The sequence below is a fragment of the Diadema antillarum genome, unplaced genomic scaffold (genome assembly GCF_040938485.1).
Source record: "Diadema antillarum isolate AM-2024a unplaced genomic scaffold, OU_Dant_1.0 scf00000103, whole genome shotgun sequence".
Taxonomy (NCBI): domain Eukaryota; kingdom Metazoa; phylum Echinodermata; class Echinoidea; order Diadematoida; family Diadematidae; genus Diadema; species Diadema antillarum.
In genome coordinates, this window is record NW_027270992.1 from 3,316,181 (window position 1) to 3,460,359 (window position 144,179).

Below are 144,179 nucleotides of genomic sequence, written 5' to 3' on the forward strand. Positions count from 1 at the left end.
TTTCATAGAGTAAACCTCTGAGTTTTGCAAGCCTGCAGAAATGATTGAGTTAACATGAAAGCAATCATGCCAAAGAGTGCGGTAGGAACTGAAACACACATAATATTTATCCATAAGATCTCAGTTTGGTTTGGTTACTTCGGCTGATGGTTTTCAAGTTAGCATAGAGTTCCTCATATTATATAATCATAATATACCACACTATATTACTACATATTGACCAAGATATCGTTCTTGTGATACCACACACTCCACAATACGATAGTGCCCACTTGCTATGATCTCCAACCACACATTTCCAAGATGTTGAAGGATTTACAATGGTAAGGAACCCTTTTTTGGGCAATACTTGACTTGACCTGACTTATAATCTTAATATATGCAAGCTTTGTCCTTTGGATATTAGCACAGCAAGACATCATTCATGTAAATCTGCATCACTTACCTCGTATATAATTAGTATACGCACAAGCATTCTGATTTATTTTTTTTATTCATTAAGTAATTTGTTGTTTAGATATTCATCCAATCGTTTTTGCCACCATTAAAAAAAAAAAATCAATTTTCAACTGAATACTTTTAACTGGGATGCTACTTCAACCAAAATGTACTGATGAATGTTACAGGAAGAGTATTGGATTTTCAACATTTTTATTCCAGATGTTCCAATCATTGTAGGACACAAAAAAAGTGTAGTTTGCATGGAAAAAACTCTTATTATCACGGCTGGTCTTCTCTAAAGCTACTGTTGCTTGCAAAAGTTGACATATTGTATTGTGAGTTGTCACACAGGTTTAATATAATGGGGATAGAAAGAGATTAAAAACTTTATTTGCAAGTTTCTGACTGATGCAATGGAAATCATGCAAAGTCTTGAATTTTATTAAAAAATCATTAATTCACTTTATTTGGTCAGTTGGCTTCATCTCTTGAATCGCTGAACTTCGTGCCCACAACCCACAATACAAGTGAATGCATGACTCAGGAATACATTTTTCTTCACATATACACACACACATTATGGAATTCTTCCACTCACATCTTATGTTTTTGAATGTAATCACGGATCTCAAGACGACCTGTCCCGATTTCCCGAGTTTCAACAGAAAGCAAAATCTCCTCAAGCGCAGTCAACCTAGAAGTGACTGCAAGCACTTTCTGGAGGCAGAGCTACAATGTATTCTGCGATTAACGCATATAAATATGTACAGGTACAAAGCAGCTGGCGAGAGTTTCTGACGGAGGTTAACCCATTGAGGACGAATCCCCAGTACACTCGGGCAGGTGTCTATGGGAAATGCATGTTGAAGCAAAATCAGTCCGTCCTCAACGGGTTAAGATTCAGATTTGAATACAAACATCTGTGTCTCTTTAATCCACTGATTGCTCACTTTAGAGTTAGTATTTCACACAGGGCAAGGCAAGTCCCCAATCTCCTTTAGCTCAGTACTCAGTGGGTTAAATAGGCAACTTTCAAAAAAGAAGAACAGCATCAGTCCAATTAGATTTTGTACTCAGATGACAGTTTCCAAGTGAGATCGCGTTGACTCCGGCGATGCAGGTGTCGAGGACAGTGCAAGCGTACTGGTGTTTGTTGAATTGCTGGCGTCGTCAACATCGTCCATTCTGGAGGCACGTTTGTGCCAGGGTGAGGGATCCGAATCTGGTTCGCTTTTCACTTTGCTACACTTGGCCTTGCAGGGTGAGTCCGATTTGCGAACTTGCGACGAAGTGGCAGGCAGCGTGTGGTAGTTGCCCTGCGCGGCGCCTCCACCCAACGGCCCGCCCGACGTAGGCACCACTGTCGGACTGGGAACCACGGGCACAAGGTCCATTCTGGCCTTACAGGCATGGGCTGTTAAAGGATTAATCAAGTCGGGCATGCTCCCTGTCAGACCACACGTACCCGAGTTGGGAAACAAGTGAGCTTTGGTGGGTTTGTCTGGCGACATTGGTGATGCTGGGGTGAAGTCCTCGCTAGAGCTACTGCCGCTACGCGAGCCTCCTATACCGGACTCGCGGATTAAAGGGTGCATCTCAATCGGGGAGGAGGGCTGCTGATGCGACTCCGTCGGTGCTATGTTGATCAGCTTGGCATGCTTCTGGCTGTCACAGTCCGTATCGATGATAAGCGGCTGAAATTCGGTAGTGGTAGACAGGCGGTTGTTGCTGGAGTTTTGCTGCAGGTCGCTGCTCTCTCCCGCGTCCAGTCGCGTAGATTCGTGGACGGGATTCTCCTCGAAATCCATGCTGATGCCTTCATCAGCGATGACTCTTGGCGTACCAAAGTCTGTGCTTTCTTCCGGGGCACTGAGCTCAGAGTTATATTTGACTTGTTCATATTGACCTGCAATAATCAAAAGATGTCAGAAGCATACTTATCAAAAAAATGTCAAAATTCAAGTTAAAGTGATGGCTATTTACATTCTCATTCAGTTATTCACTCGCACATGCACGCATGTTAATTATAATATGTACACATATGTTTTGTTAATTGTTGCCAAGTTACAATTGTATTTGTTTGTTATGGCTATTCGTTTTTATGGAGTCAAATTCAAATCAGAAAGTGCTTAATGTTAACACTAGCTTGTTATATAAATTCCTGCAATAACTTGTATCACTCTGCTTACATGAAAGATCATTCAATTCTTCTTCTTTTTTTCATCTTTTTTTTCATCTTTTCTGCTGCATACAATTTCCAAGTGACATGCAATTACTGAGCATATTTGTGAAAGATAAAACTCAGTTCTTCACATATCTTTTGGATGGAGGATAATTACAGAAACACAGAAACAAAGAAAAGTCACTAATTTCATTATATCAAATATCTTCCCTGTTGAAATGACTTTTTGCAGTGTCAAATACTATCACTAAAAAAAGGTCATTAGTTTTGAGCTACAGCTTGACAATAGTCAATGTTTGACTAAAATATCCTATAGTCCTTCTTGAGTTCCCAAACACACATTTGTCCTCAGTTTGCTCTTCTTGAAACCATTTTTAATATGGAAGAATGTCATAACTACACACATTAACAAAAATAAAATTTTAGTTTTTAAAAAGTGACAAAAATCACTGGTACTGTTCTATTCCTTAATCCTGTCTACCTCAACAGATATTAGGACATGGAGCAGTAATTATCATATGGGATACAATGTAAATACTGATTGTGAATTACTGCAACACATAATGTACTCATTAGTGCACACATACAGACATCAGTGTTTCACTGTTGGAGTCTCACATAATGAGTTTGACACACATAATATTATTTACATCTTCTTCACACACTGCAAGATTATAAAATATTTCTAAAATCTCAAGACTATAACTGATTTGTAACAAGCTTGCTTTACATTCACATTAATCATGAGCATGTAAATAATCAGCAAGGACAATGTGTATGCTACATTTGAAAAAAAAAACTATACAGGGTATACACATTCTGTCTTCTGCTTTGAAGGCAACAGAAATATCAAACTTCAAACACCTCTGAGTTTTAGTTTCTGAGTTTGTACTATTCATGCATAATTTAGCTGGCATACTGTACAACTAGAAATATTCAGCTTATGAAAATTTCGTGAAATGGAAACTTTTTCATTGCATGAAACTTTCACTATCAATACTGGCATTCAATGATTTGTGTCTAGACAAACACATGCATTACTTTCGTGAATTGTGGCTCCTCCTGAAATTCAGGAAAGTTTCATGCAGCCAAAATTTCTGGTTTTACTGTATGCCCAAGTCTTCAAACCATGGGATTACATTTAAGGTGCAGTTATGGAGTGAAGTTTCATACTACTTTAGTACTCTGGGTATTAAGACAGGTTAAAAACTGAGCCTCTTGCTGAGAACATGTGTGAGTTCTTGCTTAATTTCTTGTGAAAACGAAACCAAAAAATCTCTTACAAAAGCTCTACAAACTTAAGAGATTATAAAAACAAAATAATGTTTTGAATCTTGTGGTGACATAGAGTTGATGAATTCTGCTACTTTTCCTACAGATGCATCATTTTGATGTCCATCTCAAAATCATCATGGGGGAAAATACCGACATGCAAGTACACATGCAAGGTTTTAGAAGAAAAACGGAACAAAATGACAATAAAAGAGGTGTAGTGAAAGCATTGAGGTGAAGCTCTGTGCATCAGTCCCATCAACAAGTTTTAACATTGAAGAAAAAGTTTTATAATAATTGGAGACATTTTTCATAATATATATGTATTTGGCTCATTTCATGTACAGATAATCAATTAGCAGTGTGTGACAGACTTTTGTCAGTCATTCTGATCATCGAATCCAAGATATTTTTACCTTTCTCAGTCATCTGTGACCTCAGATTCTGCTCCTTTTTGCATTTTTCTAACCTCCCATATGTTTGGGATCAGTTTTTTAACCAGATCATGGAAGGAATTGCTGAAACTCTATCATCATTTGAGCACTCACCAGCATTATAGTCTTTGCCAGCAATTCATAGCAATCACTTGAGAGCTGCTTACACTACTCTTTGCTTAAATACCACAGAATAGCAATCGGATGTTTTCAATTGGTAGCACCTTTCTTTAACTAAATTTTGTAAATCAAACTGTCGGGCATATACTGCTCACATTTTGTCATATTGGTAAACTACTAGGATATCGTTGCTAGAATAAGCATAAATGGGCTGGTTAAACTCTTGTTTATGAGCAAAATACTTTGTAAAGTGCTTTTTTCTCAAAATAGCATTCACTCTAAAATTAACTACAAATTTATTTACAGGAGAAATACACTTAAAAAAAGAATGTGCAATTAGCTTTCTTTTTTTTTTTGAAAACAGATAAGTTCATCTGTCGATATGCCATTTGACTGTAGAGGAAATGACATAATTAAAGTGTGTATAATATGTAGAGAAACAGAGGTGAGAGAGTGTTGATCATTGCAATCACAATGACATGATTTTTGGAGTAAGTTTGTAAGTGAACCCCCCCCCCCCCCCCCCCCCAAAGAAAAAAAAAAAGATGGCAAAGAAAAAAAAATGAACATATGTCAAATACAGGTACATGTATATCCTGTGGCATTATGTTAATGATACTACAGAATGAAGCATACAAATAGATCCTGTGATCTACTGCTGGGGATTTTTATTTTTCATTTTTTAATATTATTACTATTTTTTATTATTTTTTTTAATGATCATTATTATTATTATTATTTATCTTTTATTTTTTTATTTTTTTATTTATTTTTTTTTTTTTGGGGGGGGGGGGGGGTCCGTTTGTTTTACAGAGCTGCACACTAACCCATTTTTTCTACTGGTCCAACCTGTATGTCGGACCAGTAGGTACCCAGTTTTTTCATGTTTCACTGGTCTATTCCTGAAACGGAGGCCTAAAAAGTTACTGGTCCGACAGTGATTTTTACTGGTCAGGGACCCTTTGACCAGTGCCAGTGTGCAGGGTTGTGTTTTGTATACTTCCAGACAAAGTTACAAGAAAACCACATATATATTTTCTCAACAGTGTCAGATATATCACTGTTAGGCGTTGTGACCAACCCATTCAATCTACTGCCGCTAAAAGTTAGAGCAAACCCAAGACCCGTCTCTCTCTCTGTCCAACCCCCACAAAAACAAAACAAAACACAAACACAAAAAAAAAAATAATAATATACAAAAATGTTATATGCCAATCAGGCTTCCGTCGAAAAGTATAGCAGAATTTCATCTACAACACATCAAATCTTGTACCTCTATTACACGATACCACAGAGCACGGAACTGCTCTTCCAATATACATGTATTAATATGATGAAAACAGAAATGTGTGAGAGTGTGAAGATCAACTTAAAGGCATGCATCAGTCGCATCTTGCTATACATGCTGGGGACGGGCTTGAAATAAAAACGAAAAGGAGAACTTCTCTGCATAACAAGTACAAAGCACATGACCCATGTCAGCCTGCATGCATGTAATTCATTTTATGATCGCTGGTTTTAAAGTGAAACTCAAATCGCACATTCAGGTTGACATAAATCAAACAAGAGGATGGAGAAAGTTTCATTCATATCCGACTACAGAAGAAAAAAAAAACAATATTTTTAAAGCAATATTGGAACTTTTCATGTTTTCTTCCAACATTAGTAGTGTTTAGAGGAACTTGTATATATGTTATAGTGTTATCTTTCTGTTGTTTACATACCTTCTGCAGATTGTCAACATTGCTGACGTATGAGTCGAACAATTAGAACCGCGACTCGAATGAGCAAAGAGTCAAAGACTTATTTATGTTGACAATCTGAAAATGGAGCAATTACGGTGGTTAGGGTCGTCAAACCGATTGCGCTCTCCTTACCTTCTAAGCCCTTAATTATCTTCAAGACTAGGCATTTTCTTGGACATTGTAGGTTGAGCTGTCCCTCTTTCCTCGGCCAGGTACTAAAGTAACTCTCGCTTTCTTTCATTGTGTACGGAATATGCGAATAAGATGGGGTAATGATGCCATCTCCGGATCCTTTAAAGGACCAGCATAGACATCAGCTGCACACCAATTATCCTTACTAAATATCCTACTTTGTTCTGGATTGAAAAAGAACATAGTGGCTTCTGACTCTTCACTTTTATCTGATGCCTACAAAACTCTTACTGTTATGCTTGTTCTAATATCAAACAACATTCTAATGTTAACTTTAATATGCAATTGAGTTTCACTCTTTTTCAGAAGTCACAATAGTTTTTTGGCCTTTTTATTATAGTGGATATCGTAAAAGCTGGTAGATAAAATCAGAAAGAATGTGCCATAGTGTGTAAACAGTTTTGCAAATACATTTGTAGATCTTAATTTATACAAATTTATCAAAATCAATCAATCCTAATTCAAGAATATAATTTAAAAAAAAAAACAATATAAAGATTCAGCACCAGGTACCAACTGACATGTCTATATGTTTTTCTCTTTCTACATCTACGTATCTTTGGTAGATGAATTGCCAACTGCAGAAAAAAAAAATCCACTGATTAGTAACTTTCAATAGCAATGGACTCACTAGTCATGGACAGCCCCATGCAAAATTTATGAGGATTCCAAACTATTGAGAAGAGGTTTTAAACAAATTGTTCCCCCCCCCCTCATAATTAGATGCAAAACGGCAGGGTGCAGAATCAACTTCATTGTGTTGTATGGCTCTATGTTCTGCAAAAGGGCAAGGAGTAAGGGATAAAACTCAGGAAAGGGCAAGCCCTTTAATAAGTGGCTTTGTAAGATGGTGGGTGGAAAAGAAGAAGGAAATCTACTGTAAAAGTGGTTTCTTTCGCAGTGGTTTTATTTTCGCGCTTTTCACGCTTTGAGGTTGAATCGCTAATTTAACATCAAGCGAAAATGTTTTGAACTCGCTGCTTGTTACAATGCTATTGCGCACATGCACACACAGAGTTTCCGCGCATTGAGTGTATTGATGGTCAACACACACACAGCGATACCGCGCAATGTAGGTACATTGTACTAGCATGTTATAAAGTACTCGAGAGATGGGATTTCAGGTAAGCCTGCATTTAACATTAATTTCTATCTAGTAAATAAAAGAATAATTGGATTATAGTTTGGGTTTTCATGTGCAAAATAAAACAGTTTTTGCCGACTGTGATTTCACAGATTTTGCCAACCGCAAATTTAAACACACACGAAAAAGTCGGCACCGATGGAAACCGCCAAAGTATCTGTACGCGAAAGAAACCACTTTTACAGTATTTAAGAACATAGCATACCATAATCCTGGTTGCAAGTGTGTAAAGTTTGGAAAGGGTTGGGGGGGGATGGGGGTGATGCAAGCATCTTCATGTGGTCATTCACGGTCAGTCTCAGTCAGTGCTGGTGGGCCAGATGGCAAGGCAAAACTGAGAAGCAGGTTGTAAATGATGCAAGAGTTGGCAGTTTAAAGGAAAGTGTCTGCAAGGGTAAGGGAACCAGGGGGATGGGGGGGGGGGGGGTGGGCAGTCATGTGCTAGTAGCAGGAGAAAAGAGACTTGGTTACCTTGCACAGTGCGAAATGCGCAATATATACAAGAAATGGCGCCCTCTATACACATGAGTGCCCCATCAGGGCGCGTATGCAGGCAGTGCAATGGACGATTCCACTACAACTACTACAGCAAAGCCTGCGTGATAATATGAGAACAAGACAAACACACAGAGAAAAGAAGGCATAGCATGTGTAGTGTCTGTGTATGCATATGGCAGGCAAAGATTGTACTACGTGACATGCATCTAAAAGTTTTTTATCCTCCTCAAAGAAATATATAACCATGTTTGTTACATTATTACACAAAGACAGAAGTTAAAGGTCATACTGTTGAGTTTCATTCAGTTTCATTAACCAACACAAACAATTACATTTGATACACATTTTCAAGGCCCAAATGCACACACCAACAAAATGATGCCCTAAATGTGTGACTATCCATCCAATGTGAAATCCCAGATACGATGAGTATGGTAAAGGACTGTACACTACAGGTCAGTGCATCACCTTTATATCCAACTGATATTGAACAAAGAGTGCCATCAGTTTCTACTTTCACAAGTTATTCCCACATAGACACAGACAAATAATGAGAGGTGAAGACATTGACATAAGAAAATTGCTTGTATCATTGATGAGAAAATCAAACAATTCTTGCTTTTCTTACTACATACATGACCAGTGGTATATTTTATGTACACTTGGGAAAAGTAACCAAAAGTCATACTTGTGATGAAATATGAATGGTGCACACACAAAAAAAAAAAAGTTTGCAAAATAAAAAGAATGCTCTACTATATAAATGAAACAATAATGCTGCAATTAGTACCATAAGTTTTATGATGCCTAAACTAAAAGGCAAAGAAAATGCAAAATAAATGGTCAAGCAAGATAAGATGGTACAGGTATATGCTACAGAAACTGCTTGGATATTGGATTCAGAGAAAAGAAAAATCCCATCAAAAATTAATGGCCCATTAAAACATAGTACCATTTATATCATGATAAGCTGCTCCTTGAACTTTCTACACAATACCCCTCATCAAAAGCCTCTCACAACTTCACTTTATTTCTAATTCATTTTCAGTGTACAATACTGTGTCTCTTCAGTTTTGTGCTTCATGTGCAGCAAACAAATAGTTCATATTTTCCACTTGAAGACTGCCCGATTTTACTGCACACTCATCATCACGACAAATTTGATATATCAAGTACAGTGCTGTACTCTCAAAAACTATTTCACACAAGCTTTTTGAAAAACCAGGACGTAAGACATATAAGAGAAAGTTTGCCTCATAGAATTTGAGGCATATTGCGAGAAAAACAGCTACAAATGATATCAGAAGTATTATCGCCACTGTCAGAGCACCCAAGTTATGATGTTTAAATGGGTCAAATGTTATATTTGACTGCATCAGATCCTTGTAGTAACACACATACTACTGCATATAAAGCAACATTTCTCACTATATCAACTCACGGACATGCAATTAATGTGTATATACTGTCTTGTGAAGCTGGTAATAAAATGATATAAAAACAAAAAGAAAGAAATTAAGATGTATGAAGCAAAATGGAAAAAGAAAAGCAAACTCTGCCAAAGAAAAAAATCAAAATGAAAGCAAAAAGATATGGAAAGATATGGAAATAGATGAAGAGATGGGGTACTTTTATTTGATGGTAGATAGGAATGATGCTGGCTCAGGGAAGGATGAGTTACACTTGAGATGTGAAATTGACTCCAACTGGCTGCCCTGTAAGCATTGGAGGCGGAGGCATTGCCATGGAAACGAGGAGGACGTTGAAAAGAGAGATGGAGAGGCATTGTTTAGACACAGGTGGGTAAAGAGATATGTAAACACATCGAGAGCAGAGTCATTCAACCAGAAACTAATTTCAGATTTCAGATTTCAGAGCAATTCCCCTTGCTTGCAAAATTCAGACTGGCTTAAAACGTTTAGTCAAGAGCAAGCTTGTATGATCAGTCCAATATTTAGAGAAAGTTACCAAACAGCACAATTTCACAAGATTTCCAAAACAGTGATACTTGAAGCACCATATTTACAATTTAGGATAGATATGATGGTGATGTCCACAGCTCTCACATTTCCAATTGATCTTTTCACACATCTTCACTAAATTTCCCCATTTGACATGAAACCAAACAGAAACACTTGTAACCTTCACATCACCTTTGTCTTATTTAGACCTAATGACCTGGCATAGATAATTTTTTGAAGGAGAAGGGTTGCAGTTGTTAGATTGCTCCACTAATATAACATGACCTCATGACTATTTGTGTACACACCAGCAAAGAGAGCTGTAGGGTGATAACTTCATAGCATCTTCTGATTTGCATACATTGTTGCTTGTACTTTGTGCAGCAAACACATGAATCTTGATAATTCCTCAACTTTCTAATTCTAGGTCTGATTTTGATGAAATTTCTGTCATTCTGTTCATCTGATATTACTTAAAGGGATGGTACAGTATTGGTGGAGATGAGAATTGGGCTTTTAACTTTTTGCGAGATACCAAGAAAACACTTATGATATAGTACAGAGCATACCATTCTAAGAGGAATTCAAAGTTTATTTGATGAAAATCGGGTGTGGTATGACTGAAACATCAAAAAACAAAGTAAAACAAAGCGATCGTAACAAAGTGTGGGTCCGACACTTTGTTAGAATCACTCTTTTTTGGATATCTCAGCCATTTCAAAAACAATTTTCATCAAATAAATGTTGAATTCCTCATAGAATTACATGTTCTTTCATATTTCATAAAAGGTTTCTCATCATCTCACCAAAAAATGTTACAAACCTGAAATTAGGTCTCAACCAAAACTGTACAATCCCTTTAATTTTGAATAAATTTATACATGAAACTTGCCCTTTAAAGACTAACATATCAACTTTTCATCTTCTTCTGAAGTCCATATCTTTGCTATCTGTAAATATCTCTATAACTTAGCTGTTGTTCATGAGAAGTTTGTCTTGTGTAAAGACGACAGGAATGACAGACTCTCATAGAGAACAGGCCAAGGTTGACAAACATTTTATTTTGTGGGTACACACAGCCTTTAAAACGGCAAAAATCTACAGCTGTACATGCACTTGTACATTGTTTAAGATCATTGACGGCGAGCTCCTGATAACACAAGTGATTCATCGTCTACACTGTCAGGTAGTACTGTACATATGGCAGACTTGTACCTTGAATGCGATCTTAATTACTTCACTGCACCACAGATGTTTCATATGACACTATGAAGACCACTGACTGAGGGAAATGCATTTCATATCATTACAAAAACACGCACAAAAAAAAATGACCCTTCTTGAGGGCATCTGTTTAAACATCCTAAAATTGCTATAATATGAATTTTCATTGGTGCGTCAAGCCTCTTAAGGCTGATATCATTCCTACATAATCATGATCACATTTTTTCTAGTTCTTCTTCTTTTCTCATCTACAATTGTACTTGCCCTTCATTCTGTGATAATACATTCTTATATAATACAGTGTACATTATGTACATACATTTGTGTGTGTGTGTGTGTGTGTGGTTTTTTTTTTTATTTTTTTATTTAAGACATAATAGTTCGAAGCACTTTAATGACAGCTGGATATCCAGCGTACAGTAACACAAATGTGAAACCTAATACACTGAAATGGAAATACATGTCTTCCACATCTAGAACCTTCTCAGCTTTGGAGCAAAAGAGTAAATAAAGCATGGAAATTACCTGGGTACTGTTGCAAAACACACAACAACAACAACAACAACATGTGGTGTCTGAAATACCTTGATAGAATAGATAAGATTCTAATCTACAGTATTTGGAGCTAAAAGTGGAACTTGAAGTTGGAAAAGGAAGTAAACAGGGAAAGGAAATACTCAACAGGTGCGATGTGTTACCAGGATGAATGTAAAGAGTTTCACACTTCGTAGAATGGAATCTCTAACAAGTATTCAGTTACACATTTAATTTCCAACACAAATACAACAAATAGGGGAGGAAGAAAGATATCCCTTCAATTTGTGGCATACATCCGACAGTCCCTGTTTGAGTGACGGATCTGAGTATATAAGGAAATGCTGCCGAAGCTTGTGTTTGGTGACCTAAAAACCCTTCTCTTTAGAACCTTCCAAAATGATTTTAAGGAAATTCACAAACAAGGCAAAGCCTCCCACCTAGCCCCAGAATTTCAGCAGAAATGAAAATCAAGCACTACTTGCTTCAGTTGCAATTACATCTTGGTTTCATCCTTGTCACAACAAAAGAGAACAGAGGCATAAATTGTTGTCCAAACCTTACATTCTTTAACTGTCTTCATCTTCCATGAGAAAATTAGAATCTTAGAGCTACTAGAGCAAGATCTGCACACCGGAGTGTAGACATGTATGATGTGCAAACTTTGAATGTTACGTGATCCCTCTTTCTTTTTTGAAACTACAACTGTATATCAAAAATTTTTATCATAACATCACACAAGGATAGATAGACTGATAGAGACAGTGATAGATAGTTAGATAGATAGATAGATAGATAGATAGATAGATAGATAGATAGATAGATAGAGACCGATAGATAGATAGAGACAGATGGATTGATAGATAGACAGATAGACGGATAAATAAATAGATAGAGACAGATAATAGATAGATATAGATATAGATATAGACAGAGACAGATAGATAGCTAGCTAGATAGATAGACAGATAGATAGATAAGATAGATAAATAGATAGAGACAGACAGATAGATAGATAGAGACAGAGATAGATAGATAGATAGACAGATAGATAAATAAATAGATAGATAAATAGATAAATAGATAGACAGACAGATAAACAGAAAGTTCGATGGATGAACAAACAGACAGACAAGTCAATCATTCAATCACTATGAGCCAAACTTACAAGTCTTCTGAAAAAGAAAATAACATTCTTGTTTTTCTTTCTTTTCATCTAGAAAATTCCAACTCTCTTTTCCTTGATATTCTTGTCAAGGTATGATTATCTCCTTTACTTTGACGCTATACCTCAAGGTTTCCTGGAAGCATTTTTTATGCCAGCATCAAAGCTGTGCACTGGTGAAGTGTTACTCTTCATCAACTCTCCATCATACTTTTGAACAAATTTGGAAGCAATTGCATTTTCATAGAATACATCTACAGATTCATATCTTGCATACCTACAGATTGAGGGGATAAAAAACTTTCTGTATAATTATGTATTATAAAATAACTGCATATTCTTTGCTCATGCACATTTTGTAACTGTAAACGTAGACGCAAGATCTTTAGGATAACCACGTTTTTTGGCTTGCTTTCATCAAAACCTGAAGACAGGAAAATTCCCCAGGAGAACACCAGTGTTCCTATACCGTCTCAAGTTATAGAAACTCTACACCGTAAATATTTGTATGCAGCTTAAACTTCCTCTCCTTACGAGGAAAAAAACATTACCATCAAGGGCACCTGCGCACACTTGCAGACAAAAGCCAACACAGTATGTACAGAGATTGACACTGCATTTCTCTTCCGCAATTACTAAGCATGGCATTACACAAAGCCTTTAGTTATAAATATTTTTCAATCTAATCATGAAATTGCAACAGCAGAAAATGTAAGGAAGGTTTTCCTTAACATTTTGTACTACCAAAAACATATCAATTAAATCTTTTTTTTTCTTTAATAAGACACAAACAAAAAGAAAAACATATGACCATTTTTTTTTTCAGCTGGAAAGATAAAATGCAGTAATTCAAGAAAACATTCAGTATAGGTGATGCTGCTGAAGGAGTTAAAGATTAATCAATGGACATTCACTAATTTAAATTAAATTGTCATTGTCTCAAGCTTATCTGTAATCATCAGACCAGAAACTTTCCTCATGTACATGTTCCTCTTCACAATGTACCTCCATACCAAATATGACTATGCACAGAGAAATAGATCTCATGTTTGCAAAATCATGTGACCTTCTTCCATCAACAATCATGGCTGCAAATACAAGAACAATGTAGTCTACATGAATTCCACCAAGGTACATGTATCTTCTCACTTCTCTACTCGCCTTTCACCTTCCTTTACAGCTGCCATAAAAGTGGAAGGGAGCATGTACCAAACTGCACCAACAGGTGGTGCTGTTCACTTTTTATCTCCCCAGGGTGATTCTGTGGCGTGCTAACTCATTATCTTCCGACACCTCATTAAATATCAGTCTCTCACCTGAATTTCTGTAGACATAGGAATTTGAGAGCTTTCTGTTTTCCACGCTGTATGATCCTGTTGTGTTACTGAATCTCTTGCTGTCAGGCCTCTTCTGTTGAAGCAAAGAAACACATTCAAAGTAATACCATCATGCAGAAAGCAACAATTCTACCATTACAGCTGTTCCTACATTGTACTTCAGCTATAATGATACCAAAAGTGACTGTCCTCTCTAATGTCAACATCCTCTTCTTAATCTTCTTTTTCTTCTTTTCATTATCATAACCCTTCATTTCAATATCAATGTTACATCATTATAACCTTCATCAGCATTATAAATCATTATACAGGGTGGCCCAAAAAGAACAGAACACCTAAGATCTTTAATTTTAGCTATATTGTTGGTAATATGTCACTATTTTGCATACTATAGGAAAGGCCATTCCTTTTTCCATGTAATGACACCAAGTTCTCTAATTTTGGTTAATGCGTTATGATTTTAGAACCATTTTTGTCAACCCGTGCAATTTTCAAAATTTGATCATTTTGCACTCTCAGAGATACCGAAAAGAGCGAGAATTCGGCTTGCCATAAAACCAGTAGCGTTCACAATGTGCGGAATGTGGGGCGGACAGTGTTATTGTCGTCAGGTCGTCTCATTCACAATGGTAACGGACAATGACAACCACATTCTACACATTGTGAACGTAACCTGTTCTACGGCAAGCCAAATTCTCCCTGGTTTCGGTATCTCTGAGAGTGCAAAATGATCACCTTTTGAAAATTGCAAGAGTTGACAAAAACGGTCCTAAAATCGTAACGCATCCACCAAAATTAAAGAACTTGGTGTCATTGTATTGGAAAAAGAATGGCCTTTCCAGTAGCATGCAAAATAATGACATATTTGCAAAAATATTGCTAAAATTAAAGATCTTAGGCGTTCCGTTCTTTCTGGGCCACCCTGTATAACCTTCATAATTATCATCTACATTCCAGGTTATCTGCTGGTAGTTTTATGAACATCTTACCTCTTCAAGTAAACACATACATTTCTATGAAGTATCAGTAGTTACCTCTATTCATCATTGAGGTAATGATTGTTTGATGGACTTTCTAACATTTATTCAAATATATATCTATATCACTGGATGTGCCTTTGCTGTGGACAGAAGAAGTCTGAGCCAGAAACAGAGTGACTTACAGCGGCACTGCTTGACCGGAAGGAATTTTGCTGGTTGGAGTTGGTGAGTATCGTGCCTCCGTACTGCTCACGTATGCAGTCTGGCAGCCACGTGCTGTTGCGTACATACCGGCGATATTCTTTGCGTACCTATACATCAATCATGAGTGCAGACAAAGTTTAGAGTACACAGTGTGTCCTGGAATGCATGTGGCATCATCACCACTCCGACTATCACACTTTGATTATTAAAAAAACCAGCATCAAAATTATCATTACCATAACCATTATTAGTATCACAATATTAAACTTGAGTCACTGACATTGTCCAAAGATGACAATCTCCTGTAAAATTCAACATTTTTCATAAATATTATTATCACTCAAAGTTTAAGAAATCATAGGGTTATTGTCATATCTTTCAATATCCAGTAATCCAGTAATATGCTATTTTGCTGACACTACAAGTATCTTTAACCCTCTGTATGTATGCCACACTAATTTCCTGTACATAGAAATGTGCATGAAATTTGTGTACATTTAACTCATTGGCACACAGAAGGTTGAAGGACATTAAAAAAGACTACAGATTGGATTCACTCTTTTTCTTCCATCCAACATAACAAACCTCCCTGCAGTCACAACTAATCAATGCTGGCACTGTGTATCTCTGTAACTACACCATGTACCTACATGTATCTACCTATTTGTATCTACCTTTTTGACTGTCTGTCTCTCAGTCTATCTACCTTGCAACTTGCCTATCTGCATACCTATCTACATGTATACATTTCAAATATTATCTATCTACCTATCTGCCTGTCTACCTATCTTTCTGCCTACTTATCTGCCTACCTACCTTCATAACTATCCATCTATCAATATATCTGTCTACCTTGCAGCCTGCCTCTCTGCATACACATGTGTACCTCTCTACATACATATATTTCAAATATTATCAATCTACCTATCTGCCTGTCTACCTATCTTTCTACCTACATTGTACTTATCTGTCTATCTACCTTTATAACTATACAGTGTATATCTATCTATCAATATATCTATCTATCTTTTCAACCTATCCTCACCTTATCATTCATACAGCAGTGGAAGACAAAGATATGGACGCCCTGGAATGCGTTGGTGAGAGTGAAGAGGTAGGCGAAGGCGATTAGGTCTTCCATGACACACAGGAGCCCGAAGGCCCAGGTGACCCCCAGAAGACAGAGTAGAACCACAGCCCCTCGCACAAGTGACCTGAAAAAAAGACAAGATAAACACAGGCCAACTTTAATTTTCATGTTCTTCTTACTGCTTTTCCTTCACTTTGAAAGTACACTTTGCAGTCAGCAAACATACCAATAGGCAGTAATTACACTGTACTGTAAAGTGGAAATTTTCATTTAAGTGATTTTTTTATGCTCAGCCAGGTAAGATGAATTTCACATGGTTTTGATTCCACAGAATCAACAAAAAACTTAACAGTCTTTACATAAAGATCAGATCTTTTTACTGGATCTTCTTCATATATAGCAATCAAAAATATTTTTTGTGCTAGTTTCTGGTCACGTGAAATGCGTGAAAATTTCCTCACAGCAAAATTTCCACTTTAAATGGTGTACTTTGGACCTACAAAGCATTGTTCACGACAAACAATTGTACTTCATCCTGACACATGTTGCATGGAAATTAGTTTTCTATGACAAATGATGTCTTCGAATTTTTGTCATCTTCGTCAACCCAAGTACACAGTTTGCTATTATTCCATCGTAGGCTATTATCACCCAATGGGTTAGTGCAACATCTTGAAGATGATTAAAACAAAAATATATTTAGTTAGCTGTATCGGCTACAGCTTTGCTCATAACTGGACTATACTGAAATGAGCTCTGTTACTCACTTTAAATAGTCGCCTCTAGTCGTTCCCAGCCTACAGGGTGTTAGCGTGCATGCACAAGAGAGAAATTGTCACAGGACAAAGCAGAACAATGAGAATATTAGTCTTGTTACGGGTCAGTATTTACATGACATGGTGATTACACAGAGAAATTGACACAGACAGACAGACAGACAGACAAAAAAACACAATGTTGTTCACAGGAAAATGTGACATATAGATAAACACACACAAGTACATGTATAGTGTAGATAACCAGTACTAGTCCATCTACTCCCATTTACTCCCACGTCTAATCACTCACCAATACCAAATGGTCATAATTTTTTTTAGGTTGATTTAGCACAGAATTTCACCACTTTACTTCAGTTGTTTGATGGAATTGAGATTAGAAGTGCAAGTTCTCATTACAGTTGGTATAAAAGCATGATACAGCCACTTGGAAAACTCCTCCTAGTGGTTAGAAATAGGTTATTTTCCTTGATAACAAATGGTGTCTTCATACTTCTTATTTCTCATAGAGACAGAACTTACACAGAAAAAAGTTCTTCAATTCAAGTGAATGAGTACACACGCACAGACAAAAAGAATACTAAAAATATCCTTTTGCTGGTATGGACCATGAATGCACCCCTCTCTTTGAAAGAAATTTGGCTAGCACATGAAGAGCAAATCTATTGCGAACACTTTGTCTGGAAAACTATTCTTTTGTAGCATTAACATGACTTCACATTTATATGCAGGAAAGGTCATTGCCATTTCTGCTCCATCAAATTGTATATTCATGCTTTCTTCAGTGTGTTCTTCAAATATACGAAAGTGATTTACAAAATTAGGTGGTAAAGAGGTATAAAGTACAAATTTTAGTACAAATTTGAAAGGATGGCTGGCTACATAGGGTGAAGAAATCCCATACGGGAAGATGAAGCAGGAATCCATTATTGAGAAGACTAATGGCTACAGGTGGCTAGGCCACATACACAGAAAGGAAGTCAAAATAGGGCGGTTCACGAGAATTATCAATGGAGCAGATGCATTGTATATTGAGCTTAATTGACTACAGTGTATGATGTAAATAATGGATTGATATGAGATTTGATCAAACCAACAAATATGAAAATGATTGATCTCTCATTACACACAATCACGCTTCAGTAATTTTCTTCCTAATTGCCTTAAAAACCAAGAAAAACTACCTTTTAATCATTAGCTCAACAATGCCATGGAAGAATAGTTGAGCAAATTTATCTGGTTGTTCCTACACAGTTCATATTGAATTTGCCATGACTTTAAAAAAAGAAGAAGAAAAAGATACTTTCATCCATTCTTTTTGGTTTAAAGAAATCAGCTTTAAAAACAATTTTAAAAGTGCAAGTGACATTTGGTGACATTTGTACTTCGTGCACAAGCATAGAATATATACTATTTGTATACAAAGCTGCTGGACTGTGCATTTCACACTTGACTACTTATTTCCAATCACCAGAACTATCAAAGGCATCATTATAAGTGTGCAGTTCTCAGACAAGAGAATTGTTTGATGTGTCTTGATACACATTCAATTCTGCCAATTTCATTTTTAGCTTTGAAAGTGAGATAGTTTGAAGCCGTCTCCAGACACACTAACATTCATTTATATGAATTTTGAACAGAAGCAATTCTTTCACATTTAAATTGGGAAGTTTCCTCTCTCGGGAGCGGTGGACATGATGGTTTTATATTGAGGATGGATATGGAATGGTGTGCAGAAACCAGTTGGACATGATTCAACTCTACAGGGCTAATCTGCATCAATTGATACGTACATGTATGAGTATGGGGGTATGTGTATCACTGTACATGGTGAGCATGAATACCGGTATACAATTTACAACATGACCATAGCACTGACGCATTCAGAAAATAATGCCTATGGTAGACTATTCAATGGCATATGGATCGGAGATGTCTAAATGATAAATCCCTTTAATATCATCGCAAAAAGCAATTTTGCGTTTTTCATTACTAGACAGAGCATGCAATGAAGACCAAAACCATAGTACAAATCCACATGCTTTCATAACTTAGTCTCAATCAGTGCTTTACATTAAAGGTACAATATGCATGCACAAAATTTCACAGACAAATATCGTTGTATTTCACAAATAGAAATTAATTTCTTTAACCCTGTGAGACAAAGATCTACGACTGAACAAACTCTTCATTTAAAAAAAGTATTTAGAACTTTCCTTCACAATATCGATTGCCATGCTTCATTTTATTTGAAATAGTGTCACTACATTCCTTTTTCAGAACAACATTTCAGATTCAAATATCCTAATGGCCCAAAGGGCCAATAGAGAATGATGTTAGTGTTGAGCCCTGCCCATATAGACCACTACCATAAAAACATAAATCATGCAAAATTGTTTACTGATAACTAAAGTTTCACTGTTCAACTATATCTAACAAATAAAAAACTAGGCCAACAAACAGCAAAAATTATTTCCTACAAAAAAGAGAAATTTGTTTGAAATATCCCACAAAGTACAACTGACTCTACCCTAAACTGCAATTTCATATCAAGTTGAAGTACAGTGTATACTGTTCAGAATTATTTTTATAGTTTCTGTCAATGCTAACAGGATGACTAACAGACTGATGGTGTACATAAAAAAAAAAAGACAACAGCAAAGATGAAGCAAGTCATGTTTTGAAATTATTCTGTTGTCTGTCATTCCCAAATTTCCATGGTTTAAAAAAAAATGAAATGAAATTTCTGGCTAATTATCACTTCTTGTGCCTGACGTCACATTAATTATCTGTCATAAAGGTGGCACGCTCCACTTTAAATAATTAACAGATATCACAGCACGGTACTACACAAACATACACATGTACATGTAATGAAACTATGATAATTAACAGATTGTCTGCTAAACTACTGTACGAGCTGAAATTTTCACGGTAGTTTTATTTTCGCGAATTTCGCGAATCGCCTTTGAACCGCGAAAATAACAACACGCGAAAATAACAACGTGCGAATAACTAAGTTCAGTTAGACCCTCGCAAATGCGAAATTAACAACACGCGAAAATGTCCTCCAAGTAGCAATTCGCGAAAATATCTGTAGGCGAAAATTTCAGCTCGTACAGTACATGCCTCCACAGAGTGTAGAAAATACTAAATGCACAACCAAGTTTACTACTCCTCCACAAGAATGAACTCAAACTCACACCAATAATAATAATAAAATCAAAACCCCACTACAACCAACAAAAATGAAATAACAACAAACAGCAACAAAAAAATGTGTCCATCTTGCAGAAGTTCTCCATTATTATATCTGCACACATAACACCAAGTATTGGAACACACACTTAAGAAGACGACACAGGGGTTTAGAGTACACATATGTGACAGGATAAGGGAATGAATGAATGTAAGATGGATATTTGGAAGCAGGGATGCAGCAGCAGAACACAGAAATGTGGCACTGTGCTTACGTTAGTCTGTCAGTATTTTCGGAAGGAGGATCCAACGGTTCGACCTCTCTGTTTTCGAGGGAGGTCAGAAGACGCAACACAAATTTGATGACACAAAATGAGAAGATGTGAGACAGGAAAGATTGTTAATCAAGCACTTTTTTGTTTTTGTTTTTTTGTTAGTGCCTAAGACAGAAATCTCTAAAGAAACTAAAAACAAAAAGGATAATGAAAATTGGGGAAGTCCCTAGATCACAGTGAATTACTGTTAAAGGGATCGTACAGTTTTGGTTGAGACCTTATTTCAGGTTTCTAACATTTTTTGGTGAGATAATGAGAAACCTCTTATGAAAATATGAAAGAGCATGTAATTCTATGAGGAATTCAATGTTTATTTGATGAAAATTGATTTTGAAATGGCTGAGATATCCAAAAAAGAGCGATTCTAATAAAGTGTGGGACCCACACTTGATTATTATCGTTTTGTTTTACTTTGTTTTTGGATGTTTCAGTCATTCCAAACCCGATTTTCCATCAACTAAACTTTAAATTCCTCTTAAAATGGTATGCTCTGTACTATATCATTAGTGTTTTCTTGGTATTTCACAAAAAGTTAAAAGCCAAATTCTCATCTCCACCAATACTGTACTATCCCTTTAAACCAGAAATATTTGCAGCATGGAATCTTCGTGGATTGGAGTCGCCAGACAGCCTCCTTTGCAGCACAAAATTTTTGTAAATTGCCACTGGCATTCAATGCACAGTGTACAGACAAGAGCTTTCAGGTTCATGTTAATTTTACAAAAATTTCATGCACGCCAACATTTCTGGTTTTACAGTTTAGGTATAAAGTCTGTTTCACTGGTGTAAACTGCCTGTTGGAATGTGAAGGGAAAAGGTTAAAAACATAATGAAAGATTGTATCATCAAGGTTCTCCACCGAAGATCACCCAGGGAGAAAGAGATGCTAAAAGAGGTATTCATAATTAGACTCCATCTCACAAAAAAAAATTAAATAAATAAATACAAATGGAAATGACATGAAACTTGTTAACGGTATCATTGCACCCACCAGAGTATACAGTTCTATACAGGTAACATTTATAGACCATGAATTATCTATACTGCATATACTGTAAACTGAGAAAAAGTAACAATTTGGGGTTATTCAAATTCTAACTTGATCTTCTTACATTTGACTTTATCGTTTGTTTGTTTTTGTTTTTTGTTTTTTAACTAATTTGTTTTGGGCTTTTTTAATATGAAAGAAGATAAACATCCGCTACCGCTTGGGTAACATGCTGTACAATTTCCCCAGAAAGAAATACGACATAAGATAGGAAATCAAGTCAATCTACAAAATCCCTTCGAATGAATAGATAGGATATATATTATGAAATGTTAATCATATTAATTCAGTGAGGAACATGAAGGGGGAGAAGAGAGTTATTTAATTCCTCCCAGAGTACCACCAGCTTATTCAAACACGTACAGATGCCCACTATACAGAGAATACAAGCACACAGTGTGCACTCCCGACTTTCAAAATTCTAGCAAATCATTGATCAAATCAGCAGTGTCAATCAAAATCACCATCCTGGATGGTCTTGACAGTTCCGAAAAGAAAATTTTGAAATAAGCCAGAAATGTGTGGGCAGTATTAAACGCAATAAGTGTTTCTTGATCCGAGGGCATGAATTAATGTGACTTGCACTGACAAAGTTTTGTGCACATACTGCAATTGTTAGAGCTAGAGCTAGCATGGTATTGTGCTCTTATTTTAATAATCACGTAAAGTGGGCTCTGCATTATGACTTCGGACCACTAAATAAATACAAACCTTTTTGACAGAAATGATACAAGGCTGACATACAGTACGAACCCATCATAAATCAGTAACCATGGCAACCTGTGTGTTACAGATGTACCAAGTGCTAAGCGATGGCTTAACATCATACAAGTACTGGCAAAAATGGAAATCTGCATGTTCTGCGTAAAGTGTGGTGTAAATCAAAACTTTGAGATTGATGTTAGCAGCACTTCACCACAGCGCACCACAGAGCACCAAGAAAAGAGACCATTCGTATTAATGAGTGGAAAGAGAGGAAGAATGGAATTAGAATAAAAGGGATGAAGAGTTATTATATGTGTATATATTCATATTTTCTTTTCTTTTTAAATGTTTGGATAGAACACAACTTTAATGTGTACACACTTAGTTCTCTTGGCATCACGTTTGCTGAAAACCGAGGAGGAACGCCTGAGGAGCGCTATAGGGCCTGAGAGTCGTCTGTAGCCTCCGCTGTTTTGGGTGGGGGTAAAATATTGAGGAATGAAAATAACCCAAAAATATACTCAGGTCAAATGCATGCCAGCAGAATTAACTCATTATTTGCAGTGTTAGACATAGCTAATGTCCACAATGTTTGTGAACTGCAACATGCATCATATCAACCTGCAACTCATTCTCTACAACATTCTGTAACTCCCATAGCCATTTGTACAGAGCTTGCTTGCCCGAGGGTACAGAGACAATGGCTTAAAAGAGGGAACTTTGTATCAGATTCTGCATGTGTGAGCAAATATGCCCAAAATTCATACCATGCTCAGCATGAATTGCAAACTGCCTAAATATAGTACTTGTCAATTCTGGTTCACCCACATTTTAGCCAAAGATCTTTGATAATAAACAAGGAAAAGTAGAAATTACGCGGTGCGTAAAATATGTCCCCGCCGGAAGTAGCATTTAGTAGCAAAATGTACAATATAGGTAAAAAGATCAAGGTCAAAGGTGAAAGAAGTCAAGGGTCAAAATTCTATGTAGAAGTTTTGAAGCCCTCACCTAGTGCCATCACATAAAGCAAACGGAATCGAAATCGGGTTAGAAATGGCGAAGGAGTAGCATTTTGTAGCCAATGTACAATATAGGTAAAAAAATCAAGGTCAAAGGTCAAAGAAGTCAAAGGTCAAAAGTCTGTGTAGAAGTTTTGAAGCCCTCACCTAGTGCCATCACATAAAGCAAACGGAATCGAAATCGGGTTAGAATGGCGAAGGAGTAGCATTTGGTAGCAAAATGTACAATACAGGTCAAAAATCAAGGTCAAAGGTCAAAGAAGTCAAAGGTCAAAATTCTGTGTAGAAGTTTTGAAGCCCTCACCTAGTGCCATCACTTAAAGCAAACGGAATCAAAATCGGGTTACAAATGGCGAAGGAGTAGCATTTTGTAGCAAAATGTACAATATAGGTAAAAAATCAAGGTCAAAGGTCAAAATTCTGTGTAGAAGTTTTGAAGCCCTCACCTAGTGCCATCACATAAAGCAAACGGAATCAAAATCAGGTTAGAAATGGCGAAGGAGTAGCATTTTGTAGGCAATGTACAATATAGGTAAAAAATCAAGGTCAAAGGTCAAAGAAGTCAAAGGTCAAAATTCTGTGTAGAAGTTTTGAAGCCCTCACCTAGTGCCATCATATAAAGCAAACGGAATCAAAATCGGGTTAGAAATGGCGAAGGAGTAGCATTTTGAAGCAAAATGTACAATATAGGTCAAAGGTCAAGGTCAAAGGTCACAACTGAAATTCTGTATACAAGTTTCAAAGCTCCCATGTAGTGCTATCATATAAAGCAAACAGAATCAAAATCGGGTTAGAAATGGCGAAGGAGTAGCATTTTGAACATTTTGATCACACACGGACGCACGGACAGACGGACACACGGACACACAGACACACGGACACACGGACACACAGACACACACACGTACGGAGCCCGTTTCATAGTCCCCTGCTCGAACTCGTTCGGCGGGGACAAAAAAAAGAAGAAGCAAAAATTTAAGGCTCTCATACGTAAACAGGACATTTCAAGAGCAGAGTACCTGATCAGCACATCAATATGCAATGCCAATGGCCTTAATGAATGAATGTTAACCTTTGTCAAGAAGCAAGAAAACATGAACAGAAGTTCAACATCTTTGATGCCAAGGCAGATTGAGAAAGGTTATCATATTCATTTAACATTACACATGAACAATTTGTTATCAGCTGACACCTGATCTGTCACACATTTGATAGAAATCAAAAAGTGAAAACAGCAAAACAAGAAAAAAAAACACACACTGAGAAAAAAACAGAAACAAAAACAAAAAACAATAGTGGGAATGATCAAATCTCTGCATGTCCACCAGAGGGAAAAAAAATTGTTCAGAAGGATTTAATTATGATTGAGGAGGGATGAAACTGTTCATGAGTGGGTCTGAAGGAAAACCTGTCAGGAAAGATGCCCAGCGATCACTCTCGTATCTCCTCCCCAAAGACTCTTGACTAGAAATTAATCACGCATCCTTTTTACATCCACTCATCCCATCCCCTTCCCCGCATGTTCATCTCCTTCCTCCCTTTCTCCCTCCCCCTCCTTCCCCCCCCCCCACATCCCCCACATCCCTCCTACGGGTCATTGGCACTCCTGTCCTGTGGTTTCTATGGAAGGGAGCGAGTCATGGGGTAAGGGGTCTGGAATGACCCCAATTTGACGATCGTTATCTGGTCGAGAGGAACAAAGCATTTTTCACACTTCTTTGAACATGTCATTTCTGATCCAGCCCATTCTGGTACCGATTCCTCCCTTGTCACAAGATTTTGTTCTTTCATGAGGGGTAAAACAGTGATAAACTGATGGGAGACAGCAATCTATGTTACTGCAGGCCACAAAACTACCACAGAGTCGCAAACAGCGATACTCTGCCAATAGCAATTATCATGAGAGTTGAGTGCTAAATGTCAATTTGTTCTTAATACTATTTTCTTGATTATGTCTAACCCACTGGGGGCTAATATCTTGAATCCTAAAATATCCCTAGAAGTGTTGTTCACTATTTCTCCACAATAGTTTGGATGCCTCTTACAATTGAGCTACAGAGACTGGTATGCTGGGACACAGATACCTCAACCAAAGAAGGAGCACAGATATTGGAGAAATTCTGTGTTAATAAACATAACACAGCACTACATGTCATGCATATCCACAGCCCTCAAATAGGATTGATTTGTGCTTTATGGCATTGCTCTGCAATTTTGATGTACAACTTTCTTATTACAGTAATTAAACATAAAAGAATAACAGATGTATTGCATGCAAACTGCATGACTTACAATGACTGATTTATTCATTTGCTGCATTCTGCTGTTTTTGTTATCAATCTTCATACGACTTAACGCAAACACTTTACTTCCAAAAGGGGGAAATCGACATGTATAAATTTGCAGCTGTGCCTCCACTATCACTGCCTTTGAGAAGAATCACCAAATTAATGTTTCCACGGACATAATCTCCTACCGTCACACAGCCAGGGATCTGTTTTGAACCTTGAATTTTAGAGTGCGCATGTGGTCCAAATTATGCCTTAACAACTGATAAAATCAGTCCCCGAAGTATTTCATCTGTATGCCAATAATCTCAAGGACACTGTGTGTCACAGTCTCACAAACTCTGACCCACTCCAAACAATCACATACAACCCTCTCTTCCACCCCCCCCCCATTCTCAAATTACTGATGTGTTAAGTGACAGAATGCCACAAACGTTTAAATGCAAGCTGACACGCAATTGTTTTCACAGATCTGTCAGATACTGTCATCATCTGTGCGCCAACTCAAATCCAAAGGAAACTTTTGATGGCAGACTCTCGTGAGTAGATAACATGGTCTGCCCGTAACTTGCTCTTAAATTTCAAACATAAAAACAACACTTGCTCACTGCTACTGACATGTTTCTGCCACACGACTGTTTCCTGTCTACAAGTTATAGATATACATTTTACAAGCGGAGAATATCAACAAGGTGTGTTTACAAGATCTTTAATTATGGCCAAACTCCTTATCAGGCGGCAAAGATGTTACCCAATTAAGTCATTAAAGCCAACTTTGTTCTAAGTTGGCTGAGAAAAATAAGAGAATCAAAATCTTGAAACTCACATATGTGACAACCAAATTTTTTTGATGTGATGATTAAGCGCACGGCACAGACAAACAAGCACCAATAACATGTCACTGTGGCTGCTTTTCAGTTTCTAGTTTTCGTTTCAAAGTATACAAAAACCAGAAAGAGAAGTTTGGTCTTAGATTAATGAATCAAAAATAACTGCAGACATGCAACTGGCAGAAACCAAGGCAAACATAGAAAACAAAAAACTGATATGCAGTCTATGATTATCATCCCATGGAAGGCCATTCACGACGATGAATTCAAGAAATTCATCTCACAAACAAGAAGAATGTGGAGGAGCGAAAAAAAAAAGGGGGAAAAAACAAAAATGAAGGCACTCCACTGAACTAGACAATCTTCTGGTCTGTCAAGGACCTCACTGAAATATAAAGTATGTTTGATGTTACAGGGAAAAATCACACATTATTAGCTTCCTATTAAATAAGGAACAGGTATTCAAAACACCTGTTGGATCTTTACAATCAAGTTCTGTGTATGGAAAGCATTGAATATGGTACCAGCTGATGCCAGTCTTAAAGCAACCTGCAAATGTACTTTTATTGTTACTCATCAAAAGAATAAGTGGCCAGAGAAGGGCGCCCTCTAGATATACTCACATCGCTTTCTCCTTCTGCGTTTTCTCTTTAGGGTTGGTCTGTATTGTACTGTGTTTGCACATGATGAAAAGTGCCATGGACAGGAATAAGATATTCACCTGTGGAAAATAGAAGGAAAGAAAGTCATACATATCAACAAACACCCTTTGATGTATTTTTTATCCAGTACAATGCATGATACAACAATATGATTAGTCGCTATAATTCATGCCGTTTATCATTGTCTGTTCCTGGTAATACACCATAAAAACACTTGTCTGCATATTTAAAATGATAGCTGAATTGGCATGATCAAAATTGAATTAGCATGTGTGCAAGTTTCAACATACAAGCACAAAATGCTTGTTTGGTGATTGTTATGAGTACTAATATTTTTATATAAAAAAGAGGGGTTCTGAAAAAGCTAATATCAATCTTCTGCACGTAGTAATGTAAGTATACTCACAAATATGATGAGGCAGACTGGTGCATAAAAAGCCCACTTTATGTTACTCTCTTGACAGAACCAGCAACTGTAGTGAAAGAAAAGGAGCAGAAAATGAAAAAGATGTGAAGACCTCCGGAATTAGACAATAAAAAAAAAACAAAAAAAACCCACACATTTTGCTACTTACATGTACCGGTACATGTAATGCCACCTATTTCCCACTGTCCATCACCAAGAATGGTTCTCGTTTGTCAATAAATCTTTTTCATTGAAAAAAAAAGTGTAAAAAATGCAATAATAAACTGACACATACCAATACTTTTGAAAGGTAATGGAACAAAGGAAATGCATAACACAAGAAATGAAGTACACTAAGAAGTCATGCACATACAGTGTTCAGTACTGTGTTGTATGCACCAGACTGTGGAAATTTGCTTGAAAACACCTGTACATGTAGGCCCTTCACTGGAGAGAAATCTTACATCAAATAAGCTATGAACATAAAACATCTCTGTAAGATGCCATTCTAAGCCACAAGCACTGTGCCAAAACCTTGTAATTCAGCTCCAGGAATTTTTAAATTGTTGCATTGAGGAATGTCGTTCCCGACTGAGTGAATATTGCATAGATACACTGTACATGTACTTACTATTGTGGCGTTCCGTAGCTTTCAAAATCTATAGCAGCAGAAATTCCAACAATCAGAAGTGGCAAAACTGTGAAAAGAGAAACAAATCGAGGGAAATGAAGTGAGTATAAATTCCAGTGGAAATCTAGCTCTAAAACTATCCACTGATTGGAACAATTGATTCATAATGTGTCAAAACATTTGTAATTCACCTTTTGAAAACATTATTCATTTGTTCCTGTTCAAAACTTTCAATGCTTTATGTTGTAAGTTTTTTACCATATCTCCTGCTTGGAATATTGTCAATAAATCTATAAAGTGTAGCGAAATGACCAGCAAACAGGTAAAATTGACCAGTTTGCAGTTAGCGATGGTTCAAATGACCCTGAATCTTAAATCACTGCAACAAAACAGTTGTAAATCTTGATATTACTCTCTTATAGAATCAAACTTACTTTAATGTTAACCACTGAATGGCTATATAACCTTCCTTTGCTGCATTGATGTACAAACCATACAGGTACATGTACTGTCCATGACATTGCTCATAACAACTCTATTTCTCATTATACTGAACTCAGAACTCTTATTTCCCTTTTATGTATTCATTCACAGAATGAGACTTCCAAATGGATTATAAGAGAGCAATTTGGAATCATTTATGCACAGAAGAAAAAACATTAGCCTACTTAAAAAGTCGGGAAAATCATCCAAAATCATCTCTGTCACAAATGTCTTGGATATACCCTCTTTGGGTAAAAACATTATTAGCTGCAAAATGAAAAATTCCTGCTTTTACAATATCACACAAATAATATATAATGGAAAGCATAAAATTGTATAAGCATATGATAATAATGTACCATTGTGAGACGAAGTTGGTGAAATATAACCAGAATTACAAATCATACAATTCATAACTTATGAAATAAACTTATTAAATCTTACAGTATATACATTGTACATATTACAAAAAGATACCTATGTGAGACAATGCTGTTGGAATATGACCACAAGGATGAATACTCACTGTATCCAAAGGGATAGTAGTACTTTCTCCTGGAACTCTCTGACTCAAAGACCTGGACCAGCATGATGTAGAGCTGGACCCCCTCCAGACACATCCAGGCAAAGACGGAGAGGAAGAAGTAGTGGAGGAGGATGGCGATGACGGCACACAAAGTCTGCGGGTCGGAGGAGCCAGAATTGTTCAAAAGATGAATGTGAGATCAGGGGGGCATTTTATGAAAGAACTTGTCGGATAAAATGTCTGACAAGTCAATTATATCCGACAAGTTCAGAGAAATCAGCCAATCAGACTAAAGAATTTCTCAAAACTTGTCGGATAAAATTGACTTGTCAGATATTTTATCCGACAAGTTCCTTCATGAAACGCCCCCCAGATACAGTTCCAGCTTGCAGCCTTACAACAACATCCTTTACATCCTAAGAACACTGAAGGACTATTCACAAGCATTAAAAATACAACAACAGAAAAAATATCACAGTAATCCCAGGCTGCCAAAATTAATTCATAAGAACCATATGCAATCTAGAACAGGGAAATATTTCTGCTTTGCATGCATCTTAACTGAACTCAAGGAAGCTTTTATATTATCCTGCTGGGACGATGAAGAAATTTCTTTCATTTTCAGGGAGCCTACTGCAGAATCAGGGATACCCAGCAGCTCTACACAAGAATAATATAAAGCTGCTGGCATTTAAGAAGAACTAACGAGAGTTATATATCAATGTACTACAAATCTACTGTCGATAGATCTGTGTCATCAAATTTGCAAGGTGTGATATAGTTGAAAATTTCTGCTGAAGATTTATTCTATTTCTCTCTTAGGGAAAAGATGCTGTCTAAATATCTGTGTGCAAAGTATTGTATGAGTAAGAAGTGATTACCATAAATCATTGCTCATCTAGGGTCAATTTATATATTGTAGTCATCAATTCCAAATTTTGAAACATAGTCTTTCTTTGTACAGCGTTGAGGGTTTATTGCTTCTTTCCTTGTTTTTCATCATACATCTGCCTGACAAAAGCATGTTAGAAGGGTGGATACGATATAATGTTAACAGAGTCGGCATAACAGATGCGATGGTCATCTCACAAAGTTACCTTGTTGGCCGTCTGGCTAATACCAGCCATGAAGATGATCTCCACAATCATCAATGTCAGACAGAGGTTTTTGTGGATCGTGGTGCGGTCACTCTGGAGGTTCCTGGAAATCACAGAAGAATTTCAAGGTCGGATGTAAAAATCAGTGTTTACCATGAAAAGACAAGGAAACACTTCCTCATTTAATACATAACAACATATTGAAGCCCACAAGGTAGACACTTGTTTTCTAGCATAATTAAAAAAAAAAAATAATAAGTTTTTTGTGGAACCTGAGAATCTATAAGTAAATGTATACAAAAGTTCCATTGAAATAATTAAACACACATGTATTCTCCTACTGACATTCTTATATGACTCTAGTATTGTTCTTGTTTGTAAATGTAAAACAATCAATAACACGGGGAAAATATTTCAAACACATGTCAAATTCTGATAATGAGTGACATCTACGAAGACAAATTTTTGGCGTAATCCCTGATTTCTCTCCCACAAAATCAAATAGATAAATGAATGAATAGATAACATGAACAAGAAAATCCACAAATTGATATGCAGATAAATAGATAAACTGATTAATCAATAAATTAACCAATTAATTCAAAATTTCATCTCATTTTGGAAAGTAAACTCACTTGAAGATGGAGAAAGTGATAAATGCCAAGACGAGGCAAGGAATGGAGATGATGAAGCCAAAGTAGGTGATGAAGGACAGGGCAAACTTGTGTCCTCCCTCAATCTGGTGGGGGAAAAAATGATATTAGCAACAAATCTCAAGCCTTCATGCGTGGAGGTGAAGAGTTTTACAATAGAATACTGTAAAACGAGGAATGTGTGCGTGCATTTTAATTTCGTGAATTTCGCAAGCGCCAGAATTCACAAAATTAAAATGCACGCAAAAGTTCTTGCCTACACAATATGCATGAGATGCCAGTGGCGATTCATGAAAATTTCATGCTGCATGAAAGCCGACGGCTCCAACTCGCAAAATTTTCATGCCACGAATATATCGTGTTATACAGTAGTAACGATTCTGCAAATTCCCTGAAATCATCAGACAATGTGTAAAGAAATAGCATAATGACAATTTACAACAACAAAGTTCATCTTTAGAACTGCTGGATTATCAAAACAGATTCTTGAGCTTCAATATGCATGTACATTTGTAAGTGCCATCTCTAAAATTGTCATGATTAATGATTACACAGCTTTCAATCTAAACATTCCAGGATGCCATGAAATATCTTCAGACTGAACAGCACTCGATCAGAATACAAAATTTATTTGCTGGCAAGGAAGCCAACCTTATTGTAAACAGCATTACAGTTTTCTGAGATCTGAGAAGGCATTATTTTAGGTGCAAAAATATTTTTTATCTTCCGAGCAATATACCAGTGCAGTAATATAATTCGTCAAATATTATTTCTTATGAAACCTACAGTACTTTGGCAAAAAGAAAAAAAAATGGTACAAAATACTGCAAACAAGGAACAGTTGGCATCTCTGTATTCACCATCAATACACAGCCTACAGAATGTATGCCCTATACAAGTGACTATTGTAAAACTAGCCCAGTTTGTTTGAATAGGTGGGACTACACTCACTGGCATTCCCTTGACGTTCATGATGATGGCAAAGTTGGTGAGGTGGTCGCATGAGCAGACGGTGTGGGTGGCGTTGTTGTGTACCATCCTGCACCCCTGGCCCGACCACTCCCCGCTGCGGAATTCATTGGTTCTGGTCACAAAGAAGTAAATCACAGTCATGATGACATTCACTTTTTAATGCATGACACGACAAAGAAACATACTTTGATAAATGCATTTATCCACATATCCAGATATTTCAGTCATTACTTTGTAGATTCTGTCAAAAAAAGAATAAAAATAGTTTGAATTTAATTGAATACTATCTGTATTAATCATTTATTAGATTTAATTACGGGGGAAAAAAAGGGTTGCCTATAAACAATGCACATATGTTTTGCTTCTCAGGGCAAAGGCTTTACTGTTCTCCAACAACAATGAAATTGTATGCTCAAACTCTCAAGTCACTTGCCTTTGCACGAGACACATGCAGTCACATACACGTATCTACTGCTGCGTCATATCTGATCGCCATAGCAAGGTATAGAAGTGAGATTCAGGAGTACATAGAACCCTGCACTACATCGACATTGTCACTTACGATCCCATCTCTCACAGCCGTACAGTGATAACCATCGCAACTCACATAAATATCATACGCCGTATCTCATTCATCCAAAGTGTCAACTACAATCAGGATCACAGAAATCAGTCCGTGGATGCCCTTTTCACTGCTCTCTATTAAACTCTCTCTCTCCCAATTTTTCACATGCTGGACGCTATCAGCGGCATCTAGAGGCTAATTTAATCTCATATCGGGTACGATTCCACGAGAACCCTGTCAGCACATGGCGACAAGACAACTCTACGCATCACACAATCTCAGTGCCTTCCATCCCCTGCACCTTGCCCGACTCACCCATTATCAAACTTCCAGAAAGAGCACACTGGATCCGTCAAATTGTCGCCAGTCTGCATAAAGAGAAGAAGGAGGGAAAAAAAAAAGTAGAGAAAGAGAGATCGAGGGGGAAATTCAATTGAGTATTTCGTGCCTCTGGCAGCTCCCTTGGATCGCTAAAAATTACGATCCGCTGCCGGAAAGGGGTTGCACTAACACATGCTACACATACAGCATGTTGCCTCTCTTTTAGGTGTGTTTTTGACTATTTTCGCTCACAGGAAATACAACACACTGTATCTTGAGGGGGCTATAAAAACAGAGGGAAAGAGGGCAGAGGAAATAGCAGGTTATGTAACTGTACCACTTTCAAGTACTGCTCGCCAGTTTCCTTCACTATCACTTGTATCTCATCCTGAATGTATATAACCTTTATATAGCAACTGTCATGTTGGACATTGGAATACACATTAACACTGTAATGTGTTAGATCAAGAAACAAGATGCATTTCATGAAATTAGGCTACTCCCATTATAACAAGGTCCTCAAAACCGGCAGTTTCCTTTTGTTTTTTAATACCAAAATTTTGTTACAGCCCAACAGTAAAGTACATAAAGATATACAAATTGTACAGGTGATCGACCCTTATGGGACCTGAATCTTTATTTTGTTGTAATGAGAACTTTGTTATGACATGAGTGAATTGTAGCATATCATTACGTGGTAAGTGTGTCACCGGTAGATGTGATGTCATGAGAGATACAGATTTGAAGAAAAGTAACCATTAGGAGAGTTGCAGATACAAGTAGTTGCGTACCACTTTGTGTTCAAAGGTCAAGTTGACAGGCTTGGACAGCGGCGTTGTCTCCCAGGGATTATTGATGGACACCGAGAGGACTCGCGAGTTGACCACATCTCCGAGATCCTCCCTGATCACCTCCTCCTGGCACGGTCTCCTAGCAACCTGCTTCTTAGGCATCAGGGTGGGCTGAACCTTTGGTTGGGAGGAGTTGGCCCCAAGGAACTGGCCAATGTTGTTGTAGGCCAACAGAACAATCTTAGTTTTGCCTGGGAAGGGGGAGAAAAAGAGGACATGAAATTGCAATGTGGTTTTGCGTGCTCATAAATAGACATCTTTCACAAACTGGGCAACAAAACCTACTCAACTATAGTACTAGTTCTCTTTTAAAGCCTTCTCAGTATCAACAAAATTCAATTTGTCAGATATGTGGATTAACTAAGGTACTACATAGTTAAATGGAGTTCACTGCTTCAACACTCATGCCCACATCCTAATATCCAACAAATAGAAAACTAGGAGTAACAAAAATAATGCAAACTTCCAAAGCACAAGAACTACATGTATACTGGTAACAACTAAAATATATGAGTTCAGTCATTACACAACAGTAGCCTGATAAGCTGTTGATATTCACATCAGACCTCTTTCATTAACACTTGTATTCCTTCACTTCTGTTCATTTTTCTTGGCAAATCATTGACCCAATGAAAAACAAATTCCAACTTGAGCCCACATCAAATTGGTACAGTAGTGTTTGGATGACCTAAAGGTATGACAAAAAGACACAAGCCTTATGAGCATGGTGCAAACTCATAGGGAGTGGTGTCCGTTACCATCTCGGGTCCTCTCCTTGATGGAGTCTGCAGGCAGGGTGATGGAGTCTGTGATACCGCGCCAGTCTCCCGACAGCTGGTTGGGGTCAGGGAACACCAAGTCACTGCCATCCTCCTCACTGCGTACCACCACTTCCATCACTGTTGGTGACAAGACAATGGTGAAACTGGTTGACAAATTGGCATTCATCCACATATACATTGTATATGCGAGTTGAATAACAGCCACATTGATATTAACCCATCCAAAGTATACTTGGGCAAGTATAATATGGGAAATGCGTGATGTAGCAAAATCAGCCCGTTCTCAACGGGTTTTTAAAAAAAATTAAAAAAAAAAAATCATTGACTTACAGACCAGGGTTTGATTTCAACCCATGACCTCCTGATTGCTAGACAGGCATCATATCCACTAGACTAACAGGCTTCTGCTTGATAGCCAGTGATGGTCCTTATGGTGCCCTTATACCACAGTACATTGTGACTGGTAATGCATATTTATTCAAACCAGTCACTACTTTACACAATGAATATTGTTCACTCTATTAACACAAAAATTAACACAGTACACGTATGAAGTAAGCCTGTAGTCACTGTAAGTCAAGTATAAGAAGGTACAGACAGCATTAACACAAAAAAGATATAAAGCAAGCTGCAATTCCAAAGACAAAGAGTATGCTACATGTTGGCCAAATAACCGAATGATATAGGAGCCATTCACATCGGAGCAGAAGAGTATTACAAAACACTTCTCTTTGACAATCACTACCAGACTTTTTTTCAGTTTTTCAAAATCAAGACTCTTCCATACTTTGCTCCCTCTCCCCCCCCCCCCCCTCTCCCCCACCTCCCTTTTCTTCCCAAAGTCTTTCCTGTGACGAGGTTAGAGGGATATGAGGTGGGAGGGGCCAATCACCGGTCACAAAGTTCCCCCTCTCCCTGCCCATCTCCACAGATTCCGATTCTGCGTAGCTCCCAGAGGAGGCGCAAAGCTGCACCTCTTTACTCATTCTTGACCCACTTCCCTACACCTCAACCCATCTCAACCCGACCCAAACCCCTCTCCTCTTCCTCCTGTGCCATCTCTCATCCAGTCTGCTCTCTCTGGCGCCTCCCTGGAGCATTCCCCCATGCCTCTCAGGTCGGCGGCATTGTTTGAATTAGCGGCTTTCCTCTGGAGAGGTAGTGACATAGGGGTCCGTCACTTCCTTCGTCGGTACAGGTGAAATCCTTCCCACCCAAATTCTGTCCTTTCTTCTCAACCAATAAACAGTGACACATCCTCTCTTGTCTTTCTAATAGCATATTGCCAAAATGTAGCAATCATCATCCCTTTCTGAACACTCTATAGCAGTTATTTAGCACACATTACATTACACATGCCAGAAACAAAACTTATTATCCCCCTCCCAAATCCCTCGTTCTTTTCCCCTTTATATCTGCATCCCCTTTCGATCAATTCAATCTTTCTACTTATATTTCTCATTTCTGTCCCATCTCTACATCACCTCTATATTGCATCCGTCAATCGCTATGTACAGGTGTACATGTACATGCATGAAGAGCATGAAGACACTTCACACTGCACACATTACACATTGCATGCAGACGTGCCCATTAACCCTCTGTGTGATACGTTAATTACCTGTCCATAGGCACATGTGTAAAATTTGTGCACATTTGACTCATTGGCGTAGAAAGTGTTAAGGCATGAGCACTTCTTAATGAGTGCTGTGCATCAATTTCAAGTAAACATGTTTTGTTTCTTCTTCTGCACTCCTATCTACAATGTACATTTGTTTGTCTTTCTGTCTGCGTCGTCTCTTGTCTGTGTCTCTCACAGTATGTTCTCTGTCCACCCGTCAGTATGCGAGTGGGTGTCTGTGTGTCAGTCTGTGAGTCTGTACATATCAATCAGTCTACTTGTCTGTCAGTCTGTCTATACACATGTCTGTCTGTCTGTCTTTTCTCTACTTCTTTTCTTCCTTCTTCCCCTCTTCCGCCTCCTCTTGGAATGCAGATGACTATGACAGGTGATAGAATTGTGATGTCATAGCTGAGAGGACTTCCCCCCTTCCTTCCCCCCTCCTGCATCAGATCCTCCAATTCCTCCCAATACCACAAGTACTTTGACATCACTGTCTCCCTCTCTCCCTCTTTCTCTCGTTCTCTCGCTCTCCTCTTCTCTCCATCCCAAAAGTCAAGCCCTCTAATTTTCCCAGCTGGACTTCCATGTCGATGTCTGGAGGCTGGAGGCGACTGACGGGGACAGTGGCATACTCGACCCTGCCCCACCCCACCGAGATGCCCTGCCCCACCCTGACACACAGCCTCACAGATGTTTCCCAGCAGTGGAGAACCTGAAGTTCTACAATGTACGTTTTTTCTCTCTGGTCACCAAACACTGCAAGAGGTCATAACCTCTTGCTTTCTTTTGTAACAATACATTGCAGCTGCTTTTTTTCTCATTCAAGCAATCTTCTGTATGATACCTTTCACTGCAATATCATAGTGCCATTTGAAATGGACATATGTTCCTAAGTTCATATACAACAAGCCTGCCTGCTGATGGGCCTGTTCCACATAATTATTACTGCATCTCAATATCTCGTACATGTTTTTCTCTCTCCCCTAGCATAATCTCTCCCTCTATCTCTGCCTGCCATACGTGATCTCTCACTATGACTTTTCTTTCTGATTGAACTTGCTTGATTAATGATGATATTAACCTGGATAAAATTCATTTCCTGTGCAATAATCCAAGTATTTCCTCCACAGAAAGTCTTGTCTCACACTTATTACATAACTCTTCCATTTCAACAAGTTGACCCTTTAGTGCACCGCATGAGAACTGGCCGAGGCCGTATCCATGGCGACACTCTGCCAGCAGACCTAAAGGGAATTTAACCATGTCACTGCCACAGGTTCCTGTGGCATGTGATACAGCATTGAAGTTTTAAGATCATGGTCCCCACAGGGTTAAAGTGGTTAGCTGAGCAACTATTAGGATATCTTGCTGACAGAGATACAACATGGTGGCTGCCTGCGATCCATTTATCTGGCAGATTGAAACCTCGCTCTGTGTCAACAAACCAAACTCAATTTATCGTTCGGCTCTCAGCGCGCTTCCACTGCAGAGCAATCGTCTCGTCTGGCAGCCACGGGAGCTCCCCGTGACGTGTGCTGGTGTGTTGAATAAGGGCATACGTGGGATTGTGTGACTAGCAGATTTATCAATTAAGAATTAATTAGATCCATACTTTTGTGCCCAGCAGGGAATAGATGGAGAGACAGAAATATGATGAGACAAAGACTGACAGAGAGAGAGAGAGGGGGGGGGGGGGGGGGGGGGGGAGGGAGACAAGAAAGAGACTGAAAGATAGGGAGGGAGGGGAAGAAATGGAGAGAGAAAGAGAAGAGAGAGAGAGAGAGAGAGATATGAATATATGAAGAGATGAAAAGGAGAGACAGACATTTTATATTGTACGGTGCAGGGAATATAAATTGGCAATGACTGAAAACTATGCCAGCCATATCCCACCCATCCCCCATACACTGCTCTCTTCAAGCAAACCTCCCCCACCCCCTACCCCCCCCCCCCCCCACCACCACCACCACACACACACAAATACACCACTCTCCTCAACCAAACCTCATCCCTTGAGGGAAAAAAAATTGTGGGGAGGGTGGCTTTAATCAAATACAGCTCTGTGTTAATTACATATCTTATCGCTTGGCTCAGATGAGAGTCTGGGCCCCTAGCTGACGCTCTGTCTGGCGTGAGCTCAAAAATATCAAACGTTTGCACGGTTTGGCTGTTTGAAAAATATTTCATTGATCTCAAGTGAGAGGGAAAGGTTCCTGGGGTGAGGCTGCGTATTCCGTTATTTATTCGTGTGACTACGAACGATCTCTAAGCTAAAATTTCTGGTGTGGGTAAGTCTATTCTGCACTAGTTCACTGCCAGTAGGACTTCTCTGTATCTTTAATACAAATTTTGCTTGTACACTGTACAATCTTAAATATCAACAAGGTACTGATCTTGTGCAATTTTCAGGGCCTTGTGACCTTATGTCAGAACAATGAACTGACACAATTTTACACACGAATAAAAAAAAGGAGGCATGCATTGTGCAATTTTCCACTTTTGTATCTACATGCAATATGATGTGCAACCTTAATGAGAGCATCTATAAGTGAACCAAGTCATTTTCTTTCCCTCTCGTGAGCTGCGAAGGTTGCCTCGACAATGGAAGAACCATCACGCATCCACAGCACATTAGGCAATGCACGTGTGTGTTTTCCAAATGCAAGACACGGTAGCATTGATTGATGATCCAATTAGAGCGAAGAGGGCCCACTTGCAGAAAAAAAGATGCACAACAGTACTACTATTCCCCTCATAGGATGGCATTCCAGCAGTTAAAAATGGTTTTCTCTCTTAAAGGAGATCTGTGAACACTATGTTGTTTAAGTATGACATACATAGAATTAGGAAAAGCCCCAGAATCCCATCTAAAAGAGTGAACATACACAAAACAGTTTCTTCTCTGCAGTCCATTTCAAAAATTTCCCGGGCCCTCATCTGCATCAGGCAAAATTCTTTCCTTGTAGAGAGGCTGGAAGATTGATTAATTTTAAAGTAACATACAAACTGTCTGCCCTGCAGGCTACACATACAGAATACAGAAAAAGAATTGCTTTGTATCACTTCACCAGAGGTAAAGAGTTCATGTTCAATGCTACTAAAATGACAACAGTGCTCTCTGCCCTGCACTGCACCCACCCACACACACTCTAAGCAAATTTATCTTGGAGGGGCGAGAAAGCAACTTTTCTTCCTATCGCCAAACGCCATAACTCCCACAGAAATCATGAATTTCCTCAGGATACTCCCAGAGAAATGAATAATCTCTATAGAGTTCGTGTCCCCAGTTATGTTGCATTCTCTACAAAGTCCTCCTGTTTTTGGCTGCCTAATTTTACCCCTCCAAGTATACATTTACCCTCGAGGCAAACAGCCCCCTCCCCCCAATGTTCATTGACAAATAACAACCACTTTGATGAATTCCACATTTTACGCCAAAAAGTTTTCCATCCCTCAACTTGACATTTCAAATGCCTTTGAACTCTGACAGAGCTCCGTTCCTTCCCCCCAAGAGGAAGCTAGTGGCTGGTAAACGAGTCTAAGAAGTGCAAACTCACCATGCAGGGCTAATCACTACAGGCCTGGAAATTTAGTCTTTGCAAAACAGACCCTCTCCACAGTGATACATGTGACTGGACATGCTAGCCAAAGCAACTGAAGACACAGAGGACCAAGACTACATACAAACCACTCAGAGTAGGGATCCAATACCAGGACAGCCAAAATCATGACAAGGTGGTAATAACATTGAATATCAGGAGAAATGAACTTCAAGCTCTATTTGCGGTGAGTCCTTCCCCCCTATAAATATCTTCACGTTCTTATCTACTCCCATACCCCGACCACATCACTTTCTAAAAATATGAATGGGATCAAGAGAAAAAATAGCAAAGAGAAGATAATATCATAAGTTTGCTCTTGCATTCAAGAAAAAAAAATCATAGAAGATAAAATATGACAAAATAATGAGAGGAACAAAATCTCAGTGTGTAAGAGTAAAATCACTTGAAGGAAAAACTGAAGAATATATGCATAACATTAAATGAGTCTTTTTCTCTATTAACCCGTTGAGGATGGACTGATTTTGCTACAACACGCATTTCCCATAGACACCTGCCCGAATATACTCAGGACTCATCCTCAACGGGTTAATTTCTCAGATATCTGCACAGATGCAGCAGGAGCAAATCATAAAATGATGCCATCATCATGGCGTGCATCTGTTGCCTAGCAACAGCCACCTCCCACTCACCGACATTGTCCTCCTCTTCGACGACAGTCTGGTCATCCTCCAGGGTGTCTGCCAGGAGAAAGGCGCTCTCCTCCAGCGAGGTGATGAGGGTGGAGGCCGTCTCCACCTGCTCGTCGTCCGACAGGTCCTCCCATGAATCCTGCTTGCTCTCTTCCAACAGTGCGCTTCCAACCTTAAGGTAGTTCTGGAGGAGGAGGAGGAAAGGAGGGGGGGGGGAGATGGGGATATTATGTTTGCTTGTGTCACAATGACAGGTGTATGGGGTACTTTCATCATTAGGCCTGGCCTGTGATGTCTCATTCCTTATGTCACAACAAATCCTACTGCATTCATGCATTTGCATGCTTTTTGCAAGAAGAAAATCAAGTTCTAGTCACTAGTTTTAAAAATTCATCACTTATCAATATGAGACTAGGACAATATGCACATTGCTCATCTAAAAGGTGGAAAATGAATACCAGTACACAGGACCCTTCATCCAAATCACCTACATTATACAGTATTATTGATTGCTACATGTTCAAACACCAATCACCTATAAGCACTGGGTACTGCCCGCGGTAATAGTGTAGGAATGGCATCATATTTTCTATTGGCAGTATTGGATTCACTCGAACCCTTTCACTTCCATACAGATTTCATCTCACTGTTAGCAGTTTTCCTATACAACTCTACGAATATGTCACAATGATGCAGACTGGCATCTCTCGACTTTCTTTCTGTCTAGCATCTGTATTGTGCAGTATGCGAATGGTCCACTCAGATAATAACAAAAAAGGGCGTGGTCCACTGGTAGAGCACTCATGGCTCTTGATACACACCTTGGTGACCTCCTTGGTCTTCTCCGTCTTCTCCGTTGCCGTGGCGTTCTGGAGCTCCTCGTCAAGGTTCCCCAGGGAGTTGGTGAGAATGCTGGTCACCTGGAGAATGTCTCCTCCGTACAGCTCCTCCTCCTCCTCCACTGTCTGGGCGAGCTCCTCCGAGATCACGGTCACCGACCCTCCTTGCTCCAGCTGGGGGGCGAAGAATGAGATGACAGCTTGTGATACACCTTTCATAAACTCAATTAGAGTCAACCTTGCTTAAGTCAACATCCCATAAGTCTAATAATTGCCTAAGGCAGAGATCTTTGCAAGCCCCCTTCTCTTTATATTCTATTGACTGTAATCCCTCATAAGTCAACTTTTCTCTATAAAGTCAAACTATTTCTTCAGCCCAAATTGATTCAATTCATGCAAGATTGACTGTTTGTGGATAATATCTGCATTGTTTGGTCGTTAATTTGGAGCAGATCCAGAGTAATCTACTTCTTTTTCTTATTTTTTGATGATGCAGTTATCTGTATACTATCCACTTTATTTTGTCATAATAATCCACATGATACCTGCCACACAGAAATACTTTGTAAACACAGTTCCCTATAACAATAGGGATTATTTGCAAGGTGCAATCAAAAGGTTACCCTTTTTCAGTAAGTGACAGCATTATATCATGGGAGGAGTTTGTGCAGTTTAAATGACTACCCATATTTTCTAGGCTTTGGGGGTTCTATAGGCACTTGCAACAAAAATTTAAGATTATTTCCAAGGTTTGTGAACACAATTTTCATTGAATTGTTCACATAATTCCAATGCGGATAATCACTGATGAATTTGTGATATGGGTATGAGTCACAAAATAATTTCATAAACACAAAAGGAATCACTGAGCTTTATTCACCAATTGGCACACACACTAGAGTGCTTTCTTAATTGATTGGCACAGATGTCTGGAAAGTAAGTGCCAATGATTTACACAATACTGAGTACAGATTATCTCATTCCCCTAGACACTATTGTGTCACTATTAGTTCCTGTTGGACCGAGGCACACTGCTGCACCTGAGTGGGCTGGCTAACTGTGCAATTAGGTCAAGTTTGGATACATTACTGAATGCTGATACAAAAAAAGCTTGGCAAATTCAGCTAAATGCCTGGACACGTATGGGGTTTTCATAAACAAGACAACAATATATTGGCTTGAATAGGATTTTTGACTTGTAATGATTGGTCTTCCATTGAAGTTTACCTGAACATATTTTCATCTGGGTTGAGCAGACTTTTGTGCAACTCTGACTATGGGACATTGACTGCTTTCTTTTCTTGTACAATTAATACTGAATTCAACGAGCTACACAGAGTGTGTTTTACTGAACATTCAATGAATATTGATCTCATCTACAGTCAGCAATATATCATCTTATGCACTGGCTATTCTCTCCAAGCAGTACTCAAGTGTCAAGTCTAAAAGTTGATGCAGCAATTTGGTCCGGGTTCTTAAAGTTGCTGGAAAGATTTTCACAACTGAAACTACAGAGATATTATGAAGAGGAATAGAAAGGCATGAAAAATATAAAACTGTGAATGCAATATGCTGTCAAGCTCAGTTCTGTATCTCGTTCTCAATGAAAAAAAAAAAAAGAAAGAAAAAAAAAAAGAGCTGTGATGTGAATTTTTACCTGGTCAGTTATGTTCTTGATTTTGATAGACACACAGTCACTCAGATCTGGCCCATCCTCTGACCATCTGGCAGGGTAGCCGACACATGCCCACTTAGCTTGACCTGGTGGTATAACAAATACAATCAAATATACATACATGTGTATATATACAAACAACAATGATAAAGATGGAACTTACAACCACACCTCCACAGATGAATAAGCAAGTCTGCAACTTTCAATATCTAATGCAGTGACTCAGAAAGTTTTTTCTTCTTTTCTGCCACACCTGGGAAGCAATCATATATTTCATATCAATAATATTTCAAATGTCCTCATAGTCTCTACTGCAGTCTGCAAATATCAGCAAAAAGGATCAGATCCGTCATGCAAATGTGTTTACTGTATTGTCTACAACATGAAGGGATTGACCAAAGAGTAGGGGTCTGTTACATGAAAGTCTTATGAGAAACTTTTCCCTGATGAGACGCACTTGTGAGAGACTTCACGAAATGGATTTTATTTCTCTTTGAAAGTCTCTCAGAGCTACATAAGAGCGACTTTGACTATTCTGAGATTTATGTATCAAGACTTTTATGTGGTGACTGCAAGAAATGGACTGCAGAAGGGAAAGCCAGGGAGTGTTTGTTCCCAGCCAAAGCCAATCTGATTTCAGAGATGGCCGTCTGGGTAATGGGCAGCAGCAGTTCAAGGCCAAATAATATGTTTTCATCCAAAACAACCATTTCTCCACCCTCACCCCCCCCCCCCAAAGACTAACCCCCTGTTCAGACGCAAGCCAGTTTATGCCAAAACTCGATGAAGAAACGACGTATAAAGAATCATCGTATAGCCGTTAGACCGTTCACACGCTAATTTCGACCATTCTGGAAAAACGTCGCATAGCTGTGCAGTTTCTCATTGCGCATATTGTTATGGTCATGAGTGACAGGTACAAGGTCACTTTTCGTGCTCGCTCCCATTAAGCCCCGCCCAATTATACCGTTCTATGGTCGCCATATGTTCAGACGCACAATGGACACGATGGAATGCTGATTCTAGTTCTAGTTTGAGATCTAGTTTGAAACGATACTCTGACCGTCGTTTCGCTATACGTCGTTTCGTTAGTCAGCGTTCAGACGTATAAATTAATTGTATAGCTATACCGTTTTGGTATAGCTATACCGTCCTAGTATAAATTTTTTTGCGTCTGAACACCCTGAGAAAGAGGAGGGAGAGAGGGGGAGAAATGTATTGGACCTGTTGTTTTTCTTGTTGGTATCAAGGGGGCTTAGGGCTAGTTCCTATTATGGAAAATTATTTTTGCCTTGCTTGTGTGGTGTACATTTAACACATCAAGTCAGAATGGTTTGTTGGATCAGTACAAGACACACAAGCTGTACAACTATGAAAGTTACAAAATCATATCAAAATGGTGTCCATAGCCATCTGAGGTTACCACTGTAATTAATGTACATCTCCTCTAAATATCAAAATCCGCCATATGCATACTCTACTACAATGTAGGAAAGTCAGAACGCAACCTCCTAAACAAGATATACTATAAGCATTACATTGCATGACTGCATTTAGCCCCATAACAACTGTACATATTAGTAACCCTTTTCTATTTGAATATGGACAATCGGTAGACAAAAAGACAATCAGTAGACCGAAACCTAATTTATTTCTCCCTTTCAACATAAATGACTAGAGCAAACGTTAGCTTTTACAACTGGCATGCACCTTATAAATGAAGCTCTTAACTTTTAAATGTTGTAAAACGTGTTATTTCACGAGGGTTTAATCTTTGCGAATATCATTGTTGGACCACGAATTTAATGACATGCTAAAATGTTGTCATGCGCTAGGGTAATGGTGCAATACGATAGCATTGGTGTTGATTCGCAAAAACAACATCTCGCAAAAATGTCCATGATATCCTCATTTGCGAAAGTATCTGCACATGAAATAAAAACAGCTTAAACTGAGTGAATGAAAGTGTGAATGTGAACAGGGCATCCAACACAGAATATCAAAATGAGAAAAACAAGTTTCATAGCTGGGAGTCATTTAAGGGCAAGGTGTAAATGAACTCCTGCACAGCTATTTACAGGGCAAATCAAAGCCCCGAGCGACATCTCTCCTAAACTTCTTATCAAGCTCCGATCAAATTCGGCAAGATTGATGTCCGATGCGAATGCCTCATTACGTACCCCTGCTTCCCTAAAGATGTCATGGTCTTAGTAGCAGAAAGACTTAACTTTCTTGAAAGAACGTATCACAGATAGAACATGTCCACAACTACAACAGAATGTAAATGGTTCATGGAAAAAACTGTCTCTACAAACTTTGCCATATATCTTAAAAGATTTCAAATCTAAAAGGGGAGGTGATTAAAAGATACAGAACTTCAAAACACTACAGAGCCGAAGCATCAACAAACGCACAGTTTTCACTGAGCAAACTACAGCATGTTGTCAAACTAAATCTAATCTGTGACACCATGGTACGGTTTGTACAAGGGTACTACAGGCATGCAGTAACATACTGTACATACCAAGTATACATACAATGCTTTGCAAATTAATGTCATAATTCATCTGAATAATTAATTTCTCATTCATCTGAATAACCTGTCTACTACTTTTGGTCCGACATAACTATAACCCCTTCAATATCGGTAGGATTACAGTAGCAGTAGCACAGAAATTTTGCAAGGAATTTAAAGGGGGAAACATTCTGTGGTAAACAGGCTTTCAAGTAGAGGGTTTGATAGTGACTATATACACCATAGATCTATGTCCAGTATCATGTGATTCATACAAAAAATATATCCTGATATAATTTGCAGAATAAAGAAGCCATCAATTGTTCAGTTACCTTTAAATTTCCCCCTTATTTCCTAGGAATGTTCTGCCTGTCTGTCATATTCTTTCTCCTTTTTTTTTTTTTTTTTTTTTTTGGGGGGGGGGGGGGAGGGGGATTTACAGCATTTCATATTCAATTGCTTCCTAAATCCATTATCACTCTAATCTACAGAGAGAAGACTAAATTTCAAAGGCCAGAAATAGTTTCAGACAGGTGGTCATAATCTTGCCAAAAACCTTCCTCTCATAATTCTCAATATGTCTGGCCCAACCACAAGTTTTCTTTCGTCTGATAGGCTACTGCTAAAACTCCCTGTTCCTAAAATGCGGGGGACTTGGATATTTTCCAACCCAACATCAATCGTGCCTATCCCAACTCGGTTGGAGTGGTTGAAGCGGTTTTACCAATGGACAGAAACTGAAAGAGAGTGACAAGTCGCAGGAACATAGGCCAAAGATTGTGACAAACTTGTCACAGTATAGGGCTTTTTACACTTGCAAATTTTTGCTTAGTCCCGTACCAACGGTGGGGCTAAGGGGGGCCTTAGCCCCATCGTTGGTACCAAACTTTCCTTAGCCCACTTTCTATTTACACTTGTTTTGGCGAAAGTGGGCTAGCCCCACCGATAATCCCGTACTATGTACACTGTATCTGGCCCTGCAAATTGCGGTGCTAACCCCACAATTGCGGTGCCAAGCAAGCGAGTGTAAACAGAAAGAAAAAATAATCCGGGGCTAAGCGACGGAGACAAAGTCCGACCCCCCACTGACCAATCAGAAACAAGGTAATCAAGTGCTGCCAGTGCGTGCGTGTACTTGTACAGTGCACAGCCTAATCATGAATATTCATGTGGTTCGGAAAGTATGGGGCCAAGAAATACGAGTGTAAAAAGGTAAGTTTTCTCCTTAGCCCAGGACAAGAGCTTAGTACGGGATTTATTGGCGAGTGTAAAAAGCTGAAAAAATTGGTACGGGACTAACAATAGTACTGGGTCAGAGAAAGTACGGGGTTAAGAAACACAAGTGTAAAAAGGGCTAGTATGTGTGGGGGGGGGGGGGGGAGGGAGAGCAGGGCTGGCCTGGGCTGAGGCAAAGAAGCCAGCAATGGATCGATAGTATCTCAACCTGACGACGCTCGATTCTTGTGAGTCACATTCTCATGGCAGCCGATGACCAGGGGGAGAAGTGGCATGCCTAAGAGTGGGGTGGGGTGAGGCAGAGGGGGAGGGGGTTACTTCCTCATGATTCCTGACAAGGGAGAGACAAGGCAGGTCATGGGGTGGGGAAGGGGGATGGGTTTACTTCCTCCTGATTCCCATACCCTATGCCTTGACATGCTTCTAACTTCCAACACCTGGGACCTGTTTCATAAAGAACTGCGATTGATCTTACGCTCGATTTATTGAGCGTGACTTGGTGAATCGAGCATAAGTTCAATATTGAGCATAAGCCCTGTTTCATAAAGAGACTTACGCTTGATTTCAAGAAAAAAAATCAAGCGTAACTTTCAGTAGATTGAGCGTAGATTGAGCGATCAATCGCAAAGTTGCTTATGAAATGCAATTTGCGATTGATCGCAACTTACATGTACATGTACGCTCAGTCTTTATGAAACACGACCCTGGGATAGATATAGCTATGCTCCACAAAGAAAAAAAAAATAATACAGTAAAATAAATAAATAAAATAAAATAAAATAAAACAAAATGCCTTCATCTGGTTTGGCCTCTTTATCATTCACCCATACACCTTAGCATGGACCACAGTCCCACTCCTATACAATCCATGCCATATCACTGTGAAAACTTGGTTGCTCCAACTCTGTCATTCTGCACGTCCATCAGAGTTGCAGCTCCCCTCCCTCGCAGATTACAGACGACAGGAACGGAAATTTGCTCAATCACGTTGAATCATTAAAGCTATTTTGCAGCTCCAATATGGCACCTACCAGACAAGTTAGACGTTTTATCTCCCGGCAGCCAAAATAAAGAAAAACACAGTCAGAGCTACACACCATGTAATCTGACTAACTACACCTAAATCCTCACACAGTCTTTAAAAAAAAATGTCAGTGCTCTGATATCATATGAACTCTGGTTAAAATAAGGAAGGCTTGGGACAGAAAGATACCCTTACCCAGTGAATTTTCTTCTCTTTCAACACTTCGGTTCTGGATCATTTGATAAAAATAATACAGGCATATCATGCTTGTCAAATTATAAAATGGAAGGGATTTACTATACATGGAGAATCAGAAGCATTTTGAGGTTGCTACGCAGTGGTTTACTACAACTAAACATGAAATGTAACTTCAAAATTGGTTCATCACAATTTCAAATATGGAAAGCCTTCGATTGTGGTACAATGGTGCCAGAATGACTAGAAATATCAGGGAGTGAAAAGGACGTATGAAACAAGACCTCACTACCTGTGACATGTACAGCTGTACACTGTATGTCAAAGAAATGAGGGCCATAACAACCACAACCTAAAGGCTCTCGGGGACTATGTGGTAATGTCACGACAACAGGTAAAAACAAAGCACTTCCTAAAGGCTGCTCCCATCTCCAGGGCAACCATTCTTACATGAATCTCTGGAGCACAACAAGAGAAAAGCTCCAGCCGGGGCGAGCTTTCTCGGCCTTCAGTCGGTCTAGACAGGCGAATTCATTCCAAATCCCTCTAGAGTATACGGAACCGATTTTAGCATCGGTGAAAAATCCATTCTCTGGGGGCACAACATTCGCACCATTTTGAAGTCACCTGTTTAAACAGGGGGAAATGAGTGCCTACATTTTCCTGAAAAAAAAAGAAGAAGAAGAAATGTGCTTTCCATCTTCCTGTAGCTATTCATTAACCATGTTAACAACTGCAGGATGCGAGGATGAAAGGATTGTTCCTGTGTAATGTCAGACAGGGAGTCTCCCCGAGCCGTGTCTCTTTTGACGATGCTAGCAAAAAATTGGTAGCGGCAAGGAAGTGTCGACCTTCATTAAGCTCTCTTCCATCAGACCCGTGGGGAGATCATAAAATGACATGTCCACTGCAAGCCATTTCAATCTGACGGGAGAGGGCAAAGATTTCCCCCCCCCCCCCTTCCCCTTCCAATTCATGACAGGGGTTCATGCCAGATACGGGACAACATGGCGATGACAAGGCGAAATTGAAAAATCATGCCCTACCGTTCATTAATGAAATGGAAGATTACCTCTTAGAAATTCAAGAGATATTTTGAAAATGCTGTGTAAGAAATAAATGAAAAAGCACCAGATGATGAATGAGTTTTCTGTCAATGTACAAGTAAGATGTGTCTTTATGATGAAAAAAAAAACCTGCAAAAACAGAGTACTAAATTCCATTTTACTTAGGCTTTCATGGTGGTGAAGGTGAAAATGATGGTGGTGGTGATGATAATGATGACAATGATGGTGCTGGCACTGGTGGTGATGGTGATGATTTAAATGATGCTGCAAAGTATGAAAACCAACAACTGTCATAATGATAATGATAATAATAATAATGATAATAATAATAATAATAATAATAATAATAATAATAATAATAATAATAATAACAACAACAATAATAATGATAACGATAATAATAATAATAATAATAATAATAATAATAATAATAATAATAATAATAATAATAACAATAATAACAATGATAATAACAATAGTAATAATAATATCAATAATAATAATCATCATCATAATCATAATAACAATAATAATGATAATAATAATAACAATAATAATATGAAACTATATTGCACCAAATCCACTCTGTATGAGTGCTCAAAGTGTATACTGTACATACTATTATTATCTCGGTCTCTGGATACATTATTCCCTGTGAGCACTGACAGTGCTCACTCTCCACTCCCTGGGGAGAATTCCAGCCAGTTGCCATTCTACAGGCGCATACATGCTGATCGACCAACATTAACATTCTCATCCTACCGGGTACCCATTTATACTCCTGGGTGAGAGCAGCAATATGGATAAAGTGCCTTGCTGAAGCCAAGGCACTTTTATAAAAACACAGATTACCAATTATATGAAAATCTGACACTGGCGTTGACTCATACTACTTATACAATTTTGACGAACCCAAAACAACATCATAATCCATTTAATGGTATCAGATCCTCAATCAGCATACAGTCCATTGCCAATCAAGATGGTGCTAAGATAAGGGGCTTGAGAGTTGATAAGCTGTAACCTGGCTGGAAACATGGATAAGTTTTGGTTTTGAGAGGCTCACAGTTTTGACTTCCTATTGGGTACAAATTGATGTCTGAATAAGCCCTCTTGAAAACAGATCACTTCCAGTTTCAACCAGACCCCTCGGCCAGAAATATTTGGCATCTTCACTAACTGTACTTTTACCTCATCCCGCAAAAGTCACAAATTGAATAAGAAAATAATAGTTCCTTAATTGACAACCTCAGCAGATTTCGAAAGCGATAATGACAGTGATAGAGATCTCAGGAAGTACTCTTGTACCTCTTAACTCTGAGGATTGCTGGCAGAGTATGGACAGCCAGAAGAAAACAACAGTTAGGTTCACACGCTGTTCATAAATTTAGGTCGAACACTTAAAACTCTTGATGATTAGTTTGTAGTTTAGCACCGTGTGAACGCACTCGAAAGTTAGCAATCTTAAAGTTTAGTTGATACTTAGAACCACGAGACATCTCAGGGTTTACGCACTCTCCACGAGCCACTGGAGGTCCCCACTCATAGTTTCGCTCCATGTGGACACAATAATCAATGAGCTTGTGAGTTAGCGTGAACCTCGGTCATCATCAAGTGGAATTCGCTCATAAGTTGTAACTTAAAGTTTAGGTGTGCATGTAAACCCATGTCATGACTTCACAAGTGGAGCTAATCATCGACAGTTAAGTTTTCGACCTAAACTTCAAGTTTGGCAACTGCGTGTGAACGTAACTGTCATCTGATCTTACTCCAGGGAATTGGCAATTTTGTATACCTTTCTTTACTTTTGTTTGTTTTTGTTTTTTGTTTGTGTTTTGTCTTGAAAAAGTATTTGATCAATGCTAGCTTTAAAAAAGCTAGTCAGTTATCAGATAAATTAAGTGATGTATCACTTATTCTTCTTATGCACACAGACTTTGTGGCACCTGTCATCAACAGACGAAATCATGAATAGAAAGCTGGTATTGGAAAACTTTTAGTGCCCCTGGCTTCATACAATTGTAGACCCCTGCAGTTGTTTGGAGCACATTGTTTCATTGTAGATTTCAGGCAACATCTCTTTAAACAATGAGATCCTGCTCTCACTATTATTGGGCTTTCTGGAGGTTTTTCATGAATTTGAAGCTAATCAGGGGACAAAATGGGTCTTCCTATGTACAGAAATATACAGACTATCTGAAGAATAAATATGTATGAAAATGTATGAAGCCAGTGACATCATCATCATAAGGTTAAAACCAACGACAATATCAGAACTTCTGCAGTTTTTATTTCATAATCTACATGTATGTGATTTTAATACAATATCAGGAGTCCATTTGGTCCTCATACATTTGTATCTGGTACAAATGTCTTTGCTTTGTTTTTAGCCATGGAAGGTCAACTTTTTAAAGATTTACAGAAGATAAATTTACTTGTCTCAAACTGGCTTTGATATTTGCAAGTTTAATTTTGCTCTGTCATACACAGCTTGTTCCATTTTAGTAGGTCTAGGGCAATTACCCCCTGGGCAATTACCCCGACCCTTCTCCTGACCCTAAAGCCAATCCTAATCCTAACCTTAATCCTGAACCTAATCCTAACCCTAACACAAACTTCGAACCCTAAACCTAACCCTAACCCTAATCTTTACTCTAACCTTATCACTAACCAGTAAATGGGGGGGGGGGGGGGGGGGAGGGGAGTTGCCCTGATGCGATTTTAATTTACCCTTATCATGTCTGTTAAGGCCAGTGCTGTATCACCTGTGAGATACAATGTATATCATGCCATCTGTACCTGCCACTTGAATGAATGCCACAGCTACAGTAGAACTCGCAAACAGGAAACTTGTCTAATAGATGTGTGTGAAGCTGTCACTTGTCACAGGGGGCAACAAACCTTCACTATAATACGTTCAATATTTAGAGCTAGTTGTATACAGACACGTGAGTGTGTGCATCGTTGCACAAGTGTGTCTGTTCATTGCAACGTGTATACATACAAGTGTACATTTTAGCAGCCCTGAGTAAAAATGTAAGTCCAACGAAACTAGCCCAATTTGCCTGCATCCAATCAAAACAGCCCTCACAATGAAGACACTCTGGGACATGACTGAGAAATATGAAAGTCATACAAACGGAGAACAGCGACCCAACCATGTAATGTTTTCAACAGTGAAATTTCACAATTGAGAACCACATAACAGCTCATACACACAAAAGGTTAAGAGGGCAAAAAAAAATCCATCTTGGAGAATACTATACATTGTAGAACATTCTGGCATCACATTAAAAACATGTATTCTTGTCCATTTCATTTTCACTGTGCAATGCGAGAGCATATGAAGAGTTTGTTTGCAAAAACCGATAAGTCCATTTTTGAAGATTTTGAAGTCTCTGTCATAAAGCACAAAATAATACCTTTTAAAAAATGATATATTGGTCACTACATATAAACGTACATTTTTGAAGTTATGGTCAAAAGAAGCAAAAATTTTCTTATTATTCTCTTTGTTTTTCTTGACCTTTAATCGCAAATATCTCCATTTGGCAAATATGGACTTATCGGTTTTTGCGAACAAACTCTTCATATTGAACAGACGCATAGACCAATGAATTAATTCCCAATAGGCTACCATTGTTAGTGGCCATGCGATAATACATCATATTTTTTCTCATCTGTTGCACGAGCACTTGGTGAGTGTGGGAACGCTTGCGACTGTACTAAGTGCACAATCAACTCTTGTTACAATTCACAGCACACAAAAATCTTGCTGCTGATACACAAGTGAAAGTCACTCTTTTTTTCAGTGCAGTCCACTTCAGTCTAGTAGAAGTATATAGTGTTTTTAAAGCATGCCTTCTATAGATAATGATTATAGATGGTAATAGTTATATTGAATGACTTTAATTCATGGAATACCAGGGAATATTGCACTCGTTAGGACCAATATTCCCTGGTATCCCATTCATTGCCATCGAATATCTAAATATTAAACTTGGATGAAGTGACAAAGTGGAAAAGAGTGGTGACCTCATCAGGCTCCTGACAATAGGTATACACTAAAGCCTTCACAAAGATTATTAAAGTAGTGTGCTGTTTCTCACAAGCAGAGAGAAATTTCCCTTTTCCCTTGATACTGGTAAGCAATGCTCTTAAAGGGCCACGGCCCAATTTCCATGATAATCTTTTCTTCATTTCCTCTAATTATGACTGCAAAAGCTGCCAATTTATTTATATTTCCCCACTACACACAATAAAATATCACAGATTATTGCATACAGATTTCTTCCCCCTTGTTTTTCTCTGCTACAAAGCATTGTGACCCCAGTCTATGGCAATGTTCCAAACGAGTAATCCTGCGGTATACACACTGGCATAGCTCCACCATGTTTCACATTTTCAGAGTGTAAAAATAGTTAGATTTATTCTCTTCTTCTTGAAATTGCTGCAGCAAGGAGGAAAAAAGATTTAATCTGTTGCAGGCTCAATGAGGTATGATGTTTACGAAAATGTCGTGAACACACAACCATTCAGAAGTTCACAGTGGAGGGACCAAATGAAACGGATAAATGTGCATTTATCCCGAGCTAAGATACGATCACTGTTCATGCCCCTCTTAATCCAGCCCATTCGTAACTGGAACATTTATAGCAACTCTAAATCAACTTACAGGGAGGGGCAGGGGGGGTAGAAGCAACGCTTCTGGGGGGTACCTGGCCATCATCCCTTTTGCTGCAGAGAGCTCCAATCTGATTCCCAGTATCTATTCCCCTGTCGGTATCATTCCCTCATCGAAACGCCGTGCTGACGTACACGACATGCCCCATTAGGAGATTAATCAACAAGAGAGCATCCAAAATAACTCTTCCCTTTTCGCACACAGCTATCCCTCTCCCCCTCTCCCCCCCCCCCCCCTCTCTCTCTCTCTCTCTCTCTCTCACTATCAGTCTCTCACCTTCCTCTTTTCTCTCTCTCTATCTCTCTCCTTTTTTATTTCTGTCCCTCAACCCTTTCTTTCATCTCTCCCTCTCTTCCCCTTTTTCTCTCACTGCCTTCCACTTCCCCCCATCCCTTATCCCTCGCTCCCAGAAATGGTCTTTGAACATGATTCCACAGGATCATAGCTTGAGAAAACAAACTCCAGGGTAGTTAGGACAAGACCAGTTTGATTGAAGAGGGACTGAAATGGGTGCTCAATTTCACTCAGAATTCAAAGCCAAGGGACTTCTAATAGCAACTATATGATCAGAGATATCAGCGATTCAATAAATACTTAAATATCTAGCAACATTACATTTTCCGAATACATTATTGAGTGCTTCTGAAAGATTAATGCTCCTTGTGATGCATTAATGTAATAGATTGCTGCAGCAGTTTGAGTGCTAATTTGTATAATACCCTGAGCTGGGTAAAATGTGTAATATTGAGTGAATTAAAAAACTGGAGGATATTTGTCAAACTCAATATGATAAGCACTTTTGCAAAGATCTTTCTGCTAGCAACAATGATGGACAGGGCAGCTTTTATTGTGTAGTGCCAAGATCTCTATGGTTTAAAATGAGTACCTCAATGGTTCACATTATTATCAACAACAAAAATGAAATTGTGGAACATAATTTTTGTCTGAATTTCCTGTAAAATAATAAATTTTCTAACAAAATATTCACAAGTAATTTATTGATGATTTCATTGTTGGTATTGTTACCACTTATCATTATAGTCATTGTTCCTGGATACAACTGTAGTTCTTTCAAACTAGTATGTTTCTTTCTCTTAACTGTTATTCTCAGAACAACTAGCATTCCTTTTCTCCATTTCATTTTGTTTTGGTTTGCTTTTTTTTCTGACCTGAAAGTAACCTCTGCAAATTTTTGATGGATATGGCATTTTACAATACGGGCCAGAGGGTTAGTCTAATCAATGGACCATGCAGAGTAGTGACGCCTAAAATTTGATTTGGTCAACTTTTCCCTTGTCAAGACATCAAACCCAAACCACTCTGCCAGAACCCAACACTCATAAATCTACGCAAGGAAAGCTTTAAAACAAATTAGCCGCATACACTATGGGATCGTATAGGAAACTTGATATGCATGGAGAAAAGAGTAGGCAGTGTTGTAAGGGTTTGACATATTTGTGGTCTTGAACCTTTTCTTTTATCTCTCTTTGTTTCAATGCAAGCATCTCCCTGATTGACAGACAGCTTTGTTTGGAAGCCTAACACTGATTCATAAAAATCTCACGATCTGTATGTGTGTGTGTGTGTGTGTGCGTGTGTGTGTGTGTGTGTGTGTGTGTGTGTCTAAAAGTGTGTCATGAAGACATTATCAATCATATTGTGCTTCATATTGCAGTTAAACCTCTTATGTAAGAATTGCATCAAAATAAAATCATGACTGGAATTATGCATGTCATCACATGCTGATATTCACTATTGAAAACTGCCCACAATACAATCGTGTATGATTACCCGGGAACTCAACCCCAATGAAATGTACGCCCGTTAACTGGAAGTTTTGCCACGTTCTTTACCCTAGTACTAGTAAACCATGACATGTATTCAGGAAATTTTCCGCAAATAGATTGTTTTAAGAAATCATACTCTCACACTGAATCTGATATTGCTCCTTGTTACACATCTGTATGATCATATTCAAAATGTAAATACATATCAATCATAACTCATCTCAATGGCACTAATTCATGAATGCGTAAATATGAATAACACCTTGAAATATAGGCATTCCCTATAAAAACCTCAATTAGAATCTCCCAAAATGGCAAAATTATATAATTTGCCCTGAAGTTATCAATTAAGAATCTCCTTCTCCCAGGATATCTTTTGGGAAGGAGCATAACTCTTCTGTGGCATCATATTGCATCTCATATTTCAATTAATATCATATTTCCAGTTCATATTTCTTCCACACTTTACGAGGCATTCCAGACAAAGCTATGAAATGAGTGCTTGTGATATATTTATGGGGAAAGGAATACACAAGGTATCAGGGTATCCAATTGACTTTTACAATCTGTTCTCACTTCTTTATGACAGGAAATCATTAGCACCCTTTTAATTATCTTGAGCCTTCCATCACCCTCCCCCCCCCCATACCTCACTTGGAAGTTGCCCCTATTTCCCCCCAAGGCCATGTCACTAAGGAGCAAGGAGAATACCCTTTAAACCTATAAAACACCTGTCAAATGGTTTTGCATATTTCATGCCATCGCTCCATGGGGGGGGGGGGGGGTGTTTGTGCTCTATCACAAAGAAAAGACATTGAAGACATCTTTCCCAATGGCTACCAAATAGGAATCTGTCCAGAAAGACCACTTGTCCATAACAACCACATTTCATTTCATGTTTCCCATGAGTGAAAGGCTATGCCAGGTTTGACCGTATCTATCTATATCTGTATGTCTATGCTCCGTATCTGTATCCACCTCTATCTATCTTTCAATCCATCCGCATTGCTACTGAAAGACAGACAGACAGATTGACAGACTGTGAGAGGGACTAGGTGAGAGAAACACTGGTCACATACATGTACTGATACACACATTACATGCCAAACAACACAGTAAAAAGGACAAGATTATCTTGGTTTCTCTTACCTGAGTGATCAGGTGGGCACGGCTGCACATCTATTGTCCCCGCGGGAGCGTGTTCCCACTGAACCCCACGTACCACCATTGGCATGCAGAAGGTAGGCTTGCGTGTCGTCATGGCAACTGTAACCGGATGAACGGACAAAATGGATGTAATTTCCTTTCAGGTCGGATTCACCTGGGCAATAACACTATGATCTGACTTTTCACCGCATACATGTTAGTTTAAGAATTTTGAATCACAGTTTTCAACAAAACAGATAAATTACATCATTTTTCAATTTGGACAGAAATATCTAATGGCGTACTTGAGACCTAGGGCCACAGGAGTTTGCATTCTTCTTCAAAAGATTATTCATTTCTGGTATGGCAAAAATATAGTAGAAGACTATGATAAAGTCTGTTGTTTATAATTGTCATCATCTATTCCCCAAAATGAGATGAGAGAGAGAGAGAGAGAGAGAGAGAGAAGGGGGGAAAAGTGCCCGATAGATCACCTGATTGTGTTACCCAATTTAGAGCACCCTTTGCAATAAACTTCCTCTGAAGATCAGCTCACTAAATGCTACTGCAAGAGTTGAACTCATACTAACCTGTGAATCAATTTTAGGGACCATTACACACCATTCTTCTCTATCTCACCCCCCCCCCCTTCTGATGTTTTATACTGATACAACTGTATTTATTAGATGATATGAAAAGTCTCTGAGTTATCATGATGCCAAATCCAAAGATAAACAGCAATCATTCAACCAGTCACTTCAAATGAGTTTATGTTAGCACAGATGCACATCTGGCATCAGGTACATAGCGTTTGAAATAAGATCTCTCAAACACATACAATTGCAGCAGTTATAGCATGAACATCAGAAATGTTACAGTAAACATGGCACAATGTTTCACTTGAATAAGTACAGGATGTGTTAACATTTATCTGCGCACCAATAATAAACATTATTTATGTACAAAGCATTAAGGATGCAATAAAAATAGGATGGACAATGACGATGATGACGGAATGTTTCACTGCTCTCGGGCTTCAGGTGTTCATGCGATCCCAACTTTTGGCACATCTAACTTGGATGTTATTTAGTTACATGTCTGGCATATTGTGAAAAGCTGGTGAAGTCACAAAATTGTGGCTGCAAGCTCGCAGCAACAGTTAAATGTCAGCTGCATGAAATGTTGCATCAATACTGAAAACCATTTATATGACCAATTTATCAGTTACTTTATCTTGTGAGGTTTTGGATCACAAGAGGTTTAGTACCAAACATCAGGGGCTATTTTGGAGTTTGTAAGATGACTGCACATACCCAGATGGATACACAGTTCATCTGTTCATAACGTTAAACACTGCAGATTACCCTTGCAAATATCGACAAAGTTCCCTCTTTCCCAGGGTTTAAAACAAAGTGCACCCCAACAATATGTATCTGTGACAACACTTTCAAGGGATTGTACAGTTATGGTTGAGACCTAATTTCAGGTTTCTAACATTTTTTGGTGAGATAATGAGAAACCTCTTATAAAATGTGAAAGAGCATGTAATTCTATGAGGAATTCAACGTTTATTTGATGAAAATTGGTTTTGAAATGGCTGAGATATCAAAAAAGAGCGATTCTAATAAAGTGTGGGACCCACACTTTATTATGATCGCTTTGTTTTACTTTGTTTTTTGATGTTTCAGTCATTCCAAACCCGATCTTCGTCAAATAAACTTTGAATTCCTCTTTCGGGAATAAAAAGGTATGTTCTGTACTATATCATAAGTGTTTTCTTGGTATCTCGCAAAAAGTTAAAAACCCAATTCTCATCTCCACCAAAACTGTACTATCCCTTTAACAAATAAATTGTTCACATAAGGATTTTGAAACTTTCCATCTCTTATACACATGCACTGCATGAAATGACACATCAGTGTTTAAACAAGAACATTTCATATCACACTGTGAGATCCATGATATAGATGGCAGACATTTTGATACATTAACAGAACACACATGCAATTTTATAGTAATTTATGGTCAGAACATTCATGTTTTCCAACCAGCTGCATGTGAAAATAGGAAGTCATATAAAAACATTGTTAAGATGTATGTAACCATGACAACCTGTAGCAAAGCAAATTTGATGAGTCTGTAATATGTCAGATGAAGCCACATTGGTTAAACAGAGCTGATCAATGGAAGCTGTAAGACATTAGTCCAAGCAATACGGTCAATTAGGAAAGTACAGATTGACAAACACACAAACACGTCTTAATACACTGCTCTGATCAATTAAATTCCAACACTCTTCCACTAAGTCTTTCTGTATATGCCCAACTCCATAGAACAATACATCAACACCAACTTGCTCCACTCCAACACATGCATTACAAATGAAATATATTGTACATGTATATAATATGACTGTTCTAAAGAGATGATGCATACAATTTGTTCATGCAGGTGATATGATATGATATATACACAATAAATATATCTGGATGGAACCACAAAGAATACAGAATATGACATAGGATATGCATCAACAGAAGCGTCTATTATTGCAGCAAAAATATGAAAAGCAGAATGTATTTGGTGGCACACAATAGCAGAAACACCAGGGCCAGGAGAAACACGCACAATATGTGGTAGCTATACCTATTGTGGTAGAGACAGTGGTTGGAGAAGTTGTGGGCTTTGTGGTGGTAGCGGTGGTGGTAGTGACATGAAGCGTGGTAGTGGCTTCCTTAGCTGGGTAAGTTGTGCCACGTAGATCTGTGCAAATGGATAGGTTGTAAGCTGCAGCCCTGTACAACTCTTTCCCTCTTTTTAACATTGTCACTGTTACCTGACACATTGAAGCATCTTCACAAATAAAATGGCTAACAGAGAAATTTTCCTTCATGGACAAAATAACTAAAAATTCAACTTAAAATGGATCTGTTACTATCCTCATCTCATCATTTTCTTGACTGTCTTTTAGTCAAAGTCTGATGTCAGTCAAGGAAGCAATTTTTTTTTTTTCAATTCAATTCAATTCAATTCAATAGTTTATTCATTTCCATTAAAAAAAACTTGATTCAAAGCGGTACATGAGCTTTACTGTACATGTACATTATATAAGATCAGTTTTCTGCCATCACAAGTAATACCAGTTGTTCCCTCAATAATGTTACCAGACACCTGAAGCACAAGCTCCATGCATAGGACTACAAATACATGGTAAGCTCTCGTATTTCCCACCAAGCTTGTATTATTGTGATTCCACAAATTAGGGGGAGGTAGAAATGTCTTTGTACCCTACAAAAGTGCAATCCAAGCAATAATATATATGATATAGAGTAATATTATTCTTAGTATGGAAGGATGTAGGGCATACAACACATTTTGCTAGTAACAGAAGAGCAGACTTCCAAAAGGAGTCTCCGGGAAGAGTGGGGTTGATAAGCGGTACAATGTATACAGAAGCACCCATTTCCAGACTGGCCATAATGGTACAAATGGTAGTAAATGTAATTTTGAGACATACAATGTATAGCAACAGAAACAACATACACCACCACCAAGAAGGACACGGCAAAACACTTGCGATCAAGTATCAATACCTGTTGTGGCAGTAACAGTTGAGGGAGAAGTTGTGGGAGAAGTTGTGGGCTTTGTGGTAGGAGTGGTAGGGACATGCAGCGTGGTGGTGGCTTCCTCAGGTTGGTAAGTTGTGCCAGGTAGATCTGTGCAAACAGATAGGTTGTAAGCTGCGATCCTGTACAGCATTTTCCCCCTTCATAATGTGGTACATTGATGCCTGATATATTGAAGAATGTTCATACTTGAAAAAGCTAACTACAAAAAATAAAACGTAATTCCTATAATTGCGAATCAAATGTAAACTGAAACTTATGCCAACACTGTGATTGTCATCACCAGTCTATCAAATCTGGTTACACAGTCCAGGAAGTGATAGTTCCTGTAGATGCTTTTAATCAAGCAACAGTTATCTACAACCAAAAGATAAACGAGTCACTAACTTGCCAATGTTGCAGTACAACAGTGGCACAAAGTTTACAATCTCCTCTTTGGTCTGTTGAAACTCTTGGTGCTGATGCCAAGATTGTGCAACTGTGCAACTGTGCTTCTGTGGACAAAGAGGAGGGACTCAAAATTGTCAGTTGTGGGCAACATTGCTGCTACAAGGCAACTGCAGCATATTATCTCACCTGTCATGCCCAAAGTGGAAGAGGGAGCTGTTGCCAGCTTTGTATTTGCCCTTGAGAAGGTACTGGCGTCCCCCGGCAAGTCTGTTGCCACAGGTGGCAGCCTGGTAGTTGCCGGCTTGGTTGTGGGTGGTGCAGGCGTTGTGGGAGTTGTCGGTGTTGTAGGTGGTACTGTTGTTGGTGCTGAAGCAGAATATAATGGGATGTGAAAAGTAATGTTAAAAAATATCTACTGTTAATCCATCAAATCAGTTTTAAAAATACTTGGTAAAATCTTGCTTTCTGGGCCATGTAAAGTATTTCTTTACAAGAAAAATGTGTTTCCTCGATGAAATCTTAAACTCTCATTCTCTGCAATCTGTTTCAAGTGTAATGAACATGTCATGGGTTTTTGGCAAGATAATCAATAATCATCCCCTATAATGCATCACTACAACATGCTATTCTTTTACTGTCAACAATTTAATTTCAAGAACACAAGTGTATGATGTATGAAAAAAAAAACTTGAGGTATGGTATATTCACATTTAATAGAAGCCCATTTTTTTCAACTGTCATACAGGGCTACATCTTATGTAACGCTTTTGTTCATTTACTGCAAAAGAGAATGACTGAAACCATAACAAACATGTGACTAACAGTATACAAAACATAAATTCCTGTATTTCCTATCGCTTGTTATTGAATAATGCAAATGAAACTGCCAAAAGAAATATTTAAATATCAAGAATCGTTAATCCTCCCACTGATGCAAAATCAGAAGTAGTGTTAACTTCTACTAGGACAGGATAGTCCAAACCCTCTACACACAATACACTCTACGAGTTATGAAACAAATTACTCAAGCTATGAAAAAGGAAAGAAAAAGGTTTAGACAGATTTATCCCGCCAAACTATCACACACTTTGAACAGGGCCCAATAGTTTCCCATAGATTACAAGTCAATAAAACCCACATAAATGTTTTTATAGTCTACTTGTATTGAAGACAAGAAACGTCATTGAAAATTTTACAGAAAGAGTTTTGTCCCTTGCTACCAAGCGATAGCTAGACTATAAGAGCTCACTACACTGTCTTACTCACCCAAAATAATTTCCCACAGATGGAAGAAGTTTGGGAAGAGAGAGAAAGATAGTAAGAGACAGCAAAAGAGAGAGAGAGAGAGAGAGAGAGAGGAGGAAGTAACATGTCAATCAATTTGCTCATCCAGAAACAGGACTGGCACAGCGATATTAGATCTCAGTTCTATGAAAGTGCGCTACTGAGTGATTGTGCGAGTCAAGGAAAAAAAAATGTATAAAATATCATATTAGTTCTACCATATCCCATTCATGTCTGGTGCAGTTTCTACCAAAGTTATCATTAAAAAGAAGAAAAATGTCAGTGGAATTTAAAAAAACAAAAAAACTTGCCATATATTAGAAATATCTCACCAAATTATCAATTATCTGCATATTAGAAATACCTCACTATCCCCATAATTATGAACTATTAAATATGAATATAAGGTCAGTCTGCTTTTTGATGATTGTTATGATCCAATCAATTTTGTTAGGGAGGATACCCTTATTACAATTGCTCATGAAATATCCCATTTTGCTGTTCATACAGGTATACTTTGAATGAGGATTTTATTCCACATGTTGGTTTCAGTACACATATGACATGAGGAAAAGATTGGCAATGTATTATCAACATCCAAAGTACTCTATTAGCTGTATCTTGATGTAGCTAGTGTAATATGTTGGACATAGTCCATTCATTATCTATCTCTTCCTCTCATCTTTTATGTCTATGTTTGTGTGCATAAACTAGTAATATAATAGATAACTATATATATAATTATATATACACATATATAACATATAATATATGATATATAATATATAATATGTAATAAACGGATAGGTATTTACTTATTTCCATATATATTCATGTTAGTTGGTACAATCTCTAACCATGCACACAGTAATCAAAGGACTCTTTCATGCAGTACAGTGCATGCTGCTATTAGTATGCTCTAAAAACTATACACACATCAACCACCAAAAACAAATTAGTAAACTGCATAACAATAATGGCCAAAAAAAAATATATCAGCATGAGCATCCATATCAAAACCACTGAGAGAGACAGAAAAATATCGCACTATAGAGCATTTATGTGTGACCAAGAAATGCATTCTAGTGCAGCACATCCATATTGCTGAGATATTAATATCCCGCCACAAAAGTGCATATGTACACAAACTGCTCAAAAAAGAATGTGACTAGAAATGCATTGACTACAAAAGCACATCTTAAAAGTGAATCAATATAAGAAGTCCTTATTAAAAACAAACACATATGTGCAACTGTGTGAACTAAATAAAAGATTTGTGAAACAGAATTATGATAACTTTTCAATAATTAAAAAGAAAGACATGATGTACTTCAATAGCAATAACTAGGTACCAGTCCTCAATTGCAACCAGGTATGATATTCAGAAAATATATGTTGATTATGCAGTGCAGTTTACCTCTCAATAGCAGTTCATTTGAATAACTTCTGATAGGGTTTTTTTTTCATTCCAAATACAAATATCTAGCTATACAACCTCACTAAGAAAAGAAGTAAAGTAGATATGTCTCCAACCAGCAATTCACTAAATGCATGTATCTTTTTCAAAAGTAAGAGTATGGTGTGCAATATATTCTGCTTGTATATCTTGCAATATTATTTCTGCACAATTAAAAACATAACAATTGTGATTGTCCCCATTAAAAAAAGAAATCAAACAAACTAACAAACAAAGTCTACTTTGGACTAATGCCAATTGGAAAAGTAATGCACACTGGTCTTCTATAGTATACAATTTCTCACTGCTTCATTTTTAATTTAATCTTCTTGGCAGATATAATTATTTTTTATGTTTTAACTGCTGCATTTTACTAATTCTGTACACTGACAACTTATTCTGATATTTGAAAGGTTGCATGTATGAGGCCTGTTACGAAAATACACATAAACAAAGCATCATGACAATATCAGCACGCTAAGTAGGAAACATCGAAAAAAAAAAAAAAAACTTACTACACACACATATAGCACACATGTAAAATTCCAAACAAAAAGGAGCACAATCTAAATAGACATTGAGGTCTATGACAAAATGCATATAGTTTTCAAAATAGTCTCATGGAAGCTCAAAACGCCTTAGCTATGAATTGTACATTGAGTGTAATGCTTGAAATTATGTTTACATTATATATAAATCCATATCTGTGTTTGTTTGTTTTTCTTGCTAAATTTGACAGTGGCTCTCATATATACAGTTATATATCATTTCTTCTTAGCACAGAATATCTAAACTCATGCAAAACAAGGAGAAATGTTAAAGATTGAAAAAGAGAGAATTTGTCTGTATCTTTGCAACAATCAAGGCCACACATACAGAGAGAATAGAGAGATATTTACAGACGATGGTACAAGGCAAGGGTTGCGTACACACTATAAAGTATTGAATATAGAAGAATCACTGCCTGACTAAAAGAGGAAGGCATATAGACTATGAACCTCAGACAAAAAAGGGAATAAGACATAGGAGAGGTGAGTCAGCTTGTACGGTTTACAACTGAATTTCAGACTTCTAATCTGTTACAAGCATACTATATGGATGGTCCTATTCACAAATGCTTTCATTACTGCAATGTTTGGTTGTATCAGGATTTTTTGGGGGGGATTTCAGTGCACACACAAGTTATTTAGATTTTTTTTTTTTTTTTTTGGGGGGGAGACTATAAATTTTCAGTTTCTCTAAATTATGTGGATTTAAAACTGTACTTTAGCAAAGTATTTACATCATTCTTGGTTTTACCATGAGGTTTCAAATATGTTACATCTTTAAGTGATTTCATGTGCAACAATCACAGAATAACAGATCTAACAGGCTGGAAATAATGTCGGTGACTTTTAAAGAAACAAAAATATTCTCTACAATACTCAAAGACAATGGTAAGCCCACTGCAGGGGTATAGCTACAAGTTACATTAGCCAGGTTTGCCATTCCTCTCAATATAAATGTTATAGGAAAACTTTACATTATAAGCTTTCTGTATACTAGATTGTATTTGTACAATGGCGAACAATTCTTGAATTTTCAAATTCAGATATGTTCTACAAAATCGCGTGTTGGGCCATACCCTATCACGAGTTATGCAACCAAACCAGGATAGTTCATAATAGTGGACAATGTTAAACCAGAAATCATATACATACTTAAGATTACAGGAAATTCACAATGTGGTTTTTTTTTCTCTTTTTTTTTCTCTCTCTTTTTTTTTTTTTTTTTTTGGTGGAAGCATAGGGGAAGGACTCCTTCACACAGAAGCTTATAAGTAAATAGGTGAGGTAATTCCTTGTCTAGTCTTCTTAGGCCAGAGAAGACAAAAAAGTGAGATGGAAGATCTCTCCTTCTCGACTTCTTGGGTCCGAGAAGGCAAGAAAGTGCGAAATAAAATATCATTTGTCGCCTTCTCACCTCCTCAGAACTGAAAATCAAGAAGATAAGAACTTACAACTCCCTTTTTGTCTTCTTGGATCACAGTCACCGAGACGAGGAGATCTCACATATTGCCTTCTTGCTTTCTCAGGCCTGATAAGTTGAGAAGACAAGATCTTAGGGCCTGGTCCCATTAGCATAACCATTAGGAAGATTTGCGTATGAATTGTAAGTAAAATAGGTTCATATTCGCCAAACATCCGCAACCAAAATTTCATAGCGCAGCTCAAAAATGCTGGCAACAGAAAAACGGGCCTCTGCGGATAATTGTGTACGTATGCGGATGTTGGTCGACTCAAACAGGCATGATTTCATGAATATTGCGGATGTTTAATGAACATAACCAAATTTTGTGTGCAATTCATAAGCAAAGCTTCCTTAACACCAGTGGGACCGGGCCCTTTCTCGCATCCTCACAATTTCGGACCCTAAAAATGTTGAGAAGGTAAGGAACTATGTCATCTTCTCAGTAGCACTTTCACATAAGCTTCTATACTTTCACATGTGACAGACAGACAGAATTTTTTATTTTCACATCCGAGAAGGGGGAGCATGATTATACTCACGTGCTGGCTTGCACTCGAATAACACTTCGAGATATTTTACAGTGCCTGGGCATGCGTCCCCGAACTCTTCAACGGTTGTCAGTATCGCACACCAGGGACGTTCATTGCACCTGTTCAGTGAGTTGGATGGGGGGTCAAGGTTAGAACAACCACAAAAAAAAAAAATCAAACTAATACATCACATGCATTTTTCTCTTTTTGGCTGTTGTTTTAATCTGATTGAAGGCATAATGTGACAGCATATCAAGCAGTGTAATCAAAAGTACGTCAACCACAAAAAAAAAGAAATAAAAATATGATAAAGAGAAAAAAAAGGGGAAGGCGACAAAATAAACTAATGCAGATCCGGGACGTCCTGTCTGCTGCTGAAACGGGAAGGTTAGGCTGAACAAAGCAATGTCGTGGCTACAATGTCTTGTGCTGCCATGCTCTGATGCATTCATACTCACCTCCATTCAACTACTGCGGCTGGGGCGACGATGTTTGTACATCGTCTTGCTACTTGGAGGTTAATAACATTACAAGCAGTGCCTAAAAAATAGGTCCAAATGTACTGACAGTTGGAGAAAACTTGAGGAGAGCAACATGAAGGCATGTTGCTATTAATGTTCACACTTTCTTCATCTACTGTTTAAATTCTCAACCCTGGTTCTTCAAAATTGAGTTGACACACCACGACGTTAATGCCTAAATGTTAAAAAAGGCTTCTCCACACTAAACTTAGGAGTGATCTGGCGATTAATTTGAATTGGATTCTAAGATAATATACACCACAAAACATTTTGCTGTTGTTATGAAGTTGGCACATTCATATTTTTGACAAATGACAAAAAAGTGAATTAAAAAAATTGAAATACTGATTACACTGATACAAACACTTGTAAGAATAAATATCATTGGACCAATTTTGCTGAAATGAATATTGTGTCTAATGACATGGCCCAGGCCCTTCGTACCTATACACTACAGTGCTCATGCAGAGAAGTGTTTATGTACATTAAGAGAAACAGTGTGTATAATATGTGTGTGGGTGTGTACCTCTCTTACTACAACTCTACAACATTAAGAGCATATTTTAATCCAAAAGAAATAATTCTTCACAAAAATGGCCTTGTGTTTTAAATATCTCTATAGGATGTGTATTTTCAGTGATATTTGAGGACTGCCTGCCCTATACGAGATGGGGTTCCGCAGAAATCAAACACGTTGTAATGTAATGTAACTGTGTGTTGAAGTATTACAGCAAACCATGGAAGGGTTAGATTTTTGAATTAAAGTTGTCAGTTATCTTCACAGTTTTATGTAGGCCCTACTACCACAGGACGTTGGGGAAAACATCTGTAAAGGTTTAGACAGACCAACGGATCTGACTTAAAACTGTCACATGTTGAATTTCGTAATGATAAAAGAAAAGAAATTACTTTAACATTGTCACTGATTTATCGCTTGTGGCTGAAGGTAGGGAAAAAAGTCATTAGTGGTTAGTACAGTGCATGCATAGACAAGTTTGCAGAGAATTGACGTGCCTACAGGTATAGATTAGTAGGCTATTGGCTACAAGAAAGTTACAGGGGGTCAGTTCTGACTCTGATTTGAATTAGTAATTTAACAAGAATCAGGAGATCGCATTCAAAGTGCAGGTCATAAAGCAGTCACAATACAAAGTGCGTTGCAATCAACCCGCCATGCAAATCTACAGTCGGACGATTCTGTCGCTCCGTTATTCCGGAGGCGCTCTTCATGCATGCAGAGGGCGCCAGCTAGCTGACCACCCGAAACAGAGAGCGAGCAGCATGCTGTAAAGACCCAGCGCAAGGCCGTGCTCCATGCGTTAGAGGTCGCATCAGTTCATTGGAAGGAAAGTTGGGTTACCATTCAGTTTCTCTCTTTCCATCTATATCTTCTTTTCTTTTCTTTTTTTTACTCACTCGGTGGCCGACACCGGAGTTTCACCTCAAGGAATTTTGCAGGTTCTTCCGGGCAAGGGTTGCCGAATAATTGCATGGTGGCGTGGATGGTGCAGTGGCCACGATTATTGCAACTGGAGAAAGTAGGATGGACAGAAGGTGCAATTGGGGGTGGAGGACAGGGGGAAAGGAAGATCATACCAAGATTTCTGTTATTCCAGAAGGGGAAAAGTCTGAAGAAAGAGTCTGGGTTTACTGGGGGGCGTAATCACATATAGTTTTCTCTTAGACAGTGAAGATTTTTGTTTTTTTCAAGATCAATTATGCTGTGGAAAGGGTTGGAAAAGAAAGCATATTACAGTACAATACAATACAATACATGAACATACACAACCATTCAAAATCTGCTTCTGCTGCATAGTGTATGATATCACACACTTTTCACATGCACTCACAGATTTTGTAAGCTGATGTCATATACCAATACAAAACATTCATAGCTCTATAAACTGTCACTTATGCTCCCAGAATACTGAACAGTTGAAACAGATATAGATAGGGCCCATATGTATTGCCATCTTTACAAATAATGTTGTATATTCTACCACACAACAGTATACAGATCTAATAAAAGTTATTTATCATATGTTCAAAGTTACTATTCAAACCAAACTGCAGAGAATAAAATACACATGTCCTAAGTCACTAAATTGTTGCACAACACCATTCAGAGGAATGTAAATTTCAACCATACTGAAGATTAATTAGCAACATGTCCTATACAAATATATTTTCATATTACAACTTCTACTTCTTCAAATCTTCTATTTACATTTGTACCTACAATGTATTTCTTATCTTGTCTGTGAACCACTGTTGTAATGGTCAATTATTTCTCTTTTTTCCAGGACATTCTTTGTGGATAATCTTCAGGGCAAGGAAAAAGTTGATTAATAGTCTTTTAAAAGGGAAGAGAGTGGATACCGTTAATTGCGAGCATGTTTGTAAGGGGGAAAAACGAGGGAGGGGGTAATTTCCAATGCTTGATGGACGCGAATAGAGATCAGGGCTTGTTATACATGAGAGACAGGCAAAGCAAACCAAAAGAAGGGGGGGAAAAAAGAGAATGCCTTCAAACCACAGTCATGAGCACTTCCAGTGACAATCAAAAGTTTCAAAAAGGGCCAGAAAACTATTGCCCCTGACAGATAGTCTTGAAAGTAAGAATGTTCCAAATGGCAAAAAATGCATTTATAGATAGATAATTTGTCAAGTATTATGTATACTATGTACAAGCAATTTGTAATCCTTGACAAATTCCCAGAAGTCATCTTACAAGAACATTTCTCTATTGTCTGCCTAACAACTCCATGTCTATTATCGTGGTTAAAGGTTTGAATAGATTGCAAGATAGTATCATGGATATTTCTTGCACTTGCCCAGGTGAGCATTCAGGCAATTGAAGAAGGAACCCATACTCTGAATAGGCAAGCACCCATTCATTTTACCTGCCAAATAGTGAGATTTAGTAACCCAAAGCAAGTAAGGAAGTGGGTTTGTACCACCTTGGAATGAAATAACATTGAGTTATTTCACTGACTATTAAAAGTACAGTAAAGTCATAAATATCATTTTCTGGACTTAACACAATCTTACTGAATGCATTGACAAATTACTGCCTGTCGTATTTCCCTTTTCCTAAACAATTCTCATTACTGAGACATACATTTTTGTACTTAAAAAGAAGAAAGAGATGATTTGTACAAGTATATGGTAATACATTTTTCAATTCAATCTCAAAACATGCATTGCTCGGAGATGTTGCACATCTTTGGGTCTGCCCAAGAGAACTCATCTATTTCAAATCAGCACTGCGCTGATATTAACCTACAGAAACACACAACTGCTCTAGGCTACTTCATGTACATCAAAATGAAATCCTGCAGCAATCGATGCAGAACAGATCAGCGGCAAGCTATAAATAATTTCAACTTATATGAAAATGTGTCGAGAACAGAGTCAGTTCTTTCAGGAGAAATGTTTTAGATGTGACATGATGTGGATATACCCTGAAGTTATTGTTTTTACATTAACTGGTAATGTAAATAGAATACAGCGGAAACTGCATTAAATTATTTGTCAATATCTTTCTTTATTCTATCTAGATTTTTTAGCCAATTTCATATATTTTATTAAATAAATGGACAAATATGTATTGACAAATTAGACAGCGAGCAAAGCAACCCACAGCAGCTAAAAGATAATCTTAATTGAAAATAGTGCTCAATCCAGATTTTCTGCCTTACAAGGGAATTCACTCATAAAATCATAAACTCATTGCTATAGAGGAAATATCAAGTTAAATACTCATCCATCAAGTGACCTAATTCATTACACAAGTACACCAATCATCTCTCTCTCTTTCCTTGTAGCAAGAGACATGTGTGTTAATCAAAACAAACGAGCAATTAATTTGCAGAGGACGGAAGCCATGGCAGCCAACAAGCTTACAGTTACATAACATTCTGAAGGGCATTCTGCGACACAGTTTTTTGACACAGACAGCTAGACATCACAGAACAGGACAACTTACAAAATTATCTAGAGAAATCTTTCAAAAATTATCTTTCTTTGCACAAAGTTACCATGAAACATACAATTTTGCGTTATAGGAATCACTTAGAAATTGAATGTAAATTTGAGTTCTGAAATGGTTCGGTGTATAACATCTTGCTCAATCTTTTTCTTGTTTGACACATCAAATTCATGGTGAGGTGATTTTTGTTGCCTTTCTTTCAACATCAGTGAATAAAGTTAAGTTGTAAGCTGCATTACACCTTTATGACTCAGGTGATCTCTCGACTCATCCTAACTATGGGGAACATACAGGCCAAGCAAATGAAAATTGATCTGATAACATACAGGTAATTCCCAGAACTTTGAACCGCTAGTATGTCAATATTCATCTTTGTACTTACAAAAGAATCTATACAGTCATGTCAATGTAAACTATCAGTAAACAGTCGAGTCCATACACCTGTTGTCAAATGTGGAAGTGGATGTCAAAGGTCAAATGAGCTAGGACAATGAGTACATGTAAATAAGTTACTGCCAAGGAATTATTCCTCTATGGAAATATTATATTTTGAAGGTAGAAGATGCCAGGTAGCAATGCCTTTAGAAATTTACCTGTTACTTATTATGTTCTGACAATAAAGTGGTGCATGTTATAAATGAAAGATTTCTTTAATACATGTAGTATACATTGTATGTCCCATGTAGTCATTCATTCTTGCTTGCTCTACATTACTTCCCTTTTTCCCATCTGCCAAAAAGTATTTCAGTAGGTATAAAGTTACTTTCTCGTTGTTATTGATGTATGGATGTACGCTCTTTTCACAAACCAGAATTGTAACTGGCCAGTCAACAGAATGATATCTACAATTGTATATCATTGGTTGCGATAAACTTTGTCACAATATTTGTAACATGGTTTCTTTCAATTTACCAGAATAAGTCACAGTAAACATTACTGAGGACTACTCTATAAACTATACGAATCTAGCATAAAACAAAAATCTGATGATAAATTAGTGAACACTAGTACTGTACAGTTTCATCTAATAGGCAAAGTGCTTCCTGTTGCTAGGATAAGTACAACAAATGCATCTAAAAAGAATGTTTAATATAAGAAGCAGTAACACCCACAAGCTCATGAGCACAAAAGACAATTGACATACATGGAGTCGTTAATTCAGAGTAAAGAGAGTAAAATCTTACTGACATTTTTACCAGTTCATGTTCTTCATGCCTCATAGTGACTGAGGCAGAAGTGAAATACCACGCTGAATGGCTTTAATTAAGTGACCAGAAACAATTTTGATATCTTTAGCCAAAATTTCAGCTTCTGTTTTTAGGTCTGTTTGCAGCATTAAGAAACTGCATGGATTGGGTCTGAATGAATAATCATACCATCATTGGCTGTGAGAGAGAAAATTAATTTTTACCCAAGTATAGATTTTGGTTTGAAGAGGAAGATACCAAAATGTGTGAATATTTCTTCATTTTCACAATTTATGAATTGGCCACTGAAAATAATGTTCGGCTTTCATACTAAAACCTCATTTTGCTGCAACTGGAAAGTTTTGAAATGTTTATTTGAAACATGAAGATGTAAGAGTTTTGGGGTCATAAGTATGTTCATTTGTATTCTGGCAGTCTAAAGATCGTATTACAAGTACAGAAGGGGATTATTATCAATGTCTACTAGATGATTACAGTCATATATCCCTGCAATACGTATGATTTTTTTTCTTAATTTCTAAAACTTTAACTATTCAGGAGCTTCAATGCACTGTTGATACCCATATGGCAGTCTACAAATAATAGACTACTATGATTCTCTATTCCCTGTAATAATATTGTCCTGGTGCATGAAGCATATTTGCCTTTTATTCGTCACACATTACATCATGTTTTAGTGCTATCAGTGTTTCAGAGAGAACAAATACAGAGACCTCCCTCTCTCTATATATTGGCAAAATAATAGCCTTTCATCTACAGCGGCCTTCAAATTCGGCTAGTGTAAAGTCTATCTTAAATTCCCGTCTCTGTACATTGTATGGGTTCTCATCAAATATTTGATTTTGGAGAGGAGACCTACTCACCCTATGAATCACTCCCTTTCGAACCACTCTAGCATATTTAATGTAAAATTTACATTGCAAGAATAGATTGCTGTACTTTATCCTGTGACTACTTTTGTGCAAGTTCCGTTCTATCACAAATACACCGTATGCATTAAGGTTTTGTAGATGTGAGCATGGTTTCCAATAGCTATAAAGGGGGAGTCTTTTTCTTATTTTTCTTCAGATATCCACAAAATTTATTTGTTCCTGGATCACGGGTTAATAAAACGTTCACTTCAGTCCCTGCTTATTCAGGGTGTTTAACACAGTGAACCACTATCGGGTGAAGAAGTAAAGGCATCGCCAAGCAGGATCGTAATGGCTACATATTGATGTGGTTCTCTTTCAGTGTATATATAATGTCATAAGCAAAGTGTGAAGATAGTGCAGTTCTTCCATCCTTGCGTTATCGTTAAGTGTGCGGTGCACATCAATTTTTGCTATTTTGTGTGTTAATAATGTGCACCCTCTCTTCTTATAAGGAAGCAACAGTAAATCTTAATTCATACAAAAAAAAAATATTGATCTTATACATAAACACATATACTCATATATTTAATGTAAAAAATTGGATCTACTTGTATACACACAGATTTTTGCATGGGAGCTCTCAATGTGAGCAGACATCACTGCGATAAACCAATAGTAGGCTGTACTCGGTGAAAACCATTTGTTTATAGTGAATCACACACTCTTCTGTAGTGTCTGAATGATTAATATCACTGTTGTCATACTCCCCTCATGAAATCATACCATATTTTACCCGACCGTATGGAACACTTCATCATCTTCACAAATAGAAAAGCCTTGTACTGAGAGAACAGTGCATATGAACTAAGAATAGATGCACTAGATTCATCCAAAGTTATGAGGCTATTCAATACTTGAAACATTCTACATGTATCTCTTTTGGAAATATGATAATATCACTTTGATTCAAAAACATTTGTGACCCGCTACAACAAAAGGATCTGAAAGTCGGGGGAGGGCAATTTTCTGAAAATGGCATGGCATTATTCCCTTACTCTTCTTCTTTAATTTCATATAGCACAACTCATATAAGTACTCGGTTGCGGAGATATCGATGATTTTATTAGCGCATGTCAAGTGGTTGTAGAGATCAGAGTTTCGAGAAAAACGGCTTCAAAGTTTTCGTTCAGGCGCTATCGTGATCAAGGAGAGGCGAGACAGTTTTACCGCTTGACAATAGAAGGTATGCTCCTAGCGACCTCCGCCATGTTCATTCAAGCTTAGCGCCAGGGGTCCACGCACGACCAATCAGTGATAAGGATGCCACGCATTGACCAATAACATCTTTCCCTCATTGCTAGGGGCGGAGTCTAGCTGTGGTGCTAAATCCAAATCTTCGGACACGATTCTGTTACGTTGAAAGTCGGAAAATCATGGCCCAGAAAAACGCTGATTTCTTGCCTTTCCTTTGACCATTTAGCTTCAAAATTTCGGCAGATGATAGACAAAACATTAGACTACAAAATAATGCCAAAAACAGAAATCTGATTGTTTTGACCAATTTTGATAATGTGACTTCAACCTCGATTTTCTCGGCTCAACCGTCAGTGACTTTAGGTTGTTGTAGCGGGTCATATTTATTCCCTTGTGTACATGAAAAGGGATAAATATTCTAAGCCAGCGGTGACACAGTGCATGGAATGAAAAATGAATATAAAAATTGTTTTGGCTCTTGTGATATCGTGGGTCTTAGAAATCCACACGAATGGCTAATAGTTCAAATTCTGATTTAGAGAATACATCTCCATGAAGCTAGATTCTGAATTTTTTTTTTCTTCATGATCAATTTTAACTTGAAAGCTACTATATGTCCCTATATGCGACATCAGAACAGTTGATTTGTCTGCATTGTGACCATTGATGATGCAGTAATGAGGAATATCATTCCTGTGAGGTGTGTAGCTGTTTTAACACATTTCTTTAAACAGATTTGTACACATGAATGTATTCCAACCAAATTGGCTGTCTATTCACAAAGATTTCAGGTATTCCAACAGGAGGGGGAGGGGGGGGGGGGAGGAAGTTCACAAACTGGTTGCTCTAATGGATTCCAATTCCTTTACTTCCACATTCTAATGTCTAGTCTCTTGCCTATCAGAGCAAATATTTGAAACGTTTCATTTACAACGTTTAATACAGTGTAGGTGATCTGTTGCATGGAATCATTTAATCACCAAGAGAATTTGCAAAATCTTTACATACTTATTCTATCATCATTATGCCATTGTACAGAGCAATCTGCATGAAAAGAGATGTATGACTTGTACGTATCCACATACATACATACAAAACTACAAAGTATGCAAACACACACCCACATATTATACATCATACATAGATACAATAAGCAGGTTCTGCTGCCTTCATATTCAACACAAAGAGAGTGCATCATACAAGATACCGAGGGAATGATGCTGATACTAAGTACAACCACAGTCAAACCTGTCTATAGCAGCCACCCAAGGAAGACAAAAAAGTGGTCATTACAGACAGGTAGCCACTATTGACACTAATGACAGGGGTTTTGACACAGCTTTTCTCAAGGTGAGGAAGGGATTTTTTTTTCTCTAGTGGCCATATATGGCAGGTGACCACTATTGAAAGACAGGTTTGACTATATTCTGATATTTGACACTTTGTATTTGAAATATATTTCAGAAACATCCAAGATACAAATACAATGTAGAAACAAATGATATATTTCAAATTAAAAGAGATTAGTCTTCATAGATACAGATGTATCCAGAGGGAAATAGAAAAAAAAAATTCTGACAGGTAGAGGAAGATAAACCCACTCTTTGGATACAGTAACTTTAACACTCCTATCACCTCTTGATTTCTCTGTTTTTTACCAGAAAACACAGCTGGGAGGTTCTGGCATGAAGAACCAAGATTTCTATTCATAGTCAAACAGTTTTACTGGATAACAAAGTAACTCAGGGTCTGATTGTTGAGTGATTACTAGCCATTAAAGTGCAACCAGAACCTCAATACATCTTACACTGTATGTGCAAAAGCAGTTCATCAATCAACACGATATCAAAGTGTGAGTATACAAAAATGTACATCACGATACTTACGCAGTGGCGACGATATCCATCGTATTCTCCGACCTGCAGTCTGTGGTGAGGACAGGACCATTTACGCAGGTTACATTGTCCACACGGCCGAAGTTGGCGTCTGCTATAGCGATGACCAGACCCGGCGGACAACGCAAGTCCATAGTGCTGTCTTCGCAAACGCTGGTGTAGTACAGATGAGCTTGTCGTCGCACTCTAAGTCTAGGACTCCCTTCTGTGTATTAAAACCGAACATGAGAGGGGGATGCAAAAGAAAAATTGAAAATATGAATCAATGAATGTTTTTGACTAACATCTTGAACACATGTAATTTTGAGTGACAATTCATGTGTGATCTTTCCTTTTAACCATCTAACTACTGGTATATATAAAATGAATCATATCTTGACTTGCTCAAGGTTGAATGAATATGCCAGTAAATCTACACACTGAGTATCTATAACTCTCCAGTGTTGATTAAAGTCAACATACTGAGAAGTTAAGATCAACATTTTTATTAAGCCAAACACTTACTTTTAAGATTCAACATGATGCAATGTTTGACCCAAACTGACAAAGAAACAATGTAGGCAACAAGCTGACATTTACAGATTTCTGCAAATAAACACAGATGTGGGCTTGGAAGCATATCACTCTGGATGGATGGTCATTTGAGATTCAATCACCTTGGCTGCAATAAGTAATATCTCCTCTTCACACAAAGGACAATTTGATAGTCTAAGAGTCTTTTATCATCTCAGACAGACTAGAAACCACAAGGAACTTAAAATCTCTTTTCAAAGATCAATACCATTCACATTCATATATGGTTTCTAGAAAATATGAAAATTATAACAATATTGAATAAGTTCCATACTTCAGTCTGTAAACATGAATATCTTGCAGCAATTTTTCTTTCAGTATGAATTATGATGTTGTGTGATATAGCAAAAATATGGGGGAAAAGTATTACTTGCAGTTACCACAAATTTACACTGTAGTCCACATAATCTTTGGCTACAGCTGGTAACATGTCTGAAGTGAAGTACAATGTAAGCAAAATTAAACCACATCTAATAGTTGTTGGGGTGTGGATATAAAAATAGCATGTGAAATTTTCTCTCGCACAGTGATCACAGGCGCAAGTCCTGTTCAGAACAACAAGGCTATTTATACATATTTACCATCGCTGGAGTTAAACCCTTCTGGCACTGGCCACATGCCATCATCTTTGACTTTAAGGAGCGCGCACCATGATGTCACCCTAAATTAACAGAGCTTATCAAAATTTAACGCTGCTACCAGCGGTAATCTTCAACTCTTGGCTTTGCACACGCTACGTGTACTTGTGAATCATTGAGTCTTGAAGTTGTGGCCGAGCTGATTGGTGAATCTGTTCATTGTGTGGTTTTCGGGTCAAAACTCCATTTTCAGTCATGTTACCAATGTGGCAGCACTGCCATTCATGTGTGAAGCATAGTAATTGTCACTGAGTAATGATTTTAGTAAAATTTGTGACTCAAAATCAACTGCATTACAGACATGTACATCAGCGACAATGCTTCGTAAGTCTGTTTAAGAAATAATATTTATAGACACACTCAGTTACTCATATTCAGATGCTCCCATAAATTAATAATAAATGTGTAGGAAATCATGCAGTGTTGCCTTTTTTACAAAGTCTCCTAGAAATTTTGCACAGACAACTTTGCAGCTCTTAAAATAGACTTGGGGAGCAACTCTCACCAAATCTTCATCATTGATTTTTAATACAATTATTACAATAGAAGAGCTGCACATTAAGATGTAGACTAGAAACATACAAATGTCTGCACAAGTTTGCACTGGGATTTCTTCAGATGCATCCAACATTGGTCAGTAATCAGAATGACTACACAGCAGTGTTTTTGCTCACTTTCAGATCTTGGGATGATCCATGTCACATGCCTTCAAAGCATTACTATGGCAACAGTAACAGAGCACTGTAACCATAGTTACTGGCACTATTTGCAGCAACAAAGGATCACTTGTAGGTTGGACGAGTTGATGACCAAGGGTAACGGAGATGTCGTAGACCTTCACTATCACATGCTGGCTCGTCTGTCATGCTAACAATTAAGCAAGGTGTTGGCTAGGGGTAAATAGTACTAACATCAGTCTAGAGGTTTGTCACTTAAGGGGGGGAGGGGTGTCCCCCTAATCTATGACTATTTCAGGAGCAAAATTGATTCATCAATTTAAAAGGAGAAGAGAACGCTGGCAGAAGATCAACAGTGATGACCTACAGATCATCCTGTGAGTCAGTGACAGCAGAGAAGGGGGAGGGGGGAAGTGGGGAGGGGGGCCGAGCATTTCAGCGGGTCCGCATGTCACTGTCGGATGGTCACGACAGGTAGCGGTGCGACACGTGCGGGCGACAAGGTGTCCTAACTCGAGCTGACAGATTTGTGGCAGGAACATGATTTCCTCGACAAGCTTGCAGACATGATAAAATGAGTAAAGTGAAGGCAATCAATTTTTTTTCTGTTCTCAGGATTTCTTCAAAAAAATATTCCTGTTTTTCAATTTGATGTGTCAGTTTTCACCATTTGCTCTAAGACTCCCTACTGGAGCATTTCTGTTCCACCAAATTATTTCAGGGTATGACACACACACATTAGAGTTGAATAGTGTGCATGAAAACAAAACAACAAAAACAAAAAAAAACCTCTTTTTCCTACTTTGATCTATGATATTCATGAGTTGCTTTCTCACCGTTGCTTTAAACCTCTATTTTGAATAATTGACACATGGCACTATGAAGATGAGGATTTGACACCATCTTCATAGATTTGGGACTTACACCCTTTGGGGTAACTCGGGACTTACACCCTTTTGGTTGGCACCAGATGAGTGGGTCGCATCTGAAGATCAACAACACTGATCGAGGATTCCATCTGCCCCCCTTTCTAGGGGCAATGTCTTAATATGGACATGACTTCTGCCTTGGTATACTGGGTGACATGGCACTTTTTTTTTTCTTTGGGTATCACAATTATTATGTAATCAGGAGATGGTGTTACACTTCCTCATTGAAACTCTCTTTGATTGCCAGAAATGTGAATTCAACAAACAGACGGACTACATGCTGACAGCAGAACGAAGACTGTCGGTAACATCAGGGCCAATTCAACAGGTGCACAAATGTTTGGCCATTTGCATAATCTTTACAATGTGTACATGCCAAAACCTAGTACCTTCTTGGCAGCATGTGAAAATTATAGGAGTGTATCCCTATCATGGAGACACAAGCAAAAACAAAAATACGAAATACATCTTGTCTCATGGATCTTTAATATGGAAACGCATGAAGATATACAATGCAGAAGAAATAAACTTTAAAAAAAAAATGTAATGAACAGCCTCGATCAATACCAGTATACTTTGGAAGCTGATGAAATCAATGAGCAGTGCAAGTATTTAAAGGGTGTGTATAGTTCTGGTCGAGGTGAGGATTTAGCTTTTAACATTTTGCGAGATATTCAGAAACCACTCTATGAGATGTCAAAGAGCATGCAATTCTAAAGGGTATCAAAAGTTTATTTGATGAAAATCGGTTTTGAAATGGCTGAGATATCCAAAAACAAGGTGAAACAAAGAGATCTTAATAAAGTTGTGGCCTGTCGCCTTTTATTATTATCACTTTTTTGGATATCTCGGCCATTTCAAAACCAATTTTCATCAAATAAACGTCGAATCCTTCTTAAAATTACATGCTCTTTCATATTTCATAAGAGGTTTCTCATTATCTCACTTACAAATGTTCAAAACATGAATCCCTTACCTCAACCAGTACTGTACAGTCCCTTTAAGGAATTGCTTGTACACCTTTTACCCTATTCTAACTTCATGTTGATTTATTTTAGAATACTCTCAACACAAACAGAAGATAACATACTGAAAACACAATCCACTGTTTTCAGTTAAACCAACGAAGAGCAAAAGAGAAAGTACAATCTTGCCTGGGCGTGCAAGAATGATTACGAAACTGATATTTCAACCCTCTTGAAAACACTTGATGCCAACAGTAATAGTATGGAGTGCAGCCATGCAAATACACAATAAGCATGAATTCCGCTGCCTATTTACTCAAGGTTTGGATTCCAAAATAGGCTTTCTTCCACTCCAGATTGTAATGAGAGGAAAATAACAGCAGAGAAGGGTAGAAGTGTCGCTGACAACATGACACTTCATTTTAGAGGAGCAGCATGTTATACCTGCCACTCATTTCCTGAATCCTATTTGGTAGGCTCTCCAATGTAGGACTACTAGACGACTTGGATTTCATTGTGTTGTTACATGTACCCCTGCTGAGGCAGTTTTACCAACCTCCTCGGTTTTACTAGTGCAGTCAATCGTAGCACATATTTGCCAATGTTCGTTTGTCTGTATTTATTTTTCTGTCAGCTGTATTCCACAAAGACTTATAAAACAAATTTCGTTGAAAATTCAGGATAGGTCTGCTTTATGGTAAAAGGAACAGGTGACTACAATTTGGTGGTAAGCTCAGTCATGAGCTGGATCCCGGGAAATTTTTGAAGAATGCATGTACACAGTTCTGAAGCTTTAACGACCCCTTGGCCTATAGCAGAGGTTAAACAGTCTCTGAATGAGTTCTTGTTCCTTACTCTCTAGCTGATTAAAGATGCAACATTTTACAATTTTTTTTTTCATGGTTAAAGTGCATACTAACAGAGGATTAACATAAGTCTACAATATCTTAGAAAGATAAGTTGTTCTTCTAAAGGCACACAGGTAAGTCAATCAGAACCCTTGCATATATATTAAATACATGTATGTCATCCAAACAATTGTTTTTTTTCCTTGGCACTGCTTTGTTTTCTTCTACAATGTTATGCCCTTCAATTTTCCTTAATGAATGCAAATCTCTTTGTCTGACTACAAAGCACTTGTATTGTGGATATTTATCTGTGTGTCAATTTTTGGAAGTAATCATCTTAGGGGGAAACAGTCAAGATGCAAGAAGGGCGCCATAATCAAAACACTCTTGCAATTTGTGAGTTCAAGGTCATGAAAATGCTAGCAATCGAAGGGCATAATCCTGCCATATCATACACCAATTATCTGCAGTAACCCCCAAAGCATGTACATGTATCTCCCCACCCCCTCCATGATGGATAAATAATGCCGTGCTAACGAGCGGATTTCAACTGCACTGAGTATAGACTCTTAATGGGCTGCTTCCACTAATTACATTTGGGTAACGTGTATAAGGCACGATATGTTGAGAACTTTAACACTAAAATGGAGCGCGAGTATGGTGGCCACTGTTTTAATGCTGATGACTAAGCTTTCTGATCGGTATCTTTATGAAGATGCTGGTCTATTCCTCAGCATGTGGGACTATTAACTGAGAGAGAGAGACACTTAATCATGTTCGACCAAGAGTAAAGGACCGTACATAGGCCCAGTGGTATCGAACTGATGCTTGATGAATAATGTAAACACCACAGCACTGACTGTACATCATGGTGTTTGCACAGGCAAATTACGCCTATGATTGGCACGACCTTCATACATCATTCATAGCACACAGGTCATCTTGAGAAGAGTGCTATTGCCCTCAATGTCTCTCATGACACTACACATTTTCTCAAATGACGATCTTGTAGGCTGGTTTAGATCCTGTACTCTTCTGTACCAGTATCTCCATGCATGCAGGATTTTATAATTGTGTCTCAGGCATAAACTTGTACATATAAAGCAATAGACCAGTTTACTACCATTAGTTAGTTACACTTTCTAACAAAAGACTTTTCCTGACAAGAAAACATGCCAAAGGCTTGCCTAACATTGCAGCACCTATAAACACATACAAAATGCATGCCAGATCCATCACATGATTGAATTGTTAATGAACAGGTGAGTAAAAAAAGCTTGTTCCTAAATCATTAATGGAAAAAAAAAATATGCATAATTTCAAGTACGTATATTATCACCTAGTACTCATTTTATCAATATTGAGTAAGAATTTGTTTTCATATTTCAAAAATTACTTTTAAATACTATCACATCTGTATGACTTGCAGAATCATCAAAATATGAAGAAAGATATTCTTCACTGTATTTTATTCAGAAAGGTACACTCACTGATAATGGATATAAGAAATATTTGACATTTATAATGTAACTAACGCCCGAGTCTTCTCCAAGCAAGTTGCCTACTCATTCAAGAAAAGTACAGACTAATTTATAGGCCTATATACTGGATCATTTTTTTTTTAATTAGATTTTTTGAGCCTGATGTTACCATCATAATTTGATGAGAGGTGGCCCTAGATTACCAAATTGCAAACATGACAACAGGTAACAAAGACACTGACAATCTAAAGCCTAATGACAATGTCTGTCAGTAAAAAAAAAAAAAACAACAACAACAACAACAATTTTGTACAGTATGAACATTATAATATTTTTAAAAATGTCTAATGAATACCAAGAACAACTTTGCTTCTTTTTTTTCCCCCCAGAGAGCAATCTCACTGCTTCATACATGTGACATACAGTCACGGTCATATTCACTCATGTGACTTAAATGTTAAAAAGCTGTAAGCCTTACTGTATCATCAAATCATATGCGGTTCTCAGTCTCAGTAGCTGAAGACTCCAGATAACAATAATTAAAGGCATCATTTGCCATTTGCTGATGAAACAAAAACCTTGCTTTAGTGCTTCAAAATAGTTCTAAAATGTGAGTTAGGGATAGAGACAACCAATGTAAAAATGTTAATCAGTATAATCAATGTTAAGTATTGTTAGATATACAAAATGCAAACAACAGTTATAATTGTTTCTAGAATAAACCATCTACAGTTATGGTTTATTGAGAAAAATAGTGATATTTCCTTGTATTTGAGGCTTTATTGCAAAATCTTTATATGGTAGGATGTTTTGTGATACAACTGACCTTTTATGTAGCTCAAATGTGATAACTCAAACATATCTTAAATCACTGCTCCCAACAGTAAATACTTTTAAGGTGTGTGATGTTGTCTGTCTCGGGATAAAAAGGTCAATTGTGGTTACTATGGATATGTAACAATATACAATGCTTTCAGTCATCAAAGTGCATAAATCTCAGGAAATCTATAAACAAGTCTGAAGCTTGAGCAAAAAAATAGAACTAAAAATAAACAAAAGAGTAAACAAATGCACAAAAAAAGAGTTATCTAGTAAACACCTATAGTCAAATAGATAGTTAGCATTCTTAGAATTCTTTATCATCATCTCTATCAATAGGCGTAGGTTGTGCATCAAAGCTCTCACAAAACAAACACTCTGACCTACGCTACTAACAAACTCGTCACACAGTCGCCTTGTTGTTTCACTGATTATGACTACTAGGAACTATTGAAGTTGAAAAAAAAATCCCCCAAACTAATAAAAATAAATATCTTATACAGGTTATGAATATTTGAAGATTGTAGAGATGATTTCACAGCACAAATCTTTGTTCCAGTGATCTACTAGAATGGAGAAGAGAAAAATAAATAGTAAGGAGAAGGACCAAGAGGTCACTGAACAAAGATTACCCAGACTATACTTTGTTGTTCATGCTCGTACCAGTGTCAATGGCCTTGGTTTGCAGAAATTACAAACTGGACTGTGACTGGTATATAGTCAGATATATTCAAATGACTTAAAAACACGGTTTACTACAACAATACAGAAACGACATCCAGACAGGAAGTCCAGCCGCAATAATACGCCCTAAACTTCCCAGCCGCGACCGAAGATTGTGCGTAAAATGAGGAGGACAAAGAGATGGGCGTGCGGTTAAATCTTGAGAGGGCACTGGAGTGGAATGGGAACAGCAGCAAACAGAACCAGTGGGACTGATACAAATTTGCTGTACCTTGATGTTGAAGTAAAGTCACTTGGCACCTGCACTACAGGAGACAAGGTAAGAGTCTGCTCTAATGGCAGTGCACGCAGCTCTCTTGAAGGAAACCAAAACCCAAAGAGAAATGTGGATTGAGTGAAAGCAGCATCATTAGTAGAACACATCAGTGAAAGTTTGAGGAAAATCAGACAATTGATGCACAAGTTATGAATTTTTACAGTTCTGGTATTGGAACCACTAGATAAGGAGACTACTTGAGTTTATGACATCATGTGTGGACAACAATATAAAGAAAATATTCAAAAAATTCAACATGCTCTCACTTTTCTAGCATAATGAAAGAATGAATAACCACTTTCAGAAAGCAGGGGGAATTATTACTACCCTTACCATATGTCAGTTTCAAGTTGATGGAATTTGTAATTATTCACAAATAATGAATTTTTGTGGAATTCTCTTTATATTGTTGTCCAAACATGACGTCATGAACTCTAGTAGTCTCCTTCTCCAGTGGTTCCAATACCAAAACTTTGAAATTCATAACTTTTGGATCTATTGTCTGATTTTCCTCAAACTTTCACTGATGTATTCTACTATTAGTACTAATGTTGCTGCTTTCACTCAATCCAAATTGCTCTTTGGGTTTTGGTTATACCTTTAATGCTGTCAAAATGGAACTTTGATGGGTAGTTGGGACTCACTTATTTGGTAAAACAATATGACCACTACATTGGGGAGGTATGAGAGATTTTCTCTAAATACATTTCCCAGAATATACCACGCCATAAACTCTCTTCATTAATATTCACATAGTGTTCTACTATCTGCTGTTTCTAACTTACCTGTTATATACATGTCAGTGGCGGATCCAGAGGGGGGCACACCGTGTGCACGCCCCCTCTTTATTTGTTGTTACAACAAAAGAAATAAAAAGAAAACAATGAGATGAAACCTGGAAGCAGCACCAAAAATTATGTTTGCACCCCCCCCCCCCTTACAGAATTCCTGGATCCGCCCCTGCATGTACACACATGCATGTATATTTCATGTGTTTGCTAGGATTTTCCCATTTATCTTTTATGAAATATATTGTATATTCAGTAAAGCAAGGGCACTTTCCATGTAGATTGATATACTGAACTAACAACATTACAGAGAAGAGATTCCAAACAGCTGAAGGCAAATAATACAAGCAGACAGGCCATTAAAAAATTAAAACATCTTCCCACACATGCAGCTCTTCATTGAGCAATCACCTGCAGCCTTCCTTTTTTTTCCCTCTTTTTTCTTTTTTGTTGTTGCTATTGTCAATTTATACCTATCTATTTAAAAGGATCCTACTCAACAAGCTCACTGTGTTTTTGTATCTCCATCAAGGTCACACAGCCGATGAAAGCATTCAAACCCATAGACATATTGTGAATATTGTCCCTGAAACAACCATGGCAACAAATGAATGTAGACAGAGCTGATTTCATACAGTGTGGCCGTGGTGTCTACAATCATTATAGTTACTTATTGGGATATTGATGTCCTCTCTTATTTTTGATGGAGGGGGAAAAAAATACAGTCGTCTGTCCTTCAGTGTCTCTTTCCATTCAAGCGAGGGCAGTAGAGGAGCTGTAACAGAAATATCTTGCTCCATGGCTAATCTTTATCACACAAGTAACTCACCACATCAAAGAATCAGCATGTTCTTGAGAAAGTATGGATGGCTTCTCCAAAGTCATTCAGCCAATGGGAAGATCACAATGGGACTTTAGCTTGTCTGCTTGGTAGCTAAAGACTTTAGCTAGTCTGCTTGGTATCTAAAGTTAAAGAGAGCTACAACCATCTCCACCCCCACCCCCCACCCCAACTCCCACCAATAATTCCGCAGCTTTAGGAACCAAGGCAAAGGAGGGACTTAGCTTCTGTGTGCAGAAAAGATCTTCAAATGCCAGGATTTAATCCACGGTAAGCCGCTACCTTCGGATGTCAACTCCATGACGTGTTCAACATCACCACCACACCTCAATAGATACCCAGCCACCTCCAGAACTCTTCAACTATGCCTAAGATGATACAATCAGTATTTGCATGATCGATTTGCATTTCTAGGCCAATCCTTTATCTCTGTGCTATGATGTTGAGGAAGCAAGGAGGTGGATCAAAGGCAATTCTGTGCAAGTTTTTTGTGTGTCCATGTGCCCATAAATTGTAATAATTTGGGAGAGCATAAAATGTTTTATTCATGACATTTACTCCTGCAACAATTGTTCCCATGAAAAATCTGCACTCTTAAAGCCAAACATAAATTCTACCCACAAACATAATCTTTAATACCTTTAATTCTAATCCTCACATCAAATTAAACCTGAAACCCTATCACAACCGTGACCCTAAATGAGAACCCTATTAAAGTCCTTGGAGAAAATAAGGGTGGAGCAACTGTCACAGGAGCAAACAGGTGCAATTGTCACAGGAGCAAATGTTATGTCACCTTTTTCTACACTCAGCCCAAATCAATGTAGCATTTGAAAGAATAAAAATGCGGTACTTGTATATTAACGAAAAGATAAATTCATTCACACACAAAAAAAATGATAATTTCAAAATTTATAGGATTTGCTTGTAAGTGTAAATAGTCAAGATGCAATACAATCTCCATTTATGTGAAATGCGCACAACAAATACCTCCACATACAAGTTGATGCCTTCAGCAGGTGACGTGAGGTGTAAACGAGCTATGTAAAGAAGCTGGTGACAAGATATTGCACCGTGGCACCAGGCAAAAGATTGACACCTAATATCCTTAGTGGTATTCCTTGCTCATGTCTCAACAGTCTGCCAAGCTCATTAAAGAAACGATGAACAGCGTACCCTCGGTATGGAAGCAGGTCTGCTTATTGGCAAGGATATGTTTTCATTTTGCTTTTGTGCCCAGAAAAAAAAAAAATGAGGTCATGAAAGTTAAAGGGGATACGGGATAGATCTCATGTATCGTAATTAATTGTTGGTCCAGTGCAGCGACTACACAGACCTAGGGTCAAATTTAGGTTATCAGACCAGGGTGTCGCTATCAAGCCACAACTTATCTGCTTTTAAATACTCTGTGGCCTATGTACTACTGCAGCATAGATACACTGTACAAGTACTAAACTGTAAAACCAGAATTTTTCATGAATTTCGAGAGAAGCCAAGATTCATGAAATCAAAATGAACATGAAAGTTCTTGTCTACACAATGTGGTAATTTGCGACAATTTTGTGTCATGAAAAAAGGTCTGCTCCATTTTGTGAAAATTCATGCCACAAATATTTCTGGTATCGCAGTGTTTTGTATGCTTACATTGTATTTGTTTCTGTGCTCTGAGAGTGAGTGATATACATACATACACTGTAGGTCCTCCTGACAGGATAGATTAGATGTCTCTTCCCCCACCCCCTTTTCCCTCTCACCCTCATTATGTCCAGCAAGACTGGGATAAGAGTACATGTACAATTTCATAATCCAGGGATAGTCCCTGGAACAGTACAATGTGTAGCGTACTTCTCTATTCTGTTGCACAACTGTCCTGATATTTAACCTTCCCAATACACTGAGTAGCCACAATCACTCCTGACAGTTAGTTTCGAATTACAAATTGTAGGCCTATCACAATGATAGAGACTTCATGGTCAGAGGTTTCTTTGGACACACACACACACACACACACACAAAAATAAATACTTTTAATGAACTTGACTATGAGCACATGCATTGTACGCTCATAAACTAAAATTCCATTGGAAAGCTTGGTATCAGCTCCGTGGTATGATGTTTCGGTCACTCGCCAAGCAGCGTGTGCACATCACATGATTGTTGCATCTCGTACAATACAATAGCTGGATAGAATAAGGTTTGAATTTCAAGACTACAGCATTTATTAAAACGATAAATCTAAAACTTGTTCCACTGAAATATCAAGTGAAGCAGCTCTAATTGATGTCCATTAATCACTTGAGTGAAAGAATTACATAATACAAGGTCCTTCCCTCCTCACGGTATAATTGAATTATGCTGAAATATAATAGGCGCATAGATATATCACCATAGGCCACGAGGTTGACATGAAACCTATACCGCCGGACTAAGCTCGAAATGAAGCATGCAATACATACACTGATGAGTGAGTCCACTGCGACATGATATCCCCCTCTGTGCGTTCGACATGCGTCTGTCGAACGCAGACGGTCCATGCTTCCGGAAGGATGCATTTCATAAAATGCGCCCCGCCTCATTCGACTGTTTACATGTCCTGAGACCAAAAACAGTGTCAGGTCATATTTTGGTAGGAAGGGGGGGGGGGGGGGGTGGGGGTGGAGAATTAAATTAAAAATTGCCCACAGGACATGGCTTGGCTTTAGCTTCTCAACCTATTCTACCTTCATATCATCTTTGAATAGTTCACCTAGATCATCGCTAAGGAACAATTTCACTCACTGCCTTCATCATATGATGAGATGATAGCTTAGCCATATCCACGCTTAAACATCCTTCAATTTTGTATGCTCCTGGGCGCAACAGGGCCATATCATTCGCGGAGAATCGCAACGTCATATGCACAGAACGGCGTACCGTGTTCTGATTTGTTGCCCATGATGCAAATCACTAAGCTCAAAAATAGTCGCCATATATATTTATGTTCCAATTCTATTTGAGATAAAGAACATATTTGTATGCAAAAATTATCAAAATAAATCGTCTCAAAATGCAAAAATTGTATTTGAAAGTGAAGGCAAATCGTGGGCAGATGATACACATACGTTGCGCTCTCGTGTGTGTGCATTCTACATGCCTGCCATTTTGCTTGCGATAATTGTGACCAAAGGCATGTTATAATGTATGTGTTGTATCAATCACAGTTAAGGTAATGATGACACACTATTTGATAGTTTGAAGGATTGACCAAAGTCTGCTTCCTGCCTTGCTGTAATTTTTTTCACATCCATGGCGAAATACTGTCAAATCAGAAATTTCGGCAACACATTTTAAATTTGCAGATTGTTCAAGAGCCGATTTAACAAAATTAAAATGCATTGGTAATTTGCAAGAATTTCGTGTCACGAAAAAGGCCATCAGCTCCAACTCGCCAAAATTTCATGCTGCGAATATATCTTGTTTAATAGTATTTGAAGATGGTCAGTACTGACTTTTATCTTATCTCTAGTGGTATAACTCTTTAATACACCAGTGGTTTTACAAAGTCACTAATTGCATACAGGAACCTGCTGCATCCTGTCCAAAGTCTATGAGCATTTCTGAATGCTGCACAGAACTTGGTAACAAATAATTGGGGGTAAAAATTATGAAGTTGTCTCATTCACATTTGAGAAAAAGAAAGCTGAAAATGGCAAACATATCTCATCAAATAACTTTATTTCAATAACCTACATCAACAAGTACTCTCTGTTTTGTTTCACTTTTTTTTGTTTGTTTCCCTTTTGGGGAGGGGGGATTTTCTATGTTTCTACTTCATACTCAGAATTATGTGAGGTAAAGTGCATCAAATGATTTTCCTGTGACATCTTGAGACCAAAGCTGGTAAAGATTTGCTGGTCTTCAAATCACAAAGCTGTTACCCTCAAGTAGATATTTTATGTCACAATGACTTACCACAGACATTTGACACCAGAACAATCATCATCAGCACCATGCTCTGAAGCGTACGTTTCACTGAGGGAAGAGCCATGCCCAAGGCTGCCATCTTGTCATCTGTCAATACAGCTCCCTCCCTCTGGATAAAAAAGACTGGCTTCTTTGTCACTTCAGTAGTAGCTCTAAGGAAAGATTTAAAATAAGAAAGATGAACATTATAAGAAGGCAATGATGATGTCATGCATTTAACAAAATTGTGGGTCCAAAGTGAAATAAGGTTTTACATCACTAAAGTGTATAATATGACTATACTGAAATAGCCACTACAATGTAGCGGATATTTTCAACGAGTCAGTGGTGTCGCTTAAAAAATTTCTTACATAATTATCAGGAGTAGCCTTCTACTCTTTGCTGTCGACAGAATGAGAAGGTAGGCAGTACACAGTGTAACTTTTTTATTGTTGCTCTCTTTGATAACAATTTGTTTTTTTAAGTGCCACTCTAACTACGATGATCATTGGTAATAAAAGACTCGGGACACATTCTCTGCTTTTGCTGGTAGACAGTTGATACCAAGACTTTTAAATGGGGTTGGCAACTCCATTTAAATAACCTTCATACCTTGTAATAACACGAACAACATTCAAGTATGCTTCAAATTGACATGTTCATGCACGAACATGTAGTAGTGAAGCTGCATGGGTTTTTCCAACATGTTTACTGCATGTTGTCCTTACAGACTCAGTGGGGTATTATAATCTATGGTCAGTCGATGCTAGACACATGGAATATATTCGATTCAATAACATGATGTGACATTCATGTAATTAATTACAGGAATATATGTGTGTAGGCCTATATGTAACATGCAGATAACTGGGAGACGAGACATAATGTATGCCACTTTAGGATGCAATTCAAGATTCAACAAAAGAGTCATATCTGCATGTATGACATGATCTTATGCAATCTACTAGCTGCAAATTTCTTGATTGCAACTGATTGACATACATTTCAAACTGAAATTTCAAACAAATTGACAGTCAATCAATTGCAATAAAAACATCTCGACCGAAGAATTTCATGAATTTGAATTATTTCTTGATTGTTCTCTTGCACAAATTGATATGACATCATTATCAATCTTGTTTTCCTGCGATCTCTCAAATTTTCGTTACATGCTTTGATATACTTCATGGATTAATCCTATATCATGCATAGCCAACCTTCCACAAGTTTAAAAATTGGGTTAGTCAAAGAAAATTCTAATCCGGATGGAGTTAATATAATCATGTCAATTTCATTACTAGTCAAATTTTATGTACGTCAAAGAACATTCTCTGGTCCCCTTGGATTTGACTTATTACGCAAGGTGGACTGTATATCAGAAGGATTCAGAACTGATAGAAGTGGATAAACCTAAAATTACCATGGTGTACAGTGTATCCTATTGACAAAAAAAAATCAACAACAAAGAAGAAAGAAAAATTAAACATGTATTGATGCATGTCTGGAAATGGAGTACATTTCCTGTAAGTGTTCACATAACCTACTTGTAGTTGTACCCCTACTAAAAAAAAAAAAAAAGAACATTTAGAATTGGCTAGTAACTTCGAAGGTTAAGGCTGTAAGCTCATTACCGAGTGATGATCTGATGAACGCATCTTTCTTGCACACTACATAGACACACATAGCATATCGACTCAGTGTATTAGACTACCACCAACAGATGAACTTTAACCACCTTTAATAGCAGTCTGCAGGTGCCTGTAGTCTTGTTTCAGCTCAGTTTTATCTCGCTCCCTCATTACATGAATATAGATGAACAAACCCTGTATCTGTCTCTCAAGAGGCATGCTAACAATCTGTCGATTTCTATGGTCACTTTTCAGTTGTTACATGTAAATAGATTAATAAATAATTACATATGAATATGAAAATACACAAATAGATGAAATACCTCTATGAATAATAAAATAAGACATCTATACATACATATATGTATTAAGTACATAAATACACAAATGAATGGATACAGAATATATATATAGAGAGAATTAATTTAACAAAGATATAACAAAAACAATGAATGCATAAGAATTTCAACCATCTATAGTACTGAATCAAGACTACACCATGCCAATATGTGACATGCCTCTGTGTTGATTAAAGTAAAGGAACACACACACACACACACACACACACACACACACATGAACACACACACACACACACACACACATACACACACATACTAATGTGTCTGCAGGTGGGTATTGTATGCACTGTATACATCTTTCCCGTTTTCTATGAAATAAAATCATCACCACGTGGTTAAAATGTGTTTGAAGATTTAACTTTCTGATGGAAACATATTCTTACACTGCTAAAAAGCTAACACATCAATCTTCAACTTTTGGCTTACATTGGGACACAGTGTGATATAAACAGTATATTTAAAATTTTTATCTCCAATGTAGTAGACTTAAAAATGGGAAGACAACATTTCTGGACTGTTATCATATCTCCAATTAGCTGAACACTATTGTTTTGTCTGTACTTGATAGGAATCAAAAGCTCTAGACACCATACACATTCTTTGCCTCAAGCCAGCCAGCAAGAGATGTATTGAAGAGATGTATTGATACGCATGTACACTGTAGCACTGATAAATTTTATGGGGGAGTGGTGGTAGTTTTACGGAGTTATGAAGCTATAACATAATGGACTATTTGACATCAATATGTACAGGTACACAATGTATGCTTGTTCATGCAATGGGACAACAAGAGGCAATGATACATTTGTAGGATTCCATAACCCCACTCATTATTTACTTGTGTCTAGACAGCCGTTTTCTAAGAAAAATGCCTAATTTATGCAAGATTTAGTCGGATTGTAACGGGGTATTTGCTTTCATCATCTAATCAGTAAAATTTGAATGTGGAATAGACTTTCCATTTAAATTCAAACCTTTTATTTGTTTAACCCCTTTTGTGCCAGGGACTTTGGACGATGTATACAATGTTATGGGATTTTCTGTGACAATCAGCACTTAAGGCACACAGAGGGTTAAAGGACTTCTGGGGGGCATTTCATGAAGGAACTTGTCGAATAAAATATCTGACAAGTCAATTATATCCGACAAGTTTTGAGACATTCTTTCGTCCGATTGGCTGATTTCTCTGAACTTGTCGGACATTTTATCTGACAAGTTCCTTCATGAAATGCCCCCCTGGTCATTTTTCTCACAGGTGTCTGAAAGTCATGGCTTCAACCATGAGTCACCAGAGTTCATTACTGTTCCATATGAGTAAGGTGTTGCATGTGAGTATTCCCACTGTGGTTTGAGCACTAGCCTAACTGCTAATCTACTGGATTAGTGCCTTGAGCCATGCTGGAGTAAATGGTGCAACACCGTCACCAAGGCAATGAAAGAGTTAAAGACCTTGCACGGTTCCACAAAACACCCGCAAAATGATTCACCTTCAATGGTCTCCGCAAGATGGTTTTCTCACATACCTCTCTTGAAATATGATACGTTCTGACAAAATCATCATAGTCAATTGTAAATGTGTATGATTACAGCATATATTTGGCCATTCAGAGCAAATCCCACGCAAATTAGCTTTGATTCAAATATCTTTTTCAATCAACAGAATGTCACATGACCTCCGAATTTCCCTGCATTCTTCCTACGGCATGCACGTACAATGAACATCCTGTACGGTATTGCCAGGAAGGTTTGAGAGACAACTCCCCAGTCTTATCCTATTAGGATATAAAGAGAAATGTGTGCGAGACCCTAAATTCAACAGGTCAGTGACCACAAACCCAGCTGCACAGGCATGTACCCCCCAAAGTGTGGGCACGAATCTGTCTTTTCTTTTGTCAACCAGAACAAAAGCTTTTTCATAGGATGCCTACGCATTTGCCATGTCTGATTGATTTCTTCATGTCTGTTTCAACAATGCCCAAGGCGCAGCCCGTCTTTGTATGGTGTAACAGAGACAAAACTTGTACAAGAGCAAACACAAATCAATGTAAATCATCTGTATGAGTCATCCGCATATTGACATTTCAATGATACAAGAAAGCACCTGCACTCACTCTGATGTACATTGTATATGGTGTATATTCAGGTGTTTATCCAAATAGAGGCACAAGTATACGTACAATTGTACCTCCTACTTATTACATTGACAATCTTGCCCATTCTACATATTGACTATCAAACACAAATTGAGATCCTACTGAATTTTGCACTTTTACTTTTATAATTCTACTTGTTCATAACCCGTTGAGGACGAGTCCCGAGTATACTCGGGCAGGGGTCTATGGGAAATGCATGTTGTAGCGAAGTCAGTCCGTCCTCAATGAGTTAATTGCTTGGGGTAATTTTCTGAAAGCACACTTGAATCTATGGTCAAATTTCATCAAATTAACAGCAGTATTACAATTACCCAGCCTTTCTAGTTTTATGCCATGATGCATGCGATTTCAAAGTAGCATCAGGTATGTAAACAAACATTTTGTAATATTAAATGGGTTAGTCAAATACCGGTTAGTGATTGGCTAAACAAAGTCAGGTGATGGAGGCACATTGGTTATGTTTGCCCATGGGCAGAACATTTTTGTAATGTTCTCCCACGGGAAAACATTTGCACGTAACAAATGACAAACTTTACCAAATGATTGAACGATTGAAGAGTTTGTTCGCAAAAACCGATAAGTCCATATTTGCCAAATGGAGATATTTGCGATTAAAGGTCTAGAAAAATAAAGAGAATAATAAGAAAATTTTTGCTTCTTTTGACCATAACTTCAAAAATGTACCTTTATATGCAGTGACCAATATATAATTTAAAAGGTATTATTTTGTACTTTATGACAGAGACTGAACTTTAAAATCTTCATAAATGGACTTATCGGTTTTTGCGAACAAACTCTTCATATTTTTCACACATATAAATTTGCCTATATTCCATACAATGTGAAAAAGCAGATTTGACTAACCCATATTATATAACATATTATATTATATTATATAACATGCTGTTGGGAACATGTACCAAACGTTCCACCCTCAGAGTTTGAAATGCTATTTCGGGAGGCTATAAGTCCCTCAATAGCATTTCAAACCCTTCAAGGTGGAACATTTGGTATGTTCCCTCCCCCGCCAGTCATCATCTATATAATGTTACTCATTGCTCTGTTTTATTCTTCAGATCTCTTATCTCTCAAAAGACCACTAATTCCATAAACTTCCACAACAAATGATGCCTGTCCACTCTGTTCATGATTCCAGTGTAACATTATATGCATTTACAAACTTTATTGGGTGATAAAATAAGACAGTGACACGGGACCCTTTGAGGAAGGTTGACATCGTATAAGCTGTAAAATAATTAAGGGTAGGTGCACTATATTGCAGTCTTTTAAAGGTAGAATTAAAAAATCTTCCATGAATGTTTGCCCCTGTAAGAGTTGGCATCTTAGGTTTGCCTCAAGACAACATCACAATAAATTCTGTTAATTTGTTTGTTCAGGCCTGTATTGCCCTATGATGACAATCTTTCCTTGTGATTTATCAGCTTGCTTGATTAGCACATTTTGACAACAAGTATATCTAACTGTCACTGGACTGCTCTTGAACAATGAACTCCGTCCAGCCATATATCATACTTATTAGCTTGTTTGTGTTTGGTTGGTTTGGGATCTCAGATATTAGTTCAAATATGGAGAACACTGGATATATACTGTGGTGGCTCCATGATGCTAAAATATAGACAAAGAAATATACTTGTGTATGACAAATTAGTTGAAAATTATGCTGTATTTACAGTCAAATCGAGATATTATCAATAAGTTACAGTCAAACCTGTCTACAGCGGCCACTCAAGGGAGAAAAAAATTGTGGCCATTATAGACAGGTGGCCACTATTCACAGGGTCTTTAACAGGGCTTTTCTCTTAGGGGATTTTCTGTGGCTGCATATGGCAGGTGGCCTCTTAGACAGGTTTGACTGTATATCAGGACAGGGCTATCATGCTGGTAGACCACTTCTGAAATGATTTTCCTTCAAATTCTTATCTGTGGGGAAATACTAATACATGGTAAATTCACTCACTTGCATATTCTTACTTTTTAACGCATTTAAAAACAATCATTTTTAAACTACAATATATTGTACTGTTGGAGAGCCGTTTCACTTTCCCTTACCGTACTGGATCTTCTCAATGCAGAATGAATCATGATTGCCATGAATACATCTCATTCTCTCTTGATTTATTGTGGGAGATTCTTCCAACAATTGCAAAGTGATCAAATGATACAGCGAAAGCTCTTTGCATGAAACTCCAGCCATTGTTATCAGTGAAATTCACATCAAACACTTACTGCACTTTGTACCCTGCACGCTGTTACTGTTTGCAGCCAATTTAAATGCTGCCTGAGGGGAGAAGATGAATCATGTTTTCATTCTACGAGATTTGATATTCCAGTCAAAACTGATTTTTTTTTTCCTTCCTTCAAACAAACAAACAAACAAACAAAAATATGAGTTCCAAGAAAATTTTATTTTTCTGTTGTATCCTATTTCTTCCAAGTGCCATGGATTCCACAGGTTTCAAAGTATTCTACATCATCTACATATCTACCAGTAATCACATAATAAAGGGAATAACACCAAAAAGAACCCTGCTGGTGCTGGCCAATGACAAGTCCAAAGTGACCATGGAAATTCCAGGCTGGACAAGTCAGCCTTCCGGTATACAAAGTTTGATAATCACTTTTCTGGTACCCCCTCCCGAGTTGTGGGTTCAAAAAGAGGGCCGTAGGGTTGAAATACTATCTGTATGATTAGAAATTCATAAAAAATGGCGGAAAATTACTCTTGATAGAAGTCTCAATGTATTGTTATGTTCTGATGATAAACGGAGTAAAATGCTAGACCTACATAGGATCCCAACATTGATTAACTTCCCCAACAATTCCTTCAGAAAACATTAATGTTAAAACTTAAAACTTTATATGGAAGGATACTGTACATTTGTTAGCAGCTGTTTTTTTTTTCTGCCAAGGAGGTAAATATGTATTCTGTCAGCATATGTGTTTGCTTGTCCATGGTTTCTTGTATTTTTTTTTCCTTTTAGTAATTTCTCCAAAAGTTAAGAAGAGATATTGCTGACACATTCAGGACACATCTGTTGTGGTGTAAGGAAGATGTGATTAGTTTTTGGTGGTAATCCAGATCACGATCCAGCTCAAGGGTTTTATTTTGTTTTGTTTTCTTTTAATTCAAAGGATACGTGATCACTTGTATGGCATCAATGTACTATGCCTATGGTCTTGGCAAAGATTTGTGTTCTTGCAGTACTTTCTACTTTGTTTTGGAATCACAAGTGGGCAAGTCTCACATAAAAATTGTGACAACATGCACTCACTTTCCAGGGATGATATTGATGGGTCTTTTTTTATGAAAAAAATTGGAAATCTAAATTTTCAGGTGATTTTGATACATGAAAATAGCAAAATGAGTAGAATTGAGAAAAAAAAAACTGAAAGTAGATTTAAATAGACAGAATATATCATACCTGCTTTCCTATCTGAAGTGTGCACATTTTCGCATTGATACTGGTCAAAAAACATTTGCACAGAATACTTTGTTGCTTATTCACAAGAGCACAAAAAAGAAAGAAAATAAAACCTACTTGAAAAACCTGCACACTCTGTGATAATAGGAAATCTGATTAGTATTTCATACCCGTTAGGTACTCACCAGCAACAATGGGAGATTAACATTCTGCGGAAAGCTGGTTGAAATATAATCTAAATTTGGATCTCTGCCGTGCATAACCAACACAAAAGGCAAACAGGAGTTTTTAGAACAGTCTTCTAGGAGACATGAGGCTGCAATGTGCCTGCATGGCCCTGCCAGTCAGTTTCTATTCCTTTTTTGTTTGCAGCATTCTTTCCAATCCTGTTGTGCCCGTCTAGCCTAGGAATCCTTCAAAATGAAACACCTTTTGCGCAACCACAAAAATGTTTGCCCAGGCTGGGCACAAACTGAATGCATGACCACGATAATTCCTTACTGACCACATAATAGTAAAACCCATCCAGATCCAGCCCCTATTTATTTTTGCTTTCACATTGCCACACATTCATATTTCCTCATCATTTTAGTTTTTACTGTTTATTACACATAGGGGTGAGATTGCAAACATTCTCTGAATAAACTTGCCATCAATTCTTTGCTCTACAGAAAGAATTTGCCTTTGCATTGTAATCACATTCAACTGTAAAAAAAAAAAAACAATCACATCTGTGATGTTTTTATGCTAAACTGGTCAACTATTGTGTGGTACAGTTCATATAAAGACCCTTTCCTACACAATGCCCTACCCCCCTTTTTTTTTCTACCCCAGGAAACTTTGAATCTACAATCATATTATTTCCATTTTAATAGTACAATAGAAACCCAAATCCTCTAAGTGCTGCACATCTGTTCTGTACGCATGTCAAATTTGCAGATAACTGAATTTAAAAGCATTTAGTAATGAAATATTTGTTCACCATCAAAATCACCTCATCAATGTGGGATACTCCGAAGACAAAACTTTTCATATTTTATCTAATCTGGAAAAGGAGAAAGAGTATCAAGTATATATACATGTACATAAAAATGAAAGGTTCTGATTGAGCTTCAAAAAAATCAAACACTTGAAGATAATCATCTAATGTGGCATCATTTTGCAGCATCGCCTTTACAAAAATATGATCAATATTTGTCTTTATCAACTAAAACTCACGGTAACATTTCATCTTCTTCTCAGGTAGCTGTTTTGCAATTAGAAAAAAAAAAATGAAATTGCACTCATGACTATGTTATGTCACAAAATTTCACCTGCCCTCAGGGTTGCTTTCCTTTCTGTAGTGTGTGTGCATGCATTTGCATGTTTGTGTGTGGGGCTTTTCATTCTTTTATTTCATAAGTGCAGTTCAAATGATTTGGTAAGAAAACATGTGACCGAGCCAAGGGACAAAGGCATCAAGTCCATGGCATTCCAAAGAGTTTAATGTACACGGGCGAGCGGATGCTTTCTGTTTGTTGTATTTTTATGACCTTTGAACTCCCTCTGTGAAAGTGACTTTGTATATAATCACATGAATATTGGCATCTGAATATGGGTTTTCTTTTCTTCCCAACAAGAGAAGTTGTTCAAACTTGCATAGTAAAGAGACTAATCATCATAATTCATACAGGACCAGTCTGCTCTCCCCAGTAGTACTCCTACTCACAATATTTTTTCTCTCTTTCTCTTTTATACCACAGATAGCCAATAGGTATATGTTTGATGTGACAGACTTAGTTTGAGTATAAAGACTGATGATCCATTCTGACACCTAGCATGAATAACAAATCCACCCTCAACAGGACAAGAAATAAAGAATATCTAATATTCAACAATTTCCAGTGAGAATTGATGGCTTAAATTTCTTAATCATTTCTTTTGTGTTGCTGGCAAGTTCTCTCTCTCTAAGAATTAATGAAAAGGCATACTTTCAATAGACCAGTCATTTTGCCACAAAAACCTAAAATATCCAAACCTTTCACATCCCATCCCCCCCCCCCTCCCAGTTTAAAAAAAAAAATAAAAAAACCCTTTGTATAGTAGGCTATTCCTGTGAAAGAATCACTGCTACGGAAAACATAAAATGAGAAGTTGAGGCAAATGAATCAAATATTTACTATTGTTCCAACACTTTCAAGTAATAGGTCAATGTCAAGCTCACAATACTTATTTGTACAGTGTATGCTTCCATAAAAGTTCCTTTCATTATCCTAATGTCCTTCACAAACTCTGTACTAATGATACCTGAAGGCCATGCCATGTTTGTGTTGTCATGGTTTCTTGAATATATATCAGTGTGCTCAGGCTTTCCAGATGCATGAGAAGTCAAGCATTCTTTTTCTTCTTCTTCTTCTAAAAACCTTTCCATTGGAACATAATCATTGAAATAACTACATTATAGCGCTACGTGGACTTGGTTTACATTGTGCTCTAAATCAGAACTCACCATATATTTACACAATTTGTGGTGTAGTTGGGGATATATTTTATTGTCGAGGGACTTTTGTTGTTGTTGTAGGTGGTGGCGGTGGTGGTGGTGGTAATTTTTATGTTCATGATTTCCTCAAGTGCTCTATACATTTGTAATTGACCAGTCATTCAACTAACAACACAGTTTCAAATAGCACACTTCTCTGTTAATAATGTTGTCTGTGCCTTGTGTATTCATCTTAATCCAGTGTTATGCTGGGTAGGTGTTGTATTTTATATTGTTCATTGAAAGAATGAAAAAAAAAAAGAATAAACTAAATTGTTGCCACTGTTTATATTCTTTGCGTTATTTTTGTTTAAAAAGTAAAACCCAAATAGCTTTCTCATAATTCACAAGTTTCACCATTGGAAAGGTACGATCACATCAATCTTTCATCGAATGATGAAAGTTCGTGCAAACTTGGAGAGCATATAAATATACAGACTACCAGTATATTTAATGTGATATAACTATCAGATATTTGCAAGTGTAGCTGTGTAATGAGTCTACCCCGGCAACATAAAAATGATATCATATTTCATATACTGGTATAACTGTCAGAACCACTACCCCAAAAAAAAAAAACACACACACACAAACATATTCAAATCAGACACGGAGACATTGCCAGTCAAAGCCCCACCCCCCTCCCTCCATCCTTCGTTGATTTTGATATGATATTCTAATGAATATTCTAATGCCTAGTGATGTACCATTTCAACTTGAAGTACACTGTTCCGTAACATTCTCTTTCTTCAGTTTATTATTCATTAGCTTTGTTTTCTTGGCAAGTATCATGGGATTAGTGCATTTTATATCATATTTTGTCACTATCATCAAGAACATAATAATGATCATCGTCATCATTATCAAAATTACCATTACCATTACTATTAACCAGTACCATGGCACGAAGAAAACATGTCCATATCATAATTAAATAGGTCTGTCTTTTTTTTTTTTTTTTTTTTTTTTGCCCTCATTCAGATCAGAAAATTCACTTTACATCCAAGGAGTATGAATGAGACATGTAACAGTACTGCATAAGTAAAAAAAAAAAAAATAACAGCTTGACTTACTTATGTAAATACAATGTACACAATGCATCTAGAATCTACAGATAGGAAGTTTCATTCACAGGTTTCACCAATGAGAAAAGCCACCTTTGAAGCAATTTGTGTCAAGTACTCGTAAGGTTATGACATCAACTTGTACCGGGAATTATAAACATGGCCAGATAGTAAGTACTAAAAGCATGAACACAGCTCATGAAATGTTTGCTTTACAAGCACCAGTTTCCAGAAACTTGGTATGATACCTGGGATCTCAAGTGTATTTGTATTGTATTGGGTGTGCAACAAACGAAACTGTATTTCCTGATGTAATCAGTAAGTAAAACATTCATTTTTATTATCTGTCATAATACAAAGTTGCCTAAAGGTTTCCTTAATTCCTTTTCTTTCTTTTATTTCCTGTGTTATTATCCTTAGATCTTAAGATTAGGGCTTGCCTGACAACACACGCAATCAAAGTTTTCCATTCAATGGTGTGTTGCATGGTGTGAAAATGTATCGCTTCACTAATAAAATAATTGTTACAGTTTTTTAAAGGAATATGCGCCTACAGGGATATTTGATCTGATTAAGCAGGGCAACAAAGGAAAACAACTCCATTTTTTAAAATAAACTTCTACAAATAGGGAAAAGGTTACAAACGTCTGCACCTCAGTCAACATCTCCAAGATATCATAATTTCCCACGGGGTTAACAGGTTGAATATGTATGTGGGTCTTGTAAGGCTACATGTGTGTTGAATTGCAGTCCCAAATTATACTGAGCACTGCATATAAACACTGCAAATTCACTTGCCCTGCACAATATCATTTGTTTGTCTCGGAAACCTCCTCTGCTGAATTCTTGTCTTGAAAACCCAACGATTATTATTAATTCATCAAGTTCCAATTCCCTTACTGTCCCCCTCCCCCCCAAAAAGGAAAAAAATTATGCTTTGAATTTCATATTTAGACCCCATTATCCATGGGAAACACAGTTTTGTTTTATGCAATACTAGCATAGGGCCTAGGCCCTATACAATTGTATATCACGGAAAACAGTAATCACATGTAATCGAAATTTGATTAGGAATATAATAATTGACATGCAGTACCTGCTTCAATAATTTTGATGGTACAACAGTTTGAGCACTTTGATGAACCATTCAATCAATGTGCAACTTTTCCACATTTAAAAACACTGCAAAAATGCATGATTTTTCTTTCAAATACCGAGATGACAGATGTGTATTAAAACCACAATGTGAATGATGACATACCTCTTTACTAGGATGTGTTTGAATATTACTACATCTGATATATTCATTGCATTTAGTTTGGGGACTTGGATGACCGATAAATGGGACATGTAAGAGAAGAGGATATGCTCGTTTTGGAGAGGAAACACTCCAAATGGTCTAGACGAGTTAATGTCAGTCACAGCAGTAGCCTCTCTGACAGGAGGAAGCTGAGAAGAAAACCATCACATTGAGATGTCATCCCGTCAGCAGGAAACATATCAAGCATTACAAGATGGCATCAACAAACCATTCTCTTTTTGGTTTTTTTTTTTTTTATAGATTCCTAATCATTATTAATACCATCAACAAACCCCTTCTTTTTTTTTTGAGTCGTAATCATTGAACTGGAGTTGTGCATTTCTCAACCATTTTAAGCAGGGCATCCATATCTCATGCATCTGAACAGTATATTGTGTTTCACTCAATGATGAATTTAGGCCGAACAATATACTATTATATTGTATTCAACCCAACTTGGGGAAGGAGATTCAAATGATAATCAAAACCTAAACCTTTGAGCATTTAAATCATCAACATAAATCCCATCTCTTCTTTTTCTTCCTTCCCTCTTCCTCCTCATCCTTCTACTTCATCTTCTTCATCTTCAACTTCATTTTCTTCCTGGTTCGAGACCACAATCAACTTGAGGATAATTTCATGTTCCTTTGAAGAGAGATAAATGTACTTGGCATCACACTTTGCAGTGTAACAGCATCAAATTGTTCCATCACAAAAGATGCAAGTAAGATACAAAAATGTAACACATTTTGAGAGTGATATTGGCATCCAGCCACAAACATTTCAAGTTTTCACCATTTAATTCACTCTCTTCTGACTGGTGCTGCATATTCCATAGTGACCACTGGACATGAACCTCATCGCTGACTGTATCTCACTAGAAGATGACATATGTTGGTATATAATGCTTCAGAGAACCAATGTTCACTGTTGTATGCCCATAGATCTCAAAACCCAACATCACAACGCTTTGGACCATACATACATTGTACATGTCACAAAGTTTAACCTCTTCGGCATTGTCTCTAATGACTGTTCCTCTGCTGTTCAGATCCCTGTTGTTAATCTTAAGGGTGATCTCCTCAACAAACATTACAGGCTAGAGGTGCTAAAATGGGGGTTTTCTTCTCTTCCTGTGTGAGTATAACTGTCAGGAGGTGTCAACGGACAGAGCCCTGTCTTTATTTGCCTGACCAACATCTTGCCAAGACGTCCAGCATTGTCCAGGCCATTGTCTTTTCATGACCACTTCACTGGCAAATTTTCCTTTTTGAAAGGATTTGCATTACATGTACTATCCACCAATATTGCCTCTATCAAGCACATGTGTGACAAACATTACTAACCTCTATCTGTGATCTCCAGTTTCGATAATCCAAACTATAAACAACATCCACAAATTTATATCATACTACCACATCATAATTTGCAATTACTGCAAAAGTGGCAATTTTTGCAGTGTGGAAATTTTCATGAATTTCATACAACCAGAAACTAGCACAAAAATAAAAGTACCGGTACATGAATATTTTTTGCTTGCCATATAGTGTTTATCCAGCGATTAATGTCTTCTGCAGACTTAAAAACATGGCTGGCTGAGCGTGAAAAATTATCTACTGAAAATATCCAATTTTACAGTTAGTGTTTTTTCACTATGACGAGAGGACTGTACAAAGGAGCTTGCCCCTTTTTGCACAAACATGTCATCTTACCCATGCCTGCACTGAAGCTATAGACTGACCAAAATACATACAGGTTGCATATTACCACTTAACACTGCATACGACTGTCACAATTGATGCACACACGCACTGATTATGGTTCTAAATATAACAAACTCTAACATATTTATGCAGTGAGTAAAAATAAACTGCATTCCCAGATATACTCCACATCGCACGTTAAACACACGACACAATGTATGCTGTTTCTGTTGTCATATCAAATGCCACAAAATATATCTGGCATATATGCCCCAGTTGGCTTGGGTACATTACAGTTGCCAGTTGCATGAAAAAAAAAATAGAACATGAATGAAATTGGGAAAAAATGGGAGGCTTCATGCTATAAGCGAGTTTTTATATTCAAAAATGTAAGTAGAGAGAAACATGTACTTGTGGACATTGCACGAGCAAAGCCAGTAATGGATCATGAACACTTAACGCTGACTGACCCAATACCTGTGTGATGGCCATTGGGTAAACCGGTCATTTAAAGAGGTGTTAATCTAATTGGCCTACAAATACTCACCACACAATCCACAGGCTTTCGCGATTGCACCTCTTCTAGTCTAGCTCCAGCAGACTTCGAATGGTACTCCCACCAAGACCAAAAACCCTCTCACACCGCTTCCAGAATCCTAGACAGAGATCATATCCGGGTAGACTGGTGACAAACGGTACATAAATCCAACTAACATCCACGAACGATTCGTAACCGTAGTGTCATCATCTTGACATTATTCCACCGGAGATTTGGAAGCAGCAACGAATACAGAAAGGAAGGAGATATGTACACTGTAGGTGAGACAGAGCTACAAGAGAGATGTCGCAACTTTTCCACGAACTCGCTATGCGAGAAGATTTTGAGCAAGCAAGCCACGCCGAGGCCGAGTGTAGCTAGCTGAGCCGAGGCTTGGTGGGTTGTTGACCGCAAGCAAATATCAACAGAAAGCAGCCTGGTCAAACAATGAGACAAGGTAGCAGAGCAGAGACACACAATATCTTCAGCAAGGCAAGAGTCCAATTCCTTCTAGGACAAGCTACATGCTAAAATTTCACTCATTTCCCAGGCAGGCAACTGTTCACACAAGAACCTTTCCTTCCACAAAGCATGTAATGTTCACCATGCAAGAAAGAAACACACAGGATTGAAGAGAAAAGGATCCAAGTTTTCCACTTTTGACACAAGCTCCACCAGACAAATGTGTGGTCAACACAGATGAGTGTCTGCTAATTGCTAACGAGCTTCAAATCCAAAAAGGGAATGAACTACACAGAAGGTGTGGAGGTATTCTACGATCCAACGAAGTGACCACACTAGCAAGTTGTTCTATACATTCCGGGTTCAAGCTCCTTCATCCATACAATGGGATTACTCCAAAGAAGGTTCAGTTCTTTAGTGTCTTCCAAGAAGAAAGCTCGATGCTAGTACAGAATCCACACCACCAATACGAGTTAGCAGTGGAGTGGCTTGCATGCTAGTGGCTTAGCAGACTTACGCTGAATGGTAGGAGAAGAGAGTGGGCAATCCAGTAGGGGAGCTTACTGACTGCACACTGATGAACTTATTGAGCCAACCAACCAGAGCCATGCAGCCACTAGAGCCCTCCCTCTCTCTAGAGCAAAGGCAGCCAGTCACATAGCTAGATTGAATGCCTGCCTAGTCTCAAAGTTTAGACCCTAGGTCCATTTCATGAAGTCATCACATAAAACTCTTTACGTAAATTCTCAGAAGGGCAGAAGTTGTTCATTATATGTAGCTATGAGAGACATTTAATGAGAAGTCAAATCCATTTCAGGAAGTTTCTCATAAGTGTGTCTTATGAGCGAAAAGTCTCTCATAAGACTTTCATGAAACAGACTCCCTTTTTCCTAATATCCCCTCTATTAAGATCTGTTGCATCTCATGAATGCACTTGAACTCCTAGGCCAGTCAGCTTTTCTTAGCTCTACCTGTCTCTAGATATCTTCCCTACACACATCAGTTCCCAAGCATCATCTCCAGGGGTTACTTTATAAAGGGTAGGCCAAATTTCACTCTTCAAAATTGCTTTAAAAAAAAGCATAGACCTATATTTCACCATTAAGGCCCAGTCACACTGCCCGAAAGTCACATAAATGCATGAATCACGTAAGAAATTCGAGCCTTATGCGATACATGCGCAATTTCATGAGTTTGTCTGATGTGGAACCTTCGTAGTGGTCCGCTAATGTGCGTCGGATCGGCGCTTTACTCGATTCCAGGTTTCGAGCAGCTCAAAACTCGGCTTTGCCTACAAATTTACGCAGTATTGCGCTGTTTTACGTAATTTTTGCGGAGTTTGCGTAATTCTTACGCGAACAATGCGCGAAATATGCGTGGAATATCAGTGATCATTCCCAAAGATGTTGCCGCTGTCACGTTCATGCGCGATTCATGCTCAGTTCATTAGTGATAATGTGCAGATTATGCATGGTTTTCTGTAGACCTCAAGTCGTCGCACACAACCACGTATTTGCCCTGTTTGGGGCCTTTGCGTGCCTATGCGCTGACAGTGCATGGTTTGTAAGTGATTTTTGCGTGATCTCTCCGTAGTTCTTGCGCAATTCATCGGTGATTTTTATCGCATAAATCAGCGAAAATTCTCGACGAACAAGCACGCACAACCAAATTTCTTGCGTGATTCATGCGTTTACGCGACTTTTTTGCAGTGTGACCGGGCCTTAACATATAAAACCATTGACTGAAAGTTTCTACTCAGAGTGTTTATATCACATAACACACTGTAAAATCTGAGACATGGAAGTAGTAACCACAATAGCCGGGTTCACACGTACACCAATTAGCGGGATACAAATCTTGAGATTTGCATCGCGATCGTCATCCCGAGTTTTTTGCACGTGTGGACAGAAAAACCCGAAAATTAGCGGGATAAGCATCGCGATGCTAATCCCAAGAAATCTTGCGCTGGTTCGTCAATTAGCGGGATAATTGGCCCCGCGCTGGTACGTGTGAACGGTCGGGATTAGAATCTCGAGTTTTTACATCCCATCATACAATGCGCACATCACAACAGCGAGGCCTCTGCGAAGAGGTCCTTCACCTCTTTGGAGCACAACAACAGCGCGCGAACCACACCACTGACGCGTAAAAGACAATGGGCAAAGGTAAGTGCGCGCAGGCGGTGATAGAGAAGGGCGCTGCGTGACCCAGTTTGCAGGCTTTGCTGTTATCTCTATCGGCAATTAGCGGGATAATTCGGTACGTGTGGACGCTCGCCAAATTAGCGGGATACCGATCGCGATCGCTATCCCGCTAATTTGGTACGTGTGGACGCTCGCAAAAAAACTCGGGATGTGCATCGCGATCGTCATCCTGCTATTTTGTACGTGTGAACCCGGCTAATATGTTGATACACCAATGCTAGTCTTCCCTTTTGTAATATCATATGTCACCTAAAAATGTTTATATTTTACATAAACAAGACATCTAAAAAAATGTATGCTTTCATTAACTTCAATAGCTAGCTACTTTGATAGTAGTACATGTACTGGTAACCAATCTCTGTATGTTGTTTTTTTTTTAATCATCATGGGCTAGTTCTCTGCATCTCTTCATATAGCAAGAGCAGCAAGCATGTTTACATCAACATACTAATAATAATACTGTGCTCTTGTGGAATTTTAACTGCATTTAATTAAAGTCTCATCAATGAATTCAGTCTAGTTTCTGAGTCAGGAAATATTGCAGCATCTGGACGCCATTTCATAAAAAGCTGATATGACAGCAACTCTTGTTGGAATGGCAATTGTCATGGTAATGACAAGAATCAAGCTTCCTGATTGGCTGCTGCTATGGGAAGTTGCCATTCCAGCAAGAGTTGCTAGCCTAACATCTTTTATGAAATGGGGCCCTGATGTCTATGATGAACCATATGCTGCATGGTGAGGAGTGGGAGGAAGGGGAGGTTGTAAAAAGCATTTAGCCAGGGCTCACACTAACAGTGGCCCGGTGGCCCGGGGCCACCAAAAATGAAAGTCGGGCCACCAAATTTCAAAAAAGGGCAAATTTGGTGGCCTGCCTCGGGCCACCAACATTTTTTGAAAAGTGTCATTTATTTATGTTAAGATGTTGTAATCTGTGTGCCTGTCAATGAATATTTATACTTAGTCTTACCATTCAGCAGTTAAAGGACAAGTTCACCTTCATAGACATGTGGGTTGAGTGAATGCAGCAATATTAGTAGAACACATCAGTGAGAGTTTGAGGAAAATCCGACAATCCGTTCAAAAGTTATGAATTTTTAAAGTTTCTGCTCAGTCATGGCTGGATGAGAAGACTACTATAGCTTGTGATGTCACATGAGTACATCGGTACAAAGAAAGTATAAAGAAAATTCACCTTATTTTCACTTTTCTCGCATAACAAAAGAACACTCGATTTCTCTCTTTCAGAAGGCAAGGGGAATAATATTATCCTTAACATACATCAGTAACAAGTCCAAGAAATGTGCACTTCATTCAAAAAGTAAAATTTTGTGAAATTCTCTTTTTATTTTCATTATATTGTTGTAAGCATGTGACATCACACACTGTAGTAGTCTTCTCATTCAGCAGTAATTGCGCAGATACTTAAGAAATTCATAACTTTTGAACGGATTGTCGGATTTTCCTCAAACTTTCACTGATGTGTTCTACTTATATTGTTGCATTCACTCAATCCACATGTATATGAAGGTGAACTTGTCCTTTAAATTTGTTTAAAGGATGGATGAAAAGGACTGAATGAGTGCCTGAGAGTGAGTGTTGCGAGTTTGTTGAGGTTTATTTATGAGTAGGTATGTCCAGCTTCCCATTTATACTATGATAAAACTTAAATATTTGACTCATCAAAAAAAAAAAAACAGGAATTTTAATGTTTTTTGTTGTTTTTGGGGGTCCACCAAATTTTTCTCTCGGGCCACCCAAAATTTGAAATTGATGATTTTGGTGGCCCAATCGGGCCACCAAATAAAAAAGTTAGTGTGGAGCCCTGATTTAGCAATGCGATTCTGACTCTTTGACATACACGCACTATGGTCTGAACTCAAAGACTAGGCACAGTAGGGGCTTCACGCAGATCAATGAAGACGGACAATCCAATAGAAAAGTGACTCATCAAGAGCTGAATAGGGGTGGAACACGTAGGAGGGATACAGGGGTGGAAAGGTGACCAGTGGAGCAGGTTACAATTACCAGCCAAAGCAACAAGTTTGTCAGCATCCATCTTTTGATAGAGGATTGTGATTCGATCTTCAAGAAGATGGGAAGGATGGAAGGGATGGATCTCGGAGGGGGACCCAAAAAACAGAGAAAAATATGTGAAGGAAAGAAAGTTTGAAGCATCCATCCCACGTGTTATTTGGATTCATAATAGCATCAAATCAATGCCAGGTGAGAGAGGTCCGTGTAGTGATTTCCTACAGATGAATAAGGCGTGATAAACAAGAAACAACTGTAAAAAAAAAAAAAATGAGTACTAAAAGAGGAAGATGTGCAACCAGGGAAGTCTGCACAGAAATCAAGGCCCTTCCCTTTGTATGATACAGTATATGTGTGAAATCTGCCAGCAATACAAATATTTGATGGTAATTTTTTTAACATAATGGTGTGACTTTTCGGTATAGAAATGATTGTTGAGTGTTTTTCATATTGATTTAGCATGTCAAAAACAACAAGTGTATCTTTATGGATGAGATGGTACAAGGATAATCATACACCTATGCATTCTATTCAGTAGGCCCTACTACATTGTATGTGTTGCTGGATTGTTTTCGTTGGGTTTTTTTTTTCTTTGTGTGTGTGTGTGTGTGTGTGTGTTTGGTTGGCTTTTTGTTTTTGTGTTGTTGGGTCTTTTTTCATTTTTTTTTTTTGCTAATCACTCTCACAGCAATGCCACATTAAATTTGCATTGCAAGCCTCTCCTTTTTCAATTTAGTAATTTCAAACCATTGAAATTTCATGACTCTCTTTTCACTGTTATCAACATGATATGGATGAATTCTCCGGCTTCGACCGTGTTTCACCAAATTTTCTACGGTGCTCAAGTTCTAAAATAGCTCATTTTGAGTATAAATGTAAAACCTGCCTTTAACCCCCCCCCCCCATAACAAAACAAAAACAACAACAAATGTTAACTCTGATATATCTTGGTCTGAGAACATGCTTTTACTTGTATTCAGCTGAAAATAACAATTTTTCTGAATTTCACATTTAACATACATGAAAAATTGTGAGGGTATGACATCATCAACTCGTTCACTTGAATATTCATAAGGACTGGTCAAGAAATTTCATAATGTCACATCTTCCTTGTTTCTTATCCAATTTTTTGTCATTTTTGTACCATTCTATAGGAAATAATTTTGCTCTTTCTTTTTTTGAAGTTTATTTACTTTTTGGGGTGGACTTCCTCCTCAACGCATTCTGAACCTAACCTATGGGTATGCTGACTAGCTGCATGATGCAAAACAACAACATTGATATCATGACTTCTTTTTCCACAATGATTACCATCTACAGAAAGGCTAACCCAGCAAAACATGAATGAGTCTAAGTGATCAATAACAATTGGGGTTTTTTAAAAAAAAAGTTAATGGAACAAAAAATCAGAGAATGGTTTAGATATAAGAATATCATCCTCACAGAATTTATCATGAGGACTTACATCCACAACAATTACAAATGGCTGGTTAAGAAGAAAACTTTGACATTCAGGCAATTTAAGAAAAGGATATATTAGTCTATCGCACATTGGCCGTCAAAACAAATCTGTAGAATACATTTCATGAGATAATTCCACCACCTGAAAAGGTGAAGCCATCACAATAACCATCTGGTCAATCGTTTTGCCCTTATAGCTACATGCCTGTTAGGCAAAGTAAATGTCCTCCCTGCCTTTGGCTGCTAATTCCCTGCCACTGCTTGTCTTGTTAATGGCTCAATTGGGACTATTCGGGCCAATAATTGCTATCACAGGTGCCCCCCTCGTTGGCACGCTCAACATTCAATTGCCGACCAGCCGCAGGAATGGATTAGCCTCGGCCGAACAGACTTGACGAAAAGCATGGTTTTATGCCAACATGATCAAATGCATTCTCCGTGCAGCACTCGAGTTTGATGGACAGGAAGTGGTTCAAATATTCACGAGAGATAAGGGGGGGAAAGAAGAAGTAATATTTCATACTTTCTGTACAAAAGATAATATAAGTGATTTTTCAGATCTAAAATAACTACACCTTGTGCTGTGCACATTGCGGTAGAAAAAAAAAATGCCCCGAGTCACATCCAATTTCTTCTGAACATTCAATTATTTCTGACATAATTAGGTCTCGTAATTGCCACAGGAGGTAGGCCCCTACATCACTGCATGTCAACCAACATATAAAATTACTTAAACTGATGTATTCTGATGGTAACCAAAACATTCATGGGTATTCAAACTTTAAAGACACCTTATTACTATGTACAGAGGAATGTGTATTTTCATAATTGTTTGTTTTAAATGATGTAGAAATTACATTTTAATAACAAACAAAAAAAATCATTTGATGATTTCAATTTGCTACTCACTTGCAGTTTCTTTTTGTTTGTCGTTTTTTTTATTTCAAAAACTTTCATCTTTGTGTTTTTCCATTTTACTAGAATAGAAACTTGGCAGCACCACAGTACGGTCCCTAATACTATGGCATTACTTACTTTTTAACCCACCAACATTGAATATGGACACAACAACACATGAAGTGAATATTCTCATGATCACAGGAAACAGAATGTCACGCAACATGTTTTTAAATTCTTACGAGCCATTTTTCTCTTAAAAGGACAAGTCCACCTTCATATACATGTGGATGAATGCAGCAATATTAGTAGAACACAGATCAGTGAATAGGTAAAAATTGGACAATCCGTTCAAAAGTTATGAATTTTTTAAGTGTCTGCACAGTCACTGCTGGATGAGAAGACTACTATAGTGTGTGATGTCACATGCGTAGAACGATATAAAGAGAATATAAAAAGAATTTCACAAAATCTTATTTTTTGAAAAAAGTGCAGACTTCCTCGACTTGTCACTGATGTATTAGTATTCCCATTGCCTTCTGAAAGAGCCAATTGTCCAGCATTCTTTTATTATGCAAGAAAAGTGAAAATATGTTGAATTTTCTTTATGTTTTCTTTATACAGTTGTACACATGTGACATCACAAGCTATAGTAGTCTTCTCATCCTGCAGTGACTGAGCAAAAACTTCAAAAATTCATAACTTTTGAATGGATTGTCCGATTTTCCTCAAACTCTCACTGATGTGCTCTGCTAATATTGCTGCAGTCACTCAATCCACATGTCTATGAAGGTGGACTTGTCCTTTAATGGCATCATATTAAGATATAAAGATGCTGCAATTATTTATTTTAAGTGACACTGATATGTAGACCACTCGAATCAACAATGCTGTGACTATTGAACAACATTTTTGTGGTCTCCTATTGGCAGAAAGCTGTATCTAAAGTGATTACAGTAAAGAAACCGGCATTTTTTCCGCAGAATATATGTGTAACTTTCATTCAGTCTTGGCTGCCTTTTATCAATACTGACACCGACGAGCAAATAATTGGGATCAATCGGTGGGGAGAAACAAGTTAGCGGCTAGATCACATGACCCAGAGGAAAGCGATGATATTTCCAGATGCTCAGATTTTTACCCTCTTTCCAGCACAACTGATCCACAACAAGGTTCTGTCACCTCCCTGGTTCTGTGTGGTCACCAAGTCAAATATAATCTGTCACATATTGAATTTCATCCTCTGTATTACTTCACTCCTCGAATTTGTTTTTATTTTCTCTTTTTTTTTTTTGCACTTTTGCATGTGCATGTATGGAATGTACACTGTATATTGCAACCAGCCTCAAAACTATGAAGAATCTCATACTATGAAACAAAAACAATTAAAAAAAAATTCCACTGTACTTTTCATTTCTTTAATTTTTTTAATGTATACACTGTGAATATTTGTGAGCATAATATACTTTGTTTTAAACTGGTTGATTCTCAAACCCCACTCCTTAACCCCCCCCCCCCCCCCTCCCATGAAAAGACTAAGAAACAAAATCATATTCTGGGGTCACAACCACTTTAGCTGGGGCGGATCCAGGAATTCTGTAAAGACGGGGTGCATTTACAATTTGTTTTTCTTTTTATTTCTTTAGTTTTAGCAACAAAAAAAAGGAGGGCGTGCACAGTACGCTCCCCCCCCCCCCCAGAACCACCACTTCTTTTAGTACTTCCCTATTTTTGACACTGAAGAACTGCCCTATGTATTCTAGTGGTAGGGTAGGTACAAAGAAGTGCCACCATTGATTAAACTGCTTTGAAAACTCACCATCTCCATTGAACATAAGCCCTTTTCACAATTTGCAGAATGCACATTGTAACCTTGAGCATGTACACCAGTAGGCAGCAAATTAATGCACATATATGGGACAAAGCAGTTCTGAAAGTGCCCCATGAACTCCATGAAAAACAACAACCACTGTAAAGATGAGATTAATTGTTAGCTGTTATGATACACATAGAGATCCTCACTCATAGTACATTAGATATGCAAAGAGATTGCATAAGGGCTTTTTACACTTGCAAATTTTTGCTTAGTCCTGTACCAATGGTGGGGCTAAGGGGGGACCTTAGCCCCACTGTTGGTACCGGACTTTCCTTAGCCCACTTTCTGTTTACACTCGTTTTTGCCAAAGTGGGCTAGCCCCACCGATAGTCCCGTACTATCTGGCCCTGCAAAATAGCAGGGTTAGCACCGCAATTGCGGTGCCAAGCAAACGAGTGTAAACAGAACGAAAAAATAATCCGGGGCTAAGCGACGGAGACGAAGTCCGACCCCCACTGACCAATCAGAAACGAGATAATCAAGTGCTGCCGGTGCGTGCGTGTACGTGTACAGTGCACAGCGTAATCATGAATATTCATGTGGTTTGGAAAGTACCGGACTAAGAAATATGAGTGTAAAAAGGTCAATTTTCTCCTTAGCCCCGGACAAGAGCTTAGTACGGGACTTATTGGCGAGTGTAAAAAGCTGAAAAAATTAGTACGGGACTAACGGTAGTCCTGGGTCAGAGAAAGTACGGGGTTAAGAAACACAAGTGTAAAAAGGGCTCTAGTATACAAATATACTTGGCCTTGAGAGTTTCTTGTTGAAACTATGGGCAGAGGTGACTTCAAAAGAACTATTCACTGAAGGGTGCAGCCCCGAAGTGAATAGTTCTTTTGGAGGCGCAGAGGCCTATAGTTTTAACAAGAAACTCGAAATTAGGCAAAGTATATTTGTTTTATATTTTGGATCAAAAATTCAAACAAAAGAAAGGAAAATTGGGGAAATGCAAAGCCAGAAGTCGTTAACATGGATGCGATGTTGTGAAGGGCATGCAGCTAGCTAGCAGCGTACGATGTAGGACTGCTTTGTGATGTTGTTAAAAATGTTACGTTTTGACAAGTGCGACGCACGGTGCGAAGCAATTTGCGCAATGTCAGAATTGTGTTTATGACGTCACAATCGTTTTGTTAGGAATTAGTTCATTTTCGGAGTGACGGTACGAGCAGTGCACAATGTCAAAATTGCTTTGTTGCGTCACAATTGTTTTGTTAGAAATTGTTACATTTCACAGACTGATGGTGCAAAGCTGCGCACAATTTCAGAATTGCTTTGTGACATCATTTTGCAAATAGTATACTATTTGCAAAATGTCGTCACAGAAGTGACGTCATTTTGCAAATAGTACTTTATGGAGTGTCAACTTTCTGAAATAGCTGAAAATACCTTTAATCACGTGAAGCTCTTTCAACCAATCGTCAGAGGATAAATGTTTGATCCAAAATACAATAAGATCTATTTCTTTACTAGTTTTCTGTTAGAGCAACTGCCGCCATAAACATGATAAAAAAAAGTTGGAAAAGACATAAAAGGCAAAACCAAACAGGCTTTAAGTCAGGCTAAACAGCATGGCAGGTTCTTATCACTATAGCAACCCTTTTGATTAGCTGTGACATGCCGCTAGCGCAAGCTTGATTGGGTTTGACACACTCTGATTGGTTGGTATCAGGTTGCCACGGCGTCTGATGAAATGCCTAGCAACGAGTGTTTGCAAGTAATACCACTCATACTGATCAATACGAAAGGGCATCTTTCACATCATAAAACATGTGACTGTTACGCGGATGATCAATGATTCTAATACCAGAAGAAACCTTCCAATATTTGACTGCCAAGAGTGTAACTTTAAAATCTTTTTAATATATTGGACATTGCTTCAATGCATGCATAGCTTAGATATTAATGATCATTGGTTAACACTGAACAGCGATTGCACACTATTCTTCACTCTTCTCAAACTGTTTACACTGAAGTAAACATCATTTCAATGATATTATTCAAGACATGAGTAGAAATGATTAGTAAAATTTTCAACAATGAACACAAAAACAAACAGAAATAAGAGCAAATCTACAAATACGTAACAATTTTTGTTCTTTTCTTTTTTTATTATCCGTCTGTATTTCTTTCTGTGTTCCATTCTGCAGATTTTTCCTTCTCTTTCATTGTTTTCACTGTTTTCCATCGTTGTCTCATCTGTTTCATTGGTATGTTTTTCCTAATCTCTCCCTCCCTCTATCTATCTATCTAGCCCCACTTCTATCTCCATCCCTCCCCCTTTTCTCCATCTTTCTTTCTATCTCTTTTTTTTTCATTGTCTGTCTATCCTTCTCTCTTCCTAGCATTTTCTCAATATCTCTCTCCCTCTCTGACTTTATCATTTGGTGCAATCACGTATATGGTGAAATACCAAGGTATTTCAAAATAACCACAGTATTTTGCACAGTAATTTGTAACATGAATGCAAACCCACTGCAAAATGCACCACAAAAACACCATGAAATACAAAGCAATATGCTGTGGTATTTAGGGTAGTAATTCAAAGTACACACAAAAGACATATCCTAGATTTTGAGCATGAATCGTGTCACAAAATACCATCGATCGGTGTCTTTCTCATGTGACTTTCTGTCTTTTCCCTGTAGGAGATATGTGCAAAGTGCAGTGCTTTCCATGTAAAGGTGCACTTTCGGCCCAATAGATACCACAAGTAGTAGGCCTAATCATGAAGGAGAACAGTCCCAAGTGAATTACTGCAGAGTATATTACCAATGTAGTTTGCCAAGGAGAATGGTACTGTCAAATTATGATGGTATTTGATACCAGGTAATTCAAATGTTAAAGGCACAATTTACAATATGCAGATGAAACAAAAACCCAGCATTAGTGCTTCAAAATAGTTCTAAAATATGAGTTAGGGATAAAAACAACCAATGTAAAAAGAGGAATCAGTAAAATCGATATCAAGTATTGTTAATTATACAAAATGTGAACAATAACTATAATAATAATAATGTTTACAGACTAAACCGTCTACAGTTACGGTTTATTGAGAAAAATACTGATTTAGGCTCTACTGTGAAAATTTTTGGATAGTAGGATGTTTTGTGCTACAACAGACCTACAATACGCATATGCATCAAATGTGGTATCTTAAACATTTTTTGAATCACTGCCCCCAAAGATAAACAGGACGTTCTCTCTGACTGTTCCTCATTAATCTTTCTCATCTATCCCCCCCCCCCTTCTCTCCCTTTCTAGCTACCCAGCCAGCTCATCTCCTCAGACTGGTGGTGTCCTCCTGAATAAACATATCCATGACCTGAGAGAGATAAGAGAGTGAATGACAGAGGAGTGTCACTGGTTTTGGTGTCCTGAGAATGACCTTAGGAGATAACCTACTCCTCACCCCACCCTTTCCACTGCCCCACACCTCTTTCTGGTTTTCCCCTCCTTCTTCAATCTCATGTCTCACATTCTGCCTTTGAAGGGATGATACAGTTTTGGTTTAGATGGGGCTGCAGGCTTCAAATGTTGTGTGTGTGTGTGTTTGTGAGAAAATGATAAACCTTTTATGAAATGTGAAAGATCACATATATTCTTAGAGGAATTCAAAGTTTGTTTGAAGAAAGTCAGTCTTGAAATAGCTAATATATTTAACCAAAAAAAAAGTGATCCTAATAAATTGTGACAGGCCACAATTTTTATTAGGATCTCTTTGTTCTACATTGTTTTGGGATGTCTAAGTCAATTCAAAAGCGATTTTTATCAAATAACCTTTATAGAATTGTATGCTCTTTTACATTTCATAGAGTGGTTCCAAAAATATCGCACAAAACATTAAAAGCAGCTGAATCTTCACATCAACCAATACTATACCATCCCTTTAAAGGGACTTTCAGAAAAGGCAATTTTTCATGTCATTGTTACAAATAAAAGTAATGGTTAAAGGGATGGTACAGTATTGGTGGGGATGAGAACTGGGCTTTTAACTTTTTGCGAGATACCAAGAAAACACTTATAATGTAGTACAGAGCATACCATTTTAAGAGGAATTCAAAGTTTATTTGATGAAAATCGGGTTTGGAATGACTGAAACATCAAAAAACAAAGGAAAACATAGCGATTGTAATAAAGTGTGGGTCCCACACTTTTAGAATCACTCTTTTTTGGATATCTCAGCCATTTCAAAACCAATTTTCATCAAATAAATGTTGAATTCCTCATAGAATTACATGCTCTTTCATATTTCATAAGAAGTTTCTCATTATTTCAACAAAAAATGTGACCCGCTACAACAAAATGGTCCTAAAGTCGCGCACGGTCAAAGCCGTGAAAATCGAGTTTGAAGTCAGAGCATCAAAATTGGTCAAAACTTACGATTTTCTGAATTTGACATATTATTAGAGTCTTACATGTCTTCTATCGTCTGTCGAAATTTTGAAGCAAAATGATCAAAGGAAAGACCAAAAAATAGCGTTTTTCTGGGCCATGTTTTTTGGCGTTTCAACGAAGCAGAAACTGGTTCGAACATTTGGATTGAGCGCCACAGATAGGCTCCGCCCCTAACAACGACCAGAGTGATCTCATTGGTCAGTTTGCTGCTTGCCGCTAACCGAAGCGTGAAGCTCGCACACTGCCTAGTCGACTGGTCTGTGCTGGCAGGGTGCGCTACGCCCAGCCGCTTCTCCTGGCATCCTGGTTACTGATTGGTCGGTGAGGAGACCGCCGACGCTGTGTTTGAATGAGCATTTCGGGGGTTGCTAGGGCTTACCTTCTATTGTCCGGAGGTGAATACTGACTTGCGTGTCCCTTGATCGTGATTGCGTTGCAAGGAGATCTTTTAGGGTGCTTTTCTCGAAACTGATTTCCCAGACGTCTCGACATGCTCTCTTTTAAACATCGATATCTCCACAGCCGATTATTTATATAAGATGTTTTATACATCAATTTAAAGCAGAAAGATTAGGGAATTGTGTCATGCAATTTTCAAATAATCGGCCTCACCAGACTTTAGGACCATTTTGTTGTAGCGGGTCACAAATGTTAGAAACCTGAAAATAGGTCTCAACCAAAACTGTACCATCCCTTTTAAAGCAACGCTGCTTTACTCTGGAAAAAGGACACAAGTGTGATATCATCGAAACCTGAGATATTCGGCTGCTTGGCAAAAAAGAGTAATCCAGGTTTGGAGCAGAAACACTCATTGTACTGAAAGTTGTAAAGGTACAAATTACGTAAGGAAAAGTAGTGAGGGAATTAGTAATAGTAATTATTTGCACTGGCTGTAGTATAACAATGCCTAATGAGTATAGCAAAGAAAAAATTGTTATAATGTCCCTGCTTCGTCATAACAGTGAGTTTCCCTATCATATCTTATGAGAGATACTGCACACACAGGGCATATGCCCCATAAATATAAAAATTTGTATTCTGCAATCACTTGGTGTATACCAAGTATCCTGGTATGGGTCTCCATCTGATTAGATTATGGCGCAAAATATCTCCATTTCCTTCCAGCCTGACAGAAATGCTATCAGACTGTGAGATTCTCTGAAATATTCAGAAATATTTATGAGGAAGAAAAAAAATAATATACACCGCCCCAGTGGTATCAAATTCCTGGACAAGTCTCACCACATCAACCTGACCCCTGTCAACTATGACCTCTTTGGGAATTCCCACCCACTCACAAAGAATATAAATCACACACTATAGGATCCTTCAAAACAGACCACCACTCCTATACAGAGAGATAGGACATTTAGGGTCAGAATGTCATGGCACAAGCCTCTAAACTGTCAAAATATAACTTAATTAATCACAGACAATAACTGGTGGCGGATTGTCACGACCATCCTCTTCTGGTCACCTGTAATAACAAAGCATGAAAATCCTTTTTATTGTTTGAATGCTGTCATCGACTAACATTGAGCTCAGAAGAAACCACTCAAATAATAACTACTCATGTGGTATAAAGACAAGCAGCAATATTTTTTTTCATTTATTTTTTTCACTAATACATGAAAATACTTGTCAAAACCTGTGAATGGTACAAGTATATCAAAAAAAATGCATACTATTGTGTCATGAATACAAAGCCAAAGGACAAGGACAACATAAAAAAGGAAGAGAAAGGCATTTCAATCAATACCATTATGAATTTCTCGAGAGTGATCTGCCTGCTCTAATCTTGATACACACTTTTATTTAAAACCTAAGTAAAACAAAGTTTATTTAAGTGCTCATATGCCATATCTATTAGTCTGGATAATCACTCATAAGCTACTGCTGTGTCAGAGAAAAATCTTGTCTTTATGAGATAATAGCCACTTGCTGAATTCTTACATCATTACTATATATGACCAATCAACAATTTTCAGAAAAACTAGAGAGGTGCCTAAAAGCTCTAACAACAATAAACCCCCTGTTCAGATGCAAGCCACTTTATACCAAAACTCGATAAAGAAGCGATGTGTAAAGAATCATCTTATAGCCAACAGACCGTTCAGACACTAATCTCGACCATTCTAGAAAACATTGCATAGATGGGCAGTTTCTCAATGTGCATGCTGTTATGGTCATGAGTGATGGGTATAGGGTCACCTTTCGTGTGTGCTCCCATTAAAGGGATGGTACAGTATTGGTGGAGATGAGAATTGGGCTTTTAACTTTTTGCGAGATACCAAGAAAACACTTATGATATAGTACAGAGCATACCATTTTAAGAGGAATTCAAAGTTTATTTGATGAAAATTGGGTTTGGAATGATTGAAACATCCAAAAACAAAGTTAAACAAAGCAATTGTAATAAAGTGTGGGTCCCACACTTTATTAGAATCGCTCTTTTTTGGATATCTCAGCCATTTCAAAACCAATTTTCATCAAATAAATGTTGAATTCCTCATAGAATTACATGCTCTTTCATATTTCGTAAAAGGTTTCTCATTATCTCACCAAAAAATGTTAGAAACCTGAAATTAGGTCTCAACCAATACTGTACGATCCCTTTAAGCCACATCATCAAAAAGATTTGCCACATGAGCACATCATCCTTTCGTAGAATCCTTTGACAAATATTCAAATATATATCATTAATAATCCTCCATCAAACCTTTTCCTCTGCAACCACACATTCATGACACATGAGATCAAATGCCTTCGCAGACATGGGCAAATTGTGGAAGAGTCAGACTTGCATCCATCAAACCCACTCTCTGTGCAATACCACCACTTGGCCAACAACATCATCTGGTAGACAGGGTGGATCAATCACCATGGCAACCACCATGCCAAGCCCACCTGGGTCATGGCTGCCCTTGAACTTGCTGAATATACTGCAGACCAGAGTCTGTGCAAAGTAGCTCACATCCACCTGCAATAGCAAGGCATGCAAGTGGCTGCCTACAAAAATCAAACCTACCTACTTGTACCAAGGAGGTACTAGGCGAGCTCGCCTAGTACCTCCTTGCTTGTACAGTGTATTTGTAGGTAAAACCTGTGATGCAGTTAAAATCAACTTAGGAAAAAATAAGTTTCCGCTCTCTTTCTCTTACTACAGAGTTGCACAAATCATACCTTCAGTGAATCTCTCAAAATAAAGCAATTTCTTGGATTATGGCAATAAAATGGAGTTCATTCAACCCAAAGGCCAGAAGTGTTTTATGAATGGCACCATATTGCAAGTGAATTTTTGCTGAAGGCTTATGTGGGCGGGCTCTCCTATTAGGGCCTATTTCCAACAATGAATTACAAATTGAGTTTGTGTTCACAGACAGAATTGCTTCAACTTCAAAAAAAAAATCCATGAAGACACAAGATCCATACCAAACAAGTTAATATACTCAGGCTAAAAACATTAACCAGTCACCATCTGCCATCCCATGAGATAGATTGTCCATCATAACACTTTCTCCACTCTTCTACTACCTTGTCTCCAAATCAAAATTTCACTGTTATCTTTACAAAGAGACAGTCGAAATTTCATTTCAAAGCTCTGGCATATAGCAACAGTCAAGATGTAAAGTCCTGGAGAGACATTCTTGTTTTATCAAAAGCTGACATTTGAGGAAAGATCCTCTCAATTTGCATGAGGGAAAATGTTAGTTGGATTTATAGGGAAGACACAATGTAGAATGACATACCGACCCATCAGAATCACTAGTTCAGATCACGTTTATCCCCCGGACAGTTAGATGATAAATGGACCCTTAAAGGTACAGTTTACCTTAGGGAGCAGTGATTTCAAAAATGTTCAAGACATCACATTTGAGGCATATGTGTATGTCTGTTGTATCACAAAATGCCCTATCATATAAAATTTTCGCAAGAAAGCCCGAGATATAAGGAGATATCATTATTTTTCTCATTAAAAAATAACTGTGGACAGTTTAGTCTGGAAACATTTTTTATCATAACTACTGTTCACATTTTGGTTATTTAACAATACTAATAACATCGATTATACGGATTCAAACTTTTACTGTGGTTGTTTCTATTTCAAACTCACATTTTAAAACTATTTAGAAGCACTATTGCTGGGTTTTCGTTTCATCTGCAGATGGTTAATTATGCCTACAAAAAAAAAGGGCCTTAGCACAATTTGGAATGTACAAAATCATTGCTATACACTATAGATGAGCATCCTCCACTCAGTTTATTATGATAATTTTCTCTGTATACCCCCCCCCCCCCCAAGAAACGACAACAAGAAGCAGGCGAGCAGGGTCCAAATAATCTTGATGCTTTACTTTCAGTTCAATAGATGCAAACATATTACGTTTTCAGCCGGGCTCCTACAAAATAGCACACAAGGAAGTGTAGGGCCTATGGCCCAAAATTTAAAACATTTTCCGCAGAGACTCCAACTCTCCCGCTTTCGATGGGAGATCTCCCGCTGAAAGCCCATTTTTGGAAAAATCTCCCGTTCTCCCGCTTGAGATTTAACTTCTCCCGCCCTGGCTGTGTCTCCCGCTTGAAATGACTTCTTAATTGGTGCCATTGTATGTGGAAAAATAAGCCTTAGATAGCATAAGAGAGCATCTAGAACCCAAGTTGGAGTCTCCCGTTTGCTAGGGGTTTCAGGCAGGAGAATCCCCAGATCAGAAGGTGCTTGGGGTTGGAGTCTCACTTTCTGTCCTTCACTGAAGGGCACGTATAGCTTGCGCTTTCCCAGGTAATGCATGGTTGTTCAGCATGACTTCCACAGAATCATAGTCATATGGCAACCCTTCTTGTAATCAAACAGGGAATGAATTTTGTCAAATAGAAAGGTTGAGTTGGCTTAGATTGATATATGAAAAGAAGTAGGGAAAAAAATAAGACTAAAATTGCTGGATATGTGGATACACACAGAACATGATGGAACTCTTTGTTCCATTGCAACTCCATTGACTATCATTTAGCGTGGCCTCAAGGTTCTTTAACATTTGTCATCTGTGTTCACCACACTGTTTGCAGAGCCCACGAGGCTGTGAACTGTAAGAAATGTAAGTAAAGTGTTATACTTCTCATGTGCAGATTCAGTTTCTTTTCTATTCTTTTTCTTTTTTTGCTCTGAAAGGCACAGGTGTACAAATACAAATGTACTAGACTCCATCCAAGAGCACTACAGATATTTGAAATTTTATATCTATACATTCAATTTTCTGGTTAAGGTTTTTACCTGACAGGTGAAATTCAAACAAATGTTAGAATATTAGACATAATATGTAGCTTAAAAGAAGAACAAATTTAACAGTTATTGTGCAAAATGGACCAGGGGTTGTAAGTGATCTAAGAGCCTTAGCTTAAACTTTCTTTAGCCAAAAGTTCTATGTATTAGGCCTACATGGTAATAACCAGGAAAGATAGGCACTTTCTGTGTGTATATGTGTGGTGTAGAGTGTGTGATTGTGTGTAGGTCTAGGTGTAACGTATGATTACTTGTGCATTTTATTATTTCTTTACTATCAGTAGTACTTAATTTTTACTTTTTGTTGTTGTTGTTCAGTTTGCAAGAAATAAAAATGCATTTAAAAAAGTTGACTGTATTTTCGGTCAAATAGCCTGAAAATGATAAATAAAATTTCCCTGGTTTCATTCAAGCCAGAGGATGCCAATATACTGGGATGTACAGTATAACAATATTTCTGAATAACCTTGTCCCAAAGTTTCAAATATCAGCGAAAGCCATTTTCCTCAAGCCCTTGCTCCCACATTTGCCGACCCCAAAACTACCACTGAGGCAGTATCAAGGTACAGAGGAATAGAGAGACAAAATGAGCTCCTGTCTGCTGCAGCTGCTCCTGACATTCAAGAAAATTTGAATAGCGTGCAAAGACTAGATCACATGCAGGGCAAGGCCTCGGAAAACATCCATGAGCATAATGCAAAAGGAGAGCAAAACTGATTTTTCTATTTCATTGCAATGAGACAGCATCTGTTGACAATCAACCAGCTATACTCTCCTCCGACCAGCAGGGGGTGTCTCCTCCATCACAAGAGAGAATACAGGGGATATGGAGGAGGATGGGGGTTAGGGAGGTAGATGGAGGTTAGGGAAGGGTGGACGGGGTTAGGGAGGTGAATGGGGGTGAGAGAGATAGGTGGAGGTTACAGAAGAGGATGGGGGTTACGGAGGAGGGTGGGGGTTACGGAGGAGGGTGGGGGTTACAGAGGAGGATGGTGGTTAGGGATGAGGATGAAGGTTTGGGAGGTGGGTGGAAGTAAATAGGGGTTAGGGAAGGGGCAGATGGGTTTAGGGAGGTGAATGGGGGTTAGGGAGAAAGGTGAAGGTTACAGAGGAAGTTGGTGGTTACAGAGGAGGATGAAGGTTAGGGAGGTGGGTGGTAGATTTGTATGGGGGTTAGGGAAGGGGTGGATGGGGTTAGGGAAGTGAATAGGGGTTAGGGAGGAGGGTGGAGGTTACAGAGGAGGATGGGGGTTAGGGAAAAGAGTGGAGGTTGCAGAGGGGGATGGTGGTTAGGGATGAGGATGAAGGTTAGGGAGGTAAATGGGGGTTAGGGAGGAAAATGGAGTTTAGGAAGGTACATGGGACAGGGAGAAAAGGGGGGTTGGGAAGGAGGATGGGGTGGAGGAAGATGATGGAGGTCAAGGAAGAGAATGGAGGTTAGAAAGAGAATGGAGGTTTCAGACAGAGAATGAGGGTTAGGGAGAAGAATGGGTTGTTAGAAAGGAGGATGGGGGTTAGGGTGGAGGATAGAGGTTTTGGAAGATGATAGGGATTAAGGAAATGAATGGGGTTAGGGATGAGGATGGGAGTTCTAAGGGAGGAGGATGGGGAGGTTAGGGAAGAAGGTGGAGGCTAGAGAAGATTGGAGGTTAGGGCGGTAAATGGGGGTTAGGGAGCAGCATGGTGCTTACAGAGGTAAACTGGGGTTATGGAGGAAGACAGAGGTTAGAAAAGAAGGAGGATAGGGGTTACAAAGGAGGATATGGGGCTGGGGATCTGAATCGGGGTTAGGGGAGAAAATGGGAGTTTACCCAATAATGAGGAGTAAGGAGGTTAGGGAGAAGAAAGGTCACAAAAAGTCCCGCTTTCTTATTCAGACATCTACTTCCTCATTGAGAATACATGGCAAAAAGTATTTGAAGTTACTTGTTGAACAAAGTGCAAAAGAAATGCTGATGCAAAACTTCCAGCTTTATAAACAGTTATAACTTTCTCAGCATCATACACACTTCAAAAAGAACAATTCCTTAACTGGTGCTTAATTGCCTTCATTACATTCATCATATATATGTATAGTTCTCCCTGGGTACATATACTCCTGTGACTGAAGGGTACAACAGTGAAGCTCATTCTGAACTATTCAATCCAGGGAGTATGCAGAGTTTTTAATCAATGACAGGTAGGCCTAATTGAATCATTTCATGTGTCAGATGAAAGCTGATGAAATTCCTGGCACTGCATCAAATGAGAGTTCTACTCTTCTAAGAAAAGCATCATCAAAGTGAATCAATAGTATTATCATGTACATCTCTGTCAGCATGCACACCTAGTTCATGAGAGGACAAGCACATATCAACCATGATCAACCCGAGTAGAATTTCATCCTCGGTGTTCATCTACATTAACAATCCCATCACATCTCCTTTGTTTAGCTTACGGGCACTCGGCCTTTCCTTGTGTGCTAGTCTCACGACCAAACTGCTTTGATGCTTAGGAGAAGTAGTCGAAGAAGAAGAGTAATCAGGCAATACTCAAAGATTCTATGTCTGCAGCATACACCACAGGTACTGCTAATAGGCATACTAAATGAATGACCACAGAGGTAAAGGTGTGATAATGTGTGTGGCTGTCCATGGCATGTGGAAGAAACCTGGGATGGTATTAAAGACTTTACAGGAAGTCTAAGCAAATGAAATATTACCCGCAGCATCACACTTGACTTTGGAGCCCATGGGAAAGCAGCGGGGAAGTTGGGGATGGTAGCAAGAATGGGTGTGAGTCACGATTCCAGCTCACAATTCCTCTCCCCCCCCCCCCCTTCTTCCATGCCATGCTGCTCAATTTTATCATGAAACGGTCCAGTAAAACGAGATGCTGTATTGCGCAAGCAAACAAGCTTTTGTACATTCCGTCAGCGGGGAGTGGTCGTGGATGAAATGACGTGGCTGTTCATTCTTTCGCACATCACTTTCAGTTTGCGAGAGAAGCACAGGTTGAGTGCTGCATACTGATTTTTGTTCCGAGACAAGTTTCTTTAGCAAGATTGCCAGACATACGTAGGAGGATGTTTTGTTTCATGAAGATGAGGATCAAATTTGTTCAAAAATCCATCTTGTTTATTCATTTGTCAGGTTGATTTCAAGATACACGATATATGACGTCTCTTTGTGACAAAGAAGACAAAAATACTAGTACTGAAAGAGTAAAATGAAGGGGAATGCCATGTACAAGACTGAAATTTTCTTTCCTCATAGGTCAAGTACAACCTTCCTACTTTCTAATTACAAAAAAAAAAACATTGATGTGAAATAGCAGTTAATTTAAAATAAAAATAATCAAATGATCAAAATCAATTAAATAAGAACATGAATGTCCCATGCATTCATCTCTTTTAAAAAAAATATCACTTGCAGAGCAAAGCTGTAATCAAACTGCAAATCTCTTTAAAACCTGAAAATGTAAGGTTCAATAACTTAATAGCCTCACTCTATTGACAGTTGCATCCTCTGGAATTGTTTTTACAAAGCACTTCTGGATGTGGTAAGACAGCATGAACATTAAATTATGTGACTATACACAGAACACAAAATCAAATGTCATTTCCTTCTAGAATGGCTGTGACATTCTGTGAATATCCTTCAAACGAGACAAGAATGAATATTGGAACGGATTTTCTCCCTCCCCTCACCTTTTCTCTCATCACACTCCCAGGGGATGAGGTGCTGGTGTTCCCCCGGGAACGGAACTCTTTGCCCCCTCTCCTGGAAGTTGGAGGATGAAGAATTAATCCTCCCTGCTCCCAGCGGGTTGTCCTGGAAGTGCTGAATGAGGCGGGCTTCCTGGGCGGAATTCATGGATAATGCCTCCTCGATTCTTAGAATGTCACCTTCCCGAAACAATGCCCATGACCATGTCTACAGGGACTGCATCAATTTCACAGTCATCTTGACACTAAGATGGATCAATCTCCTTAGATTACCTGTTTCTTTGGTCATTTGTTTGTTTGTATGTTTTGTTTTTGAGTGTTTGTTTGTGAGTTTCTGTATGACAATGTTTATCATTGTCTCGACTTTGTCTTGAGCCTAAAAAATCTTGTCGTTTGGTTGTTTGGTGTTTGTTTGTTGTTTGTTTGTTTTTACTTGTGCGTGTATGATTGAGTGTATGGGTATGATAGACTTTGTCTTGAGCCTAAAAAATCTTGTTTATTTGTTGTTTGTTCGTTGTTTGTTTGTTTGTTTGTTTTTCCTTGTGCGTGTATGATTGAGTGTTTGGGTATGGCAATGTTTACTATTGCCTCAACTTTGTCTAGAGTCTAAAAATTCTTCCTATTGCAGTTATGATCACAAAGGTGATAAATCCTTTATCACTCATTAATTTCCATTGTCCATCCTCTTCATCTCTATTCTTTCTTTCACATCTCTCATCACCATGCATCGATGTAATCACCACTGAATCAAGGTAATATCAGACATGGGTAGTAACAAAGAGATATGTTTCCATCCACCTTGTCTGCTGCCAATATGTAGAAACTCCAATGTAAAATTTCAACCCATTCCAAAGAAATTGATCATGGTGAATAACCTTTCGATAGTTCTGAAAGGAAATATTAAACTTGAGAAAAACTGTGGTTAACTGATTTAAATCTTCCTGTACTACTTTGCCTTGCTCATTACCTGTGTTACCACTTTGTATGGCTCTAAAAGAGAAACAAACAGATTTAGATAATTTATCAAATCTGCAGAATATCGAGAGTATCAAAAACTATTCTCACAGAGTACCATTTTTCCACATATTCTCAACAAAATATGTCATTAATGAACCAATCAAGATATTTATTCCATGTGTATATATCAATATAGTGTTTAATCAAGTATCATGACACATTCATAGAAACGTTAGAAGGGTGTGAAGAAACAGCTCACAAGGTTGAAACCAGACTGCGAGCTTATCAGCCTATCTTAAATTCAATTCTGGCAAAGACAAAATAAGCCATTCAAACAAGAATGATAGTTAACGCCAAAATTAATGCTTAAGCAATACCTCCTTTTGTCTACCCTTCTTGATTTTCTTTTTTTTTTCTTTTGCTTGTGCTTTTCTGCTCATTTTTGCTGATCCTTCCAAATTCTAAACCCAGGCACCTTGAAATAGATCACAGGTTAAGGTTAAATTCTTTTTCTTGCCCAGGTTCAGAATTTATGATTCCCCTAGGCTGAATAAAGCAAAGAATGCAAAGAATTTGCAAATTTAGGGAAAGTTTGTGACACACGCTAGGGTGTTCCCTCTCCATAAAATTCACAGGATGATAAATACCATTTGACCAGTTCCCAGAATTTAAGCGCCAGAGAGTGTCTGCTGGAATGCGGAAGCTGACCATGGCCTCCTGTGTTAATTTCTCCCTTCCTCAAAAATCCATCACCACCTCCTTGATTCTCTCACATCAACCAATGATTGAACGGATGATACCCATCATTCATCACCTCTTCCTAGGCATTCAAATATTCCTTACAAGGCCTAAGAAAATTGAGAAAATATATTGGGTTTAGGTAAAACATCTGAATAGGGAGTAGCATCTTCAATCATTCTCTTTAAGCAAATGCATGGATATGAACGAAATAAACGATTCCCGTTCATGCTTTTGAAGTTAAGAAGATATAACGCCAATAACTGAGTATATGGGAAAGGAATCCATGTGAATATGATAATGGGGCCAACTATTTTCCTCTTTATCACATATAATTATGCTCTTGTGGTTGTGTGCATGCTTGTAAGTGTACGTGTTTGTGTGTGGTATCTTTATAATTTGCACATATCCATATTAAACAATGACAGGAATTCCAAATCAGAAAAAAAAGATGGAATGTGTTTGTTACTGTATATTTGTGTGTGTCTGTCCCTGTGGCTTTAAAGTGTACATCTATCATGTACAAAATGTGTGTGTGTGTTGGGTTTCCGTGTTTTGGTGTGATCATTTATTTCGTGCGCTTGTGTGCAGATAATTATGTGGAAAGGAAGGCTCATTATGAAAATATGGATGTCCTGTATCAGTGAACGATGGAAAATCAGGTCTCTGAGTTGATGGCTATAGCCTCCTCCCCAAAGGATTGTCACACCATTCTAGGCTCATCTATCCCATTAGCCGCTTCAGCCCAAACTGAAATGTAGATCAATAAAAAAGTTAAAGGGATAGGCTTTAGAGTTAGACTTGTTTTCCAAACAGTAGCACGTATTTCAAGCAGAGATGTCTAATGAGCAGGGTTTCTCATGAAATTTTGGTAGGTATGTCACAACAGTCCACGATTTTTAGTCAGAACAGAGTCCAAAATAACTTCTTAAAAGTTATATCCACGTTATGATTTACTCATATGAGGGTAGTAATAAAGATGATTAGGAAACAAAAAGGTGCAGATTAATCAAGTTGTGTCAGCATGCACAGAAGTCCTCTCTACACTGCTATCATGTTCAGTGTAAATGCAAAAGCATATGAAATGGTAATGGTTTTAATTTCTAACTAGAAAAGCACTCTGAGAGCCCAGACCTCTGCCAAGCAGATACTTTCCACCGATGATCTTGCTCTTCCATAGAGATCAGTGATTTCCACCCATACATATGCATGCTTAAAAATCGCCCGATTTCCCAATATAGAAGCCTTTGTTACGTCATAAACCATCAGCTGCAGAGTGCACCTCGCCCTAGCAGAAACTAGAGCACGCACTTTAGCGCGCGTATGAAAACCCCAAAAATGTGTAGCTTGAACTCCCAAGTTCATTGCCCTACCTGCCAAAATATCAGAAATCCTTCATAAAATCCATATCACTACCAAAATTTAATCATCTGTTCCTTGTGTCATTCTCAACCTTTTCTGCAAGTTTCCTCCAAATCTGTGCTCAACTTTTTGAGTTATTTTGCACACAGACATACAAACAAACAAAGAAACAAACCAAGGATAATGAAAACATAACCTCCTCCCTTGGGGGAGGTAAATATTAGAAATTTCACTTCCCTCAGAAATTAAAATCAAATCAACATTATTCACTGCATAAGCAAAGAACTGTTGAAGACATCCACATGGACCATACAGTTTCTTTTTTTTTTTAAAGAATCTAGTAGCCGATACTGTGTGCATATTTCACATATCATAGATTGTTGTTGTTTTTCTTTTCAAACCAGTTGACTGTATGACCATAGGTGTGTTCGGACGGAGGCAGTTTTGGTCGGAGTAACTTTGGAGGAAGGGTCGGAGGAAGCTTGGTCGGAGCAACTTCGGAGGATAGGTCGGAGTAGTGCCCGTCTGAACAAGGTCGTGGTAACTTCCTCCGATCGGAGGAACTTACCACGACCTCTTCCTCCGAACGAGATACTCCTGAGTTTTCTCAGGAGTATCTCGCTACCACGACTAGCCGGTCGGAGTAAATTGCCCGTGCGGACAAGCCCTCGGAGTATATGAAATTACATGCCTTACGACCTAGGTAAAACTTCCTGGGTCAAATCGCAATGTTGACATTTTGCAACTACACGGGCGCGTGTAGCGCAATTCTAACCTACCGTAGTCGATCGCGACGAACAAGCTAGCGCTCATGCAGAAATTTCTATCAACAACAATGGAGAAGACAGATGCCACTGGTAAAAAACAATCGCATGGTCGACGAGCGCGGCGCTACCACTTCCGGAAGTTACACCGACCCTCGCACATAAATTGGTCGGAATTTCTTCCCACGACCGTCGTGTGGACACTAGGGTCGTGGTAAGATATGCATTAATTTGAATTTTAATTGCCGTGCCATAAATTTTTACTCCGACTAGAAATATGTGTGAACATGGCTTAAGTTCATGAGTCTGTGATATGTAAATGGCCATTTTAGCAGCACCAGCTACCTGGTCAGAGTTCACCTACAGTGCATTTCATCAATTTAACATGGCAATGACATGGTCTATTTACTTACCTTATTGCAGTCATAGGAAACTAACATCTGACTGAGGCTCAAACAATGAACTGCGACTAGTTCCTTTCATTTTTCCTAGCCAATGAGGAATCTCCAGCTATTTACATCCATTTCCTGGACAGCTCGCAGGAACAAAGACCGAAACATTCCTGTCATAATTGCATTATGTACACAATGTATGTCCATTTCTGATTCCTCATTTGCTACTTCAGTTGGTTGTGATTATGCTTTACAACATCACTTCCATCAATAGATTACACTATCTACTTGTTTTGCGCCAAAGTATTAACTCCCTAAGACTCCCTTCGACCACAATTCCAGCTAAACAGTTCTAGGCCTACTTAATGACAATAACATCAAGGATTGTCAAGCATTATTTTTACTGAGCTTTTGAATTTGTTTAAATTCCATCATAAAGAATAAACCTTGTTCCCATTGATGCACTAACTAGGCTTTATGGTATCTTTCTTCTGTCGAATTGTTCGTTCAAAATCTTCACTCTTCTAGGTGTTTTTACTTCAATCATACATAGTTCTTATAAAAAAGTTACAAATACATCTTTATTGTAAGTACAGTGTACTCCACCTCAGACATATTATCATGGAAATAGACCCAACATGAGGTGAATACAAAGAATATATGATGTGAATATAAACCCAGTCAAGTGGTTTGCAGGAAATTCTTAGAGATTAGTGGCAAAAATTGCCTATGATACCCCATGAAGCAAGGGAATTATAAAGTGAGTGAAAGTCGGCTCAGAAAAATGAGATCAAATGACATGGTGATTGCACATGCTTCCTTTTATCAGCTTCCATATTCAAATAGAAGATCACAAACTAGCAGTCAACTCAAACACCATCATCTTCATCTCTCTACCGATTGGACCAAAACATGAAATAGAGTTATAGGGGACTTTTCTTTTCTGCTATTGGGTTACTAACTCCAAGAAAATGGCAATTATATTTCAACCTATTGATGCCACACACATCACAATCATGATCAACACAAAAGAAAAATAGAAACTAGATATATCGCTACGGCTACTGATATGCCTCCGCCATAATGCATGGTTCTCCTAATAGGTCTATAGTACAATGTCTTGACAATGTGTGATGACAGTTTCACACAATTGGCAAAATATTAAAATGACAGGTTTGACACAAATGTGCTGAATGTTCACTTTCCTAGAACTAGGTTCAATTGGATGAATGATTAAAATGTCAGAGTGCAGGTATTTGGGGAACTGATGATTTTTACTTGACTTTTGACCCTTTTATAAGTCTATGCATTGAGTAATTTTGAAGGTATTGAGAAAAAGTATAATTTCAGTATCAAATGGGAAAATAGCATTATCTAAAACTGGCCTTTGACCTTTGACCTCACAGTTCCAAAGAGAATCACTGTTAGGTTGAACATGCATAAATATGTAAGTTTCATGATGATACCTTGAGTTACTTTCAAGATATGGAGGAAAAAGTGCAATTTAGCACTTCCACTTGACCTTTTACCTTTTGACCTTTGACCTTTTGGCAAGAAACTTCCCCCAAAATATATATTGGGTAATACATGCCATACATCAAGTTAAAAAAAAAAAAAAAAACCTTCAGGCATATTGCATTTTAAGGAAAGTGGTGATATTTTGAGGAGCTGACCTTGACCTTTGACCCCCTGACCTTTGACCCATGACCCCCAACTTCCCTAGATAATCACTGCCCATCGGTACAAGCATATATACTAAGTTCCATGAAGATACCTTGAACCATTTGTAAGATATGGAGAAAAACATGAAATTTCAATTTTTTTTTTCACAAAATAACCTGCGACCTTTGACCTTTGACCCTGTGACCCTAAAATCCACACAAAGTATTATCCCCTAAGGATATACCCTCATACCAAGTTTGATGTAAAACCACCACATGGTTCTTGAGATATCGACAAAAACAAAACGGGACGGACGGACGTACGGACGTACGGACGGACGTACGGACGTACGGACGTACGGACGGACGGACGGACGGACGGACGGACGACCCGAAAACATAATGCCTCCGGCCACTTCGTTGCGGAGGCATAAAAAAGTTTCATACACACATTCAATCATGTACAGCAATTACTCACTCAAAAGCTGTTTACAGCATTTCTGATTTACCGATTACATTGCATATTTTGCTTTATAATCTGGCACAGTCCACCAATATACTTCTATCCAGGTGCTCAAGATATTTCATTGTCACCGTATGTAGAGATGACGATGCAATAATCAGTGCGGCAGAAAGGCCCTCTGTAGTGATTCATAAAAAAGGTCAGACTTGGGTTCGGTCTTCAACTGGGTAGTCACGCACCATTGCAATTCAATGACGGACAGGAAACAGCAGAAATATTTTGGTAGTGATTGGATTACATTATCTCTTTCAAGCCCAATCAGTCCTTAGAAATACAATGTATAGCGTCACCTGTGCATGCACTATGACTGCTGAAAGCATCGGCAGTGAAAGCAAGGGGACATGTATAACACATGCAGAAGTAAATGAAGCCATGTTAACGCATCAAAATATTTTTTTAAAGAATAATTGGATCAAAACATAAGATAGGAGGAGCTATCGGGGGCCCTGTGTATAGGACCATAGACTATATACAGGGCCCCTGATTCAAGTCTCGCAGCTATTGGAGCTGTGCCCTTAAGTAAGGCACTTTATTCTCATCGCTTAGTCCTTTGGAGGAATTCAAAGCAGCTAGCCTCATGACTGCGTGCTAATGAAAATACAGACAGTACTTCATGCATAGTGGCAACATAAATGTATGTTGTAAATCATATTTCAATTCAAACTGATATTTTTTTATTCCTTGTTTGAGGTTCTTTTGCACATTGAGAGCAAGACAAAGTAATTTATCTACATAGGGACACAGAAGTCGTATATCCAGGAGTATACTGTACATCAACCCAATGAACAACAATAAGCTTTGTCATTGGCATACATTTTAACAGCGACTTTTACCAACTACTGTAGGCATGAAAACATGCAGATCTAATGCAAACATTTAGCTCACCATGAACTATGTTTTTATTCTCATTCAAGGATTTTGTCAAAACTTTGTCGCCATGACAATCAGCCATTTACTTACATGGCAGATTTGACTGGGGTAAGGTTAATTGGGGTCGTGGTATACAAAAGACGTTACATTTCGCCCAATCAAAATTCTTTCCCCAGTCAAGTGCCATCTAGTCTAAAGGTCAGATTTCCATATGGTTCCATGCACTGGCGAACATTGCTGAGAAACTCAAAATTCCCAAATTTTAATAGAGCAGAAATTCCAGGATATAACTCAGAACTACCATTTACAGTCGCAGCAATAAAAGCATGCATGCGACCAAGGAGGTGAGACATGATATATTCAGAGCACATAACATTTTGACTATCATGTCTGATAAGAAAATATTACAAGTGGATGAATTTAAGATCCACAGTAATCCACAGCAAAAGAAAAAGAAACAGGTATATTTTGCAAGGGGGATTTAAGCAAATTTCAATCTTGAAGATGATGTGCATTGTACGTGTATTTCTGTAGCTGAATGCGATGTTATCACCAATCGATGATTTGTGAATAATTAGCCAACTTCTTTTAAAAAATCCTAACCCTAAAAAAAAAACCACACAAATTATATGGCATACACAGCAAACGACCCTGTCATTGCAGTCTATATGAGGAATATAATATACACTTGTACATTGATAATGTAGCATGTGACATTTATTTACCAAGTCCCCCATTACCCATTCATATGTATTTTGGGGGATGCAATTGTTTCAAGCAGTTGCTAATGGTGATTTCACCCTCTGCATTGATCAAAATTGTATTAATCATATGTAATAAGGTTTTGTATTGAATGTATCTGTGTACACTGTATTTTCATGCTTCTTTATTGCCTGATTACTCTGCTATTTACATCATATTACTGCAGCTAACATTAAGACACCTTAGTTTTAAATATAAAGACAACCTGACATGTAAAAGGTAGGACCCACCAGCTGGGGGAAAAAAAGACAGACTCACTGAGCCCTCTGTCAAGTTTAGAGCTAAATTTGGTCCTGGGCCCCTTCATCACCGCCAAAGCCCCCCTCGCTCGGAAGGGAAATGAAATTGCAGCGTCATCCTCTGATGAGCCGCAGTGAGAGGCTCGGTGGCGAGCATCTCGCACATTTCTGACCTGGATCGATCGTTGCCTGCCGAGATTGCACTCCACTTGTTGCCTGCTACATGTACATGTACTTGCGCTCTTACATGACAAGTTGCATAAAGTCATTAAACGTCCTGTTCACCTTTGGGAACAGTGATTTTAAAAATGTTCAAGATATCACATTTGATGCATTGCGTAGGTTTGTTGTACAACAAAATATCCTCCATATAAAATTTTCACAGTAGAGCCTAAAATATAAGGAGATATCAGTATTTTTCTCAATAAACCGTTAACTGTGGACGGTTTAGTCTGGAAACATTTTTATTATAAATATCATTTCCATTTTCTATACTTTACAATACTTAACATTGATTTTACTGATTCAAATTTTTACAGTGGTTGTTTCTATCCCTAATTCATATTTTAGCACTAATGCTGGGTTTCTGTTTCATCTGCAAATGAGAAATTATGCCTGTATTAAAAGCCTAATGCCAGGTGGTCTGCGATATTAATCACGCTGGTACCTGTAATTGGATGTCATCATTGTGCAGATCATCAATGGGTAGAAAGTCCCTTGAATTTTAGTCTCAACTATTTCTAGTGCCTCCACCCTGTCCCCTCTTCTCCCCCCCCCCCCCTTCCCTCCAATCTATACATCTATCTTCCCCTCTCTCTATATATATATATCTAAAACCCTGGATATCACACTTGTGTCATGATTAAGGGATTTTTCCTGACATTATCACACAGATTTACATTTCCTAATCGGCAGCTTTCCCACTTCCAAATGTTCTATAGAAACCCCCTCCCCCACCCCAGTTCCTATGCCATACTGTTGCATGCCATGTCTTTCCTCACAGGTAAATCATTCCCCTGCCCTGGTATTCCTGAAGACAACTGTTCCAAAAAGGAGGAAAAAACTGGGGATAAAGTGTTAATCTTGCACAGCACGTTGTAGATCTTTGAGGATCTTCCTTCTTTAGGATGACTTTTTTTGTCACAAAATCCAAAGAAGAAAGTCGGTTTAAACCTATTGCATGGGTGGTGAAAATATAAAATGAAATAACAAAACTTCACACATGGTGTGGTAGTAAGTTTGCTGTGACATATAATAAGTGTAATATGTGGAATATGATATTTGCACTCTGAATCATTCTGGTCTCTCTTCATTTCCTTTACAGTCAGGAACATATGGTCTGCCAGGACGCTCACATAGATTATTATCACGGTACATGTTCTAATATCACTCAAGGCAAGAATACATGGTTATTATTCGAAAATTTTTACCTGCAGGTGTATTTTTGAATGCAAGTTTGCTCTAAAGGTTTTCTCCTCATGAAATCTGCAGGCAAGACACATAGATTAATGCCACATACATAGAATGAAGACAATTTACTTGTACGGTAACTGATATGCAGACAATAAAATAAAAAGAAAATGCGGTCCATTGGCTTTGTAAGTTAACAAGATATACAATGAAAAATGAAAGTATGATAATTATGGTAATATAACGTGCAGACATTATAGAAAAGAAGATATATTTGGCTACATATGGCAGACATGACATGCAATGGCAAGCAAAACAAATGTCTATAGCAATATAATATGAAAACAACAAAAGGGGAACAAAATTTGTTTGACGACACAAATATGTTTTATCAAGATGGAAAAGACACTGTGGGAAAATTGGGTTGTTGATTGAATGTCTTTTTCTTACAGACTGGCATTTGTGACATCCCCACAGTGCGCACGCAAACAAGACAAATCGACAAATGCATGGAAAACTGAGTGTGAAGGATGTTGAAAAGACAATGTTTATGACTGTTATTTCCTCCACTATAGGCCGTCTTGTCTGTGTAAACATTCAATGGAAGACAAAAGCACATCTGTCTAAGCACATACAGCACTGTACCATGACCTGTGACAATCAACAAATGGTATTTTATTTAATGACTTATTAACCCATTGAGGACGGTTTGATTTTGCTACAACACGTATTTCCCATAGACACTTGCCCGAGTATACTCGGGACTCGTCCCCAACGGGTTAAAGGTGTCACTCCTATTGATGTTATGTCTTATGCTGGAATACAACACATTCATGTGCCCACAGACACAGCTAAATGACATTAGTGAAATCATCTCTTACATTGATATCCCATTCTATAGCTGAGCACAACAATTTACCTGAAATAGACACAGCTAAGATTTCTATACTGCTTTCTTCAGCATAGAGCGTTCATTATTCATAGAGACAATACAAATTAGATGGTGTATTTTGTGTCCTTTTATACAGAGAATTCTCTGCAATATTTGAAATTTAACAATGACTGAGTGCCATTATGATACAAATTGATTAACTCCACATGACATCAAAAGCAAGCAACAACCTACAAGAATTCTGACAGTTGTAGCTTTCTTCATATAATAACAATAACATACTTTTGTATAGTGCATTTCAGATCTCACAGAACTCTCAATATGTTCTACATCAAAGATAATACTTTATCTACTCTCAAAATACAATACAATATTAAACAATAAGATCAACTGTCAGAAATTAATTGACAATGTATTAAACATGATTTAATTGAATGCATCACTGAAAAAACTTTGAACCATTTCTTAAAAAGTGCAGGGTTATACTGAGAAAAAAAAGATCACACAGTATACACTGTAGTAGGCCCTAGAGAGTTGCACCGGGTTGGGCTGCTGTACGCAAAAGAATCATATGCACTGAAGGGCATACAAACTTTCAAAATATCAGATTAAAGTTTTACTGACCCATTATTCTATTTACGCTGCAGTTATAAACTACATATATTTCTCCCTGCATTCATCTCCAATAAGATCATAAATGCCCATCCCTGCATGTGATAATCATCACTTGTTACTCTAAAAACAATTTGGATCTTCCTGAGTGTTCTTGGATTCCTCGCCAGACATAACAAGCACTTTGGACTCTGTCCAAACATAACAGACTTCACAAACAGATCTCCCTAACTAACATACTTTCACAAGTCTTCACCCTGTTTGCACATCAGCACATTCAACAGGTTGGGACTGTATCATTTACATTTTAAAAAAAGGCTTAAGAGTATACTTCAGACTTAGTCATTCTTAATGCGAGATGCTGCCAAACAATGCCCTAATCCATAGCAGAGACACATACACTCGTATCTCTCTCAGAAAAGAATGCTCTTGGGGAAAAGGGGGAGAAATTATATAACAAAATTATGTAAAATAATTTAAGATTCACTAATTGGTAATTTATTACAGTGTACATGTGTAGTTTGGGTCTTTTTAAGGTGTGTACACACCAATACACGTACACAATTAAACAGTAAATGGCAATTTCATTTATTTTACTGACAACTGAACAGCTAGATCACACTGTTCTATTCACAGAGGCTTTTTCCTGAAATTTCCCTGCTCCAATTCAAACTACAGTATAATGTAGGCTGCAACCAGGTCAATTTCCCTGAGAACTTCTTGTAATACCCCCTCCCCTTCAAAATTTATTCACAAAGAATCTTGTTTGATGAAAATAGTGTGCTTGATACATCTCTTTATTTCTCTTCAGTCAAGATGGACTGCACAGAAGCACTTTTTTGTCTAGTCATTGACACTGTCATGTGTCAGGTGGCCGTGCCAAATACTCAGCATCTCTCTTGTCTTTTCTGACAGTGCAAGTTCATCATATATATTCGTATAGGACAAGCCTCCATATGACTCCTGGCAAACTTCTGGATGATCTCTTTGTGCGTAATGCCGTGAGAGCAGTTCCGGGCATTGGCAGTTTGCCCGCCATCACTGTTCCGCGGATCAACTTGTGCCATTTGTTATCTGCCTCGGAAATGTGGCCAGAAGTTGTCACAACCAATTGAGGAGGGAGGCAAGCGGGAAGAAAATGAGAGCCCGCAGAGGAGAAAACTGTTGTTCCTCCTCGCAAACAGGATGGAGGGATGTCAGGGCACTTTAATTGTCGAGTCCGAAAGGGGAATTTTGCGCTTGAGACGGCACCATCGCGGATCAACACGTGTGATTTAAATCGCGACAGCCATATCACAGCCAAGAAAAGAGAAATCGGTTGTCACTTTACAGAAGTCACTTGTGATTCACTGTGATCCATCTGAAAAGTATGCTATGTCATTTTCTCCCATATCTCTCTTGTGTTTTTCTCTCTGTAATCTGCACTTTTGTCTCCCTCCTATCTTACCCCCCCCCCATCTTTCTTGCCACACATTTTTCTCTCTCTCTTTCTCTCTTTCTTCCTAATTTCTTTTCATCACATAAAACAAAAGTGCCAGAAAAGGCTACAGATGAAAAGTAGAAACTTGGAGGCACTTATAATGATATTAATAGGTCACTAAACCAGATTTGCAGTGTTTTGTGTCTCCTCAGAGATGCTAGTACTGGCAGTGTCCTGCCCAAATATGGTAGAGAAAATAATATCGGTTGTACAGACTTGCAGTGGTTGTCGCACTGCCCAGTTTGAAACATGTAGGTGTCACTTGTATCAAAGGCTAAAGGAAATTTATGGCATCTTATGCATCAGAAAATAATATACGCACAGAAAATTGCTCTGCAGTAAACTAACACTTTAAATGAGACATATATTTTGACTGCATTCATTTCCTGAAAGCTTCCACTTCTAGAAATATTTCCTTATCCTCATACTCCTTTCAAGTTATGATTTCATACATTTAAGAAGGAAAGATATACTAGCATTAGAATAACAGGAGACAAAGAAATTTCTTTGCAGCAAAGTAGTCATGGACAGAAAGAAACGTCCAGTCACTTGCGGATACAACACCACACAAACCACCACACCGAACAAGCTTAATTAACTCTTTATGTGCCATGGTGTAAACCCCCTGCGTGCTACATTATTCTGAGACAGTAATGTAGTCCTGCTTTGGGAAAACATTCTGCTTTTCAAATCCAGGTAATTTTGTAGACTTTGGTTACCCTCGACGTGTAATGAGCAAAGTTGTAGAGAAAATGTCAAGCTTTGGTTTGATGTAAATTGTATGACAAATCAATGATTATTTTTCCTTCAAATGACCAGTGAATGCATTATTGCATAGAGGTATCACTTTTGCACACAAAATAGTGAGAGAAAGTTTGAATTTGCTCACAAATCGAGTAAGGAACACCATTTGATATTCAATCGCCACATGAAATGCAAGCTACGTGTGACAGGAATGGAACTATGAGAAACGCTTTCATTGTACAGTAAGTGTTATTCGGCGATTTATTGAACGGTTTGGGCGGTTTTGTGCGTTTGAGCAGAATATGCAAAGTTGGCATGCCGTCGACTGAGTCGGGCGTGCGAACGTAGCACATAAAGAGTTAAGAAGAGTCGGTGATGAATTTCTTACTTGACCATGATGACTGTACCTTACTGTCCTCCCCCTTTCCGTTCACTTTGAAGTGAAAAAAAGAGGAAATATCTAGGGAAATTAATCCTATCCCTCCTCCCCTATAAAAACAAACAAGCAAACACACAAAGACATTGCGTCATTACCTTCTCAGCATGTTATTGGTGAGGGGGGGGGAGGGAAAGATGCATGTTTCTGCGTGTGACAGAGGAGGCGGTAAAACACAATACACACTCTCAACGTCCGCTTACAGCGAGAAAACTACCAAGGGAGTCCACTCCATCATTTCGCACTTCTCTCCACCCCAGACGCTTTAAACTACAATCTGGGTCACGCACACATTTCGTTTCTGGAGCTACCCCGCTGAATCACCGGGTGCGTTCACAAAAGAACAGTTTCTTCCGGATCCCGCCCTCCCTCCCTACCACACATTAACCCTCAGAGTATCAACATCTCTAAACATTATTGCTACTGTACATGATGGTATTGCCTGTGGCATTGATAGGGTTTTCACTTTTGTCCCCTCTTTTGTTGATTGGCTGTTTCTTGTCACACTTTCATGAATTTGCTCTCAAACGGATAAATTCTCAATCCGCTGTTAGTCAAAAGTGCCCAGGATCTCCACTGTGATTTCCTAATTGTGTTACATGGTGTAGTTCGCTCGACTTTTTTGAGATGATGTGTCTGATGGAGCAGACAATGAGGACGATGAGGGTGATTCCTGATGTAAACAATGCCACATTGAAGGAAGATCCAAATGTCAGGGGAAGAAAGGTAGCAATCAATAACAGGAGGGGCGTGTTTGGGATGGCATGCTGTGTGTTGTGACTGTGTCTCAAGACCAGTTATAGCTTCCTTAAGCACCTGAGCTCAAAGGTAGTATTACGCCGAGAGGAGAGAGAGCAAGGGGGGGGGGGGGTGGGGGGGGGGATAGAGGGGAGAGAACAACATTGAATGAGAGAGAACATCCTCTGGAGGAGCAGATTTAGATCTGAATGAATTTCATCACAACACATCCTGTACACTTTGGTCATCATCCAGATGGAATGTGGATCACTGGTCTGATCACCATGACAGCGGTCTAATCACCATGGCAACAGAGCATGAAAGCAGAGGAGGACTGCATTAATGCAGGCAAAAATGCAATTACAGTGCTAAAAATATAAAATAGCTGAGATTCTGAGATTTAAAAAAAAAGTATGGTCCTTCCCTATGCACACAGACTTGTCAAACCCAGACACACATTAGAAATAAACATAGTTGACCCAAAACTGATATTTTTAGACCTATTTTTAGACCTACTAGGGTGACATTTTGCGAGTATGGGATGCATGGTCCAATTGTGCACTGTACTATGATAGCTTACACCCTTTGGCAGCAGACAATAAATGTAGAAGAAATAGATAAAATACATTGGGGCCCCCAAGCCTCTAATTTATCCACAAAACTTTGACAGTTTTTTTTTTCATTACTCTCCTTTCTATTTCCCAATGTCATCTCTATGTGCTCCTGTTCATAATTTCTCTCTTAAAATTGATGAAGGAATGTGTTTCCTGTGATCAGCTGTCCTAATTTCAGATTCAATGCCTTCTTAAGACTCACCTTCAGGTTGCTAATTTTTCTGTCACAGAATTATTAATTTCAGAGAGAATCGGGCAAAGCACAATGATGACCAGAAGACTGGAAAATCAAAGCAAAAGATACATAAAAGCCATAACAAATTTGCTACTTTGCATAAGGTTAAAACAATCTGATAATCCGTAGTGCTAAAATGTCCATCATTTCAAATCCAGACTATCTGTGTGAATTTAAATGCAGCATCTGCTGCTGAGACGTTCAGTTTCAAATTCTGCTACCATCCACATATTTCTTCCCAAATGGAGAAATGCATTATCACAAAATGAATATACCAGACCCTAAAATCACTCCAGCTGATAACCTTTGGCTCCTTGCTAGTAAAAACTTCCATAGTTGACTATTTGACAGTCCTAATTAAAAAAAAAGATAAAAATTGATTGACAGCTTTAAATTCTTGTAGCTATGAAATAGCTATTCATATAGACCACAATATATGCCGTATTAGGTTTGACTGTTCATGGCATTGAATTTCCACAAATTACCTCAAAGTCCGCACTTCGGAGATGAGTTTATTGGAGCTCACGAGCACGGCCTGGCCTTGGAATCTCAGTTTCTTAATGATTACTCACCTTCCAGGAAAGAAAAATCTGACTATCACCTCAGATTTAAAGTCAATTTTGATGTATTAAGGAACTTTTTGGCATTTAAGCAATGGCTGATGGAGGTAATTATGGGGGATAAGTGGACACATCTCGGAACTCTTCTTCAATACTGGTTTGTCTGTATTCCCTCTCCTATCTCTCCATCCCACATTTCTTCTCTCCTCATCTTTCCCCCCATCTTCATATATCTCTCTCTTTTCTCTCTCTCTCTCTCTCTCTCTCGTCCTCTCTGTTCTTCAGGTCCTCTCGTTCCTTCTCTCTCTCTCTTTCAATCTCAGTCTCTCCTTCTCCATCTCCTCCCTCACTATTCCTCCATTCTTCTTCTGTTCTCTCCTTCACTCTTCTCTCTCTTGCTCTCCTGTGCTATCACTCACATTTTCTGCGAGTCCAATTTCAAACTTCATGGGACAAGACAGCCTGGGCGACCAGTTTGATGGGCATGAATCCGGCTGGTGCCAGGCAAAATTACCGAGGAAATGTTAAATTGTCACCGGTAAGAAGTCCCTCTTCCCTTCCTTCACGCTTGACTATGAGCTGCAGTACTTCCCACCCAGTCGATATTCCACGGTGAGGACTTCTTTTTAAGCTCTAAAGGGGTGTGTTCACATTTCTGAAGCAGGGTCCTGAGGAAGAGAAGCTTGCATTCTCTACTGGGCTGCATTCACATTCTACATGCTAAAACAAATTGCAGAACTAATTTGAAATTGCTGTTTTTTTCCTCCTCATAAATCACGTTTAAAAAGTCCTATTCTACTGGGCAATTTCTAATGGAGATTGAACATACATACATCTGGGGTACATTTGTTTTTTATGTTTTTCATGTATTTTGAGAATTTGCTACCATTTCACGCCAAAGCATGGATTTTTCATTCAGCTTCAGTGAAGATTTACTAGTTGCAATGTGTTTGTTTGATTTTTAAATGCTAGCCTATCAAAATCAAGAGGGAGACAAAGTTCTACCAGGAGATGTACAAAGTCATGGTGGAGTTTAACCTTTCTGATAAAAATGTTTTTTGTTTTTTGTTTGTTTGTTTTTTGATTGACACAAATCATTTAAACTTTTGAATGGGAGAAAATAAACATTTTAACTCAATGGCTGTTTGTCATTCTGTGCCATCAGTCAGCAATTTGGGTCAGTTTTTTTTAATCTTTATAATCTTGGCATATCCATGGAAAAATACTGTTCATATGCATGAGGTTATCAAAGGCAAGCAAGTACGGATAATACCATTACACCTGGATGTAGTCAGGGGAGGATGCATTCATATCTTATGAAGTAGTACTGGAATGATGATATATATGTAAACTGGGCTGCATACATTTAAGTCCAGTTTTGGGGGATAAGATCTGATACTCTTTGGCTATCACACCATCCTAATCATCACAGGTCCACAGCCTGCCATTGAAATCCTGTACAAGTACAGTATGTTGTCAATGGTAATGAATTGGCCATCATCAGAGCTTCTCGATTATTTTGGGTGTTCTGACCCAGAGATGATTCCTACACAAGGCCCAGGATCCTGTGTTTAAGACACAAAAATCTCATCCATTACCAACTGCTGACCTATCACAGAAAGATGAAGTTTGGGGATTGTTCATGCTGCAAATGACATGAAGAGGTATGAACACCCTAGTCTTGAGACTTCTCTTGCATTTCACATCTACATTGTATATCGTCGCTGGGTGATAAGACCTTGTATCTGCAATTTTGGTGAAAATGACTTTTTTGGATTAATGGTCAAATAATGGGTTAAGTGATGTCCTGTCCAAATCCCAACTGTCTTACTCCAAAAATGAAGCCACCACGGCATGTCAAAGGAAAGGTTGTCCCATTCACTATAGTGCTTTGGCCGCCATGTTTTTTGGCTCTCCTGAACATTTGACATTT

At 38.1% G+C, this 144,179-nt stretch overlaps 1 protein-coding gene and 1 long non-coding RNA gene across 2 annotated transcripts in view; both read right to left on the reverse strand.

Moving 5' to 3' along the window:
* Positions 1-1,198: 1,198 nt before the first annotated feature.
* Positions 1,199-75,907, reverse strand: LOC139719065 (adhesion G protein-coupled receptor L2-like). The gene is made up of 25 exons (XM_071630507.1): positions 75,726-75,907; positions 67,949-68,061; positions 60,918-61,097; positions 60,309-60,431; positions 56,719-56,835; positions 43,044-43,147; positions 41,369-41,560; positions 40,548-40,731; positions 34,648-34,788; positions 33,830-34,080; positions 33,033-33,085; positions 32,132-32,264; positions 31,163-31,266; positions 30,528-30,630; positions 29,431-29,584; positions 28,422-28,488; positions 27,791-27,857; positions 27,346-27,443; positions 22,967-23,053; positions 20,773-20,820; positions 17,291-17,320; positions 16,479-16,647; positions 15,412-15,540; positions 14,229-14,322; positions 1,199-2,347 (listed from the first exon to the last, which is right to left on the reverse strand). The coding sequence occupies exons 1-25, from the start codon at positions 75,866-75,868 to the stop codon at positions 1,515-1,517; spliced, it is 3,717 nt and encodes a 1,238-aa protein (XP_071486608.1). The 5' UTR covers positions 75,869-75,907; the 3' UTR covers positions 1,199-1,514.
* Positions 75,908-89,250: 13,343 nt separating this feature from the next.
* Positions 89,251-144,179, reverse strand: part of LOC139718941 (uncharacterized) — a 67,678-nt gene continuing 12,749 nt past the window's right edge. The window contains exon 3 of the long non-coding RNA XR_011710055.1: positions 89,251-89,408. This is a non-coding gene — a long non-coding RNA (uncharacterized lncRNA). The remainder of the gene's footprint in view (positions 89,409-144,179) is intronic.

Excerpts from the sequence above, each read along its gene's own strand:
- LOC139719065 (XM_071630507.1), bottom strand. The coding sequence starts at position 75,868 with ATGGACTTGCGTTGTCCGCCGGGTCTGGTCATCGCTATAGCAGACGCC. Across the intron at positions 43,148-56,718 it reads GTGCCCACCTGATCACTCAG|GTCAAGCTAAGTGGGCATGT; the intron begins GTAAGAGAAACC and ends TTATACCACCAG. Across the intron at positions 31,267-32,131 it reads TGAACGTCAAGGGAATGCCA|ATTGAGGGAGGACACAAGTT; the intron begins GTGAGTGTAGTC and ends TTCCCCCACCAG.